The sequence below is a fragment of the Mytilus galloprovincialis genome, chromosome 10 (assembly GCF_965363235.1).
Source record: "Mytilus galloprovincialis chromosome 10, xbMytGall1.hap1.1, whole genome shotgun sequence".
Taxonomy (NCBI): domain Eukaryota; kingdom Metazoa; phylum Mollusca; class Bivalvia; order Mytilida; family Mytilidae; genus Mytilus; species Mytilus galloprovincialis.
This window is the reverse complement of record NC_134847.1, coordinates 90,335,116-90,479,294: the sequence shown is the minus strand read 5'-3', so window position 1 is coordinate 90,479,294 and position 144,179 is coordinate 90,335,116. Positions and strand designations below refer to the sequence as shown.

The 144,179-nt window shown below is 32.8% G+C and overlaps 1 protein-coding gene and 1 long non-coding RNA gene across 2 annotated transcripts in view; both read left to right on the top strand.

Moving 5' to 3' along the window:
• Positions 1-37,887: 37,887 nt before the first annotated feature.
• LOC143049607 (scavenger receptor cysteine-rich domain superfamily protein-like) lies at positions 37,888-111,867 on the top strand. The gene is made up of 34 exons (XM_076223207.1): positions 37,888-38,027; positions 42,854-43,017; positions 45,317-45,464; positions 46,311-46,465; positions 50,118-50,265; positions 54,580-54,740; positions 68,839-68,986; positions 69,237-69,400; positions 70,197-70,347; positions 70,584-70,747; positions 71,491-71,638; positions 72,014-72,177; positions 73,535-73,682; positions 79,041-79,198; positions 80,091-80,244; positions 80,938-81,095; positions 82,621-82,771; positions 83,844-84,001; positions 85,349-85,499; positions 88,108-88,277; positions 88,624-88,780; positions 90,225-90,397; positions 91,796-91,937; positions 97,364-97,551; positions 100,987-101,131; positions 101,536-101,693; positions 101,992-102,136; positions 104,827-104,990; positions 105,370-105,536; positions 106,789-106,930; positions 109,026-109,228; positions 109,513-109,663; positions 111,069-111,270; positions 111,704-111,867. Exons 1-34 carry the CDS (start codon positions 37,888-37,890, stop codon positions 111,834-111,836), a joined length of 5,373 nt encoding a protein of 1,790 aa, XP_076079322.1. The 3' UTR covers positions 111,837-111,867.
• Positions 111,868-143,392: 31,525 nt separating this feature from the next.
• LOC143048736 (uncharacterized) overlaps positions 143,393-144,179 on the top strand; it is a 19,706-nt gene continuing 18,919 nt past the window's right edge. Inside the window, exon 1 of the long non-coding RNA XR_012969928.1 lies at positions 143,393-143,475. This is a non-coding gene — a long non-coding RNA (uncharacterized LOC143048736). The remainder of the gene's footprint in view (positions 143,476-144,179) is intronic.

The following is a 144,179-nucleotide window of genomic DNA, read 5'->3' as shown; positions in this document are numbered from 1 at the left end:
CCATCTTCTAAGTAAAGAATAACTGGAAGTAACGTTTCGTCTAGTCTATGAAAATGTTGAATATTTTCCCTTTTAAAATCAATTGGCTGATCATGTGACTTATCAGCTGTGCCAACAAATTTTATATTCTGTACTTTTGTGAATTCAGTATCAACTCCAGAGTTATGTACATGTAAATATAAACCATTTTGATCACAATCAAATCAATAAAATCAATAGGATGTCTTTGTACAATAGGAGTTAAATCATCATTGTGTAAGTTATCAGTGACATTGTCATATTTATTTACAAGCGGAGTATCACAAGCACAGTCAGAAACGCATTTATGTTCACATCAAATAAATCCGTCGGGTGCCTCTGTAAAATACAATTGTTTTCGAAACTATCTACATCACTTGAACAATCGATAAAAAATGAATCATTTTTATAAGTAGTTCGGTTATCATCAGGGTAGATTGAAGTACTGCCACTGTCGGCTAAATTCACCGAATTGCACGGTAAAAACGAATATCCATCAGTACTTTCTTGTTTAAATGTCAATTTATTCGACTCCTCCTCGGTATCTCCTGTATAACCCGTTTCGATTTCGTCAGTACTGAGTTTTGCAAAAATAACAAATGAAATTTTTCCAACTTCTTCGACTACATATGGAAAATGGGGGTCATTTTCATTTAGTGATTCTTCCGCATTAACGTCAAGTAGTGGCGCATTTTCGAATCTTGAAAGTCCGTCGGGAACTTGCATATCGGCGGCAGGCTTGTATTTAATATTTAAATATTTAAGTATTACTATGCCCGGTAAATATAGAAGTGCATATGCTAAATTTAGAGCAGGTGTTGCTCCTATTTAAATTGAAACTGGCAGATATGAAGGTATAGATGTAAATGAAAGGTTTTGTTTTAATTGTAGAAAAAATGAATATGATTGAAGATCAAAAACATGTTTTATTAGAATGCCAAGAATATGCAGATTTGCGAACGATATTTTTTAACAGTGTATGTAATATAGAAAGTAGTTTTAGTAATTTAAGTAATGAAGAAAAGTTTTTATTTATGTTTCATGACGATAGAGTTTGTTATTAAACAGACAAAATCTGCCATGAAGTACTTTGTAAGAGAAAGTGTATTTTATACTCGTAATAAGTGTATATAATGTTGTTTGTTTTCTTTTGTATGATTGTTTTTTAATAGTATTGTGTTTTATGCTAAGATATATTCATAAATGTTATAGATGTAATATAAATGTATTTTAATCTGTGTTTTTGCAGTCTCTCATAACTCTTTTTAGAGTGGCTCTTTTATAAATTGTTAATATTATATTGAGTTTTATATCAAATGTTTTAAAGAGGCGAGACTCTAATAAATTATTTGTTTGTTTGTTTTGTTTGTTTGTATTTGATATCAAAATTAAATTGTTGTAACACAGCTTACCATCGGTCGTAAATTGCTCCTTTGAACTGATTTTGAAATAACGATCGCAAAGCCTGATGGTCACATTCTACGGTGAATTTGTCTCCGCGGAAATAACTAGCACAGTCAACTATACTTGGAACAACTCCTAGTAATTCCATTTTGGTTGGTTCATAAGATTTCTGCCATGAGTTCATTGATTTGGACCCAAAACGTACAACTCGGATTTGTTCACCTGTATCACTTTGGTGTTTTTGATAGAGCATGTAGCCTATACCCGTCGCTGAACTGCCTACTGCTAGAAAAAAATTGTAAATCAAATCTAGGAAATGCCAAAACTGCTGATGTTAACAATAAATGTTTTATTCTTTTAAATAATGCTTCCTGTTTCTGTGACCACACAACTTTAGCAGATTCTTTAATAATCAAGTGAGGTTCGGCCGCTGAGCTGTAGTTTTGGATAAATTTCCGAAACCAATTAAACATTACAACGACGTAGCTGCTTAATATTCTGCGGAGGAGAAAAGTCATTCAAAGCCCTGACACGGTCGAGAGCTGGTCGCATGCCTTCTTTTGAAATATGGTGTCCTAAAAATATAGCGGATGAATTTGCAAAAGTACATTTCTGTGGATTAAGTTTAAACTCTCCATTACAGAAGCGATCAAAAACTTCTTGAAGATCAGAAATATGTTGTTCGAAAGTCTCGGAGCAAATCGGAACATCGCCAAGATAACATAAGCAAGATTTAAATGTCAAACCTCGTAAAATCTTGTCCATTAACAACTGAAAGTAGTTCGGAGCTGTGTGTAAACCCATTGGTACTCGCAAAAAACTTGGAAGTCCCGAAACATGTATTAAATGCAGGATACTTTGAACTATTTGGTGACAATTCCATTTGAAAGAATCCACAACTCATGTCTATTGACGTTATATAATTTGGAATGCGTTCCGTAAAATATTCTGTAAGCTCTTGTATATCCGGAATAAATGATTTGAGAGGCTCCGTTTGGGTATTTAAATAACGAAAATCGACACAAAATCTAAATTGTCTTAAACTAGTAGTTTTTTCACTTGTTTGTTCAGAAGAAGGTTTTGAACGTTTTGCCACTAATACAACTGGGCTCGTAATCGGCACCTCTTCAGTTGCGTTGAGTTCACAAATAACAACTTGTTGTAGAAGCTTATCAAGATGATGTCTTAGTACCTCCTTTTTGTGAGGTGTTAGTCTATACGGTTTTTGATGTAAAGGTCACATATCTGGTTTCAGTATGATGGTGTTGAGCAATATCTGTGCAGCCAAGATTCGGACTATCCGTTGTTACAAATACCTCGTTATTGTCACATAATAAATGATTTAATGCAATATTTTGATTGTCCTTTAGAATCGGATTGATTTCAATTTTTTCTAGAAATTCACAATTTATTCTATCACCTTGCTCGGTTGAACCTTGTTTCACTAAATTAATATTTTGTACAACAGGAACATTGTTTGTGCAACTGACATGTCGTACTTGGTACTCTTCGGTCAATTGACTAAATTTGGCAATGATTTTACCTTTCGGAATAACAACAGAATTGCTGCCGGGATTCATAATTTTAACGTGTACGGTTTTGTCTTGTGATACAGTTACTACGGCTTTACTAGAAATTAAACCATGTGATAATAACTGAGTACTACTTTCACAAATTCCTGGATAACCAAAATAAATATTTCTAGGTATTCTACCCCATATTATAGTTTCGCTGTGTGGATCAAGAGTTATGCATTTTCGACACCTTATGTTTGCATTTTTTTGAACGACTTCGGACTCTCCAAAACCAATAGTAGTTTTTATTGTCTTTTAAATACGATGTTCCCAAAATAAATGGATTGGACGCTTGCTCCAGTATATACACTTGTAAACTATGTTTATCACCCTTATAGTACATTTTCACTGTAGCGGTACCTTTTACCTGCACATTTGGTCATTAGCCAGCTTGATAATGTCACCATTATTTACATCAATCGTAGATTTACACGCTTGTGGAATAGAATTGTATAAACTTGTGCACATAATATTGATTGCACTTCCCGAATCAAGCAGTGCTGCAACTTGTACAGAATGAAATTTCACATGTAAATAAGATAAACTTATAGTCTGTTTGTGTAACCGAAAAATTTTCGTTGTCAGAGTAAAACTCGGAGGTATCATTGTCACTATAACTACTATTCTCACTAAAGCTAGGAACATTATCAGTGTTAGTCAAAGTATTTACAATCCCTGAATGACTCTCGATATTCAGCACCGTTTACCTTCCTGAGGGGCCGTGCCTGGTGTCCCCCAGTAAATTCGGGTTTCCGTGTTGACCGAATTGATTGTGATAACATTCAGATGATGTATGATTTGGTTTTGAACAAATTTGACACACAACACGATTCCTATTATAGATTTGTCTGACATGTTATCAAATGACAGATAAGTTGGGTTGATGTAAACATTTTCATCGTCACTACCACTTTGATTCATCAGTGTTCGAAGGAAAGGCAATCCAACATAGTATAACGTTCGACAGTAGGTTCATATAAAACGCAGAAAAAGACGTAAATTAAATGTTTTTCTGGTTTTTGAATTTTCTTGGCCAATCTCAAAAACGAGGTGCCATACGGCGTTAACGTCCTGATGCTGAGTGTCAAATTTTCAATGTTTTTGTAGGAAATTCTTACTTCTTGTTCATACACTGTTATAAAGATGATGTATTTAAAAAGTTATTATCAAATTCGGGTTCCATTGTTAACTGTTACACCACTCTCCCCGGTTAGCAAAGTAAAATCTACAAATAAGTTAACATGTTGTAATCTTACGAAAATCTTCTCCTCTGAAACTACTGACACAAATTTAGCCAAACTTGGTCACAATCCTTATTATGGTATCCAGTTTAAAAAATATGTCCGATGAAAGCACCTGCCCTCAAGACCTGCCAACCAACATGACCGACATGGCAAAAAATAGAACATAGTCGTAAAATAAAGTTTTTGACTATTATCACTGAAACTAAAGCATTTAGAGCAATTTTGACATTGAAAAAAATGTTTATCAGGTTGCTGTTCCTGAATTAGTAATTTTAAGGACATTTTGTTGCTTTTGGTTATTATTTTGAATATCATTACACGTAAAACAGCAATAATGCTCAGCAGAGAAAGATCTACAAATAAGTACCTATAAGAAGTTATTTCCCTTTAAAGTCAAATTTAACAATTTTACGAAAATTTTTATTATCTTTTACAAGTCTTCCTCTTTAAAACTGGGACAAACTTAACCGAACTTGGGCACAAGTAGGCATAAGGGTATTTAGATTTAAAAATGTGACCGATGACCCTGCCTGCTAACCAACATGGCAGACATGGCTTAAAATAGAACCTAGGGGGATTTATTCAGTTTTTAAAAATTTGTATCTCTGAAACTAGACATGCTAGAGCAAGTCTAACGATTGCATTATTTCATGCATCACTTGCAAATAAAAATATCATATGAGCGACACAGGCGTCTTGGAGCCTATAGTTTATAATTACCATGATGCTTGAGTTCTTGATTGACAACTTATTGGTTACGTTTGGTGGACGTGTTTTTCAACAAACTATCGCCATTTCAATGAAAACAAACTGTGGACATCTTCTTGCCTACTTGTTTTTTTATTCTTATAAGGCTGACTTCATAAGTGAACTTCTTAAGAAGAAAGAAAAGGTGTTAGCAGTATCCTGTAACTTTACTTTCTGCTAAATACTGTTCTCTCATTAAATAATTGAAGTTAACATCAGGAAAGCAGTACAATTGCAATTGCAAATGGTGACCAAGGTCATGTTCAACGCAGCTGTCGGGGTGGCTGTAAAACAGATTAATGTGATCTGTTTAGCTAAATTTGCCCAAGGTGTCATGTTAGCTTATGTTAACTTATTATAATAAATTGCATTCGTCTGAAATCTTCTAACATTTCAAAAGCAACACAAATAAACACTTGAAAGAAAAGAAAAACAAAATTTCAAAATGCATACACTGATCATGAGTAATAACTACTACGAAAAAATAAACAAACAAATAAATAAATAAAAGAAAACAGTAAATGAAAAAAAAACCTGACAAATGACAAAAATATCCTAAACTAACAAAGCCAAAGAAAGGAGTGTTTGCATAAAACAGTTGAAACAGAAGATATTACAAATACAACTCAAAGATAGTGAGTTGTACAAGTTATTATCTTTTCTCAACAAAAATTGTACAAGTAATTACTTGTATAATTATATTTGTACATGTAATAACTTGTATGATGGCATACATCGTACCTTACATTTCAGCTTAAGACTGCTATTGAAAAATTTGATGATATTATTTATATTATAGATTAAGAATGTGTCAGTGTTTCTCAATACTTGTAGTTTTTCTCGAATGATATCATTTTGGAGACGATTTATTTTGAAAAGTGTTGTGTGTCTTATTCATTTTGTTACTTAACATTTTTTGATAGGTCAAATAATTCAATACTTAAAATCCAGTTTCTGCACTTATATTTTAAATAGCAAATACATCTCTATCATTATGATCTAATTTTTCAGATCATGCTGTACGTTTAGTAAATGGCGATGGAAAAAACTCAGGTCGTGTAGAAATTTTTCATGGAGGAGCTTGGAGAACTGTTTGTGATCAAAACTTTGGTATATCGGAGGCTAAGGTTATTTGTAGAATCATGCAAACGGGGATTGGGTAAGTAATCTTTTAATTGGTATTTGATTAATTCAAATTATTTAAGTATTTGCATAACTAGTTAAGCATTTACAATCTGTATACTTTTCCCATAATTGTTCGTTAGACGATTGCATCTCACAAGACTAAAGTTATAGTAAATAATGCTAAGGATGTTCGCAACTCTTGTTAGTGACGTAACGTAAGATATTGGGAATCCTCTAGTTTTATCCTTAATTTGTCAATTTATAACTGTTTTTTTTAAATTTTATTTCGAAACAGAGTAACACGCATCTTTTGGTCTAAAGAAGCAAAATACAGAAAGCGCATTTTTCGGTACTGGCATGAAAATACGGATTTTTTGTGTTATTGAAATTTGCTGTTACAAAATGTTAGAAATTATTATAAATTAAGGAATGTATCTCCCTCATTCAAAGCTCTGATACCTTTCACGGATTTGGCTATACTTTTTGAACCTTTTGGATTATAGCTCTTCATCTTTTATATCAGCTTTTGATTTCAAATATTTTGGCCACGAGCATCACTGAAGAGACATGTATTGTCGAAATGCGCATCTGGTGCAGAAAAATTGGTCCCGTTAATGTTATTACTACCACTGGGTCGATGCCTCTGCTGGTGTACTGTTAGTACCGAGGGTATCACTGTTAGTCCCGAGGGTATCACCATCGGGACTAACATAATCCAACTCACATAATCCGATTTCCCGGGTGTCCCTGTTTTCTCATTTCTTACAATATTTTAATTCGGTATACACTTTATAAGATAAGTGGCGAATCTGGAAGACGTACAAGTTGCATGCCCCCGACCCTACCTTTGGTTGCCAAAACTATATTGATTCATGTATTCAACGATTTTGTAAAGCAAAAAATAATCAAAATATTGTTCAACTCGGCGGTATGTAAAAGCTGTTCGAATAACGTCCACTTTGAAATAAACTGAATCCGTCTGTCCGTATATATTGTCAAAATATATTGACCAACGTCAGTGTATGATCATCATAACACAATGGCGACAGAACAGACCCGTTTGTTTTTAGTAATGTTAACAAAATAATTATTATTGAATTTTGTCGATGACCTGAGACTATTATACTAATTTGTACATAGCAGTATAGTTACAATTAGTGATAAATACATTTTATTTTAATGCATGGTAGTTATAATCCTACATTCATTTTCTATGTCGATTATGCATGCATATACATTTGTCTTAATATCAACGTTTATCCTTTAGAAGATTTATTTTTAACGATGATAGAAAAGATTACATACATAGAATGATTAGATTACTTATAAAGGTGCCCATCCTTTTGTGCGAGAAAATTACATATCCATTGTGTGTTTCGATTTTTAAGACCGTAAATTTTAATTTCAAGTTTAAACATGTTCAACATATTTTCCCATAACTCATATGGAAAACGCACATTTAGAGAGCCTTAACCTCAATCTCCTGTTTAAAAATTTCGGAATGCAAAGTAAAATTAAAATATTTGTGTTCTATGAGAGTAGGAATTCAAGTGTTTGCTTATTATTTATTTGAATCTTGAGACTCATGTAAATAATAAGCCGTTGTCCGGTAAATAGTTGTTTTCCAACGACCCACAAAACTCCTTTTCAACGCTGAAGTTAAAAATAAATTATAATGTAATGCGATTATGATTTTTTTTATTTGACCAAACCGGGTTATGCATTGTGAAATCTATGACGAAACCGGGTGGTAAACATTGACAAAACCGGCCAGTTCCATTTTGACATGACCCATTTCTTTCGTTCCATACACAGAGATACAAGTATTGAGATGCTCATAATGACTAGTTTTGCAATCTCCGTGTCAGTATCTATCTTCCCGTACCTTTCTTTTTGTACAATGTGAACAATTTAACGAGAAATTAATTAATTTCTAGGCAAGGTTCACTCAATTCGTCATTTTGACATGCATTTTTACTTATTTCTCCGTTCATATAGAACAGTTGTAGAAAATATTGCATATCACAATAGAAAATAGTTGTATATGTATATATATTCTTTGATATCATGAAAAAAATTAGAAAATAAGGAGAAATCTATCTTTCTTCTGTCTATTGCTGTTCCGTCATTGTTCCCGATGTTAGATACCATCGAGTCCGAACAAATTTTGCCGGTGTGGTTTAGACACAGTGCACAAGTGTAAAAGAATAAAGAACAAAAGTGATGTTACAAGCCAGGTTTAAGAAATTTCATTTATGCAGAGTCATCAGGAACTACAAGAATAACTTCTGAATCTCAAAATCACCTGCTAGTATAATCTTTCTAAAGGACTTCATAAAACCAACGAATAAGCTTCACGACAAAGAAATAAAATTAAATAGTGTTATAAATACTTTATGTTTACTAAAATTTCAAACGCTGATTAAGGTGATACATAACACTACAGGGTGATAACTTTTAGGAATCAGCTGAGCGTATTAATCACGTTTTATTGTTAAGGAATTATAACAATTTTTATTGATCAAAATCAATGATTGCCAAACTGCTACATATACAATAAAATTTTCCCGATAAAGTGAGTGGTTAAAGTTTGTTGAAATTTTTATCTGCTTGTCCTAGGGTCAAAGTTAATATTAAATTAGTAAATTAAACATAAGAAATTAACAAAAATAAGAATAAGATTATCTAATTCCAAGTTTGTGACTCAATGATGCAATATAAGTTGAAAAGGTTGAAGATGACGGGAAAAGGGAGTTTTTTTTTTATCGAAACAAAAGGTAGTGATTACTGTGTAGAGGCAAATTGATAAAATAATAGACGTTATATGTAATTCATAATTGATACTTTCAGATATTAAATCTTTTCACCATAGAAAACACGGATTTCCCTTAAACCTTTTGTATTTATATTGTTGTGTTTTTACAGGAAACCAAAAGTATATAAAGGAGCATATTTCGGTGAAGGAACTGGAAGTCAATACACATTACACAGATGTTCAGGGTCAGAAAATACCATTACAGGTTGTTCGATCAGTACCTCAACCAGTGGCTGCGGCAGTCATTTAAAAGATGTATCTATATCTTGCGGTAAATAATAATTTTATTGGCTTTTCTAATAGGATTCAAATAACAAAAAAAGATCACAAAAACATCGATCTCCTATGAAAATTCATATCTGAAAGTCCCTAATCAAATGGGAAAAATATAATAACTGTCATATTCATGACTTGGTACAGGCATTCTCAATAAGTGTCTGTTTCTTCAGTAATTAAGATTATAACACAATGTTGACAGTTTAACCTACTATGTCCGTTTATTTTGATCACACATCATTGTCAATATAACGGATTTTGGTAAGGGACTGTAATACAAATGAGAGGCTAAGCTAGAAAAGAAAGAAGATTTAATCCTTAAACATTCTATATAAGACAATGCTTGTACCAAGTCAGGAATATGCTTGCTTCAATCAATGATACATACTATATTCGTAAAGTGCACGCAGGGACATATAGAATTTATTTGAGGTGTTTTAGAAACAGAGAGTAAAGAGAGTACAATGAGTTTTATATTTTCTTCTCCTGTACAAGTATTGTTTTATCCTGCATTTGAACTTTGAACTTAAACTTATATTTTCATATCCAAATAGTTACATTTGATAAAACGCTGACTGCGATGAGGATCCAACATTAATATGATAGCTACGATACCGTTCGAAACCATCACAATCAATATATCGAGTCTTAAAACGTACATCAAACTTTAATAGCCTAAAACATTCTGCCAACCAGTATTTGTACAGAGGAGAGGACGATTGCTGGATAAATAAATATACCTGGCATTCAATATACCTAGACGAATATAATATGTCCAAGATTTTTGCAATTATTGCAATTGTTCTTGTGCATCGTTACAATACTACCAGATGGGAGTCACGGTCTAATAACAATTTCACCTCTAGGTCACTATCCCAAATGAGACTCATAGATAGAAAATCAACTATAAATAGAAACAAAAACAAAAAGATAAATCTGTATGCAATGATATAGGACATTAAACTATTTTCAGTGAAAAGTAAAATCACAAAAATACTGAACTCCGAGGAAAATTCAAAACAAAAAGTCCCTTATCAAATGGCAAAAGCCAATGATAAAACACATCAAACGAATGGACAGCAACTGTCATATTCCTCACTTGCTATGTGTTGACATGAATATCAATAATGTGGTCATTTTTATAAATTTCTTGTTACAAAACTTTTTGAATTTTTCGAAAAACTAAGGATTTTCTTATCTCAGGCATAGATTACCATAGCAATATTTGGAACAACTTTTTGAAATTTTTGATCCTCAATGCTCTTCAACTTCGTACTTGTTTGGCTTTATAAATTTTTTGATATGAGCGTCACTGATGAGTCTTATGTAGCTAAAACGCGCGTCTGGCGTACTAAATTAGAATCCTGGTATCTTTGATAACTATTGCTACAGGCATTTTCAAATGTAGAAAATGGTGGATTGAACCTGTTTTCTTTGGCGCTAAACCTCTCACTGGTATGGCAGTAGCATCAAACTCCATTATATTTACTTCGATGCGTTAACAAAACAGACGTAAACTGTAAAATTGTCAAAATAGGGGTACATCAATCATCCTCGAGTCACAATCTCAATTAGAACAGAAATATCAAATATTTAACTAAGAAACACAAAGAAAACATCTATCAAATTTAATAACCACATTCATTGCTTAATTATACATGTATTTTCGCGTGTTAAACGTCAGAATGTAAACGTCACACAAGAAGAGATATACAATCATTTTGTCGTTCTAAGTATTTTCATAATTATAATAGAACAATAACATAATGGCATTATAATAAAGCAATAACACAATGGCAGGATTTTAAAAGTACAAAGTCACTTCATATGTACCAAAGAAACACAAAAAGTCACACGTAAAAAACACGGACTGTGCAATACAGATGTTGAGAAAAAAAAGATACTCATAAAAATATAAATATGTAAACAAATGCGACAGAATTTATAGTTGATACATACAGGAAGATCAGATGGTTGTTATGTTTCTGTTCGGAAGATGAAATTATCTTATCTTGGTTTTTTGTGAACAACATTAATCCCCTTTCATACAAGTGTACCGAGGCAACCCCAACAAAAAACGACTACATATTAAGTTTAAGAAATGTACATTTATTATATTGCTCCTCTGATTTTGTTCTAGAAATAGTGTCTTTTTTTTTAAGGATTGGACACACATACACAAGTGCCTGTCTACACCAAAGACGGATCATATAGCGACTACGATTTGCGTTTAGTGAACGGAACTTCAGAACGAGATGGTATGGTTGAGGTTTATAAATCCGGCAGCTGGATACCAATTTGTGAAAGTCATTCTGATGTTTCTACGGCAAAGTCCATTTGCAAAATACTGGGATATGATGAACGGTAAAATACAATTGTTTTGAATCATAGAATCATAAAACACAGATTAACAAATTGAGTTATTGACAATGTTGTTATTCTATCTGTCCTACTATCCCCTTGGCTTATTTTCTTGTTCTCAAATATTCAGTCATCATGTGGATGTCAGTTTGCAAATCGTCGCTGGGCTTCCAAAATGTAGTAAACTACATTTTTTTCAATAAAAATATTTCACAAACAACTGTGAACGTTAGTTTTAATTTAATGCTACCTAAATGTCGTATGTTATCGTGAACATTTCCGTAAACGCCAGTGAAATTAAACTATGACTTTGTTGATTACACAAACACTAAAGAAATATACAAGTATTTGATTCCAAAAGCCATTATAAAACATTTTTAATGTTTACATACAACATTTCATAACTATATACAACTTTTTGTAAGCAAACATTACAAGCTATTTAGATTGGCAATTTTGTCACATGTCTTATTTAAAATATTTTGATTGGTCAAGTTGAATGCTTTATTGTAGTATCAAGGATTGCCTCCCACCAAGATGATTTGTGTAAAAATGAAGTAAACAATTGATCCGAAGAATATCCCAATTGCAACTTTTTCTCATACGTAATAATAGCAGTGTTTTGCTTTTAAAAGTATGCCCGGAGATATTATTATCGTAATCGATCAGACTACAAAAAGGTCTTTAATAGATGAAAATGACGTTTATCAAAAAGATAAAATGACGTAGTCTGACTGCCAACACAGTCGGATACAGAGGGCGGCCCTGGGGAGAGGGGCAGGACCCTCCCATTTGTGGGAAAATTTTGGTTGATTATATAGGGAATCACTGAAGCATGACTGGAGCGGGCCCCTCTTAAGTCAGTCAGCGACTCCTTCCTTTATGAAAAGTTCTGGATCCACTGGCCAATGATACAGTTCTCCGTTGGAGATACAAAGTACGATAACAACTTACAAAAACATTTAGATTTTTCCCGATTTATGGAATTTCCATTTTTGAATTTACCTTGAAGTTCGGTATTCTTTTTACACTTACACACAAAGATCCGATCTTAGAGTTCTCACAGTTAGCTTTTTCAATCCAAAAACTTGACATATTGATCAATGAGCATTATACATCCAACTGATTTATTGTAAAGAAGCTACCCACACCCAAAGACGCACATGATTTTATGCAATATCAAAATAAAGGAACCGACAAAATATAAACCTGTGAATGTTCATGAGTGTACAATAACACAATTTAGTTGTGTGTGAATTAAATGATATTAACAATTCAATATTTACACCAATAAAAAGCAGTATTCAAAGGTTTAACCTGCTCCACATGTGGCACCTGTCGTTTTGCTAATTTTTTTTACAAACCCGGTAATACTTCACGAAAGGGAACGGGACTGTTGGAACATGTCTGATGTCATCTGTGACATGGATGTTCCAATCATCTCTTGATGGTGTCAGTAAAAATTTCGAAGAAATGATTTGAACTTCACCAAGTCGACAAGAAGATGGGCACAATTCGTTTCCATGGATATGTCAATAGTTTGTTGAAAAACACGTCAAACATGGAATATTGTATTATTTCTGTACCAAAATATTTAGTACAAATCAAGTACTGTAAAATACAAGTACCTAAATATTACAATGGTTTTAAAGTAAAGAAATAGTACTAGATATTAAAAGTAATTTTCCAGTACTGCATTTTTTTTAGTACAGAAATAGAACCTATGCAAATACTTAAGAGTATGACAGTTGCTATCCATTCGTTTAATGGGTTTGAGCTTTTCATTTTACCATTTGATTAGGGACTTTCCTTTTTGAAATTTCCTCGGAGTTCAGTATTTTTGTTATTTTACTTTTTGGGTATTGATTTTCATGCTAACATCAATGTTATCAATATTGTTTTCGAAAACATTAACATTAAGCAACTTTACGAGGTTCATAAAAGAGAAAGACGTTTTTAAGACTTATAAAACTTTTCCTTTTAAGAAATGCTGTAATGTACAACAAAACGAGTATTAATTACGACCAACGTCAACAACATTCATCGCTGTATAACTTGCATTGTTCTGGCACAGAAAACGACATTTCAGGTTGCAGTAAGATCATAGGAAACCATATATGCAGCAGATCTTCATTTGTGGGAGTGGCATGTGGTAATTTGTAATGATTAATCAAAGCAATAATAATGATACTAATAATTAAAATAATGATAATAATCCCTAATTTTAAGAGGGTTACACAGTTAGCTAAAACACTCATCGTCTTTTGGGCCCTCGGGAAGTTCATTGAAAAAAACAAACAAACAAACAATTACAAAATAGTCAAACATACACACAGATAAGAAAATTCGAAATGGTTATGATATATTCAATTTTCATAACAGGTAAAAACTGAATTTGTATAGCATAGTCATCCTGAGATCACCCCTAGTTTTTTGGTGGGGTTCGTGTTGTTTATTCTTTAGTTTTCTATGTTGTGTCGTGTGTGCTGTTGTTTGTTTGTCTTTTTCATTTTTAGCCATGGCGTTGTCAGTTTGTTTTAGATTTATGAGTTTGACTGTCCCTTTGGTATCTTTCGTCCCTCTTTCATCATTCAAATAACCTCAACACTATTAAAAATTTTAATAAGTGTGTGCAAATTGTTATGCATGTAAAATCACACAGCTTTTTAATGATCCAACAAGTAATTCATTTTAATCTTTTTTGAATGGGCTAGTTCTTTGGGGTTGAGTCTAAATGTATTTCAGCATCAACACAAACTAAGAGAATCTGTTTTGTACTGTCATCCACCCAAGATGTTTAAACAGGTATTCTGATGATGGAAGTTGAGCACCTTAAGACCTTTTTTCTGCAATCTAAATAGTGCATAATATATTTTATAAGATTTTATTATATTTCATGATTGTACATAAAATATTTCAAATTTGGATAATATTTGTGTTATTAGGTTTGATAACGTTATTGGCCCGTCAATATGATATTGTTCTATTATATGTCATTATGATATATTGCTATTATGAATGTGAAAAGACGTTGAACCACAAACGTCAAAATTATTCAATCGCTTAGTGGAATGAACTATTTGTGAATTCTTATGCTATTCTTCTGTATGCTAACATAGCCCATGTGAAATTTTAAAATTGTTTGTATATACATTGAACGACAAATCAAGTTATGTGACGTATAAAATTTTCTGAGGTCAGACACGCGAATCAATGAATATGTTTCTAAATAGATGTTTTTGTGTTCTTTTAAATTGTTCCTTCTAAAATTGTTACACGATGCTGACTGCTGTACCTATATTTTGACTATCTTATTTATTATGTCTGTTTAGTTCACGCATCATTGTATATATTACGGAATTTGATGAGACTGTCATCAAAGTGAGAGGTTAAGCGCTTTAAAACCAGGTTTAATCCACCATTTTCTACCTTTGAAAATGCCTGTAGTAATATAAAAAAGAAGATGTGGTATGATTGCCAATGAGACAACTATCCACAAAAGACCAAAATGACACAGACATTAACAACTATAGGTCACCGTACGGCCTTAAACAATGAGCAAAGCCCATACCGCATAGTCAGCTATAAAAGGCCCCAATAAGACAATGTAAAACAATTCAAACTAGAAAACTAACCAAGTCAGGAATATGACAGTTCTTGTCCATTCGTTTTGGATGTGTTTTGTCATATGATTTTGCCATGTGATTATGGACTTTCCGATTGGATTTTCCTCTCAGTTCACTATTTTGGTGATTTTACATTTTGGCATAACTTTACTGTACTGCTCAAAGACAAAATATTTGAAATTTTAAAATCTTACACAAATGTGCAGAGCCGATAAAACAAAATAACTAGAGGCTCTAAAGAGCCTGTGTCGCTCACCTTCGTCTATGTGCATATTAAACAAAGGACACAGATGGATTCATGACAAAATTGTGTTTTGCTGATAGTGATGTGTTTGTAGATCTTACTTTACTGAACATTCTTGGTACTTAGAATTTTCTCTATCTATAATAAACTTGGACCTTTAGATACAGTGAAAAATATTTTGTAAAAATTTACAAAAATTTACCAAATTAGTGAAAATTGTTAAAAATTGAATAAAATGGGCAACAACTCCTTAAGGGGTCAACTGACGATTTTGGTCATGTTGACTTATTTGTAAATATTACTTTGCTGAACATTATTGCTGTTTACAGTTAATCTCTATCTATAATAATATTCAAGATAATAACCAAAAACAGCAAAATTTCCTTAAAATTACTAATTCAGGGGCAGCAACCCAACAACAGGTTATCCGATTTATCTGCAAATTTCAAGGCAGATAGATCTTGACCTGTTACACAATTTTACCCCTTGTCAGATTTGCTCTAAATGCTTTGGTTTTTGAGTTATAAGCCCAAAACTGCATTTTACCCCTATGTTCTATTTTTAGCCATGGCGGCCATCTTGGATGGTTGGCCGGGTCACCGGACACATTTTTTAAACAAGATACCCCAATGATGATTTTGGCCAAGTTTGGTGTAATTTGGCCAAGTAGTTTCAGAGGAGAAGATGTAAAAGATTACTAAGATTTACGAAAAATGGTTAAAAATTGACTATTAAGGGCAATAACTCCTAAAGGGGTCAACTGACCATTTCGGTCATGTTGACTTATTTGTAAATCTTTTTTTGCTGAACATTATTTCTGTTTACAGTTTATCTCTATCTATAATAATATTCAAGATAATAACCAAAAACAGCAAAATTTCATTAAAATTACTTATTCTGGGGCAGCAACCCAAAACCGGGTAGTCCAATTCATCTGAAAATTTCAGGGCAGGTAGATCTTGACCTGATAAACAAATTTACCTCTGTCAGATTTACTCTGAATGCTTTGGTTTTTGAGTTATAAGCCAAAAACTGCATTTTACCCAAGGTTCTATTTTTAGCCATGGCGGCCATCTTGATTGGATGGCTGGGTCACTGGACACATTTTTCAAACTACATACCCCAAAGATGGTTGTGGCCAAGTTTGGATTGATTTGGCCAAGTAGTTTCAGAGGAGAAGATTTTTGTAAAAGATTACTAAGATTTACGAAAAATGGTTAAAAATTTACTGTAAAGGGCAATAACTCCTAAAGGGATCAACTGACCATTTCGGTCATGTTGACTTATTTGTAAATATTACTTTGCTGAACATTATTGCTGTTTACAGTTAATCTCTATCTATAATAATATTCAAGATAATAACCAAAAACAGCAAAATTTCCTTAAAATTACTAATTCAGGGGCAGCAACCCAACAACAGGTTATCCGATTTATCTGAAAATTTCAGGGCAGATAGATCTTGACCTGTTACACAAGTTTACCCCTTGTCAGATTTGCTCTAAATGCTTTGGTTTTTGAGTTATAAGCCAAAAACTGCATTTTACCCCATGTTCTATTTTTAGCCATGGCGGCCATCTTGGATGGTTGGCCGGGTCACCGGACACATTTTTTAAACTAGATACCCCAATGATGATTTTTGCCAAGTTTGGTGTAATTTGGCCCAGTAGTTTCAGAGGAGAAGATTTTTGTAAAAGTTAACGACGCCGGACGACGACGGACGACAGACGACGGACGACGGACGACGGACGCCAAGTGATGGGAAAAGCTCACTTGGCCCTTTGGGCCAGGTGAGCTAAAAAGCACCACAAGGAAACCTTCTTTTGATAAAAGCCCCTTTCAAGATGCAAAGAAAGTTTTAACACGCTAGATCTTGCGTTTCGTCTACCTAAGTAATTTGAAATAATCGAAAGCCATAAAAGTAACCAAACTATAACGTCGCGAAACTAGCTAAGGCTCACTAGATTATGGGTGAAAATGAGTCTAAGAGTTTTGAATGATTTTAACATTTAGTTGTCAAGTATTTTTTCAAGTGATAACGCACGTTTAATATAGGCTGTTGATACTCTCGGGTATTAAATTGTGTAAAAGATCAAGGGATATTAAAAGCTCATTCAGATACTTTGTCAGACGCGCCTGCATAGGGTTATCAACGCTGAATCAAAACAGTTGAAAGTCAAAATCAATAAATTTTTCGAAACTCAATAATACGTTTCTCATAACAATAACAATGACCGTTTTTCATTTTTTTGTTAAGATAATCATCAAGCAATCTTTATACTTTAATGTTTTGCTTTAAGAAACCCAAGTTAGATTGATTAGCAACAATAGTAGCATAGGCAGAGGTCGTTTGGAAATCAACTACCATGGTCAATGGGGAACTATATGTGCTGATAACTTTGATACAAAGGAAGCACAAGTGATTTGTCGGATGCTTGGATTTGACGACAGGTTTGTTTGACATCTGTTAACATTTGATCTTAAGTTTATTATTCGAATGGATACGTTTTTTTCAAATAATTACTGAATTATAAATGACACATATTGGAACCACCTTGTATGCTCTTTTTCAATGATACTATTAATATTATAAACAAGAAAACATTTTACAGAGAAATCATTTTATATCACGATTTCCGCTGATTACAAGGAAAGTATTTAACCAGGATTTCCTGGTGAAGATGAAAATTTTATGAACGCCATCATTACTTCTGAAATATATGTTTCATATAGGACGACAAATATGTTCAAATTATTGTACCAACAATCCAGCCTCATTTCATTGAATATAACCAACGTATTAGACATATCATTGGTTTAAACTTACATACACAATTTTAAGAATGCACCAGTGGATCGGCATTTGCTCACTCTTCCTCAATGCTGATTGTCGTTTTGTCATTGCACTGTCAGTTTGTTTTCGACTTATATGTTTTAATATACGTTGGTATCTTCTGCCATTCTATTTTAACATATTTAACAAGTTCCTGAATTATTTTCATCAGACTCAAACTTTTTGTTATATATGGGATGATATAATTTCTTCTGGGTTGTTTGTGAGCCTTTTATTCGTGATTATGGACCTTTCGTTTTGAATTTTCCATGGAGTTTAGGTTTTTTGTGATTTTACTTTTTTCGAATATATGGCCTAAATGTAAAACATTTCTGTTTTTCCTTACATGAACAATAAAACGGGTACCACGTAACGAAACACATTTGCTTACTTCTACACAGTACCTGATATCTTTCAGGAATAGGTGTGCTTCTTGTCGCTCATTCTTTAGTTTCTTAAGGGACGACATCAAAAGTTCAATGTAGGATAAAAAACTTAATTCACATAGTTTTTTCACTGACCCCCCTTCTTAACTTAATTTTGGGAAAAATTGATTTACCAATAGGGATATATGTAAAAATCGATTTTAGATAGACAAATCTTGCAGAATTTAATCCCCCATCCCAACTTATTTGATTTAAGGTTTTTATCCTACATCGATCTTTTGATGTCGGCCCTAACTGTGTTCTGTTTAATATTTGCTGTCTTTTCGTCGCTTTTCGTTTTCCTTCATTGCAAATGTCAATTTCTGTTCGACTTTGGTATCGTTCGCCTCTCTTTTTAATTTGAAATTTTTAAAATACTTATTTATTTTTCCATAAAAAATAAGAATGTATATCTTTCACAGACTCTTTGAAACAACTTTTATATAAGTAGCATTTTATTTAAGTAAATTCGGTTTTCTTCTTGTCACAATAATAAATATGTCCATACCACAAAAAAAGAAGAACAATAAAGGTTTAATAGTTTCAGACTAGTAGTAATATCGGATTTATTCATGTAAAGATGTCATTTTAACTTCAGACAAGCTGAATTCATTTATGGAAATTCAGAAGGGATCCCTTTGCTTAGAGAAGACCTTACATGTATTGGAGATGAAGACGATATTTCAATTTGTACATTTAAAGGATGGACTTCAAAACAATGTTCTAACCAACGAGCTGTATGGCTAATGTGTAGTAAGTTATTATTAATACAATTCAAAATACTGTCTACACTGTGATTTGTTTGTTGACTTAAATGTGCATTCAAAGATAATGGTGTTAAGCTTAAAGTATAGGCTTATATATAAAAACATTCATTGGAAAATGGAACTAAATAATCCAATGAACATGTTTGTATTTTTATTTAAATATGTGAATAAGTAAATGTAAAATTTTAGCCTATGAGACAAGTATTCAAAAGTGAATATATGACGCTTATGTACGCAACTAAACACAGGGTAGTGTATAGTTATCATATATGAGCCAATGACATAACCACATTTTATATAATTCATACGTAAAAACCTACCACCACCCAGCTCCTTGTATGTACAAAAACAAAAAAAACCAAAAAAAACCAAAATGACACACATTTACCATCAAATTATCAAGGCTCCTTACTTGTCACGGCATTCAAATTCATATATTTTGTTTTTATCATATTTATATTTTTAACAACTTTGGTAACCATTGATGTTATTTGGGGTTTTTTGAATTGCTGAAAAGTTTAGCAATCCAGGGAGATTATGATATAGATTATCATTGGAACCGAAATTTCCGAAATCTGTTTTAAGAACTTGATATTAGCATTAAAGGCGTATAGAACACCTACGAAATGAGGACTCTTATTCATAGTCTGATTCATTGCTACGTTTTGAAATCATGTGAAATATGCAAGCTTTAAAAAATAACTGACCAGAATGTTTTTATTGTTTCTAAGAGCAGCTGCACAACTATTGTTATTTATTTGATCTTTTAAGTTACATATTTTCCATAAATGAATCTTCAAAGAGACATAATAAGAAAATTTCTAAGTGAAATAAATTTAGAAAAGAAAACCGGGAGGTTATAGAATAAAGTATAAAAAGTCAAAATTCTAAGGGAGCTACCATTTAATTTTGAGATGAGGGACCTAGGATTAAACATTTTGTCGAACATTTTGTTAAGTTGTAATCATTGTCCTGCACTTTTATTTTTTACCTTTTTTATTACTTTATCCTGACATTTTTTGCATAAATTGCCATCCTACTTTATTTGTCTTGTTGCTGATCCTGCCTATTTTCATGTCCTGCCTTTTTTTCAATTTCATCCAAGTCCCCCTTCTCAAATGGTTTATCCCCCCGACAATAAACCAAATAAATAAATAAACCATGGACAATTATATAATGCTTCTGTTCTTAGATCTTCGTACCAAATCGATAAATAATAAAACTGAATTGACTACACGATACTTTTTTTTTTAAAAACTGTACTTTTGAATGAAATACACTGTGTGCTTTCAAATCAAATTAAATAAAACTTTTATTGCCATATAAACCAACTTATACGATGTGTGACAAAAACAACATTAACATAATGACAAGAAAAAAACATATATAATCCCATTAAACAAATTAATGAAAAAAGTTCAAAATTCAATTATGAGTCACCTATCCTTAGTGCCATTGACTTTTAAAGAAAGGAACCTATGCTTTCTACCTGTTTTTGTGTTGATTGGCAAAGAATATTTATCATTTTTTCATTTTCATTCAGGTTATTAAAAAATTTCTATACTTTTAGTCTTTATAAGAAGATGCAGTATGATTGCCAATGAGACAACTATCCACAAAAGACCAAAATGACACAGACATTTACAACTATAGGTCACCGTATGGCCTTCAACAATGAGCAAAGCCCATACCGCATAGTAAGCTACAAAAGGCCCCGATAAGGCAATGTAAAACAATTCAAACGAGAAAACTAACGGCCTTATTAATGTAAAAAAATTCACGAAAAACAAATATGTAACACATAAACAAACGACAACCACTGAATTACAGGCTCCTGACTTGGGACTTATTGTTCAATAAAAACTGGTCTAATGGAAGCATTATTCCTGCAATACAAAAGAAAATGTTGTTCAACCTGAATTGTATTGCAGGACTGACACAACCGGTTTTCCATAGGGATATTTAGGTGTCTCTTTGTTTCTATTAATAAATTATGATCACCTGACCTTAATTTAGTGATAGTAGGTCTATTTTCAAATATATAAGAATTCAGATATGTTTCTATTGTATTACTTTGTTTTAATGTTTTATATAATAAATAAGTTTACTGTTATTGTCTATTTTCTTAAATTTATGTTTATATAATTTTTCATAGTGATTGAGGAGTTTAACTTTTAATTCAGTTTTAAGTGTTTTTATTTGGTTTAGCTTCTTACACTCCTCAATATGCTTAAAAACTACATCTGCTTCACTTGCAATGTTTTTATATGCATCATCATCATCATACTTTATTTCCTCCTAAAGGAGATTGACAAAATGCATATAAATTATGTACAATTACAAAGTTTTGAAATTAGGTAATAGAATTAATGTCACTAAATATTTTGAATTCAAAAGTATTTACAGTCTACAGTATGTAAGATAGGAAAATCCTTCGTTAAGGACATCTAAACAATGCTCTGGTGTTAAAAAGTCCAATAGAGCTTCTTCGTGATTGCCAAGCAGAAAACAGGACACGTACTCGTCTGATTTTGAAAGCAGTGTGTATAAGAAATTGTCACTAGTCATTTCTGATAATCTTTTATATAGCAAGTGTCTTTGTGTTTGAAGTTCTGTGCACATTGTAATTTGATGGTAAAGTGTATCTTGAACAAAGTGTCCACACAAGTTGCAGTTTCCGCTAGTCGGGGGAGTAGACCCAAGTTTAGCTACATGTTTAGCGGTTCGAAGTCTGCCAGTATATTTTGCATATTGCCATATAAAATCATAGGCATTGTTCTCAGACAATCTTAGAAATCGTGTAAAATCGTTGTCACTACGCATTCGCTCTTCCTTTCGATGTTTCTCATGCTGGTTAATCGCACCATTGACAATGTTTTTCCACTGTAATTTGGTTGGGAAACAGCCGGTAAACATATAGCTATTCAAAAAATTCAAAAGTGAATATTTTGATAAAATGTTAGTTACATCTGGGATGAATCCATGTTGTTTCCTACTGGTATCTCCGAAATACTGAAAAAGTCTATAAATGAAAATTTGTTTGGTAAGTGATTGGGCCTTCATTTCACAAAGTTTATACAGGAACATCAATTTCCGTTTTTCTACTAGTATAGGTAGTCTCTCGAGGTTGGTCATAGATTCACACATATCTGACCGTGTTCGTTTCGGAAAGCCTTGAATATGTTTAACAATGAAATGTTGGAAAGTTTCAAGACACCTTAAGTCTTTTGGTTTTATCCCGTTCCATAGCTCACATCCGTAAAGTACCGCAGGTATAACAATTTTGTTGTAGAGGCCACATACAGTTAACGGATTTAACAAACAAGATCCAGTACCGGCTATAGCAAAATAAGCATTGCGACCCTTCCTACATGAATGCTGAATATCTGTGCTCGGTGATAAGTCAACCGTCCTTAATATTCCAAGATGCTTGGTCTCAGTTGAAATGTTAACACTTTTATCACCTAGATTGAATACAAGATCTAGTTCAGTTCTGTAGCCTAAGATAACAGATTTCAGAGGATTAAACTCAAATCTCCATTTAAGTGAATAATCGTACGCACAATTCAACATATTTTGGAGTCTTTGTGGCGAAGTACCAATGCAAACTACATCGTCAGCAAATGATGGATTACTTGTACGAATATTTGAAATATTTGCGGTTCCAACTAATTCTAATTCATTTAAAAGGTCATTAATGTACACCAAGTACAGGATGGTCGATAGTACACCGCCTTGTCTGACGCCCTGTCGGACTTTGAAGGGTACTGATACGTGTTCATTGACGTAAACGGCACTTGTTATATCACTATAGCAATCAGAAATCACTTGTAAAGCTTTACTATTTATCCCAAGTTGGTACAATTTATAAATTAGGCCGCTATGCCACACCGTATCAAACGCACGGGAACTGTCCAAAAACGCAACATACAATTTGCATCCTAATTCTAAAAGGTAATATATAGTTTCTTGGAAGTTGAAGGAGGCAGTGATACAGCTAAGTCCATTAAGAAAACCTTGTTGTAAATTTGGAAACAAATCATTTTGCAAAGAGGTTAATAGTCGCTTCTTTAATATAGATTCGAACAGCTTATACATTATTGGCAATAGCGATATAGGACGGTAGTTTTCGGGCGCTTGTTTGGACTTTCCATTACCTTTAAACAATGGAATCAATAAGCCATGCTTCCAACACAACGGAATACGACCGAATCTAATCACTGCATTAAAAATACGGAGAATGACTGTATGTAGTTTTTTACCGCTGTATCTCACATGTTCGTTTTGCAGCTTGTCATATCCTGGTGCCTTTCGTAGCTTGAGGTTTCTAACCACTGTTTCGATTTCGTACAAGGTTATTTCACCTCCTGGGAGGAGGCCATTATTTGTTGCACATGACTCGAGTGTGCGATCTACGAATTCAGTCACATGAACCTTGAAATCATTGTCAAATTTTGAGTTTTCAGTTGGTGTATAAACGTCTGCATAAAAGTCAGCAAAAGCATTTGAAATATCTTCTGGAGATTTACATTTTCGGTTGTGATGTAGTATTTCTGAAATTTGGTTGGTTTTACGGTTTTTCTGACGTGATATTAAGCGCCAGCTGCTTCGTCGATTTCACGGTAAGTATTGTCCATGTAGGCATTATAGGCAAAACGTTGACGATTCCGGAATTCGTTTTTCGCAGATTTGTATTCGACGTAAGAAGATAAGTTCGCCCCTCGGGGTCTGCCTTGGTTAATCCATTTCCTACGAGCCAAACGTTCAGCTGTATGTGCTTGTTTAACTTCATCTGACCAATACGGCTTAGTTTTGGGATTAAAGCTTCCCGACGGTATTGTTTCGTTTGCACAGTCTTTCAATTTATCGGTAAGTTTGCAAGCTAGTGTATCTAAGTCGGACAAATTACATAACGGCAAGTCCAAGAGCTGATCTGCTATTTTATTGGTAAGTTCGTTGTATGCACCAAGACTGCTTTCTCCGATGCTTTGCGCCATGACGGCATTATTGCAACTGTTTGTTGAATTGCAAACATACGGTATGCTCAGTTTCAAGAAAACAGGTAGGTGATCCGAAGTAAGACTTAATGTTCCTTCGGGAATATTTTCACAGGAAATTACGTCACCAGCTAATTCCTCGCTAACCAAAAAGTAATCCAGTAAAGTTCGAGTTGGAATGTACGTAAATGATGAAGCATCTCTAAGCGTGCTTGCATTAACCGGGATAATGTTATTCCTTAACATGAAATCTGAAAATACGATTGATTTATTCACATTGGTTCGACCAAGGTCGGTTACTCTGCAACTAGTGTTGAAATCACCGGCTACAATTACGGGACCAAATTTTGAAAAGTTGCTGACATAATCTTCAACAATGTTCATTTCATATTTGTAATTCTGAATATTACTGTCTGCGGGTAAGTAGACCGAAAAAACAAATATAGAGTAGTTTTCGTTACACTGTATTTCAATTCCTAGTATTCTTTCGGAGACGGGACAGTTAATTGGTTTTATGTTGAACTTCAATGTTTTCTTGTACATAATTGCAACGCCACCTTTTCCACATTTACTGGTTTCAATATTAACACTTGTATCCGCTATACCTAAACTATGGTAATTATTATCTAATGTGTTAAGAAATTGCAGAGAGTGGTTAAATAACTTATGCTCCGATAATACGGCAATGTCACAATTCGTATACTTAAAGAGTTCAGATAAGCAGACTGATGATGACATGATACCACGTACATTCCAAGTCACTAGAGAAAGCATGATTATAGTTATTAAATATCCAGAATGTATATGAATGTAACTAAGAGCCATCTTGACAGTGGTGTGGCTCCGTTGAATTCTCGTTGTTAATGCGATCGTTCCATGCACGATTATTATACCAAGGTCGACAGATAATGTTGTTAGGCCAAAACTCACTGTTTTGGAGTAATTCTTTGGATTCCATCGTAACGTTTATTCTACCGGAAATTCTTCCTTTGCGTGGTTTGAATAGTATGACGTGCGTAATATTAACACCCCGTTGTTTCGCATAGCTCAATAGGCCTTCCTTACTCGAGGAAGGATCTATGTTTGTAATGTAAAATCTGGACGTGCGTTTACGGCTTACACCGGTAAAGTTCTCATTTGCTGGTTTGGGATCATGATGACTACCATTGATACGTACGGGAATTTGAAAAGCGGGTTCTAATGGTTTGGCCAATTTAGTAACTACGCAGTCAGTTTTTTCGTTTATGCCTTCTAAAAGTTTGTCTCTATATGAATCGCATTTTATGTTCGTGTTCGTTGCTATTGCAATTTCCTTTCCGCAAGATGGCGTAATTAAATCAGCATTATTGTCTGTTTCAATGATTTCTGTTGGGCGTTTACCGCAATGTTCTAGAAAATCTACAGAGTCGTAAGCGCCAGGTATTATAGGATCGGATTGTTAGGGGTCGATCTGATACATCATACGATCAATTTCGGTTGTAATCAATGAATCGATTGACACATTTGACACAGTGGATTTATTCGTATTAACGGGACACATAGGTGTAGACATGTGTTCACTCGTACCTTTTGTTGACGGTTGTTTATTTACTAGTATTTTGGGGTTCAATACGGGTTGATTTTTTCTGAATGTTTTTTGTAACGACGTAATTGCGATACGATTTTGTTTGATTTCCGATTGGATTTCTTTCATTTTACTACTATGTGCCATAAAATTGAACTCGCCCACGTCAGATGCTAACCAACTCATGGTCTTGAGTTCCGATTCAAATTTCACTATTTTTGGAGTAATTTCAGCTTTTAGTAACTCAAATTGACGTTTGTTGTCGTCAATAACATTTTCAAGTTCTTCAATTTTTGCTTTTAATTTCTTTTCAATCCCGTCTTTACTTTTTAAAATATTTTCTAACCCATTGACTCTTTCAATTAGCAACTGCAATGAACTGTTAATATCAACCTGGTTAACGGGGTTTTGTTCACAAATGGTATCATTATGCAAATTGTCACTTGTTGAATTAACCGACCTACTGAAAACAGAGTCAATCTCAGAGGCGTCGCCTTCAGTAAACATTTGTAGAATATAACAATCCTTGGCGTATTTTTGTATGCTACTAGATTTATTTGTGGTTTTTCTATTGCAAAGTTTCCCTTTTGGGCACCCTTCTATCTCGCCCGCCCGTGATAGCAGAATATTTCGGTACCAAGTTACTAATGATTCGTTGCCTTTTAAAGTATGCACAATCATGTCAATGTATTTTTCTCTGGGAAGGCCATCTAAAACCTTATCTAAGTACATTATAGTTTGCTGCGATGGAATGTATGAGTCTTGACTGAATGTAATACTATCTTGCGAATTGGACAGGCTAATGTCATTGTTTACATTTTGGGACTCGAACCATTGGTCACATTGAGATGAGTTCAATACATCAATTGCATCAGTTTTTGGTAATGTTCCGTTTGTTTTACCTTCTAAATTGCTATTAAGTCTTACTGACACTAATTCTGAAAAGGTTGGACTTGTTGAATCGTCATTATAATTGGAATTCTGACCACTGTCCGGAGGACGACCACAACACGTCGCCATCTTTAATCTTCATGTGCAAAACCATGTGTAACATCCTACTGAGTCTATATTATTTAATAGATTGAAAGCCTCACACAATAAGGGATTTATACAATTATCTAAAAGTCTTGTTAAACATAGTAAACTTTGGACCCTTATTTTTAATTCTAATGGATAGCGATTTAATTTTTTTCTTACTGCTAAATTTGATGCATTTTTTCGTGTTCCCAAAATATATTTACAAAATGATAAATGAAGTTTTTCAAAACAAGTCTTATCAGTAAAATGAAGACAGTCAATTTCTTTATGGGATACATTTGCCCCCTGCGCTGCTCTATATAATGTTATATTAGTGTCCATAAAAGCAACCTCTGACTTGTATGTAGCAATTTGTTCCACCATATTATTAAACGAAATACATGCTACTTTTATAGGGATATTATTTAAAGATAAACAGGTCGAGAACTCTAGATTTCTTGACGTCAGAATATATTTGCATAGTAAATTCCCAAACACAAGGCCAATACGGCCTTGAAAAACTGACCAATCGATTCAATGAGCTACAATGCATTGTGGGCTACTACGAGTTTATACAACCGGAAAACACGTGGAATTAGTGGAAGAACTGTCAACTAAAATAGTGTCTGGGATTCTCAAAATATATGTTTTTGTTATGCGAATGTGATTATTGTAAAATATATAACATAATCTTCAATTTGCATGCTCAGATTAAAAAAGTATTGTTTACGGGCTTCACGATTCGACTTTCTTTTTCGCCTTGTTAAAGTGGTTAAACAGGTTTTTTTCATTGTTATGCATTGTACCTGTGAAATAATTTTACGACCTGAAACAGTGAAATTTCAGATGAAATGACCACTGTCCACTATTAAATTTTTTGAGCTCTTTTAAATCTGTATAATGTCATGCCGAAATCATTTCTGCCTAGAAAAACACGAAAACTTTCATTGAAACACTTCTTTCTGTACTGGATGTGTAAAATTTTTATTAGGACCTGAACTGAAAGAACATCATTATTATAACTTTATTTATGAAATGCACATTTATACCCTGGGAATTGAAGGCATATACAAATAATATAATACAATATACACAATATTCAGTATGCTAAAAATAAGTGTTATGAAAGCGGCAGGGCGGATCCAGCCATTTTAAAAAGGGGGGTCCTAACCCAGGACAAAAAGGGGGGAGTGGGGTTCCAACTACATTTCCCCATTCAAATGCATTGATTGTTAAAAAAAAGGGGGTCCAACCCCCGGACCCCCTCTTGGATTCGCCCCTGAGCGGGTACAGCATATAGCTTAATACAGTTTGTATAGCTTCATCCATCGATAAAGTCCCTTTGCTGCTAATTTTATCACAAAATATACCTCAGAGGTTTTTTATCGTTCGGCTGCTGTGATGTTGACGTATGTGAAATACCTCCAATATCTAAAGCCTCTGGATCACATTGGGTGCCATATTAACTATTATTTGTATTCTAAAACGTGCTTTGTATATAGAAATAAGAAGATGAGTCATGAGTGTCAAATGAAACATCTTTCCAAAAAAGATATAATCTAGTAAAGTAAGCAGTCATAGGTTCAATGCCGAAAAGTACGCTATAAATGACCCAACAATTCCTTGTGTAAAACAATCCAAACAAAAAAAAAACAAATAAAAAACAAACAAAAAACGGCCCAATATAATATATAAAAGGAGAAGAAATCTATCTAATAAATAAAAACGGATATAGGTTTGTATATGTAGGAGCCTGTATTTCAGTGGTTGTCGTTTGTATATGAGTCACATATTTTTTTTTCGTTCATTTTTTTTTTATAATTAAGGCCGTTAGTTTTCTCGTTTGAATTATTTTACATTGATATATATCGGGGCCTTTTATAGCTGACTATGCGGTATGGGATTTGCTCATTGTTTAAGACCGTACGGTGACCTATAAATGTTAATTTCTGTGTCATTTTGGTCTCTTGTGGACAGTTGTCCCTTTGGCAATCATACCACATCTTCTTTTTTATATTTGATCCAACGCTGCAATTTTCACAATCATATCAAATTTTCCACCTCGTCACACATACACATGGATAACATCATTACAGCTTATTTCCTAATGCATTTAGAGCAAAACTTTGGTTAGCTTGCTTACTTTGTTTGTATATTGTACAATCATATTAGGATAACAACCAATTAAATTCAAATATAAAATATACAAGCTAAACTATGCCTATATATATTGTTTAAAGATGTCAATCTTATTTTCAAAGCTTGTATAAATAACTATACACACAAAGCAAGCAAGCCAACCAAAGTTTTACTTTGCAAGCATTAGGAAATCAGCTATAATGATTTTATTCAGTTCGGCAAATGTCCTAATCCGTTAAAAAACGAAAACAAAATAACAATAAGTTGCTGACTTCACTACCTTCAAAACACAGGGAATAGTTTGGAAGTCTCATATACTGAAATGTGACAAAAATAAATACTTATAGATTTTGTGAACACTGCCATGTATGTAAATATTTCTTCGCCTTTTTTACGAACACAAAATTCAAGGATCACACATTTGCCTTTAATTATCTATTCGGAAATTGCTGTACTCGTGAAAATAAGCAACGGCTGTTATCGACGGCTTACTTTACACTAGTAAGTTTGTTTCATGGGTAATTGTGTTTTTCGCTGTTGTTTCGTTGCTGTCTGGTAAACGAATACATGAAATCTCCGTGCCATCATCAAACATATTAATGGCTATATATCGGGTAATTCAAACCCTTTTTTCTTCGCATAGAAACAACTCTTCGTTTATCTGAGCATGAAAGGAATACTTTGTATCACGAACTATAAATGAGGATATACAAAATGAAAAGCTAAGCGAAATTATGAATCCTGCATAGAAACCAAAAAATATGTTGTATTTCAGTAAATAACATGTGTTCTCGGTTGATTGTAAACACGTAGTAGTCCATCATGCATTGTTACTCATTTACTGGATTGGTCAAAAACCTAGGTAAAAATAAATTGCGTCACATGTAAATAAACAATTACATGAGCGAGATCATAAGTATGCTATTTTATGCATTTCCATATAAGGTAGTGGTCCCGACCTGATAAAGTATAGGATTTAATAGCAAACATTACATTTTTCGCCTTTTGTACTAGTTCTTCAGAGCTATGATTAAAATTACCATTACATTTAATAAGAATACTTAAAAATTTATATTCTGAAACATTTATCAAATTTGTATGTTTATATTTAACAAATAATTGTTTTAGTTTAATGTTTGTGTTTTAAAATTTCTACTACTCCATCAACAACTTTTTGACATTAAGAAAAGTGTTATAGTTACAGTAATCATGAATGGGAATGTAAAATTAGAATAAATGAATAAAATGAATAAAATGAATAATTTAAAAATGACGTGTATTTGTGTGTTGAAAAACGCTGGCATATATAAGTGCAATCGAATGTCTTATTACATGATATATATAATGCGAGATATCAAGTTAGAAGATACCAAGAGGGTTGATCCACCACAAGTTCATCATTTATATGCCGAGAAACAAAGACAACAAGAACAAAAAAACATCAGATTAAGACTGCAAAACACTACACATAATTCAGCATTCTAACATTTATCTTTCTAGTCTCTGTTTTCAACCTTTATCCTGACATGTGTAGAACATAAACGGGTGTCTCCTGTTCCGTCCACAATTTTTGAGGAAAGTTAAAATTCAGAATCTTTATTTAAACTGAAACTACACATGTATGATATAAATAAAGGCAACAGTAGTATACCGATGTTCAAAACTCATAAATCGATAGAAAAAAACCACCAAATCCGGGTCACAACCCAAAACCGAGGGAAACGTATTAAATACAAGAGAATGAAGACACAACATTGAAATGTAACACACCCAGAAACGAACTAAGCATAAGACAAAATCCGATGAGAATAACAAATATAATATCAAAACTAAATACATGAATTTGGGATATAAAAGTACCGTAACACGTCTTATAATAATGTGAATTCACACTCAAATATAAGAGGAAACAAACGACACAAAAGAAACCTAACTTTAAAATATAGCACACACAGAAACGAACTATAATATAACAATGACCATATTCCTGACTTGGTACAGGAAATTTTTTAAAGAAAAAAATGCTTGGTTGAACCTGGTTTTGTGGCATGCCAAACCTCCTTCTTTTATGGCCATGTCAAATATAACATTAAAATGACAACACAACATTACAGGATTATAATACACATAAATAGGAGAACACAATTGACAAAGAAACACACGAATAATAGCTAACAAAAGGCACCAGATTTAGAATTTAATACGCCAGAAGTGCGTATTGTCCACACAAGACTTACTAGTGACAACCAGATACAAAAGTTTGAAAGCAAGAACAAGTAAAACATGTTGAATTTGCTTCATTTGCTTCATCAAATTTTGATTTCGAAGGGATGGCGATTTTTTTTTCTTTTGTTTTGCTTTTGTCATGTTTGTGTATCTTTTCGAATTTGAGAATGGAATGTTAAAGTAAATATAGAAAAGACACTGTGGTGTGATTGCCAATTAGACAAGTGGAAATTTTTCTTCTCATGCAAGTCTCAATTCAAGATTATGACTGAATAGAGTAATCAATTACTGTATAATAATTAGGGGCCTAAAATAAGGTGACACTTGTAACTGCAGTTTGATATTTGACGGAATAAGAGGTGAAATGAGTTTAGTCTCTATTTTGATAGCATTTGCAAGATTTATTTGCTTTGAACTAAATACTAGTTGTATCTAATTTCATAACCTCTGAAGAAATACTAAAACTAGTTATGTTTAACGAACTTGATTATACATAAGCCTTATGATAAGGATCTTGCACAGTCAGCACTCAGGAGCCATGGTTCTTTGCACACATGGTTTTATTATTCAGTTTCGAATTAATCTTCAGACAAAGAAATTGAAAATCTTGATCATGTAAAATATCTGCCTATTTTAAGCTTTTCATTTGTATCCTTAGTAGGTATATTTGGCTCCGCATGCTATTAATTTCAACAGCTCGTATCTCAAAAACAACAATCGGTAACACTCTTTTTTTATTTTAATATCTCGTGTACTTTCACAAGCAGAATCCATGTATGAAAAAACAACCTTCTGTTGAGTATTTAGATACGTAAACTTCTCTTCAATAGAAAATATACTGTTTTTTGAACAATTTTATGAGACTACATGTCCATTATGTATTCCGTGTGCATTAGATAATTTTTGGTTTTGACGTACGTAATACGTAACATACCTTAACATTTAAAAAAATATTCATTGTTATCCCCCTTGACCATTCACCTTGTAAATTAAACAACAATCCTATATTTTGACGTACGTAATACACCTCAATTTGGTCATTGTAAAATTGTGTTTGTCTCTCTTTTTCCCTGTAGTTCAAATCTATTTGAAATAGCGTATTCCACGAGCGAGAGTTTACACTTGTCTTATATCTCAACATACGTATCAAAATTACACTTTTTTCGCATGGGACACAGGTATATTTTGAATAATATACAGTTAACAATGTTTGCTATTTTCGTAAAAAAAGAGTTTCTTCTCAATTAATTTGTAAATACGGTAAAAACCAACCAATTATGGCGTGCGATTTATTTTCGCGAATTTCGCGAGTAGAAAAAAAAAACGCGAAAATATATCGTTGCGAACATGTGAAACCTGAATATTTGCTTATTGAACTTCATTAATTAAATGTTAGAATCGCGAAATTAAATCGCCGCGAACTGGCATATAAGGAACTAAACGCGAAATACAGTATCCGCTAAATAAGTTGGTTCATACTAGTAGTATGGCGTGTCGCGTTCAGAGAGTATACGAGAAAATGAGTTTTTGAACATTCTAAAAAGGAGTTGATCAAAGATTAAGGACCTTGGACAAGTTCAGTAAGTTTAGGAAAAATATTCATGTAGGTTGTAGTGTTTTTTCTAATATTTAGGCATATTAAAATACCTGGATTATTTGATCATCAAATCGTTTGGGTGTTATTTTATTTGATTGCCATTAACATGAGTAAGGGCTTTTGTTAATATTTGTAAGAATACCTAACATATTTATTTTGTCTTATTGATAACTCAGCGTTTATTCACTTTTGAATGAATGATCTGTGTCGTCTGTGCCACAATCTATCAAAAAAACTTTTACCTGGAAAATTCATTATGGCAAATGAAAAAAAAAAACGTATCGCATTGTGATACATTTGCCATGTTTAGAATCTCTTGAAGGATGTGTCAACAAGGGTATTACATACGGACCGAAAGCGTAATTGAAGGTAGCATTGTGTTACTATTGCCATTTGAAGCATCCATGGCGAAAGGTAATTAATTTGGAAAAAAGAAAGCTGTCGGGGAAAAGAAAAGGTCGGCTTTCGCGACTTGCATGTTATCCAAGGCGGGAAACGGTATTAAATGATACAGAATGGGTTATGATATCTCAACCATTTATGTTAACAAAGCGTGACTTGATGCTAATATTATTGGACCCTTTTACGACAATCAGCGTATAAACTGAAGAAATTGACTGCGACAGGCAAAGGTGTACTGGCTTAGCTGTCAAACAAAACAATACATTACCATTAAAGGTGAACCATGCCGAGTAGTTTTTTTTAAATAGTAGCTTTAAATTTTTTATGTTGCATTGCCTTAAATATTGGAGTCAAATTATAGGCATAAGCGACAGTCAAAGCTGAATGAAGCCGCATATTTGATGCGTTTAAAATTTATGTCGTTTCAATTTGGGTAGCTTTTAGATTATATTGACTTCATGATAAAAGAGGGACCAAAGATACCAGAGGGACAGTCATCCTGATAGATTGAAAATAAACTGACAACGTCATGTCTTAAAACGAAAAGACAATCAGACAAATAATATTAAAAAAAAACACAACATAGAAAACTGAAGACTAAACAACACGAACCCCAGCAAAAAACAGGGGGTGTATGGTGTCGGGAGTGTTGGTGGTGGGGGGTTTAAAGCAGATCCTGCTCCATATGTGGCACCCATCGTGTTTCTTATGTTATTACACATCCGGTAAATAGTCCTAATTGGTAGGTCACATTCGCGAAAAGGGAAGGGTATTGTTGATACTCCAGACTACAACAGACTTGGACACGTAGCAAAACCGTGGTTCTAAAGTGGAATATAAGTAACAGGGGATGAACAGATATTTCAAAAAGAAGGGTCCAGAATAAAGGAAAAAAAAAACAATTATTGTTTCCTTTTCCGTAATATTCACGTTATTTTCTAAGTTCATTTTCTTTTCGGAGTCATAATTTAAAAAAAGTATAAATAATATATCATTATTGTTCAGTATAACTCTTTTCCTCGATGTATCTTACAGTTATTGTTATTGGACCCTTTTACGACAATCAGCGTATAAACTGAAGAAATTGACTGTGACAGGCAAAGGTGTACTGGCTTAGCTGTCAAACAAAACAATACATTACCATTAAAGTTGAACCATGCCGAGTAGTTTTTTTTTTAAATAGTAGCTTTAAATTTTTTATGTTGCATTGCCTTAAATATTGGAGTCAAATTATAGGCATAAGCGACAGTCAAAGCTGAATGAAGCCGCATATTTGATGCGTTTAAAATTTATGTCGTTTCAATTTGGGTAGCTTTTAGATTATATCGACTTCATGATAAAAGAGGGACCAAAGATACCAGAGGGACAGTCATCCTGATAGATTGAAAATAAACTGACAACGTCATGTCTTAAAACGAAAAGACAATCAGACAAATAATATTAAAAAAAAACACAACATAGAAAACTGAAGACTAAACAACACGAACCCCAGCAAAAAACAGGGGGTGTATGGTGTCGGGAGTGTTGGTGGTGGGGGTTTAAAGCAGATCCTGCTCCATATGTGGCACCCATCGTGTTTCTTATGTTATTACACATCCGGTAAATAGTCCTAATTGGTAGGTCACATTCGCGAAAAGGGAAGGGTATTGTTGATACTCCAGACTACAACAGACTTGGACACGTAGCAAAACCGTGGTTCTAAAGTGGAATATAAGTAACAGGGGATGAACAGATATTTCAAAAAGAAGGGTCCAGAATAAAGGAAAAAAAAACAATTATTGTTTCCTTTTCCGTAATATTCACGTTATTTTCTAAGTTCATTTTCTTTTCGGAGTCATAATTTAAAAAAAGTATAAATAATATATCATTATTGTTCAGTATAACTCTTTTCCTCGATGTATCTTACAGTTATTGTGTTTCGAGTCATATACTTATGGCTTAAGTTAAACTAATGGAACCACAGTACCGTTTATCTTAATTGACCCGACCTTATGAGGTACAGTCAGATAGTTGACTCCTTTCTATCAGTTCGATAGAATGCCGACCATGGAGACCTATTTATATTCTGGTATAGTGAGGTCGATAATTCCCTTAGTCCCGAGAAAACAGGAAACGGATAAAACGGAATGGAAAATATAAGCATTCAAATACCAAAAACGTTGATGGTAAATTATTTTTCTGTGAACCTGTTATTTTCTATTTTTGTACACATTTTACTTTCATTCAGCTCAATAAATGTCCATTGTGTTTTTTATAAGGATGCAACCCATTTTTTTTACTGGAGGGGGTGCATAGATAAACTTTTTTTAGCGAAATTTCAATTGAACCTATTTTGTCCAAGCTTGCCAACATGATTTTATTTTTATTCCAATCTTCTTGTTTTGCGGCCTTTTTTTGATTCTGCCTTTCGATTTTGTAAATACTCTTTTGAAATTGGTTCCATCATAAATTCGGGGGTCCTACCTATTTATTTCAAATATGATCTAGGCCCCTCCCAAATAGATATGATTGTATAAAAAAAACCTTATGTTTAACGCATAATTTGTCTCAAAATATCAATCTTTAGAAATAGCCTCGCTTTCTACCTGTTTCTAAGCCTTGTACAAATAACGTTGATTTTTCGAGACAATTTACGGTTATTCTGTATTTAATTTCTAATTAAGTCATCGATCATTTCGATTAGTTCGAAAATCGAATGGTCTGTGCCTGCTACATAAATGTTATTTTAGAATTAAAATAATATTATAACTATCCGAATGAAATCTGAAATGTTGAACCTGGCGAAGAGAGACAACCACAATTTATATTATGTCTTATAAGTCCGAATAATTGTAAGCTTAAGTTTCGTGCGTTAACGTACGTAAGTTTCGTTTGAAACGTAAAATTCTCTAATGTGTTTCTATATTGTTGTATACTTTATTGAACCTTGTGTATTATGTATTTTTTAAACTAAATATTAATTCTTAACTACATAGTACATAAAAGTCATGGCCTGCACAAGTGTTTCTTACCAAAAACACATTTATTGTCCTCGAGGTCTAAGTTTAAGGTCACATGAAGATCAAATTGTAAGGAGGCACACTACCTTATGATGATACATCCACATGTTAAAGATATAAGGTATAAAAATTGGCTGCTGGAAAAAAGTGGCTGCTATCTTGATTGGCCGATAAAATTGGCTGCCAGCTTGAGTCTAGTGGTCAAAAGAAGAAGAAGTTATGGCCTGGTTGTGTTTCTAACGAAAACAAAATAAGTCGACCTTGAGTTCAAATTTGAAGGCCATATGAATGTAATCATGATACAAGACACTTTACTATCAGTCCCTAAGGGTATCATCAGCTCAGTAGTGAGTACTTCGGTACTGACATGATTTAACAAAACTTTACTAAAATTGTCAGTTTATAAATCTTGAAATTATTAAGAAACTAAGGTTTCAACTCTCTCAGGCAAAGTTGGCTTTACATAAATTTGGCTATTTATTTTAGGTATTGTAGACATCTAGCTCTTCAGCGGTTTCGGTACTTATACATCTTCGGATTTCAAATATTTGGCTTTTCAGCTCTGATACCCCCCTTTTTGTTTTAGGTCGGACAAAAATTAAAATAAAGATTAAGAAACCTACAGGTCAAGGGTATCAGTGAACTAAAATTCGCCTCAGTTATCATTATTAACTATTCTTATGTCTATTTAGGATTATAGTTTAATATTTCAGAAACTTCCAAATTAGACCTTTTTGGGGTATAGTGTTGGTTATCCCTTAACTACATTAAATTGATTTAAATATTCGAAGTGTGATATTGAAATTAACGGCACTAGAATGATTACTTCGTCTTTAAACTAAACCTATTGGAGAACTGGCTTTATGTAGTAATTGCCATTTACCTTAGAATACATTTTAGTTAGGATTGTTAGATTTAAACTTATTGAATTTCGTATGCATGTTAGTTTTTTTGTGCCTCGATTCAATCTGATGAGAACGCTATTTCAACTGATTTTTACAGTGCGTTTTTTTTTGTGATTTTACTGCTGTTCCATGAATTCCGGAAGGTGTCGCACTCTAAAAGCATGTTCATCCTCGCCAATCATTCTATATATGGCTGTCAAAACTGAGGAGCCTGTATTTTAATCATTGTGGTTTGATGTTGTCTGTCCTTATTTGCTATTCATTCATTGCTTTGTTATAAATCAGGCTATTGTTTATTTTTACTTGATTTGTTTTACATTTGACACATAACGGCTTTTATTGTTTACTATGTGGTTTTTATTTTGTTTATGGCAGTATGGGACATCTAGTTTAATTTTGCTTTGTTTTAGGGTTATTGGATATTTAATTTGTTTGCAATCCTACATTATCTACTGATGTTTTGATAATACATAAAATATCCAGATACATATTGGTATTTTGAATATATTTGGCACATTGACATTTTTACTGTTATCATGCAAAATAATCTTTTTGGAATGTTTCATGAAAATTACAGGAATTCCAATGAGACTTTCTGGTGGAAACACGGTTGGTCAGGGGAGGTTAGAAATTATGAATAAGGGAGAATGGATTTCCGTTTGTAACAATCACTTTACAGAAACAGAAGCAGCGGTGGCATGTAAATCTCTTGGTTACAGCTTCAAGTGAGTTAGCGCATTTAATAAATAAAACCACATCAGTAAAAGTATATAATATTTTATAATGATAAAACCTACTCCGTTTGCATCTAACTTTTCATGCATCGGTCTTGATTTATCTATGGTATCAACCTTTAGTATAGGCTCTATTGCAAGTGTGTATTTACTTTAATTTTACTTTAGGTTGATAAAAATTAATCGACATATACACATGTTTTATTGTCAGTGATTTTGAACTGTTAGATATATTCACTAGTGTTTAATTCATCATTTTGTTTGAAAACACTAGTAACGTGTACAAGGAAAGTAAGCATAATCAGTAATCCAAGTTGATTTTAAGTTCGAATTAAGTACCAGAGTAGTATGCAAGTATCTTTTATACAAAACATATTAATGTCATAAAATTGTTTGCATAAGTTTGTGGCTTTTTAACTATTTTGGCTTTAAGTATCTCTTTTGATCGTCAAAATAAGTCTGTTGTGCAGTAGAAGTAATATCGATAATGTCATTTTGATCAATCGATTAATGGATTATACAATCACTTAAAAATATATGATCGCATACACAAATCTCCTTTGAAATAAGTCATAGACACTTTAAAACACTGAGATTACCCCTGATCCTTTAGATTATTAAAATTCTGCCCATGAAATATTTAATTATATATATATTTTTTTTAAATGTTTATGAATTTTCGAAACTTCCACCTAACAACCGATCAGACAATAATATTAAGCTGACTCAATGCAGACAAGAACATTAACTGATGCTCATTAGCTAGAAGATACATTTGTCTTTTAAAATACAACTAACATATAAGGATCGTAATCGTGCTATGCGGATAAATTATCTGTTTTCAAGAGCGAAATTGGCAGCACGTCATCCCAAAAATGGCTTCCATTTCTACGATTATAAAAATGAAGTCACGTAATGGGGAAATATTTTTGATGAAGTAGAATCCTGACTGTGTAGAGAAAACAAAATTGACATGTTTTTACGGGGTGATAGTACTAGTGCGGTAGAACTTATATTTTTTTAAATATAAGATGTTATAATTAAGAGTCAGAGAAACAAGAACAACTAAATATGTCGACATCCCAGAGAGACGAACCAAGACAAACTAGATTGTCTATACATAAAACTATAGCAACATAATTTGTTGATATCGACATCTAGCGTGTGCCACCTGTGGATCTAGATCTGCTTACCCTTTGGCAGCACATGAGATCATTCATAAGTGTTGGGTTTCTTATCGTAAGTTTTCTGTCGAATTAAAAATTTGATTTTGAAATGCAGGGAGTCTTTAAAAGTTCCTTTCGATACAATTTTGTTCTTTTAATTTATCTATCTTTTTCGGAGAAAACCATGTTTTCAAAAAGAGATGCAGAAGTTACCAAAAAGACATTGAAACATTCGGAATGACCTTGTCTGACATTATCTATCATTTTTCAACGAATGCATGATCAATTTCAATCATGATGCATACAAACTTGTGAGAATGGAATCTTTTAGCTATTTATTGGAAAGTATAATGCTTCTGCTACATAAATATGTGCTGATTTTGACAATACAATGCACATATATCGGGTACTAGCATCATTAAGTCATGCGAAATTACTGAAATCTTCACAATTATGGCATTTTAGTTAAATTTTGGTTTCCGCCTTAAATGAAAGTGGCCGCATTCGTGTTCATTCATTATATTGAAATGTAAGTTGTATTTTAAGATAATACATAACATATATAAAGGTCGAGGATTAACACGGATGCGGCCACTTTCATTTTTGACAAAAAACATCTGAAAAGTGACCTTTTTGGCACATTTAATAGATTTTTCATATTTAAGCTTCAATCGGATCGTTTTGAATGACTAAATCAGTTAAAATCTTTCACAAAATCTAATCGAATCAATTGAAATAGACACTTAAGTGTTTAAAAAGTGTCCAAAATCTTTCGTTAAATGAACCTGAAATTTGAGACCAAAATCGGCGAGAGAGACATATCTCTTGCGAGTTAAAAATACCCTTGTAGATTTCGAAAAAGAGCAGACTAATACCACTACAAGGCAGCACTCGCACCCGTAAAGTGAAAATAGATTATTAAAGTTGCAAAACTTTTTTTCCCAATCGACTATAGCTATAAATAAAAATATTTAAACTAAATAAATATATTTAAACTCAATTAATATATAGAGTTGTAATTCGCAAACTATAACCTGGTAAGAAATTATTTTGTTTAAGTTTGTTTCTACATTTGATATCTTGCATTTTTTGTTACAAAGGAGTAGGTTCAGTAAGACCCCTTTTTGGCCCCAAAATATAGCAGTTTTACAAAATTGTTAAAACGTAAACCTTTAGTTATTTATTGGACAATAGAATGCTTCTGCTACGTAAATATGGGCTGTTTTTGACAATACAATGCACATATATCCGGTACTAGCACCATTAAGTCATGCTAAATTACTGAAATCCTCATAATTCTAGCATTTTAGTTAAATTTTAGACGGTTTTCGTGTAAAACGATAGTGGCCGCATTCGTGTTCATCCTTAATATTGCAAACCAGCAAAATAGAACCGAGGTCCTATTCCATTATTCCATGCACCATTATTCAGGCGATATTGCCTGCTTTGAACACTCTAATTTTTTCAAAGTAAACGTTCCGGCCACCCGAGACACTCAGTCAAGAGCACCAAGGGCGAAAAAACCGGGAGGTAGGTCAGGAGCAGGCAGTAACCGACAGGCGTCGGACCGCCAGCCTGGACCCGAGATCCAACTACGAGCTTTTTAACTGCAACAACTTTAATATACGCTATTGGAGCTGGAATTACCGCGGCTGCTGGCACCAGACTTGCCCTCCAATAGATCCTCGTTAAAGGGTTTAAAGTGTACTCATTCCAATTATGGGGCCTCGAAAGAGTCCCGTATTGTTATTTTTCGTCACTACCTCCCCGTGCCAGGAGTGGGTAATTTGCGCGCCTGCTGCCTTCCTTGGATGTGGTAGCCGTTTCTCATGCTCCATCTCCGGAATCGAACCCTGATTCCCCGTTACCCGTTACAACCATGGTAGGCATATCACGTACCATCGAAAGTTGATAGGGCAGACATTTAGTGTATCAATATACTAGGGTTACAGTTTGTGCTAAGCCTAACTCTTTCGTGTCAGGACATAAGCATGACTTATTTTTGTTTTCCCAATGCCTTACCCGATGGGTTAGGCCTTAGGCCGTGTCAGACATAAGCAGGCGAATGCATTATTCCCCGTTACTTTACCCTTGATTCGTGTCAGGACATAAGCGGGACTTGTAATTTTTTGGTTTTCCCATGCCTTACCCGATGGTTAAGGTTTTACCCGTGTCTTGCCCGATAGTTCTTTTGGACAGCAGTGCGGGGCCACTAAGCTAATCTGCCCGCTTTGCACCAGCCGTGCGTTACCCGTTAAAGCCTAGGGTGGGAATCGAACCCACGTACACTGCTTTTAAAATTTTAATGACATATAAAAATAACAGAGTATAAAAATATAAAAATAAAATCACCTTCTTAGGCATAAAACATTTACAATACAATTAAAAAAGATAAAAAAAACCCGTCACTTTCAGCATTAGGCTAGCAGGCTTTCTTCTCCTTTACTTCCCGTCTCCCGGACTCCTCTCTCCTAGTCCTAGTGCGTCGGGGTAATGCAGACGGCAGTATATACCCCGACGCAGTAGCAGTTCCATTATCTCTTGGCATATAGCCGGGGAGAACGCAACGATGTGCTCCCCGACTATATACGCCATCCTCGTCTGAAGTGGCCCTCTGATGGCCAACCACACCCGGTCCATTGTATCACTCATGCCATGATCATACACATGGATCAAAAATCTGTAGCTCATGGTGTTAGTTGTTAGTATCTGAAACAACAGGGTAAAAGGTTAGTATCAAAAATGTTAGTACCTAGCATGTTATGCACTAAACTAAATTAATAAGGTAGCATCCTAATGATGCTTTAAACTTACGACCTACCCCTACTTCTTTTGCAAACGGGCTTGGGACCGTCTTTGGCGAAGTTTGTAAGCGTAGCCACGGTCTAGACCCGTGGTAGCCAGCCAAGCAGGCAAATGCATTATTCCCCGATACTTTACCCTTGATTCGTGTCAGGCGTGCCGGACATAAGCGGGACTTGTCAATTTTTTGGTTTTCAATGCCTTACCCTATGGGTTTAGGCCGTGTCAGACATAAGCAGGCGAATGCATTATTCCCCGTTACTTTACCCTTGATTCGTGTCAGGACATAAGCGGGACTTGTAATTATTTGGTTTTCCCATGCCTTACCCTATCCTTAATATTGAAATGTAAGTTGTATTTTATGATAATACATAACATATATAAAGGTTGAGGATGAACACGGATGCGGCCACTTTCATTTTTACCAAAAACCATCTGAAAAGTGACATTTTACGGCATATTAGGTAGATTTTTCATATTTGAGCTTGAATCGAATCGTTTTTAATGACTAAATATGTTAAAGTCTTTCACATAAACTAATTAATTCAAATGAAATAGACACTTAAGTGTTTAAAAAGTGGTCAAAATCTTTCGTCAGATGAACCTGAAATTTGAGGCCAAAATCGGTCCTTACCGAACCTACTCCTTTACAACAACTTTAAGTATATCAAAAAAATTTAACTATCACTTTGAGATATATGAAAAATTTAAGTGCTGCTGTATTTGTCTATTTGTTTTAAGATTATATGATATTATATGTGTTGCTTTTTTCAAAATTGTTAAATTAATGCAAAACGTGATTATTGATTTTTTTTCTGACAAATTGTATACAACTTTATTCTTTAACAGGTCCCCGGAGGTTTTCTCTACAGAAATTTTTCGAGTGAATACAAGTCAATATACAGTAGAACAAATATCATGTTCTGGAAATGAAGAATATTTAAGTGATTGCGATTTCCAATTTGCACAGTCGTTTAATTGCACCAATGAAGATGCTGTTGGGATTTCGTGTTGTATGTATCTTTAAATTAAAAAGTTTGACCCAAATTCATTTATTTAACTTCTTCTTGAAAACATACACTTAAATCAAATTTTGCTTCCATGAAAGTATTACTATAACAGAAAATTGAGGTTCAAAATTATCTTAAAGTCTTTGCTTGACGTTAGCTAATTGAATAGCGCGAAACTTCATTAGGACGTGACGTGATCATCATTATGACGTTACGTAATGTCATCAAAATAACGTTTTTTTGGTGAAAAAAAAGATTTATTCCAAAAAGCAATTTATTCGTGCCAACAATTTGTCTATTTAACCAGGGGTTGGGCATTTATTTTCAATTATTTCACCCTGAGCGTGAGCCCAATCCATGGTTAAATGGTTAAATGAAAACAAATCTATGGCTGCCATGAATTGTTTTGATTCTAATGGGACATATTTGGTAATTTTGTTCATCACGAAAGCCCTATACACACAATACTGTCTTGGCTGTTCCATTTTATCCCCATATGATGATATTAGTAATATAACATAATTCAACAATATTTTTTTGAAGTCGCATTTTTTACCCATAAATGTTCTTCTTGTGTAATGTTAGTGCATTCTGAGGCATACACGATCCTTTAAAACTTGGTGTTTACATTTTACTTTTTGTTTACGGAAACATACATATGACGTCACCTTGTATCGTTGCCATTCAAACACGATAACATCATTTTTGTTTTATGAAATTTTATAAAAAATAAATTGAAATGGACTGATTTGTTAATATTGCTTTAGAATAGAGATAACTTTATTGTATTTGAATCTAGGCTAATGTTGACTGCGGGTTTTTATGTCGAAAATTGAGAATACCTGGTAGTATAATTTAGTTTGGCGTAACGGGAAACAGGCGGTTTTGTGTAATCATGCGCTTGCGCTAAAAGTAGATATACTGTGATTATACTGGTTGACGGTAATAGGTCGTCATTCTAGAATAGTCATTATACCAATCTTTATTATATCATTCTCCAGGTCATTGTATATTTTGATTTGAGATTTTGCTTGTTTATTTTGAAAATTATTCGATTATTCAAATTTAATTCTATGTTTTTATCAAGCCAAATTACTGCATATCCAAATTACTAAAATTTTCCGAAAAGGGAATAGTTTCACAAAGTTTGGCTTATTTATATCCATTTTATTTTTATCCTGATGAATTTTTAAACCTTCCATACTAAGCTTGTTTAAAACTACTAAAATTTGGGATAACTTGATATATAACAGTTATTTGGCACAAAATATTGCTTTAAGAAATTTTATAAAAAAAAAATTAATAGGTCGCCATTTTTTAACATAGTGTCTAATATTGACCTGTTCTCTTACAGAAAATTAATAGAATTTATTAGGCACAAGTATCTTATGCTTGATTTAGGAATAAGTAACAAATAAATATTCAGTCAAAATGACTTTGATGAATTGAACATTTTCCTTTAATGCATTGTCAGAGGAGTCAATACACGTCAATTTAGAGTACCAAAAAGTGGAAATTCCATTTTTCCCATTAATTTTTAATATATTATTCATATTGTTCAGTGAAGCGTGTTTCTATGGGTCATTTTGAATTGGTCTACACAAAAGTCAATGGTTTATTAAGATTAGAATCGGTAAAGTTCTAGTTGTTTAAATTTTGTATAGTTATTTGGAATGTACTAGCGTTGTGAACAGTTTTGAGAGAAAACACAATCGTTCAAAATTAAATATGCATAATCAATGTTAACGTTTTTTAAAATACTAATGATAATGTTTCATAATTGAACCGGAATCAATATATCTGTATGATTTGTTAACATCCAAAAAGGTATACTTCAGTGTTTCCAAAAATATTCTTTCCAGATGAAAACAATAAAACAGAATGGAACGCTTAAATATATTCTACGAACGAATTCGTATGTCTTCTTCATTAAGGAAATGCCCATATAAAACAGTATTAAGTACACGTGAAAAAAACTAAGTATCAGTCGTCAAAACCTAACTTTAATTTCATTACAAATATTATTAAAAAGCAAAAAAAGTGCTACAAAGAAAAACACTGAATATCTTTTTTTGCAAATTACTATCGCTCATTTAGAACATAAATTGATTAGTTTGCTATGTATCATTTGCTTTCAAATATTCGGTTTCCAGCGTTCTTGATGAGGAAAAACTAGAAAAGCGATTAGGACATTTAACAATCATTTAGTGCTGCTTTCTTTATTATCATAACTATGATTAACAAAATGTTGTCATGAAGGCTAGATTGCTGTCCAAACCTTATTTTTTAAGAAATTTTGTAGCTACAAATATAAGGTTAGAGAACGGACTTTTCAAGAATGAAGGAAGACTAGAAATACAGCACAATGGAACTTGGGGAACCGTTTGCGTAGATAATTTTGATATGGTGGATGCAAGAGTTGTTTGTTCTATGCTTGGTTACAATAACCCGTAAGTTATTTAACGTTGATATATTTTGAGTTGGTTATTAGTTAATGCAACAATAACCGATCATTAAATAAGGCGAATGATATTTTCCGATGTTCAAATCCCATGAATCGACAAGGAAGAGAAAGTTAAGGAAATAAACAAAAGCTGTGTAAATCGCCAAAAAAGAGCGAAACAGGATGCATCGACATTTCAAGCCTCTCCCAATACGCATGTGCTTTCCGTCATGCAAATTCAGAGTCAGTAGAAAATGATCGGTAGTATTTCTGATCAGACGAATACTATCAGTATTGTATGTAAACACCTTAAGTTCAGGACAAAAAAAAAAGAAATAAAGAAATTCTTTGCATTAAAAATTGTCTCAACAGGAAAAATTAAAACGAAAACACAATGTAAGAGTGCTCGTAGTTACTTAAAACTAATAAAAAGCCAAATGCAATTATTAATAAACAATCATGCATCAGGAACTGCGATGAATTAAAACAAATGCCAGGTATTTAGTGTTTTACGCCATAAATAGAACACATTAATATGTTATAAGCTTAAACAATGTCACTCTCGTTCGTCCGCTTTATCCGGATTTCCATTCACTTAGAACGCTCAAATTCGTAACTTTGATAGCCAATGATGTACACACGTAGAACGACTAGAGGACTAGTGTTGCAATTTCTCCTTTAAATAACTATAAATCAGAGTGTTCTAAACATTTTATTGCATTTCTATTTTTGTTTAGATTTAATCATCTTAATGTAGGAAGATTGCAAACAAAATAGTCTTGACAATAGAATATGCAAAAAATTAAACATTACTTTATTTCAATCATAGTTATCCTGTGTAATGTTTTCCTAGATATCCTGAAATTTGTGACACATCTTGCTTTGGAGAAGGGAGCATGAGTCCTATTATGAAAGATGTTCAGTGTCTAGGGAATGAACTTGACATTTCAGAATGTTATTTCAAAATTACAGACACAGCGTGCAACAATACTGTAGGCATTTTTTGCAGTGAGTATTTGGATAATTTGAACAAAAATAAAATAAGCTTATGTACGATAATCATGTCTTTATTAGGACACATTCATAAACAATAACCAAGATAGAAAAAAAAAAACATAAAGTATGAACACAGTTCTAAGTGTAAATGCAATAAAAACGTTTCCCTTATGCAAAAGTATACTGTATTCAGACGAAAAGGCTCCCTTATCAAATGGCAAAATCGAACACAACAAAGTAATGGATAACATTTGTTAAATGTTTGACTTGGTACAGGAATATTCTTTGGTATAAAATGGTGGATTAAAAATAGTTTCATAACTAGCAAAACATTTGATTGTATGACAGTGACATACAATTATTTTATATTGATAACGATGTTTGAACAAACCAACAGACATTAATAAGTAAAAATGTCAAAATAGGGGTAAACAGTTAACATTGTATCATTATTACTATAAAAATAAACAAAAATGTAACAAAAACGCCACAAAAAAGCATATAGACAAAGTACATAAGCAATAAAATAACACGTTGTTAAAATGGTAAACCGCGTCAGTACTTCAAGACCATCGTGTATACTTTTGGAACTTGATACTAGCTATTTATCTACAACAAGATCATAACATTCCTATGGAAACTAATAAAAGTACTTCTTTTGGTAGCTTTTTGGGTTTTGTATTATTCAGATTATAGACACAAAACATTATTAAAAAGATGACATAACTCATTCAGAACACTGAAAATTTGTTCTACAAAACACTATCATAAGACTAGAACCCCGTCAAAAAAGATATATTGTACTTTAGTTATCGATGAAATGTTTCAGTGACGGTATATTGGTTATATGCATGTTCCATTTAACAACTATTATTTTAGAACAGATATATCCAAGGAACCTTTTAAAATATAATCTTATAGGCAGTTGTAGAATATATCAAATCTGATCACCCCATTTAAAAATAATAATAGAAAAAACGACAAAGAGGGAATATAAAAGGAACGAGACTAATCATGTCAACGAGAAAGTGTCTTATGCAACGCTTGTGTCATAACTGTTCGGCCAATTGCGTATTAAATTTTAAATCTGGTACCTTTCGTTAGCTGTCGTGTGTTTCTCTGTTCTATATGTTCTCCCATTTATTTGTATTGTAGTCCTGTCATGTAATATTGTCAGTTTTGTTATATTTAACATTCTATAAAAGAGGGAGGTTTGACATGCAACAAAAGCAGGTTCAACCCACCATTTTTTTTCTTAAAATGTCCTGTACCAAGTCAGGAAAATGGTCATTGTTATATTATAGGTCGTTTATGTGTGTGTTACATTTTAATAATGTGTTTCTGTTGTGTGTCGTGGTTCTCCTCTTGTGTTTGATGCGTTTCCCTCGGTTTTGGTTTGGTACCCGAATTTGTTTTTTTTAAATCGATTTATGAATTTCGAACAGCGGTATACTACTGTTGCCTTAATTTGAAGACTAAATAAGACATCAGTTGTCAAAAAATGAAAATTGTTGCACAACAACTTTCTAATTTGAAAAAAAACCACCGGAATCAAAATGCGATTTTTTGTATTGCTACCTTAGCTATTTGTTAGAGTTTCTACATATAATATATAAATGTTTACTAAAAAGGAGTGTTTCTGACTTAATCCTGTCAATGTAGGCTTCTCAAAATGTTTGTCAGAATTAACAGCACCGACGATCTCCACATTTCTGTACTTTCGCATTTTTCACCTATATATATGAACCATGTTTGGTTATACTTTGATTTTTTTTATCAGTGTTTATATTTGATCGTCACGTAGGGGAGTATCATGTACACGAAACGCATGTCGACTTGAACTAACAAACTTTACGCTTGGTATATTTCATAAGTTATTTAAAGTGGTTTGTCCCGTTTAGGGAATATTGTATCAGAAGTGTGCAAAACATAATAGTTCCGAAGATTGCGCGTCAACACATGTTCAATAGGATTACTTTTCTTTGATTAATTATTTGGTTGGAATGTTAACTGTTTTGAGTATTAATAAGATTGCAGTGGTAATTTTAATTTATGGCTAATGTTTGAATTCTGCAACTCGTTCTCATTACATGTTGCCTTATTTACCGTACAACCTCTGGATTAATAACAAGCCAACCAACAGATAAATATGATTTGTTTATGCTATGCGCTTTTAATTTCAAAAATAAATTTATATAATTTAAAAAAAGAAAGAAATGAAGGAAGAAATGAAGAAAAACGATCATGTCTTTTGGAATAGAAAATCTAAAAAAAACTAAAGATAACACTAAGATATGCAATAATCTATTGTTTGTACATTTATTTATCGCATAATAATCACGAAGTAATGAATAAATGCTACATACAGTAGAAACGTCGCCCGAGTTTGTTTAAACCCCATTAAAACCATGTTAAAATTCTGATCAGTTTTACTTGTAACATCAGGGAAATTCCAGTGCCGAGCAACAATAAATTATTGCACTCCTAATTTGTTATCTTCAGTGTGTTTAACTTTTAATATATAATATATATATATTATTCCATATTGGTATAACTTCAGTTCATTTTCTCTTTATCACTTGGATTTGGCATAAAATAGCATATTTACGTGGAGAAAAGTTATATGCACCGCACTCAACATCACGCGCTTTTATCTGTAACGTTATGGTGATTTTTTTTTATATGCAACTGGTTTTGATAAATATTTGACATCAAGTACATTGTATTCTCTCGGAAAATGGAATAAAACAATAACCGTCGGTCTGACCGAATATCATTTTGACCAATGTCAATAATATACACATATTGGCTGGTTATGATGGTAATAACATGTTTGTTGTCCATGAGAAACAAACTTTTTGAAAAGACTACATACATCATCTGAATGAAACGAAAACGAAAAAATAAAGATACAAAAGAAGAAATATTTTCTTAATGGTCCGTGTTGTTTTTGTTAATACATGTATTTCATTTACTGTAAACAAGACTAGGAATACTGTTGTAAAATGTCCGTACATATTATACATTCTTGCTTAAGAACTGTATATTAAACGCAAATACAGTGTCATACGACGACAGCCCCATATTGTACATTCACTATATTTTATATCTTTTATAAATGTGTCGCGAAGATTTTCTTTCTCTTTAATAATTGAGTTTGGCATTGCAAGCGCACTAAACCAAGCAGAATAGTTAATGACGTCATTATTGTCTAATGAAAAATAAGTATAAAGAAGTACGGGAAATATGTTTATAAAACTATTAACCGGAGTAAAACACCTTTGAAACAAATATTTGGTAAATAGTCTGTGCAATGAAATAGCACTTTTTAATTATCATTATTTTTTGAAAAAAAAACCATCTGAGGTATAAATAATTGGCTTATTTTCCTCACCAAAAGACTGTAGTTGTTTATTAAGCTAATAAAAAAAAATACACAAACAAAATCAAAGGAACAACTGTCAAACATCATTTCAATAACTGTTCTTTGTTTTTTTTGGGGTTGTTTTTCGTGTTTTCTCTTGGACATAACTAGTTAGCTTTAGACTTTAAGTTTGAATATCTCTTTTGTATCTTTCGAATCTCTTAAAAATCACTATAACAAATAATTATATTTGGTGCACCTCATGAAACTCTTTAACAACAAGTTATGTTTGAAATTAAGGAACACAGTTGAGATTAGTAAATGGTGTAAATCCATCAGAAGGAAGATTAGAGGTTTATCATAACAACGAATGGGGAACAGTGTGTCGACAACATTTTGATGACTCTGATGCTCGAGTGGTCTGTAGAATGTTTGGATATGATGCTGAGTAAGTTTTTCACTTTTTGTTTTGATAACCCTGTTACCAAATAATGCAAAATCTTAAAAGACTTATTATACTTCGGTTGATAAGCATTTTAGATAAGTATGTGATATGAACGAATTTAAGCTTATGTAAGATTGATTATACCTGTAAACATAAACAAATGTATTGGTGTCAATAATTAGTTATAGAAAAAAGTAATATCACAAAAATACTGAACTCCGAGGAAAACTTCAAAACGGAAAGTCCCTAATCAAATGGCAAAATCAAATGATAAAACACATCAAACGAATGTAATATTCCTGACTTAGTACAGACATTTTCAAACGTAGAAAAGGGTGAATTGAACTTGGATTTATAGCGCTTAACCTCTCTCTTATAAAACAGTCGCATCAAATTTCGTAATTTTTACAACGATGCGTGCACAAAACAGACATAATCGGCAAAATAGTTACAGAAGTCATCATTGTTTTACAATCTCAAAACAAACAAACATTTACAAAAAAACCCACGAAAAGTATCTATCAAATTAAAAAAAACAGTCATTGTTTCGCGTGTTTGGCGTTCGAAAATACAAATGTCACATAGGAAGAAATTTTGTCGTTCAATGTCTGTTCAAAACAATTATAATTTCACATGATGAATGGTTATAAAATCAAAAGTTATGTTAAAATTAATTTTAGAAACAGACCGAGATTTGAAATTATCCAGAAGAATTTTTAAGAATCCATATATGGTTAATACTACTATGCGAGTAAAAAAACTTTGTCGTTTGTCGTTAAAAGTATTATCAAATTTATAATAAAACATTAACGTGATGACATATAAGAGAACAATAACATAATGACAGGATCAAAGTCACGTTGGAAGAACCAAAGACACACAAAAAGTCGCATATACAAAACACCATAAAAAATAAAAGATCATACATACACCTTGACGGGATGTAAAAGTACCGAGCCTAGTCAATTGGATAACACATAACACAGACCAAACAGTAAAAGTAATATAAATAATTGAACAAAGACTAATAAAAGAACAATATAACACGTAGTTCAAATGATAAACAACGTCAGTACGCAGAATATATACTTCAAGACCATCGTGTATTGTTTGTGAAGTTGATACGGAATATTTATCAACAAGGTCTTGGTAACTTCCGATGAACTTTTTTAGAAAAAGGACGAGAGTTCTTTGACATACCCCTAGTTCATCAAATTATATTCAGACACTGGTGACGTTTTACAAAGTCTGAGTAGGAGCTGCAAGCTCTTGAATATGGAATAAGTTGGGAAATATATATCCCATATGCAGGTGAATTTGGTATATTACTACTAAGATGGGGAAAATTCATAATTTTAAAATTTAAATTGTTTCGTTTGTCATAGATTTTGGTACTGAGATGACTTTGTATGTCATTTCAAAATAACAGTCTAAAGTCTAGAGGAAGCCGTGTTTGTTGTTTCTTTAATTGCTAGTTCTGGGGGATATATTAATAAAACCCAATCAGAAAAAATCGGATTGTTAATGGAAAGAACATCATTAATATATCTGAAAGTGAAATTAAATTATCCGGCTTCTTTGAAGGACTTCGATTCATATGAAAATAAGAAGAAGTCGACAAGTTATTTGTCACATTTAACATACAAATCCACATAAGACATCATTACTTAGTTGATTTTTGTGTGACTTTAATTTCCGTTTTGAATTTTCCATGGAATACAGTATTTTAGTTTTACTTTCACTATAATTTCTAAATTTAACACTAATTTGATTTTGATATTGCCGAAAATAACTCAAAATTGATATTTGTACCTAATGTGTACTTTTTTAAATTGTATTTCCCCAAACATTACCATGTAATCAAAGAAAGGGAGCACCGTCGTTTTTCACAACCACTTACAGACGACGTAGAAAAAAAGCTTGTTTTCATGGTGTCCTGTTGGTGTAAATTTCACCAGTGAAATCAGGCTAAGTAGTAAAATAGCATCAATCAAATCGCTTGATACACTTGTACAAATATGGGAAAGATTTGATTTGATTTGATTTTTAATTTTTGGTGCTTAAACGCCGCTTAAAAGCAACGCGGCTAGCTTTTATTGGTGGCGGAAGCCGGGGTGTCCGGACATTTCCAGGTACTTGTATATGCCAAAAACAAAATGACATCAAGTACAGATCAGAGATTACTCACAGCTGCTTATAGCTTGTTCAAAAACTATAACAACTAAAATCATACATATATTACATATATACGCTATCGTTATTTATCCATTTTTAGATGGTGACGTTCCTTTGTCACCATCTTACGGTGTTTATATATCTCAACTTGTACGATTCGCTTGTGTATGTAACAATGTTTTAGATTTTAACGAGAGAAATTTATGTATTACTGAAAAACTATTACACCAGGGTTTTCGATATCACAAACTAGTCAAAACATTTACTAAATTTCATCATCGGTATAAGGACAACATTCGTAAATATAGCTCAACATGCAGACTTCTTATACGTTCAGGTACTTCACATCCATTTTTTTATGGAAATATTCTTTATAAAGCACAATAATGTCAGTATTCACCTCAGAAACTAATAACACCTTTAAATAGACTTATTAAGAAGGGATATAGTTACGATACTGTTGCCAGGTTATTAAAGATTGCATATTTTGGCGTAAATATTGATTTACTTATAGGGTCTTTGCATCGGAACTAAACACATTTATTCAAAAACCAGTTGTTGGCATGACCGAGTTATGTTCTTCTCATATGTGTTATGATGGTATGATACTAAACCCCTAATGGGAAGGATTGTGCCTGATATTCATATGATGAAATCATAATATTTCAATAAGTTAAATTGAAGTCTGGAGCTGGCATGTCAGTTAACTGCTAGTAGTCTGTTGTGATTTATGTATAATTGTCATTTTGTTTATTTTCTTTTGTTACATCTTCTGACATCAGACTCGGACTTCTCTTGAACTGAATGTTAATGTGCGTATTGTTATGCATTTACTTTTCTACATTGACTAGAGGTATAGGGGGAGGGTTGAGGTCTCATAAACATGTTTAACCCCGCCGCATTTTTGCGCCTGTCCCAAGTCAGGAGCCTCTGGCCTTTGTTAGTCTTGTATTTTTTATAATTTAAGTTTCTTGTGTACAATTTGGAGTTTAGTATAGCGTTCATTATCACTGAACTAGTATATTTTGTTTAGGGGCCAGCTGAAGGACGCCTCCGGGTGCGGGAATTTCTCGCTACATTGAAGACCTGTTGGTGACCTTCTGCTGTTGTTTTTTCTATGGTCGGGTTGTTGTCTCTTTGACACATTCCTCATTTCCATTCTTAATTTTATAGATTAAATCATGTATTATGTCAGGAATATGACAGTTGTTTGACATTCGTTTGATGTGTTTAAGCTTTTGAGTTTGCCTTTTGATAAAGGACATTCCGTTTTGATTTTCGTTTAAGTTCGGAATTTTTGCCAATCTTTTTTATTCTTTTACCTAGTTATCATGGATCTTTGATGTTTTATAACTCTTTCGCTTAGGCTTTAAATATCTATAATGATCAGTAAATCACGCTATAATTTTGAGCGGGTACACTTCTTTTTTTTTGTGTGGAACTGTTGTATAAATATCGTTTTATCAATATTGTAACAGTTTTTAATGAGATTACAATAATGTACTTCTGATGTTATTTTTATGAAAAACACAACGAAAGTATGTATGAACCCGAATCACGTATATGTACTTATATTTGGGATTGCACAAGTTTATGTTAATCGCGAATCATGTTCCATTTTTTCGAAAACTGAAAATGTTATGGCTTCATTATGATTATCAATATGGTGTACTCTCGTTCTGTTGTTTGGTATGATCAACGTTCGCCTTTCAACAATAAGCAAATCATGTAGCGCATAGTCAGTTATTTTAAAAAGGTCACAACTTGACAAACGTAAAACAATCCAAACAGGAAAACTAACAACTAAGTCATGTACAAAATAATGAACGAAAAACAAATACTCAGCAACTTATATATATTAATAATAGACAATTTGTGTCGTCTAAACGAATGACCAAACTTGATGAAACTTATTTGATACAGAAACTGAATCGTCTCATTCGTTTAGCTTACACTACCTGATAAAAAACAAAGTTGAACCACTAATCGCGTGAACCATTTTTTCATCGGACCACCTATATGCATCTCTGTTAAACACGGTAATGCACTACTCAAAACAATGTTGCATCGGTGCCATTTCAGCTTTTCTGATTGTATTGGTTACATTTATAATGGTATTGTCCATATATCACATCTTTTTAGTCCAAGCATCGTTACTGGAAACTATTATGGTAATGGAACTGGGACGATTTGGATAAGCGAACTCAGTTGTTGGGGAACTGAGGATGATTTGGGTCAATGTGACTTTGCTACATGGGGAATTAATAATTGTAACCATGATCAGGATGTTAGTTTGGACTGTGGTACGTACCTAAGTTTTTTATCATGCTTAAAAGAATGGTTACTGGTAAAAGTAAAAAAAAGAGTAAACTACAAGTTAACGTCTCCATCATAAATTTGATGTTTACTTCTGGTGCAAATACATTACTAGATGTTTTTGAGATTTGCGATTTTCACGCGTCGTATAAATAGTTATTATAAAGGGAATGATAAAGCAAATTCCATAATGGAACAAAACAAGGACTATTTAGAACAGAAATATTTTGAAAGCAGAGGAGGAAGCTGTGCACTTTTTAATCCTTACGACTTTATCATATTACAACACGATTACTAAAAATCCAGACTTAAAATTAGCCGAAAGGTGCTTTCTTTCAATCAGATTCACAAAATCGTCTGTCCGGGGTTAACTATTTCAAACATCTTCTCCTCTGAAACTTCTGAACTTATTCTAAACCAAACTTTATTTTTGTCCATCTGATGAGTTAAGCCTTTTTCGACTGATTTTTATAGTTCGTTCTTATGTTGTACTGTTATACCACTGTCCCAGGTTAGGGGGAGGGTTGGGATCCTGCTAACATGTTTAACCCCGCCACATTATTTATGTATGTGCCTGTCCCAAGTCAGGAGCCTGTAATTCAGTTGTTGTCGTTTGTTTTTGTGTTACATATTTGTTTTTCGTTCATTTTTTTTAATCTAAATAAGGCCGTTTGTTTTCTCGTTTGAATTGTTTTACATTGTCATATCGGCGCCTTTTATAGCTGACTATGCAGTATTGGTCTTGCTCACTGTTGAAGGCCGTACGGTGACCTATAGTTGTTAAAAAAAGAGGGACGAAAGATACTAAAGGGACAGTCAAACTCATAAATCCAAAACAAACTGACAACGCCATGGCTAAAAATGAAAAAGACAAACAGAAAAACAATAGTACACACGACACAACATAGAAAACTAAAGAATAAACAACACGAACCCCGCGCGTTAATGTCTGTGTCATTTTGATCTCTTGTGGACAGTTGTCTCATTGGCAATCATACCACATCTTCTTTTTTTATATTTGAGATGAATGATCCTAAGAGTATTCATAAAAGTGTGTGTTTTATATTCTGTTTCGGCTTAAAATAAAAGCATAGGGGTAAAATTCCGTTTTTGGCTTATATCTCTAAAACCAAAGCATTTATAGCAAATCTGACATGTGGTTAATGTGTTGATCAAGGGACGTTCTATCTTTGTTGGTTGCTGCTCTAAATTTGTAATTTCAAGGAAATTCTGCAGTATTTGGTTATTATCTTGAATATTATTAATGATGATGTGGAGGTTAAAAGTATGATATTTTCGCTAATATAAACAAACACGTCTGTTCAGCCATAACTTTTAATAACAACTCGAAGAGCCCACGGCGACGTCACTGAAGTCGCCAACGTCGCCAATGGTAATGTACAAACTTAGGAACGTCGTAATCCCGCGGTAATCTCGACATACTGGGGGCCGCAAAAAGTGCAAATTATCTTAAATTTCACATTAACTGTCCATATTTGTAAATAAATCAAATTAAAAAAGTCTCTATCTCCATGAATGAACTAAATTGAATTAACTAAGTTCTTGTTCACATAAATGAAAAATTGAATTAACTTCGAAAGTCCTTTTTAAAATTGTTAAAGTTCTAGTCTTCTTCATCATTTTCGTCTACATTGGTTATCCACTTTCGTATTTTCTCCCGGGCCTTGAAGCTCGCATTTCGTTTTGGTCTAGTACTGCTTTGCGTTGTGTCTTCATGTTGCTCGTCAGTGTGATCGCTTGAAGCATTCGAACGTGTCCCCGATACTTCCAACGGAAATAGTTTAACGATCGGTCGGGATGTCTCACCATTGCTTGTCTGTATCCGTGCTGCTCGTACATGTCCATCATTGTCTCTAATAAGTTCATTTACTATACCTAGTTTCCAATTAACTCTAGACGATTCATTGTGTATTTGAACTATGTCCCCAATTTGAATAGATTGTTCGTTTTTTCTTAAAGTTTTGTGAAATTCGCGCAATGAAGTTAAGTATTCGGACTTCCATCTGTTCCAGAAGTGTTGTATTAATAAAGTTTGTCTGTGTGCACATTTGTTGAGCTCTTTATGATTCATATAGGTTGGATCGTTGAATTCCTCTTGTCTATTTGCGGATATGGCAGCGCTGATATTCTTCTACCATACAAAAGATGAGCGGGGGGTAACGTCTCGCAATCTCTGATATCTGATGAAAAATATGTAAGTGGCCTGTCATTTAAAATTCTTTCTATTTCTGTCACGACAGTCTGTAGAGTTTCCATACTAACTTGAGTTCGTCCAAGTGTCTTTTTTAAGCTTGTTTTGGTTAGCGCAATAAGTCTCTCCCAGAATCCACCATACCAAGGTGCGCGTTTTGGTATGAACTTCCATTCTATTCCTCGTATAGACAACGTTTCTTTTAGTGTTGCCGATTCACATAATCGTTTTAGTTCCTCTGCTCCTGCAATGAAAGTAGTTGCATTATCTGATATAAGTGTCTTAGGTATTGATTTGCGGCATACGAAACGCCTAAAAGCTTGAACAAACGAATGTTCGGTTAGGTTCGGTACCACCTCTAGATGAACGGCTCTGGTAGAAGCGCAGGTAAACAGGCATATATATGCTTTTGTTAAAATTCTATTTTCGTCTCTTACAAGTAATGCTCCTGTAAAGTCCACTCCAGTGACTGTAAAGGGGGGTGCTTCCTGTAATCTGATTTTTGGTAAAGGTGGTGGGTCTGGTGCAACGTACGATTTTCCATTCACTTTGCGGCAAATAACGCATTTGCGGAGTAATTTCTTTTGCATACTGTCGAATAGTTGGTATCTAAAACGTTTGTCTAATATAGGTGACTGTAGCATTCATTCCACTATGAAGTAATTTTTCGTGTGCGTCCAATACAATTAGTCTAGTTAACGGATGATTTGCCGGTATAAGGTACGGAAATTTCGCTGATTGGTGCGTTGTGTATTCTCCCGTTACATCTGATAAGACCGGATTCGTCTAAGAAAAGTCCCAATTGTCGGACTCTGGGTACTTTTGTGTGTCTGTGTTGTGCTCCTCTCAAATATGACATTTCATCTGTATACGTCGACTCTTGACAATCTAGAATCCAAGTATTTACTGCTGTTTGAATTTCATTGACCTCCAGTGGTCCGCTTTTTCTGGAAATCCTATCCCGTCTACAGTTGCGGATAAAACGGATGACATAGGCGGTAATACGTAGTAATTTCATGTAAGATCCATGGTTCGAAATATCCAATATATTTGTTATATACTGCCTAGACTAATTTGGTGCGTCATATCCAAGTTGTCTATTTCCTCTTCACTTTCGCTGTCATCTACCAGTGAGGTCAAAACGGTGTTTTTTGCGCTGTTTAGTTCTGGCCATTTTGTACTATCTGTTAACCAATTTGGTCCTTTCCGCCAAAGTATACTCTGGTCAAATTGTTCAATTGTAAGTCCTCTTGTAAGAAGATCTGCCGGGTTGTTATCAGAAGGGCAATACCGTTATTTGTATGGATGCGTCAATTCTGTTATTTCCTTCACTCGATTAGCTATAAAACGTTTCAAAGTCTTCGTAGATGTTAGCCAATGAAGAACAATGCTGCTATCTGACCAAAATACAATTTTTGGATAATTAAGTGTTGAATGAAGATGTGCAGCTAGTCGTGCGCCGATGATTGCTGCCATAAGTTCAAGTTGTGGGAGGGTTAAACATTTGACTGGTGCTACTCTTGTTTTCGCCATTACTAAAGTTGTTTCGTTTTCGTTACTCAAATAAGCTGCTGCGCCGTACGCCTTTGGACTTGCGTCTGTAAATACATGAAGTATTAATTCTGTTGTTGCTGATGGCTTGCTAAAATAATATCGAGGAATAGTGAATTGTATTGCCTTTTCCACATCTTTGGTCAAATCTATCCACGTAGTCTTTAAATTATCTGGTATAAGTTCGTCCCAATCTAATCCACATTTCCATAACTCTTGTATCAGGATTTTCGCTCTAATTGTAACTGGACTAAGTAAGCCGAGTGGATCATAAATCTTTGAAGAATATTTCAAAACTTCTCGTTTAGTTACATGTTGAAGTAGTTCCGGTGTAGGAATTTCACGCTTAGGGTAAAAGATCTCGTCGCTTCGACTGTTCCACAACATTCCAAGTATATTTTAGTATACTTATCCGTATCTAGAACGTTTTCTTCTTTAGCTAATTCTAGTAATTTAGCACTGTTTGAGCTCCATGATCTCAAGTTGAATCCAGCTCCAGCCATCAAGCTCCTTGCTTCTTTGAAATACGTAAGTAAATCTTCCTCTTTGTTCATACTAGACAATATGTTATCAACGTAAATATCTCTTTCTAGAATTTTAGCTGTTTCACTGTTTCCGAATTGTTTCAAATGTTTCTGTATTGTGGCGTTGAGTATAAAGGGCGAAGACGTCGCTCCAAATAACACTGCTTTGAACTTTACGTTTTCAACTGACTTCCTGGGTTTGTAGGGTCACTAAGCCATAAAAATCGGGTAACATCTCTATCTTCTTCGCTCAATCCAACATGTAAGAAAGCTTTCTCAATATCAGTACATGTTGCAAACTGGTTGGCTCTAAACTGTACTAGGAGTTTTGTCAAGTCATTTAATTTTGGTGGTGTGTCCATCAGACAATCATTTAGATTTGGATGACTTGGTGATTGACGACAACTGCAGTCGTATACTATTCGTATAGGAGTTGTGCTAGATTCCTTGTGTATAGGGTGGTGTGGAATGTAATGAATTTTCCCGCGTTTTTGTTCTTTTTCATCTACTGTCTCAACAAATCCTCTGCGTTCCTGTTCGGCGATTATATCTCCATACTTCTTTAGTAGCTTAGGATCTTGACTAAGTTTCTTAATAACGTTCTCTGTTCTTGTTCTTGTGACTGTATAGTTTGATGGTAGTTCGTCATGTTCCTGTTTCCATGGCAATTTTGCAAAGTATTTATTACCTCTGAGTTCAATCGAAGTGTCTTGATATGTTTCCAAAAAATCCGTATCGTCTTCGTCTGTTTCCTTCGAGTTAATACCAATCGATTCCAATCTCCAAAATGCTTCTATATCATGCTCCTCCGTTTTATGAGAAACAAGAATATTAAAAATGCTAGTACCCAACAACGAGTTATCCCTCTTGTCGCTTACTGGACCGGAAAGTAAGAAACCTAACTTTGACCTCACGGTGGTTGGACCATTTCCCCGTATGACTTCATCCTCGACTAAGTCCCAGCAGTAGTCAGCTCCGATCAATAACGATATTTCGAAAGACTCTTCCTGTGTTACCGGATGTGCTAACTTAAGTCCCCGTAAATAATTCAGTCCTCAGTTGATGTGGCGAATATTGTTCTGCAAAGGTACGGCAATCATTGGTACAATTACAACGTGTATCGGTATTTTCTGTCTTGCATCTGTTTCTACGAACACTGTCGATTTATCTAAATGTCTTACGTTTTTGTTTCTATCTCCAAATGATGATAACTGTAGAATTTCAGTTCCCTCTGAATGTAAATTAAGTTTTCTAGCTAAATCTTCAGTCACAAATGATCTCTGTGCTCCCTCGTCAAAAGGTATATGGGTGTCTCTACATGAGTGGTCTGACCATACGGGTGCTACTGCAGTTTTTAAAAGAACATTTGTACGTACCTCGACTGACGATGAGTATAAAATTGACGTGTCCTCTTCCTTCTGATTCGTGTCATTTACCAAATGTACAGATGTCTGATTAGCTTGTCCATTGTTACCATGAAAATTCATATACTGTTGGCTATAATTTGTATTTTGCACGCTTTGTCTACTCTTGTCATTATCGTGGTTCTTGTTGTTAAATTGGCGTACAGTACACAGACTTGTGTGGTGTCTTTTGTTGCAATTTCGGCATAAGTGTTTTGACTTACATTCATGTATACGATGTGTTCCAAGACAGTTGAAACACAATTTCTCGCGTTTTACAATGTTCATGCGTGATGCTGGATCAGATACGTTCGCGCAATGCGCTGGTGCGTGTACATCGTGGCAAAATACACAAGGTTTAGTGTCTAAATTCTGGCGTATATTTCTTGTATTCAGAGCTTGATTTTGGCGGGGTTTTGTTGGTTTAGTTCCGGTAAAGAAAGATGATGTACTTGGTAAATTGTTAGAAGTTTCAGTGTCTTGTCCCGCATCAATTATGTTTATTTCATTGCAAATACTTTTCCGGAGGTCTCGTAATAACCAGTTTTCTGTTCCATGTTCACGGGCAAGGTTTTTTTTTAATTTCTCCCGGTAATTTATTCAAAATAATTGGTACAAGTAGTGTTCCGTACGAGTCTTGTGATTGGCCTAAAGATTCTAGCCCTCTTACATAAGTTTCCATTTGATCATAGAATTGTCTCAAACTGATAAGATTGTTTCGTGGTGATGGAATTTCTAATAATGCTTGAATGTATGCTTGCGTGATTTTGTGTGTTTGTCCGAATCTCTCCTTCAATAAAATAATGGCGTCTGCGTAGTTTGCATTAGTAAGTGCAAAACCAGCTATGGTGCGTAATGCTTCATTCTGTAACTGCGCTTTGAGGTAATTAAATTTCTGGAAATCGGTCAATGAAGGGTTTAAATGTATGGCACATTCATACGAATCCCAGAAAGTTTGCCAATCTAATATATTCCCTGTGAATATCGGAAGTGAGAGTTTGGGTAAGTAGTGATTCTGACTGCTTGCGGATGTATACGAATTTATATTAGGGACGGTGCAATATTTACCAAGCAGGGGGACCGGTGCAAACCGCAAAACCTGTTTGGAAAAAAGTATTGTCCCATGCTGATGTGATAGGAAAAAAAGTTATGTCCCATGACCTCTATTCATTAAAAAAGTATGTGTCCCATGAATATCATGAATATATTGAGTGAATAAAAACACAATCTGTACCTTAAATAACGTAAAGCAACAATATTTATTGTGATATCAATGTTTTTGACAATCATTTTAACATTCTCGACTAGTCTTGACCTTCAAATTTAGTTTTGACTCAGACTGGTGTAAATCAGCCCATCTAACTAAATTAAATATTGATCTTACAAAATTCAAGCTTATTAGGTAGTTTGATTTATTGCTGTGAAATGAAAGAATTTAATTTTACAATAGGTAAAAATAAAAATTATTTATATATAAATTCAGATAGGCATCTCTATTTTTTTTTATAACTTTTTCAAATCAACTTGGATTTTCATCAAACTATGCAGCTATCTTAGATATATATTAAGCTTACTGAATCCCATGTCATTTAGTTTTTTGTTGTATTGCTGTAAAATTTAAGAATTAAAGTAATCTTGGTAAAAAAAAGCTAGGATTTGCAATTAAGATAGGCATCTTTAATTTTTTTAATAACTTTTTCAAATCAACTTGGATTTTCATCAAAATATGCAGCTATCTTAGAGATATATTAAGCTTACTGAATCTTAGGTCATTTTGTTTTTTGTTGTATTGCTGTCAAATTTAAGAATTAGATAAATCTAGGTCAAAAAAGCTAGAATTTGCAGTTTGAACAAAATAGAGATAGTACACTTTACAATTTAATTGTTAAATTTTACAGCAATACAACAAAAAAATAAATGACCTGGGATTCAGTAAGCTTAATATATATCAAAGATAGCTGCATAGTTTGATGAAAATCCAAGTTGATTTGAAAAAGTTATTAAAAAAATTAAAGTATACTATCTCTATTTTGTCTGAATTGCAAATCCTAGCTTTTTTTACCAAGATTACTGTAATTCTTAAATTTTACAGCAATACAACAAAAAACTAAATGACATGGGATTCAGTAAGCTTAATATATATCCAAGATAGCAGCATAGTTTGATGAAAATCCAAGTTGATTTGAAAAAGTTATTAAAATAATTAAAGTGTACTATCTCTATTTTGTTCGAAATGCAAATTCTAGCTTTTTTTTACCTATATCAATTTAATTCTTGAATTTGACAGCAATACAACAAAAAACAAAATAACCTGGGATTCAGTAAGCTTAATATATATCTATGATAGCTGCATAGTTTGATGAAAATCCAAGTTGATTTGAAAAAGTTATTAAAATAATTAAAGATGCCTATCTGAATTTATATAATAATTTTTATTTTTACCTATTGTAAAATTAAATTCTTTCATTTCACAGCAATAAATCAAACTACCTAATAAGCTTGAATTTTGTAAGATCAATATTTAATTTAGTTAGATGGGCTGATTTACACCAGTCAAAACTAAAATTGTTTATCATATTCTGTTTCTGTTAAGTGTTTGAATGTTTCTTGTGTGTATTTTTGGGCTAATTAAAATAAAATGTTTACTACTTAAGCATTTGAAAAAAGTGTATGTCCCATGCATTAAGATAATGAAAAATCATCAGGTCCCACTACTTTGCACGTTGAAAAAAGTACATGTCCCCTTACCATTTGCACCGGTCCCCCCTGCTTGATAAATAATGCACCGTCCCTTAGTACTCACTGTGTTACTAGCTTGAGAGAACGGATTTTGGGACGACTGCGTGCATGAGTTTTCTGTGAGGTTTGCTGAGACGAACGGATGAGAATCAACATTTAATATTTGCGATGAAGTATCACTCTGACGTGTCTTTGATGTGGTATGAGTATCTTGAATAAAATTTCTTATGTGTCTTATTTTTGTTTCTAACGTAATACAATACTCATCTGAGTCTAGAATTTCACTTTCAATATCTTCTGCTTCCGCTAGGTTGAGTATCTGCTCATTCAAATTGTTCAGTATCTTTTGCTTCTGAAGAAGGTTTTCAAATGTTGCGTTCAATTCTTCTGGATCGAAATCTGTATCTTGCTTCGCTGCATCTATCTTCCGAATAAGTTTTGTAACAGCACTTCTGTTCCCTGATCTTATCGACTTGAGCTTGTTTAAATCCATTGGTCACGGTACCATAAATGTGGAGGTTAAAAGTATGATATTTTCGCTAATATAAACAAACACGTCTGTTCAGCCATAACTTTTAATAACAACTCGAAGAGCCCACGGTGACGTCACTGAAGTCGCCAACGTCGCCAATGGTAATGTACAAACTTAGGAACGTCGTAATCCCGCGGTAATCTCGACAGATAATAAACAGGAAAAATGTTCAGCAAAGTAAGATCTACATATAAGTTTATATTACGGATTACAAATGTGTCGAAGTTTCTGATTGGATAACAACACAGAGATGTCAGTATATATTCAGGAAACTGCCGGGGTATATACGATATCCCCCAATTGGAACCTCAAAAACGTCATCATAACACCGGTTACTATGTGACGTAGTCATAAGATGGGTCATTTTCAAAAAATGTCGAATTTTGAAATTGAAAAAATGATTAAAAGTTTCTTATTCAAACAACCCTCTACATAAGCAAATCAAAACAAACAGTACTTCAAGAACAACATATTAAAAGATGCAATCTTAATGATGTCAAACAAGAATATGTTGAAACATTTTTTGATCGGTGGTACATTATTTTGTCTATCCTGTTACCATTTTCAAAAGAAATTTTGGGTTATTAAGAAAAGGTTTAGATAAAATGTTAAGCTTGTTTTACGTAGTCAATTAGATGGTTTTCAAGAGAATAAACTTCTATATATATTCATTCTGTAAAATAATAGATTATTTGCCCATTTTCCAGGTTGTACTGAAAAATGCCTCTAAAAATTGGTTTTCAAAGGTTGTAAAAATTTCCACCAGTAATGCAAGTCTAAGATATCAGTTCATATTGTTCGGCATTTTTTCACCCTTTCAAATAAACCCAACATCAAGTAAATCCCTCATAAATTAGTTTACTTGTCTCTGTATTTCATTGGTAACAGGAACGTACGTTTCTGATATATCACTATATAAAAGTCTATCCTGTTACCTTTTTGTCTATCCTGTTACCGATATCAGTATTGGACCTGCGAATGCTTAATTAGGCAGATTAAGACGTTATAACCTTAAGATGAGTTCAAACAACGAAATATTTTATTCGTTTTGCACCTATATGTTAAGATAAAAAAAATAACGACGTTTTTGTCAACAATTGTCTATCCTGTTACTGTAACCATAGCAACCATAGTAACAGGATAGACATAACAGGATAGACAAATTTCATCGTTTTTGATTGCTGTTGTGAAATAACTACTCCCTTTGGTGAAGTAATTATGTTTTTCTATTGTAAATTTGGTTTCCAACACGTTATTGCACTTTTCACAAGTATACTGTTGGTGTAATTAATCAAAATGGTTGGTAACAGCATAGACATGAAAAAAAGTACGCTCTATTTTTTTCACTAAATGTCTTGAAATTTCTTTTCTCTACACTGTCGTTCAAGAAACGAGGCGTTTTAAATGTAAAGATTACTTTGCACTTTTGATATCAACACTGACTGATTCAATATTCATAGGGAGAATAATTTAACGGCTGATTTAAGTAGCGGTAACAGGAAAGACATGAACCTCCTGTACGCTGATTCAATTTAGTTTGTAGATAATATGTTACATACAATGATAAAGAAGCTACGATTTTTCGTTAGAGTAATATTAAACGTTCTTAAAAAGTCCCTTTTGCAGATATCAAGGTGATCAGAAAATCGCAAAAAAATCATTTGAAATGTGTTTTTCTGACACTGTACGCAGACAAATACCCCCAAAATCGGTCTTAAATGCAGTTTAATCTTATCAAAATAGATGTAAGGTGTGTTTATTATTAATGTTCTGAATCACAAATCCGACAAGCTTTCATTTAAACCATTACAACTGAAATTTCCATTAGAAATAAAAAAATTAGCATGGGTGTACTGAAAATTCGACATTTTTTGAAAATGACCCAGCTATCAGACTGTCAGAGGTTCACAGAGGGAAAATAATGACGTGCTTCAGTCAATAATACATTTTTAATACAAAATCACGCAATTAACACTTTTAATACTTTAATTTGATGTTAAAAGTATTATTATAAATTATTACATACACGATAAAATTATGTTCACAGCAAATTAGAAAATCATTCACGTATGCAGAACATATCAGGTTGGGTTTTTCAATATATATGTGTTCTCAACAAATACCTGCACTGGAAAATAACATTAAGTCAGGGGTAATCCGTAATATATGTGTAATTCAGGTCTCAGTAAGGGTATATACTGTGACATTCCCGGCTTAGGGCTTATATCCCCTTCGCCTTCGGCTCAGGGGATATAAACTCTAAGCCGGGAATGTCACAGTATATACCCTGTCTGAGACCTGAATAACATATAATATAACCAAAAGGGTCAAGTGAGCCCTTAAGGAGTATTGCTCTTTAAAGATAATTTTTAAAAATTTGTCAATCTAGTTTGCTTTTAAAAACAAATTCCTCTCCTTTGAAAGTGCTGAATCAATTTCAGTTAAAGTTTGACTGATTGAGTATTTAGTATAACCTTTGTATTTTATTTCCCTGTATGTCAAAAAAACATAGCCACTATGGCTAACATCGAATATAGGGGTAAAATGCTTTTTTTGCCTTTGAAGAAAATATGACAGATACAAAGAACATTTAATTGTAATTTTTAAGGCCACTCATTTATTTATGTTGAAAAGCAAAAAAATAATCCTTGATGAAAGATTTAAGCAAACAAAATTTAGGTTAGCGATTCATGCTCTTGAGATTTTCTTGTTTTTGTACGCACACACCAAGATATTTGCATTTCAACCATAAATTTACGTCTCCATCATATTATAAAGATATTAAAACGATACTGGTGTCGGTTCTTTAGAGAATACATATTTTGGTAATGACATTGATTCACACATATAGTGTCTTTGCATCGGTAATACACACATTTATTCTAAAACCAGTTTGTCGGCATGATACGAGTAATGTTCGTCTTATATATTTTATGAAAGTATGATAGTAAAGCTCTAATCGGAGGGATTGTGCGATGAAGACAAATTATCTCGATTAGTTTAATTCAGTTTTGGAGCTTGCATGTCAGAAATTTAATTTATGTATTGTTGTCATGATTCTTAGTTTCTTTGTTACTACTTCGTACAGCGCACTCGAACTTCTTTTATATTCCTTTTTTTTATAGTTTATTTAGATTTTACAGAGTCAAGTGTGGACTAGTGAACACTAAACTTTTGTTTAGTGTCAGCTGAATTACGCATCCGTGTAAGCAGACCCTTCTCCACATGTGACTCCGGTCGTGTTATTCATGTTATTACACACAAAGTAAATAGTAGAATTCGATAGGTCACATTTGTTAAAAGGGAAACTCGGGGTGTGGAATTTCCTTGCTGTGTTGAAGACCCATTTGTGGCCTTTGGCTATTTTCTGCTCTTTGGTCGAGTTGTTGTCACTTAGAAAGATTCTCAATTTTATATAGAATACTTATATGCTTTGAGCAATGATGTTGTCAATCATACTTTTAATTATGGCTATTAATTGCTCCTTTTCATAATTTTTCTTGATACACATTACAATATTTCACCAACAATAGGACTTACAAATGATGTCAAAGCAATCTTGAGTTATTTGTCCCTGATAGAGTCGTAGCTTTAGTTTCTCAAATTATCTCAAACAATGTTCACAACAAACAGAAAGCTGGTAAACAGTCTTACCCGCCAGATACTACCAATAGCTTTCCAAAATCTGGAACCTTTTATTCAATTGTTCTAGTCAGTTGTGTGGATCTTATTTGTGTTTTGTTTGATATTTGGACAAAGATGAATGCTTTGGTTTTCTTGTTTTATTGTTAGGCATTTGACTTTCATAACTTACTATACGTAATTGGTTTGGCTAAATACTGAAGGCAGAACGTTGACATTGCATGGTTAATATTTGTATAATTTGGTCGCAGTTTCATTTATACCAAAACTTCTTTAATTTGGTTGCCAATATAATGCAATCCTGACACAATAACTGCTCAATACAAGTTATCAAGATGAACGACTGACACAGATTGTTTAGATCATAATTACGATTTGTTTGACCAAAATGAGGTCTCATCTCAAACGCAAAATGTTTTTGCATATAAGAAATTGTGCTACAAAAAAGTCAATCTGTTTATTTACCGAATGCGTACACTTCCTTATAGTTATATTTTAACCGATGATGTTTTCACTGTTGGAAGATGCAGGAGACGCATATCCTATCCCAGATCCCAGGTACGCTCCGTATTGCGTTCATATTGTATTGTATGATTTTTATCTTGATCAGTGTATTCTTAATGTATGTACAAATTATGAACAACAGCTAGCATTAATTTTGTTGGATCTAAATCAATCTTTAAATAATATTCCTGTAAAATATTTTCCGCACATCAGATATTATCTTACCTCCTATAAATTTCTAAGAATATGATTGGTTAAGAGCAATCTCGTGGAGACCGTGTATATTCCATATTAGATTAGTAAGGTTCCATATTAGGTTAGTAAGGTTCCATATTAGGTTAGAAGTGGAGTTGTGTCCCTTTACACAAACAACACGGCGGTGAGAAAAAAAATTCTTAAAGGATTCAACAGACGATTGAATGGCTAATGAACGATTGAAAATAATTTTATACAACACATTTAAAGCTAACAATGTGTTATTGTTGGCATTTGATTTTGAATAGACGTATGGAAGTTGGTTCATAATACTAGCAGTATTGAAGACTTGATTATTTTTATAGGCCACTAGTCTAAATATCACATGTTAAGATAGCCGTAAGATAAATTCGTTACATAGTGTGCTGGTGACCTAATACGATTTATATGGAGTCAGAAAATTCCATATTGGGAATCGAACTTCGCTCTCACCCCATATGGTATTTACTGACCCCATATATATCGTATTAGGTTACTAGCGCACTATGTAACTAATAATATTCAAATTTTATTTCACCATAATGATCTTGTGATTTGAAGACTACTGTATTACATGTGTCGTTATTGTTTTACTAAGTCAAGAAATGGTATATGCATGTAAAGTATATGTCAATGCTGGCTTTACAGGTTTTTGATAAATGATGTAGGAAAAATATATGTAGCATCTTATGTGTTTTCTTTATATATATATATATTGATTATTCCTATTTTACTCTATTGCAGGTATCAATATAAGACTTGTAGGCGGATCAGAATATAATGAAGGCAGAGTGGAAATGTTTCATGAAAACAAATGGGGAACAATTTGTGGAAATTCATTTTCAGAAGAAGACGGAAAAGTTGTTTGCAGGATGCTTGGCTTAGACACTGAGTATTGAGTTTATTCAATATTGAAAAAAAAAATAAAGATATACAGTTTTACAATGTAGTAGTCATCACATATGCAGCAACAAAAAGAAAAATTCTGTAACATAAACAAAATTTAGGGATAGCTGCGAGTAATAGTTTACAACTATAAAAAATCTAAAGGGAAACTGTGTTATTCTAACGAATTTGTAGATGCACCATGCACAATTGAAATTATGGATGATGATTATTGAGATATGACTTATTATTTACAGAAATATTACAATAGTAACATCATCTGTTTATGGACGAGGAAATACAAATATTCAAATTGAGAATTTGAATTGTACAGGAATGGAATCACATATTGCAGCTTGCACATTTCGAGGATGGGGTCATGTAAATTGTAGTAGTGGATATGCCGCAGCAGTGATGTGCGGTAATAAATTTTATTTGCAATAGAATTGCAACTTTGGCAAACTAAAGTTGCACTTGGTCCAAGGACACAGTTATCGTCCTTTGTTTTTCGTTGTGTACGAATATAGTCCCAGGTGTGAACAGTGTATAACTTGCATGTTTTATTTGATACACTTTTCTAATTTATTTCTTGATATTTAATGCATGAAATATTAAGTAAAGGGATGTAATAACATGTTAAAAAAAATTTTGGTGCTGAATCTTTATTTTAATTAGTGATTTGGTCCAGTTAAAAAATGTCAAATTTTATCACGTCTGAAGCTGTCAAACTGAATTTAAGTCCCCCCGAAACACAGATTTATCAATATTTTGAGTTAGAGTAGGTAGAAGTTTCTATAAATTATATTATTTGTCTTACTTGTAGTACACTAGACTACAAATCTTTTTAAGAAAGAGCAGGTGCGATTTTTTTAATTTAAATGTGTTGTCTAAAAGAAATGCACTACGAAATAACTGTGTTTTCGGGTCTCTTTACCAAAGAAATTGTGATGCTCTTTTGGAGATTTGAAAATATTGGAAGTGAATTTTTACAGCGGTGTCGATAATATGATTTTAGAATTTAGAAGGTTTACAATTCACCAAGAGTCAAAATTAACCCGCAATAACAAAATTATCGACAAGAAGAAAGACAGGGCTACAAAACCGGAATGGTATGCGTATATCATACAACTGAGAGGATTTGCTAGCTATTAAGTTGAATCACCCATTTTAAACTTAAGAAAACGCATGTATTAAGAATGGAATATGACTTCTTTCAGGTGGAACAAAAATGCGACTTGTTAATAGTGTTCGTCCGTCTGAGGGACGATTAGAAATACTTCATAACAATGCATGGGGCACTGTCTGTAGTGACAACTTTGACACAATTGATGCCGCCACGGTTTGCAATTTACTAGGATATAAAACCAGGTAGTAATAAAAATAATCGAGAATTTCTGTTAGTAATTTTTAAACATGCAAATTCAAAAGGTCACTTTAAATTTGTTTTTTTCCTTTAAATATCGCTGGTAATTACATCAAGTTTTAATGTTAAGTATACAGTCATAGGACTGACATTTACATCCATATTGATATATATATTATAATAAGAAATATGACATTAACTTAACGTTTTGCTGACTGTTGAACAAATTTTATCTGTTTAGGTATCCTTATGCAATAGGACAAGCTTTCTTCGGTGAGGGGACAGGCAGAGTTTGGCTTGACGAAATAAATTGTAATGGAACAGAGGACGATTTATTCAAATGCGGATCAACCGGATGGGGAAATACAAATTGTGGCCATTCTAAAGACGTATCGATCCTCTGTGGTTTGTAAACTTGTTTAATTTTACGGAAGAAGTGCACATATGTAATGCAATTACAATTCCTTTTACGTATGAAACATTATCTGTTAGAAAACGAAATATTGGTTAAGGTAAACATATTTAATGTGTGAATAGACCTGCTGGCTGGCATGTATTAAAAGGATTTGTGCTTGGTTATGCATTTTGTCATCCCGAACCTTTTACTGGTAAATATAAAGTCTTTTGAACGTCAAGCCTTGTTGTTGTAAAAGGATTCTTAATAAATTAAAATTATATTTAAAAAGATAATATAACTTACATAGATAGACAAAGGTAATAAAATAATGTCGTTAGAGCAACATACTCGTGGTTAATATTATATAATTATAGCCTTTGTCTGAAAGAAGTATATTTAATGAGGACGCAGTCCGAGGTCGATATACTTCTTTGGGTCGAGGAAAAACTTTTAAACATATTGAAATTTATTAAATGAACTCCCAAAGTATATCGGTTTTTTGATATTTTTAAAATAACCGTGCAATATGCTTTTTGCTATCCGACGTTTTTATCTACCTTCGAAAATATAGTTTAACACGTGACTATCCCTGAACGAATCAAATTAGTTAAATATACGAATTAATGATATTGTATCTTATTACATGTATAGTATTGCGATTATTATATACATCGACAGCATCCAAACTTAAAAGTGAAATGTAGTTATAATCCATTTGATTTATATTTCTGGATAATGTGATATATTCTAGACACTATGGTTAGATTGGTAGGAGGCACTAAAGATGCGAATGGAAGAATAGAAATATTTCATAATGGTCTTTGGGGGACAATTTGTGACAACAATTTTGACCGTGGAGGAGCAACAGTTGTCTGTAAAATGCTTGGTTACAATAACACGTTAGTTTTATTTATATCAAAAATATTTATGAAGTTCAATTTTCTATGGCAATTTTCAATAAATAACAAAACATTACATATGGAAATGATTTCACATCTACTAAACAGTGACTTTATGACTAAATATATTAATTGAGATTTGTATTCTGATGTTATATCAGATATCGAGAAAAAAAAAATTAATAAGAATTAACAATAACTGTCCCTCCTCTAAAATCTTATCAATCGATATTAAGACAAAAACCAATATTCAAAACAAAAACAGAAAAAAAATCGAATGATATCTAAAAGAAGAGTGATTTGATGCGTCCATATGGTAAAAGCCATGAGCAATAATATACATTTTGTTAAAATAACCATTATTATTTTTTACAGTGATGCACCATTATTGCCAAATGCTTATTACGGACAAGGACACGGAAAAATATTTTTCAGTGATCTTTATTGTGATGGCACAGAAGCAGACCTAGAAAACTGCAAATACACATCTTGGGATAACAGCAAATGCAATCACGCAGATGACATTTCAATAGACTGCGGTATTTATTTCAATCGAAGTTTTAGTCCGCTTATTATGCCAAATCAAATATAAAACTTACGCAAACTTTGACTGTTCATTACACAAAACATCATTTTACAGAAATTATTTGAAGCCATACCAATATTAAACAATATTTTCCTTAGTTTTCATGAATATATGCCAGAGCAAAATGGTATCATACAGGTAAATACTATTAGAAAGTGTTATGTCGCTAAATGTCTGCACAAAAATAATTATTAATTTTTTTGCAGACTTTTAGCGATATAACACATATCATAAATTCTATCCTATGTTGGGTCATCATGTCACAGTTATAATGTTGATAGTAGCAAATACATCGAGATTATTTTTTAGACCATTTTGCATGGTTTTATCACAGACTGGCTCTTAAGTATATCAACAGGCTGCATAATGATAATTTAGCGTAATTTTAATAGTCCAAATTAAAGAGAGGAGAAAAATACTAAAGGGACATTTGAATTCAGGTCGAAAATAAACAATTAATGTCATTGCAAAAAAAGAAAAAAAAGAACAACAAAACAGCAACAGTATACAAAACAAAACATAGAAAACTAGACTAAGCAACACAATCCCCGCCAAACACCGGAAGAGTAGGCAGATCCTACTACACATGTGGCACCCGTCGTGTTGCTCATGTTAGACCAACTATGATCGTTAGTCTTATTTGGTAGGTCACATTCGAAAAAAAGAATATGATAGAGGTTACGACAATTTTATCAAATTCGTTTCAATCTGTTTAACAGATATTCCATGAAGGTCAACCAACGCCTGTTCGTCAAATTTACGAGGGAATAATTTCCCTTTCTTCACATGAAACTCTTGGTTTAATAACTTCATGTGAGCAACAATTGATTTCAAGGGAAGTGAATTAGATACTGCAAGCTCTGTCATATTGTATCAACCAAGAAATAGGTTCTACATATGCATGGGCTAATTGAATGTTGCTACATAAAAATAAAAAGTTATAAATATCTCTATGTCATAACGACATGATTATAAACCCACCCTCATTGCCAATTCCTAGATGCAAGTCAAGATGTGACAGGTTGTATATGTTGCATTTTTTATGTAAAGGTCCATTGGACAAATGAGTTCACCATTATCACCAAACATTGAGATGACCTCAGAAAGTAAAAGAAAAAAAAGTTAAAGAACAATGGTAACTTCTTTTCTTACTTCATTAGACGCCTCTGTATAAAGCGGGCCACTTTAAAACAAGCTTCATCGTATACCGTTTATTCCAAAATCGATTATTAAAGAAAACGCTACAAAGAGTGAATTTTTGTCTATCGTGCAAACGTAAGAGAAATAAAACTTGTTTGAATGAATTTCAGCTACTCCAGTTCGTTTACTTGGTGGGAAAGGTCCATTCGAGGGGACTGTGGAGGTTTATCATTCCGGAGCCTGGGGAGAGGTTTGTGATACCAACTTTGATGTAGAAGATGCTAAAGTGATATGTGGAATGCTCGGATACACATCGAAGTATGTTTATTTACTAGTAAAACGTTTTCATCGTAGATGCATGCATTATCTTTCATTTGAATAAAAGAGAACCTATTGAATACGTTTTAACGGATCATAATCGTTTAGTAAACATAACCGTTTGAATTTTCACATTATATAAAAGATGATAATTTCTTAAAAACAAACAGTATAGGAGGTTGCTGATACGCAACTTCTTCTCCCGTCCACCCATTTTTGTTGTATGAATAATAATTTAAATAAAACTAAAATAGTCAGTTGTTTAATAACATCAAGTGGCAAATATTTTCTTGAAAATCTGAGAAAATTATCTCAAATAGCATACTTTATGGAGGCTCGAGGGTACAAAAAATTGAGCAGAATTTTAAACATTGTTTATTCATTAAAAATTTAATTTATTACACTATTAGTTGTAACTATATGATATGGTACAAACATACACGAGAAATAACGATAATTTTTTGCCACAGATGACTTTTAAAATTTCATATCATTGAAAAAGCTCCAAATTATCTCCCTTTGGTGCAAAAATGCCATTTTTTCATTAAAATTGAAATATCTTTGTTAAATCATCGGTGGTCTATATTTTTTTAAATTATTTTTTTCAAATAAGCTGCACTTAAAAAAAACAAATGTAAAATTTGGCGATATCTGTATTTTAGTTCTTTCTTTATTTCGATATTACCACTATTTCTTGTATTTGTTCAACAGAAATAAAAGTACCTTTACAAAAAAGCAAGCTTCTTTAGAAGAAAGATTGTTAGCCTAATTGAACGGTGACCCAATTTTTTTATTTCAATTTGTTTAAATATATGATATAGGTCATGTATAGAAAAAAATGCGAAATCCTGTATTTAAAAAAAAATGGATTTATACGCGGGAGCCCCCTTCATTGGTAAAATTCGCACGATGGAACTTACGATCCACTTGAGATCACCCCAGTGTTGGGTGGGATTCGTATTACTTAGTCTTTAGTTTACTATGTTGTGTCTTGTGTACTTTTATTTAGATATAGGAAGATGTGGTGTGAGTGCCAATGAGACAACTCTACAACCAAATAACAATTTATAAAAATAAACCATTATAGGTCAATGTAAGGCCTTCAACACGGAGCCGTGGCTCACACCGAACAACAATCTATAAAGGGCCCAACAAATTACTAGTGTAAAACCATTCAAACGGGAAAACCAACGGTGTAAGCTATATAAAGAACGAGAAACGAGAAACACGTATAAATCACATAAACAAACGACAACTACAGTACATCATATTCCTGACTAAGGACAGGTGTCTGTTTGTCTTTTTATTTTTCAGCCATGGCGTTGTCATTTATTTTCGATCTATGAGTTTGACTGTCCCTCTTTTAATTGCATACCATTTCATGAATGTTATTATTTGGGATCGTCTTGCTCAGACTATCTTTGGTATGATGTGTTTTTTTACTGTAGTTTGTCTTTTCGTCGTTATTGTTTTTGCCATTGCGTTGGAAGTGTATTTTTTTGTAGAACTTTAGAAATCTATATCTGAATCGCACCATCCCAAGAGTTAAAATAAGATGTAAATAAAAGTTTCGAAGAAATTTGGGCAAACCCACCACCACAATTAGTGATTATTATATAAAACAATGAACCATTGGGCAAGTACTGTTTAACATAACAGTCATTTGAAGTTCGCTCTGTTTTGTTTTTGTTGCACCTTTTCTAGATCACATGAAAGCAACCCAAGTTTTTGGTGAGGTTCGTATAACTTAGTCTTTTGGGTTTGATAGGAGTTTGAATGTACATCTGGTAATTTTTGCATCTCTTCTAAAAGATAATATATATAATTATATATATATATATCTCGTCTAAACATCAACCCAACAATGTTAGATCTGTAAATTTGCTTTCGCAAATTTTTGGTTCTTCCCTCGCCGGGATTTGAACCCATGCTACTGTGATATCGTGACACCAAATCGCCTGCACTGCAGCCGTCCAGCTAGACCACACGACCACCGGGGCTCTACAATAATAGAACTTTCGCTGGCCGTGTGTTACCTTTCCTCGTCAGTTAACAATAACGACGAAAAGACAAACTACAGTAAAAAAACACATCATACCAAAGATAGTCTGAGCAAGACGATCCCAAATAATATATAAATAGCAGCACATGACATACAAATCTATGGAAGTGTGGATTAATCAGTACAGAGATTAATTCAATTACACAAATAAAATTATAGATTGCCTAACAATGTAATTTTAACACACTATTTAGTAAGTAAATATAAGAATGTTTTACAACTTTTGCAGCTCAACGTATGTGTTGCACTTAGCTGCCTTGAAAATAAGAAACTTTTGCAGCTCAATGTCTATGTTGCACTTGAATGTAGCTGCCTTGAAAATAAGAAAATTTTGTAGCTCAATGTATATGTTGCACTTGGATTTGGGTATGTCTAAACACCGCTCAGGACCTCCTGAGTGCACTCAGGACATACAAAGTGCACTCAGGACCATTCATAGTCATCGTATCTGCACACAGGATGAATGTGTATATTCGTTATACGCTTCTCATTTTGGTGTTAAATTTTAGTAGTATTTGAAATCGAACTTAGATAGATATGTTAATTCGTATAAAATAATGAGGGCACGTGTCACTAATTACACAACTACTGCGCCGTGCATTATCCAATCAACCAAATTGATTGGATTATCTTTATTGCTGTTTATGAATTGTGTTGTTGGTACAGTGTTACCTTTAAAATGGATATGCATAGAGAAAAAATAAAATTACTCATTCGATGTACTTTTTCAGTTTATTTTTCATGATGACGGCTAAATTAGTTTTGTTGTAAAACGCAGTTCATGAAAAAAAGAAAATAATCATATAATAATAGTTGCCTTTTTTCTGTAACAAGTTCGATTTTACTTTTCCAATGTGATTCTTTTCTCTCTCTCCAAATCAAGTTAATAAACAAACACAATGTTTACTGAATATCAAATTTTATTGAATTTGTATATCTTTTTTCTCAACAGACCATATACATAGGTATAGAGAAGACAATAATGAACAATATTTACAATGACAATATTTAGAATTTAACCTTTTAAAGACAGATCAGTATTTATTGATATGATCATCTTGGCTGCGTACGCGCTGTCCTTGGTCTTTTCCTATTGTTTGGCTTACGAGCAATTTTCGGGGGAGGGGGTCCCGACCGTGCAAGAGCTGTATAGCTGTTCCATTTGGACCGTACGCGTACGGTCTAGACCGTATGCGTACTTTTTCAAAATACTCATACGGTCGGACCGTACGCGTACGGTCTGACTATTATTAAAAAGTTGGTCAAGTTTATTAGATACAAATTAATATAAAAAAGTTCAATTGCAATTGAAACTAAAACTTTATATTCTAACTTGTTTTTAATTCACGCTAATTAAATAATGCTAATCTCTTGTATTAAGTATGTCGATCAGTAGTACATTAATTGTATTATGAACGCTGAAATTGAAGATATCGGAAGTAAACATAAAGTGGGAGTTCAATTGTTTTAAAATATTTAGCAACTTTACCAAAAAAAAAAACAAATGCAAAAGAACATGCATGAACTGCATACATGAAATTGCTAAAAATATTACGTTACTTGAATTGTGTCACCTTGGGCGAGCTAAATTACCAAAATAGGATTCATATATACAATTAAACAAATACCTAATTTCAATTGTTCGTTTGTTCATTTTATCTATCTAATTGTAACAAATTATCAATAAAAATTTGTCAAACTAAAAGTAAAGATTGTTTCAATTTAACCCATATGATCAAATAACATGTATTGTCAGATCGTACTGGACCGTACGCGTATACTTATACGGTCCGACCGTACGCGTATGGTCGGACCGTATGAGTATACGTATACGGTCCGGACCGTACGCGTACGGTCCAAATACTCATATGGTCTGGAACATAGCCAGTCAAGGTCGTTAAAAACTTTCATTTATTGGGGAGGGGTGGCACTTCAAAATCTGTGCACGAAGACTTAGTCGTCGTTTGAACGGATTTCGTGTCAATAAACAGTCTTCGAAATAGTCTTTCTCGAAGTCACAAAAAAATCAATTTTTTATAATTTAGTTTACAATCTTACTGCAATCTAACGTCTTACAAATTGTTTATAAATAAACATAAGTAATACCCAAAATATAATTTTCAGAAAACGGAGACAAATTCATTTTTCTGAATTTATTTTCACATTGAAATTTTTTAAAGGCTTGTATTACTTGACAAGAACGACTCTTACTGCAATCTAACGTCTTACAAATTGTTTATAAATAAACATAAGTAATACCCAAAATATAATTTTCAGAAAACGGAGACAAATTCATTTTTCTGAATTTATTTTCACATTGAAATTTTTTAAAGGCTTGTATTACTTGACAAGAACGACTCTAATGAGAGAGAAAAATCTTACTAAATGCGGATTTCTTAAAATATTCGTATTACTCAGAAATAAATTTACTGGACAAGTCTAATAAAAATGAGAAATAACATGATGGTCTTAACAAAGGCGAGAAAAGATACAGGAAAGATAAAGAATAATTTAAAACAAAGCATCGTCCTTTTTATCCCGTAATATTGGCCAATGGACGTTGCTTACTTCAACTACCAATTATGTATTTTCAAGGCAGCTAAATCCAAGTGCAACATATACATTGAGCTGCAAAAATTTTCTTATTTTAAAGGCAGCTACATTCAAGTGCAACATAGACATTGAGCTGCAAAATTTTCTTATTTTCAAGGCAGCTAAGTGCAACACATACGTTGAGCAAAAGTTTCTTATCATCTACATCCGATTTCACCTGGATAGATGCACGTTTGATAAAGCTAGTTGATCTAGCGAAATATTGCGTTTATTTTCATCATTTTTTAAATATTTTAAACATTCTTATATTTACATACTAAATAGTGTGTTTAAATTACATTGTTAGATATATATATAGTGTCTAAAAATAGCAACAATCAACATTCAATCTATCTAGGTGTGGATCAGTTTGTAAATAAAGTTAATAAACTGATGCAGTTACTAAATTAAATTATATAAGTGTCTAAGAGTTAGAGGAAGAGATAAGGTCTCTGCGCAATGCTAGGCGGTGTTGTCGTAGAAGTTAGAAAAAAAGTACAGGTTCCAGCCCAGGCGCCGGGGATGAAGTTACAAATCAAAGCTACTCTAACATTGTTAGGTTGATTTTCTAGGCACTTTATATATATATTGTATCTTTTAGAAGAGATGCAAAAATTATAGTATTCTGGTATTTTCTTTTATTTAGAAAAATATTTTTTTGATAAAAATTCTGGAAACACCAACATTTCTGTTTCTGTTGATAGAAGCCCACGAGTTAAACAAAGCACCACCAGTGGTACAGGATTAGTCTGGATGGACAAACTTGCATGCTCTGGCAGTGAGACAGATGTAGCATTATGTAAATCGGATGGATTTGGTCCAAAAGCATGTGCAAGAAATCGAAAAGCGGCAATATATTGTGGTTTGTTCCTCTGGTTTTTAATGAACGAATTTCAAGGAATTGGAAAAAGCACATACATAACACAATTAACAAGGTTTAATATGCCCAAATTCATTCACAAACGAGCGGATAGTACGCGATATAATATATTTTTGTTGTTTTTGCATGTTAAAAATTGTCTGCCTCATGAATGTTCATGGTTTTAATGACAAAAGATGTTAAACTTTATAAGTTGTGTATATCTGACGTGCTTATTCTGAATGTTTATCAGTGAGAACAATTTAATGCTTTTGAAATAAAGGTTTTGTTTGAACATGATAACGGGATGAGCTGTTTGACTTAAAGGAAGTTTAAATAAAAGTCGAATTCATTTACGGAAATATGTTAAGAGGGAGTTTGAACTTTGGTTTCTCAATAACTACGATATGTAGAAACGAGGAATTCGAACAATAAGGTACGCTATAAATTAAGTAAATACCGAGGCACAGACGACCGAGGAGATTTCAAAATTTCTTGCGTCAATAGTATGTCGTTTATATTACATGTTAAATACAATGTATATAGAATACATTTATTTCAATTGTGATTGTTGGTATTGAAAGCGTGAACTCCTTTGCCATTTGAAATGGCGTTAGTACGTTTCATAAATGGGAATCAAATCGGTGAATTTCATGATAAGGACTTGAAAATCAGACATCTAAAAGGTTACTTTTGTCTTTTTTCATTATCATCATCTTTCAATTTTACAATCAAAATATCTATATTTGAATCTCAGACTCAATTTTAGAAGTAGCGCTGACATTGTATTTCATCATCATAGCTTCCTGCAATTAATTATCTATACTAAAGCAAAATCATTATTTAAATTTTAACCAACCAAGAATGAGATATATTATACAGATTCCATCTTCAGGTCAAGACATACAAGTGAAAATTGAAGGCGGAAAAGGTTCTTACGAAGGGAATGTTGCAATTTTGAATGGAACCACATGGTACCCTGTATGCAAAGAAGGGTTAACAATGAATTCCGCCATGGTTGTTTGTAGAACCCTTGGGTTTTCGGACAGGTGATAAATATTTTAACCGACAAGGCGGCAGGTTAAATGCATTACCCCTCCTCCACACACACATTGTTATATTATGAGTCTTTGCTGTGCATTGAGTTTGAATGAACACAAAAAATAAATAAATCATACAATGGATGAACCAGTGGTCGCGTTTCGGTAATATGATAAACGTGAATTGTGAATAAGGGGCTTATTGTAAACAAAAGGGAATCAACACTAATATTTCTAAAATTCAATTCAATTTCATCACTTGTTCTCACACAAAATGTTAAATAAGCAACGTTTATATGATACTGCATACCTTTATCAATCAATAATATCAAATTCATTTAAAAAAAAAAATATTTCTAAAAACAATTCTAATTAGCAAATGAGGTATACGTCTATTTGACTGAAACCAACATGAAAAAAATGCATATCACAAAAGGTTTTCAACACAAATGTAATTCAATGCACTTTGACAAACTAATTATTGACTTGATAGGAGATTTGTTCATATATATACGTAATTGTAATATAATCTTTCATATATAAGCTTTGAATGAACAAATGATTCAGATATGGATAGTTATACATAAAAATTCAAAAATTGCGTACAAGTAAGTATCAATATTTATTTTACACAAATTAATCAAAATACAGTGTTTAGTATATAATTAACTTGTTTTCTTTAATACAATTTATTATTTGCAGTACTGATCCAGAACTTCTAGAAGGTCGAGGTGCCTATCTTTTAAGTAATATATCCGGTCCTGGGAAAAAGATATTATGCTCTGGATCAGAGGGTGATGTTGGTTTATGTACAATTATAACAAAAGAAGAAAACTGTACCAATCAAGCAATACGATGTCGTAAGTGAAAATGTAAAGATATTTGAGTAATACATAGCTGGAATAAATAATATACAAAAATCCAAATATGAAATACAATTAAAAGAATCAATTAGTCAAACCTGTTCAAACAAGTACAATAAAGCTTTTTTAAGGTTTATTTTTTTGTCGTGTTATTATCTCCTTTCGTCGAGTTGATAGCAAATAGAAAATGTAAAGGGAAACTGTGCAACTATTTGGATAAAGTTATAGAGGCAGAAATGTTTGGAAAACATGTTTATTTAAACCATTCAAGTCGTTACTCACCGATATATAAATTTATCTCAAAATACATACTGTTAACAAAGAATGTTGAATAAGTAAAATAACAAAAATACGGAACTCCTATGAAAATTTTAAACGGAAAGTTCCTAATCAAATGGCAAAGTCAAAAAGTGCAAACTAATGAAACGAATGGATAAGATATGTCATACTCCTGAAATGTACACATTAAGGAATTTTTGTCCGATTATCGGAATCTGATTTTATCAATTTTAATGTCTTAAAAAAATTTGCAATTGACCCTTATTTTTCTTTGTATAAATCTTTTACATGTATAATTATAAGCCATTGGTAAAAGTCTTATAAATCCTTGTTATCTTTTAAAAGTTTTTGAGCACTTACACATGTCAATGATAAAGCTATGAAAAATCAAGAAAGAATACTTCCCGTCAAAATTGCAATGGCTATTATCTCGAAAACAAGCACATTGAGCTGTATTTGTTTGTTTTTTTGCTCTTTTGTTTCCTTTAATGACCCCCTATTAATATATACAGGTGTTATGAAAAAGTTGTAATTTGTTTTGTAAGTGAGTAACGAACCTCATAAAGTAAAATCTATTATGACGAACAGTTGAGTCGGTTAGTTTAGCCGTGATGCAACTTCAACTCAAGTGTGCATTCTTGTGTTTGTTCTGTGTTGTTGGGTGTCTAAGTTTCACTCGTACACGGACGACAAATGCAAAGAATACTCTACAACAGGGTTACCCTTAAAATCTCTGGTAACGTGATTAAGGGAATCCTAGTCACATAAATAAATAAATGGATCCTGGTTTAGTCTGAACAAAGTCTTGCAAGTTAACACAAAGTAGATTAAAAGTTCAATACTGTATTATCAAAATCCAAAGTACATGTAACAGTAATATAAGTTTACAACATCTAAACAGCAGGCTCAACAATACGGTGACATAATCCTAAATCTCCTACGTACACTCCTCTCGTATACAAAATCGTCTCTCCTCGTATATCGTATTACCTCGTGTCTACAACTATTTCTCTCTTTTATCCTACTCTAGTATCACGATTACAGTATGGTTAAATGACTCTGAACAAAGAAATATTCTACAGGAGCTAAATTACTCGAATCCAAAAAGTTAAAAGGCCGAATAAACAAAGCAAATTACGATTTAGTAGGATGAAAAGGTGGAAATATGTATCGATAAGACAACACACATATATATTTATTATATAAATGTTAACAAAACATAAATATTCATAAACTACTCTAGCAAGAATAGCAGTAAGACTTGTTAATGGAACACAACCAAACGAAGGACGAGTCGAAGTACTTCATAACGGGACGTGGGGAAATATTTGCGGACGAGGTTTCCAACAGCATGATGCCAGAGTAGTTTGCAAAATGCTGGGACTGCAGAAGGAGTAAGATTTAGAATTTTCGTCTTTTCAAGTGTTCAATATATTATAATACCTAGAACTATCAAAGGAGCATTAAAACTCATAAGTCGAAAATTAACTAATATTTGTTGATTTGGTTCATAAGTGTTTCTCGTATATTTATAAAGTGAGACCGTTTGTTTTTCGTTTGAATCATTTTACAGTAGTAATTTTGAGGGTCCTTAATAGCTTGCTGTTTGGTGTGAGCTAGGGTTCTGTGTTGAAGACCGTACTATGACATTCCATGGTTTACTTGTATATACTGTTTCTTGGATGGAGAGTTGTCTCAATATTAATGGCACTAATACCACATATTCTTATATCTATTGATAGCACAAGGGTTAATAAGAAAAGACAAACAGATAAACAAAAATATATAAAGCATAGAAACTGAAGACTGTACACCATATTAACATTCATCTTCGCTAGACAAAGATCACGATCTTGTCCCGTTCTAATAATCGGTAATTGCACATAGTTTGTGTAAATAACCTTAAGCCATTAATAACAGCATTGAAGTCACACCCTCTGCGCCTGAATCATTATTGACCAATAACAGCACTTGTACTATATCTAATTTAGAGATGTACAATGGCTGTGCCAGGTCTTTACAAATGTCGTGATGCAAAACCGTAAATATTTGTTAGCATTCTAACATTGTACGATGAATATACAAAATAATTCCATTAGAAGATATAGAACGTTAAAAGGGTAAAATGTTGTCGTCCTATATTTTAGTATACAGACTCGAGCACAATCTGCACATGTCAATTCTTGTCTTTACATATGTATGTGATCATATTGAAATTTCTCTTGATTACAGTCACGACTACATCCAAAGAAAATAAATATGTTGTGGATAAGAAAGCAGCTCGATGAGAAAAGGAGACCAGATCGTAACACATTGACTTGCAATAATGGTAGAAATTACAAATAAAAAAATCCAATTTTGCTGTTTTCGTTTAATTCACAATGAAAGACATTAATGCATTTTAAGGGCTTTTAAGAACAAATATACGTCAATGCGAAACACATTTTATCATTTGTCTATTTTCAGAGAACAATTCTTTGTCAACGAGGAATTTGGAACATCAAACGGTCCCGTATTCTTGGAAAACATGTCATGTACGGGAAATGAAAATGATATATCAGGATGTCTTTTAAACTGGAAACCTGCAAATTGTGCGGGTCAAACATCAGTTGGTCTTAGATGCAGTAAGTAAACAATATTTGATATATGGTTACAGATTGATATTTTTACGGATGAGTTAAAAAAAACAAAAACACTGGCCATCATATAAATAGCACATCGCTGAAAAGTTGATATAGATGTTATTTACATTTCTGTATTTAGAAACAGTTTAAAATAGTAAAATTCATATTAGATACTTGTAAGGACGGTGGTAAACACAGATAACTGACTTCAAGTTCACGCTCGTTTGGTGTGAATATCGCGCAAGCATCCTAATTTAAGTGAGTTAACGTGAACACAATCAGGACCAAAACTTACGAGTTTTTCATTAAATGAGTATGTATGAATTCAATCAAAATAAGGGTAAAGTATAATGAGAATCGTTGATAAAAATAAGTAATGTGACCAATTCTCAGAATCACATAATTTAGGATATACCTGTATTGTATTTTAAGCTCCGACGGCATCAATTGGGAATTTGATGGTCGAAAATTAAGTTTATTGGCGACGCGTTAGCGGATACAGTAATAGTTATCAAAGGTATCAGGATTATAATTTAGTACGCCAGACGCGCGTTTCGTCTGCATACGACTCATCAGTAACGCTCATATCAAAATATTTATAAAGCAAAACATGTACGAAGTTGAAGAGCATTCAGGATCCAAAATTCCAAAAAGTTAATCTATTCCTGGGATAAGAACATCCTTAGTTTTTCGAAAAATTCAAAGTTTTGTAAACAGAAAATTAAAAAAAATGACCACATAATTAATATTCATGTCAACACCGAAGTGCTGACTACTGAACTGGTAAAACCCTCGGGGACGAACCTCAACCAGCAGTGGCATCTACCCAGTGGTGTTACTCGTTATCAAGGTACCAGGATTACAATTTAGTACGCCAGACGTGCGTTTCGTCTACATAAGACTCATCAGTGACGCTCATATGAAAATATTTATAAAGCAAAACAAGTACGAAGTAGAAGAGCATTGAGGATCCAAAATCCAAAAAAGTTTTGCCAAATACGGCTAAGGTAGTCTATTCCTAGGATAAGAAAATACTTAGTTTAAACGGGTCTTTGCGACCATCAAGTCCACAATTGATGCCATCGGAGCTTAAAATAAAATATTGTTATCTTCATTCTAATAAAACTGATATAAAACAACGTTAAAACATGTATTTAAAATCTGTCATATGCCGTCTGCGCTTGCGCGTACGTCAAATAACACCAATTATCAATTAATGCCATGTAAATAAGTGACGTTATCCAATCAAATGAACGTTACATACGTTGTTGCATTAGAATATGTAATCTACCACTCAGAAGGAAAAAAATAGAGCCATACTCCTTAAATACCTATTTGTTTTATAAGGTCCAACTACAATACGACTTGTTGGAGGTGGTGGACCATGGGAAGGCCGTGTCGAGGTGATGCATAACGGAATGTGGGGGTCAGTTTGTGACACAAATTTCGGAAATGAGGAGGCTGATGTTGTTTGTAGAATGTTAGGATTTAAAGATAGGTATGTCACAAAACCAAAACAGAACTACTGCAACTTGTTTAATGACGAAAGGTTACGTACAAACTATATAGATTTCCTCAAATGCTTGAATAAAAAATGAAGATTTGGTATGATTGCCAATGAGATAACTCTCCAAAAGAGACAAAATGGCACAGAAATTAACAACTATAGCTCATTACGGGATCCAACAAAGCCCACACCGCATAGTCATAGTAGTATAGTCAGCTATAACATGCCCCGGAATAACAAATTTAAAATAATGCAAACGACAAACACTGAATAACAGGCTCCTGACTTGGGACAGGCTGGTTGATTTGTTTATTCTTGATTGTTTAAATCAGTCCTTAAAAATGTTTTGGGTAAACAAAGACTTTTCTTGAAAACAATCAGAAAAATAACCCCATTAATATCTGGTCTGACTCTTTATATTGTGATTTTATATAGAAATAATTATTTCTACAATTTATGATATCAACAAAGTTTATCAATTTTTGATATATGCGTTTTAAAACATAACAATTGACTCAAACTATATAAAAAACGTACATGAATGGTGATGTTGTCATTTTTGTGGTAATTTAACATTTTCAAATAATCAGCGGGAAGGTTTGCTTGCCATAGAACAAAGTTCAACCCGAAAATTTTTCTTAAACTGTTCTGTACCAAGTCAGGAATATGGCAGATGTTGTCATACAGTTCCTTTCTGTGTATGTTGGCGTTTGTTTTTGTAGCAGCTCAGTGTGTCTGTTGTCCGTTGTTTGCCTCTTATAGTTGATGTGTTTCCCCCGGTTTTGGTTTTTGACCCGGATTTGTTTCAGTTAAATCGATTTATGAACAGCTTAAAACTACTATTCCCTTTTTAATATATTGACAGAGTTTTGATATCATAATTCTAGGTTGCAGTTATATAAGTATTAAACATATGACGCATTAAGTATTCATCTTTAACCATTGTATAAATATTATTTCAATGCATTTTACATAAGCTATAAATAATTATATATTAACATGACTTTATGAAAAATACTTATTATTTTTTTTTAAATAATGTAACACTGAAGGTGAAGATGAAATCCATATACTTCTTCAGTGTCCTGTTATGGAAAAAGATCCGATTATATAAATTACTTACAAAAGTTAAACAAAAATTTTAAAAGCCTCCCTAGTAAATCAAAAGTAATTTGGTTAATGTCATCTGAGGATAATGCTATCATTAAAAAAGAAAGTTGATTATTGCGTATACTTAATATAAAGAGATAAAATTAAATTCTCTATTAAAAATAGATACAGTTTAGTCACCGGTAGTTTGTCCATCTATATTATATTTTAAACGTTTATACTATTTCTGTAGAAATTGTTCTACTCAGGGACAATTGATTTTGTTTAATAGTTTAAACAATTAAAAAAATGAAATGTCCCTGAGCAGAATAATTTCTACAGAAATAATTGATTATTTTATAATTTAAAAATAATCAATGTAATCAATATGTAATTGCTGGTATGAAATTTTACTGAAATGTACCACTCAAATTATTGGGTGTCTTAATTGACAATAAAAAACTTCGTATTGTATCGACTTAACTATTAATATCCGTACAAATTAAAAAAAATAACATTAATATAATTGCATTATTCATTTAGACAACATCCACACATTGATAAATAAATCGATATGAGGCATTATTTGTGTAAACAATATCTGAAGAATAAGAGTTAGAAAGATGTTCAACCAAACAAAAAGAACTTTTGCTTTTATTGAATTTTGTTTTAATGAAAGTGACTATCAGTGATGTGTATCCCATCCAATGAAATAAATATAGTTTTAACAAGATTGTATGCCTACAATCAACAATTAAACTATTTAAATGGGAAAAACTAAGTTACAATTAACTGTAAAATTCCAATAAAAAATGAAAAAAAAATCTCAAACCAGGATGTTTTTCTCGTTTGAATTAATAACGGGGTCTTCCATGCCATTTGGTTTTTAATAAAAAAAACCTGACGAGCTACATGTCTATGATAAAGACAAATATAATAGCCAAATCCATCTTATTACCAATTTGAATATCTTCCCGTTTGAATGGTTTTATGTTTTTTTGGGACACTTTATAGCTGGCTGTTCGATGTGTTCCAAGGCTCCGTGTTGGAGACCGTTCTTTGACCTTTAATGATTTATTTCAACAAAGTGTGACTTGGATGAGATTGTTTTCTCATTAGAAATCATACCACATCTTATATTTATTTACACTGTTTGTATAGTGTTAAATACATCAACTCTGTTGTTACGTCACTTATAAAACATGTTAGGCAAACAAGTAATATATGTTATTCAAAATTTGATAAATTAAATACCATATGAAAAGAAGTATTCATAGTTTAATTTTTTTTCTGAAAATCATTTTGAAAAGTTTAATTTCAAAAAAATATAGAAATAATACTTTATAACATATCTTTTTAAATAAGATCAAATTATAAATATAATGTAGAATGAGTGCTTAATAATTTATGCCTCAGTTTGTTAATATTTCCTTTCTTTTCTAAAAACATATTTTATTTCGCTATAACCAAATTTAAACTTTCTTTTTGATAACAATCTTTATTATTTTAGAACGACTGAATCATACGCTAGAAATGCCTCCTTTTTCGGAAGAAGTAGAAATCCGATCTTACTAGATCAAATATCATGTACAGGGAGTGAACTTGATATTAATGCATGCAGGACAAAGAAATGGGGCTTCCATACGTGCGATAATGATCACGAAGCAGGAGTTCTTTGCCGTAAGTATAATTTTTCACGATTTCTCTTTTAAGTTTGTAAATTATAAGCAATGGTAATGATTGTTAAAATCTAAATTTTCCTTTTCCGTCATTCTGTATATTTTTGTTAGTTTTTTCTTCTATTCCATGAGAAATTACGCGTAAAGAATTGCTAAAACTACTGTTGTAATATCTTTTCATGCTTCTTTTGTTATTTACCATTAATACATTGTATATTTGTTTTACAGTAATTCCATGGTTTAGAAATTGTACCCCCTGTTTACAAAGATGTGTTTATTAAAATAATACCACATTTAAAAAAGTTAATTTATAGTTAAAAATGCTTAAAAATGTTTTGTTATTGTAGGAGCCTCAAATTTGAGACTTTCTGGAGGGTCACATACAATGGAAGGTCGGGTAGAAGTGCTATTTAATGGGAAATGGTCTACAATTTGCGACGAGGATTGGGACGATAACGATGCCACAACAATATGCAGAATGTTGACTTCTTATCCACTTAACAAGTACTAGTACTCAATATATACAATAAGATTGTAGATTCCTGCACCATTATTTACACCAAAAAACATGACAAGTTATAAGTAATCCCATACTTTGACCAAATATATAGAAAGTTTGATCCTTTCAATTCTATTAACGATTCTCATTAGGCCTGGACAATTGATTGTCAATGGTGGTTTGCAATTCATTTGCTTTGCAATATTTATTGTTATAGAATACGTAAAACGAATGAAGAAAATATGTAAGCATGCCAAAAGTTAGGTTTGAACTTGTACAATTTGAATAACCTATTATCCTATATGTCTGTGGGGTAATCACTGAAATAATTAATTTGTTAATCTTTCAAAAATATTGGCACATAATATAAATAGAATTTCTTATTTGATATACAAATAAGGCGACATGGTATAATGGCAAACTATATCTGCAACAAGACAATATGACGTGGATCTTTACACTTAATTAAATGTTATCATAAAAATTAACAAAACATTTATTTGACAGAATTATTATAAAACAAAACACAATATATGTAAAATTACACTCTTAAGGTGGTATGGGATTCTAAATTAAAAACGATAGAATTTGTTCATACTTTGTGGAATAAAATACTAGAAGACAAGCTTTGGGAATATCAAAAGAAAAGATAGGATCTACCGGCTAAAATACAAAAAATAAGCAAAATTCCATGTAGATTCCTTCAGAAAATACACTATTTTAGAGTTACCTCCCCTTAAAATGCCAATTTAAAAACATAAAAAATCAAGGAAAAATAATCAACACTTGTAGAAAAATAAATACTTATAAGTTATAATCTTACATATTCTTTCTTTTAAATGCAAATTTAAATTAGTTATCTGCATTCCTGCATCAAATTTTGCTAATATGATTGAAAATATGGACCTTAGATTCTCTGTTTTTTACGACTCAAGATGGCGAAAGACACCTATACCACCTTAATAAAAATAATAACTCTAAAAGACTCTACAATTCAATCTGAAAAGAAACATATAAAAAAAGCACTTCATATCATAATTCAGAATGAGTTATCTTATATCTAATGTTTTTGAATTCTAAAAAAATGTATGCATTAATTTGTTAATAATCCAACTCTTTCATAACATGAAGTTTGCAGTCTCTGAATTAGTTTGGTTTAATATCTAACCTTTAGTGCTCAATACTAGTTCTAAATTAATATAGGAGGCTTCGATGACCGAAAGGTCTAAGTAGTCCAACTACTGTATCACTATCAAGGCAACATTGAGTTTGAGAGTTCGAATCCCGCACGGGGCAGTAGGTGTATTTGACTCTAATCTTAATTGTCTAGGATTTTCAGTTTTCCTTTTGAAGGTCGGTGGTTCTCTCTGGGCACTTCAGCTTCCTCCACAAATAGAACATGAAAGTAAAACTAATTGCTGATTATACAAACTCTAAATTGAATTACAGGATAGTTGCTGGAAAAGCCTTTAGAAATAGTTACTTTGGAGGTGGATCTTATACAGCTGCATTGTCAAATCTGAAATGTAATGGGAGTGAAGTAGATTTGCTTCACTGTTCAATGAGCAAAGGAGGACGACCGTATTGTGATCATTCACGTGATGCTGGTGTTTCTTGTTCATGTACGTCAGTAGAAATTATATTTTGTTTTATCTAAATAATATAATGTTACGTTAAAGGGGCACTAGCTGTCAAATTCATGTCCACTGATTTGACTCGAACTATCACATTTGATTTGTTACCATGTTATACGTTTATTCAAATGATAAAAAGTCTTAAATAAACAATTAACAGAGCATGGGCTCGATAATATGTAGCTTTATTTAGAGTTGTTTTCAGAAGATTTCCGATGGTCATAGAAGTGATGTATACATAAATATAGATATAAATAGAAAGCGAACTCGTAAAATTCGATTTGTCTAGGTCTGTTAAATTTGATATTAAAGATTAAAAATATATGTTGATCATCATTTTTACCTGTATAAGATTGTTTTTTTGCGGATCGAATCAGTCTAATGAATAACATTTGTTTCGCTTTCAATGTTAACATTCTTTAAAAATTTCTTTAAATATTCGAAAAGGCATATAACATGAGTTATTCATCTTAAGTTAAAAGGTTAAAATGAAGTTATCATGAGAACGCATTCAATGAGGTTGAACTATTCACTTGTAAGTGAAAAAATCATTATCAATGTTTCTTAGCTTAATTTGAAAAAATTGAAACAAACTGGCTGCTTAAAACTAATGACTATTTCACTGTTTCACATTCATTATCGATTGAATAAAAATACCCATCATACTTTAGATTTATGTATATATATCTCGTAGCTATAGTGCCCCTTAAATCGATCTAAATAGATTGAATCGACATTTCTATAAATAAAACACTGCAGATACTCTGATTGCAGTCTCTTAGTATATGTGCAGTTTATTCACAATGTTTAGTAACTTAATTCTGGAAAGACACTGAATATAATATTATGTTATTGAATTGATTTAATAAAACTTGCTAATTCCTGAAAATATTTTAATAAAATAGTCTAGGCTATAGTTGAAAAAAGATAACCTGCTGATAATGTATTCTTTTTACGCTAAACAGACATTAGGTTTATATTACACTCATCAGTTGAGTTCGAATCATAACAGCTTAAGGACCACATTATTAATGACGATGAGGATACCTGGACCCGTATCAGTTTGATCAAATACAAACTATAGCCATTATTTCAAGAGTACAAATAAGACCACCGGAAAGATCAGAACAAATTAAAAAATAAAAAACTAAACACTTAATTCTGGATGAACTGAAAAGTAACAAGATCTTGATTTCTATCTATATACTAAAAACTCGAACAAATAAGTGCTGCTCCGTTCATATCCACTACGCTTTAACACCAAAACGGGAATTATTAACATAACTCAGCAATAATATAAGTCATTTCAGTATTAAAAAAGTGGCTGCAAAGCTCACATAAATCTTGTTAGAGGTAAAACATATAAATAATTAAATGTAATTTCAGTAAACGCAGCATCATATTTAAATGGTCAAAATCAATTGGAAGGTACAATTCAAACACAGATTAGTAATTATTCTGGCAGTATTTGTGACAGGGATGTCAATGAAAGCGTCGGATCAGTATTATGTAAAGCCCTTGGATACTGGTAAATATTATGTAATTTAAGGAAAACTCCGAGGAAATTAAAAAAAGTCCCTAAAAAATGATAAAATCAAAAGCTGAAACACATCAATCTAATGGATAATAACTGTCATATTCTTGACTTGGTACAGGCATAGCTAGCTAAATCTCTCACTTGATGGCAGTCGCATCAAATTTCATTATCTTGACAACGATGTGTGAACACAACAATCAGACATGATAGGTAAAGATGTCAAATATAGGGGTACAGCAGTCAAAATTGTGTTATAATCTTAATAACTATATCTATAAAAAAACACCCACAAATATGTAACAAAGAAACACTAAAAGGCATAAAGAAATGAGCAAAACTGAAAGACAAGAATACAAAAAATTATAATAGCATAATGATAGGATGTATAAGTACAGAGCCACGTAATAATATCAAAGTAATACACATGCGTTGTGTTGCCTTTCCAATTTTTTGATTTTGTATTCCAGAAGGTTTATCCGGAAAAGTGCGTCGGACGCACAAAATTTATAACAATGTGTTTAATACATTAAATGCAATCCAACATGCAACGGTAAACTGTTCATATTTCCTAGTGTGAACATTATGAAAAAATAAAACAGAGCATGTATTTCTTTTGTAATTTTCATACGGTTTATTTCATAATCAGGGTAAAATATATATACAAAAAAACCATCGGATAAAAGTAACTCTTACATTAATGCATCTGAGTATGAAATTCCTGTATAGTATAGATTTTAGCGACTATGTATTAAGGTCAGGCATAAAACAGAGTGAACGGAATCGCCCAAAAAAATGTTATTGCATGAACTCCGACCATCTTTATATTTTTGATCTATTGTTTATCAAAAGACATACAAGATTGTTCACCTTTAAATTGTTAATAAAAAGGAGACAAAAACCGCCCAAGGAGCAAAAAACAGCCGAAGCCAACCAATGGGTCTGCAACGAGGTTTACGAGGCGAGAAAACCTCGCATCCGGAGGCGGGCCTTAGCTGGGACCTAATACAATGTGTACTAGTTCAGTGAAAATGGACGTTATAATAAACTCCAAAACAAATAAATGAACTAAAATAATAAAAAAAAACACCATTAAGTCTAACAAGGGTCAGAAGCTCCTGACTAGAGACTTGCAGTTATTTATTTAATAAAACTTAAAAAAAATTAGCAAAATGCCAATACACCAAAAGAAAAAGAGATGCAGTAACACATTATTCACAGAGACATTTTCTGATGTCACCAACGTTTGTTAACAGTCATCAGCGAAATATTTGAAAAAGTGTACTTCTTAAACAGAGGTTCAGCACCGATCGCGTAATATTTGTTAATAAAAAAATTCTACAGACACAAAATCCAATGAATATAAAAATATAAATCTCTACCTCGATCACACAGCGGAATACTTATATAAAATAACACAAACAAAAATGTGTCAATAGTACACGGATTCCCCATCCACACTTTCATTTTTTATATTCAATGGACCGTGAAAATGGGGTAAAATATCTAATTTTGAATTTAAAATGAGGAAGATCTAGTCATATGTGTACTAAGTTTCAAGCTGATGGGCTGCAACGTCACTGTCAAAAACTATGTTGACCAAAAACTTTAACCTGAAACCCGCACTATCATTTTTGTCGAGCCTGCAACTTTTGTTGAAGAAAGCTCGACATGGGTATAGTGATCCGGCGGCGGCTGCAGTGTTAGCTCACTTCTTAAAAGCTTTATATTTTAGAAGGTGGACGACCTGGATGCTTCATACTTTGTATATAGATGCTTCATGTTAGGAAGTTTCTGTCAGTCACATATTTAACGGCCTGGACCTCATTTTCATGGTTCAGTGACCACTTGAAAAAAAGTTAAATTTTTTTGTAATGTTGAATTCTCCCTTATTATAAGTAATAGGATAACTATATTTGCTGCGCCTACCTTGCAAGGTCCTCATGTCTGTCAGACAGTTTTCACTTGACCTCGATCTCATTTCATGGATCAGTGAACAAGGTTAAGTTTTGGTGGTCAAGTCCATATCTCAGATACTATAAGCAATAGGGCTAATATACTCGGCGTATGGAAGGAGTGTAAGGTGTACATGTCCAACTGGCAGGTGTTATCTGACCTTGAACTCATTTTCATGGTTCAGTGGTTATAGTTGAATTTTTTGCGTTTTGGTCTGTTTTTCTCATACTATATGCAATAGGTCTACTATATTTGGTGTATGGAATGATTGTAAGGTGTACATGTCTAGCGGGCAGATGTCATGTAACCTTGACCTAATTTTCATGGTTCAGTGGTCAAAGTTAAGTTTTTGAGTTTTGTTCTTTTAATCTAATACTATATGGCATAGGTCAACTACATTTGGTGTATGGAAATATTTTATGATCTTTATGTCAGTCGCGCAGGTTTTATTTGAGCGTGACCTCATTTTCACGGTTTATTGCACAGTGTTAAGTTTTTGTGTTTTGGTCTATTTTTCTAAAACTATAAGTAACGGGTCAACTATATATGTTGTATAGAAGCATTGCTAGCTGTACATGTCTGCCTAGCATGCTTCATCTGACCTTGACCTCATTTTCAAGGTTTATTGGTCTTTGTTTAGTTATCTTGGTTAATGTTAAGTCTATGTGACAGTTGTAATAAAGCTTAGCTCTGTACTTAGGACTATCAACATAATATCAATGATTAGTATAGAAGGCGAGACATTTCAGCGTGTGCACTCTTGTCTTTGTTCAGTGAACCGTGAAATTGGGGTCAAAAATATAATTTGGGATTTAAATTAGAAAGATCATATCATAGGGAACATGTGTACTAAGTTACCGACCGTGCGAGGGCTGTTTAGCCAGTCAAGGTCCAGTTAGTTGTTCTAAGTTTCAATTTGATTAGATTTCAACTTCATCAAAAACTACCTCGACCAAAAACTTTAACCTGAAGCGGGACAGACGAACGGAGGCACAGACCAGAAAACATAATGCCAAAAAATGAGGCATAAAACAGATTCTCCAAAAAAGACCAAAAAAGAATCGTTAATGGTATTCGTAGCATTAACTCTTTCTAGACTTTTTGATATTAAACATTTCGGTTTCGGACTTATTTCCCATCGATATATCTGCCAAGCGAATTTTCGGGTAACGGTGTGAATATATAACTTGTGTTCATTTAAGAAAAGGAAACATTATGCCATTGCTGGTACGATGGCAACAACTCGTTAAGACATTAGAACAGTCGGAGGCGAATAGACTTCTTACATGACACGATTTATGCCCGCGTCACACTGTCCCGATTTTTACGCCGATGGCATCACGATAATGGAAATTGTCAAAATCGGGACTGATCGTATCCAGATCGGGCTATTCGTAGTGCCATCTTTAACCATCTTAGAATCATCGGCCACTTTTTCTAGCCTTCGGGGACAACTTCGGGAAGGGTTCTAAATTTTTTAACATGTTAAAAAATTCCCGAAGTTGCGTCCGATGTTGCGGGTTCGTATTGAGTTCGTATCACCATCCTCACCATCGTAATGTCACCGGGAATGCATCTTTGCACATCGTATTGCATTCGTTTTTCCATCGTTTCCATCGGGCAGTTTTGACATTAAGATGTCTACACGAATGAATCACGAAGATACCCGAAGGTCTTACGATGGCAACACGACTTCGTAAAGACCTCGTAATCCCGTCGTGTTGCCATCGAATAAAAGTACGAAGGCAACAAGATGGAACTACGACGGCAATAAATCCAGCTTAATGTAAGTTAATTTTCGCGCTAAAATACATTTAAAGTACCATGCGCGATATGCACTGGTCAGTCTAATACGAAAGTTAAGAAAGACGTTCACAAAACATGCAGCTCATATTATATGATTCTATGAGAACAAGAAAGGCGACAGCGTTGTTTCTATTAATTCAAATGGAACAAGAAGAGCAGCTATTACAGGCTGAGGATTTACTTTTACAAGTAAAATATTATTTTTTGTCAATTTTTCCTATCAAGTAACATAATGAAAATCATAAACGCGCCTCGAACACCAACACTGCAGGTACACGTACATAGGGAAACCAACTTTTTCTTCATTATTCTGATTTTTTATCTATCGTCTGAGTTGTTGTCACACGAATGTTTACTCCATAAATATAACCATTTTGTTTTCTATATGTCATATTTTGCCGCATTTGTTGCTTTCCCCACATCCTTCCTTTTGTCTATATTATTATGATATTCTCCTGGAAAGAGCTCTATTTGAATAAAAGGGATCAACGAACCCATTACCTTACCTTTAAGATAGATCAGTAAATATGGGCATAATTATGGGTGATTATTCAGACTAGTGCACACATTTTATAGTTAAAACAAGGCAATGCCGAGCGTGGCATCACCTCGTATGTAACATATTGGGGACAAATATGGACACTATATTTGTATATGACACATGCAGAAAATGGTAAATTTAATATGCATATTTGATACATAAACTATTTTTTTTAGAAATCAACCAAAACATTCAGTAACTGGAAATACCTTTAATATTGTCTTTAGAACCAGCAGGTAAAAAAATGAGCAACCAATTTCCTGTGTATTATGCTATTTCAAGGAGAAAAAACAAGTCCATCTGCATGACCTTGACCTTTGGCCTTGAACGTGAAAAATGTCAGATCATTTCAAGGAGGAACAATATACCAAACGTGGTTAAAATCTTTTGATGCATATTGGTTTTAGAGTGTCCACAAGGGTGATATTGCCTTGTATTACAACTGCCACTGTGACCTTAACCTTTGAACTTTAAAGTCAATAGCGCTTAAGATATTCTTAACGAGTAACACCATACCAAGTTTTGAGCATTTTGGTTCTAGAGTGTCCATAACAATTTTATCTACACGCAACTTACATGTAGTAGGCGAGGGAATTATAAACTAGGTTTTATAAGAATTAGACAAAAAGATCAAATTCCCGCCATGCATGGCAGACTTGTACAGAAACGATATGTTGTCGAAATTCTGTTCGTATCTTTTAGACATCGTATGGCCATCGCGCCATCATCGTAATCCATCGTGTAGCCTTCGTAATCGATCGTGTAGCCTTCGTGATCCATCGTGTAGGCTTCGGCTGAGATATGAAGCTTAAATACCCGACTTCGGTTAACCTTCGTGTGTCCATGATTTGCTATCGTATATAATTTCGGAACTATCGTATAGACTTCGTTATTTATCGTACTTGCTCCGGTCACTTTTTGGTATTTTAACGAGATCGGGACCAACTTCGTACGAACTTACAATTTTCGCATTCGGGTGTCCATCGTATATAAAAATCGGGACAGTGTGACGCGGGCATTAAAAAAGTAAAATCACAAAATAAAACAGAATTCAAAACGGACAGAGACGTGATTTGACAATTTGTGTTTGTAACATAAATGGAAATTTATATTAAAGGAGCAACACTGCAGTCGTTGTTAAGAACGCCTGGTTTGGACAAGGTCATGGAACATCATTTGATCTTAAACCTAAATGTACTGGAAAGGAATCGAATATTCTATTTTGTAACCTTGGTAATACATTTGGTAAACAAACCTGTACACACTCACAAGATATCGGTGTCCAATGCACAACAATACCCCTAGGTAAGATTTCATGTTTTGTTTGCAAAACAAATTAAACTTGGTAATTGATATGATTTGATTGAAACTTTTATTCACCAGAAAGGAAACCGAGCAATTCCACATCGCGATTTTCTTGTCATTTGAACATTATCCAAAAACGAGCTTTTACGTGAAATGTAAGTGAACTGATTTCACAGGAGTTTCACATGAATTTCATATAAAACTCATGTGAATTTTTAACATAATATGTTGATTGTCATGGAAAATACCAATTCATGTGTAAAATTATTTTACGTGAGATTCGTTCACTTGTAACTCGCGTTAACAATTGTTTAGAAATCTGTCATTAATTTGTTGTCGAGCTAATACACATATTCAAGAAATTGTCTAAAATAGTTAATTATATATAAGTTGTTAAAGTTTAGTTAGTTATATTAAGGCATGATTGCGAGAGATTAGTAATTTATAACTCCGCTTTAAACCCATAAGAAAATGACAAAATATATGTTTCGCAACGACCATTTAAAACAAAATTATTTAAATCTAAAATCAAGATACTCAATAATACTTGGTAACATATATTGACATTTTGTTTTAGAACAGTTTGGTTATCTTTTAATGAAAAACAAAGAGAAAAGGTTAAAATGATGATATCCTTCGATTCAATTTAAACGAAAACAAAAGATGAAGGTTTTAATTTGGCATTTAAACTACTCAGAATGTAGAAATTAATACAAAAATTTTGATGCATGTTACTCAATGTTGATATAAGCTTCTTAAAATGAAAAAAAAAACCAAAACAAACAACAGCACACATGACACAACATAAAAAACTAAAGAATAAACAATACGAACCCTAACAAAAAACTAGGGGTGATCTCAGGTGCTCCGCAAGGGTAAGCAGATCCTGCTTCACATGTGTCACCCGTCGTGTTGCTTATTTGATAACAACTCTGGTAAAAAGTCTAATTCTGTAGGTTACATTCATGGAAGGGAAGGGGATTGTAGTTACGACGCAAGGAACATATCCGATATCATTTGTGAAACGGTTATTCCCTAACGGTCAACCAAATCGTGATGGCGTCCGTAAAATTTACAAAGGGATGATTTCAACTTCACCATTTGGAACTCTTGGTTTAATAGCTTCCTTGTGAGCAGCAACCCTCTACCAAGAAAATCATGATAGGAAATGCAAGCACGGGAATATCGTATCAATTGGGAGATATATACCACGTATGTAGGTGCTGCTGGAATGTTGCTACTAAAAAATGGAAAGTTCACAACTGGAAAGCTGAAATCATCTCTTTTGTTGTAAAGTTTTGTTTTCAACCGACCCTCATTGTCAATTTCTAGATGTAAGTCACGATATGAGGCCGAACTAACTGTATATGTAGTATCCTTTATCTCTAGCTCGATGGAATAGATGTGTTCCACAAAGTCACCAAATTTTGAATTATTTAGTGAAAGAACATCATCTATATATGGACAGTAGAGTTAAAGGATATTGCTTACTTCTTATCTTTCTTCCTAAGAAGTTCCTGCATGAAGTCAGTCTCATAATAATAAAGAAACAAGTCGGCAAGTAGAGGGGCACAGTTTGTTACCATTGGAATGCCGACAGTTTGTTGAAAAACACGTCCTCCGAACGTAACAAATAAGTTAACATATTTCCGAAACGCACATCGATGCTGTCAAGTTGAAATGGTATCATCTCATTGGGAAATGTATTATAGTGAAGTTTTTATGAATAAGTAACGGTATATTGATCTCGCCCCATAAAACATTGGTGAAAAATGTAACGTACATAGGAAAGAATGTGTGCGCCTTATGCAAACTTTAGTACACAAACAGGTATTTAACTGTGAGAATGATGTGTCAAACATAAGAGAAGTGATCTCAAGAATTAATACATAATTTTAAAAAGTACAAAAAAACAAACGTATCAAGCAACATAAATTTTAAACAGCCTCCATACACACGAGAGACAAACTACTGGGATATTGATTCATGACACAAAAACAGTACATGTTAATTAAAAAATATACAAAAAGCATAGGACAACGCTTTTATTGACGGTCTTTAGTGAGATCTTTATCAAGTATCAAACAAAACTTGGTTTTATAGTACAATTAGGAAATATCTTACTTATAACTACATCGATTGTCTGTTAACCAAGTAAGATCAAGTAACGTAGTGGAAATTAAAAGTAAATCAGGGTTTCCTCTGGATCAAGTATTTTTTTCGTCACCTCTTTCGCCAAAACAATATACTTTTCGCCACTTTATTATTTTTTTTGCCAAGTATCATATCGTTTCAAATTTATCTTTTTTTTGCCCCCCTCTTAAATAAGATGATTTTGCCCCTTTGTGTCTATGATTATTCTCTCAAACTTATTTTAGAGTCTACAGTTTAATGAATAAACACTGAACATTTACTTTACAAAAACATATTTTTTTTAACTTGAAAAAGAAAAATATTCATTGTATTTTAAACAACTTTTCTAAATGAGGAGGTCATTTTACTTTTAATAATAAAGAAGATATAAGTCCTGGAATATAACAAAATTCATGGACATGTTTTGATCATATAATACCAGTATAGGTGGGAGGGAAAGATTCTTTAAAAGAAAAATACTGATGTGCCCTTTTGTACTAAGAAGTGGTTTTTACAAAAAAACAAAAGCTTTTATCCCATGAAATTGATCCCTCATTTCATGTGTAGTCATTACGTTGAAGGGTTACTCTCATTCGAGGGGTTTGTCCCAACCTTCTGGATAGATTTTTTTCATAACGACAATTTTCTTTTCTTTTCTTGACCATCGTAAATGAAAAAGTTGAAACGTAAAACTATGCTTGAAACACGTGTGTCACTCAAACAACTTTAAAGTAGTCTCCCTAATCTTCCTTCATTAAAGTCAAAGGATAATTAAAGTTTAAAACCGGAGATTTTTCTTGCTTTTGAACATTTTTCGTCACAACAGCTTTCTTTTCTAAACTATCTTTAAAAAGAAAAGGAGACGTCAAAAGTTTGCTTCAATCACGTGCGTCGCAAAGTGGTAAATAAATTGTGTATGTGACATTTAGCGAAAGCCATTTAACCACAAAGTCATCATTTTGTCAAACAATTCAATCAACACCTTTATTAATTAGTCCTTTGTTGTCGATAGCCATAAAATGCAATCAGCTGATTATTGATTTTCTGTCCAAATCTTAATGAGGTCAAGGTGAATTCCGAGTATTGTCTGTTTTGTACACTCAAAAGCTAAAACTCATCAAACGAATGAACAAAACTACTGTCATATTCTTACACCACAGAAACAAAAAAGGCATTAATATTAAGGCCAATATGTTTTCTTTAGATGTTACGTTTCTTTGATAAACATTATTAATTTGAGGTAGACATCATTAATAGAGGAAACTGATTTGGTAATAATTATCGGATACATCTTTTTGAAAGGTTTATTTAAGATTAGACTTGCTCTGGGAAATTCTAAAGGTGATGGCAGACTAGAGATTAATTACAATGACAAATGGGGAACAGTTTGCTCAACAGACTGGACCTCACAGAATTCTGAAGTTGTGTGCAGAATGTTAGGCTTCAGGTAAAGCATTTATTTCTTGACGTTTGAGGAACTTGAAACAATAGAATTACAAAAATATTGACTAATACAAAATTTCGAAGATTATGTTAGAAAGTATACATGGGAAACCAGTTATTATGCAAAAAGATTAAATACCTAAACGATAGAATCTAAGAATAAAAATGAAGATTCATTTCGTCTCATATTCTTTCGTACAATATGAGTACAAATGTATTACGCCGAACTCGTTTCCTTGCTGCAAACCAAAACGATCAATTTATTTGTAAACTGCGTTATACAATTAAAAGTTTCTGTGTAATAGCTGTTTATGCGGTCAAATTAACCCCTTTTCTTATTATTCAAAAAAGAGAAATAAAAAATAATGAGTCAATGGACGTTTATCGACCTAATTTTTCATATTTCAGACATCCCATTATTAAAACTGAGGCTGTACCTAGAAATGATACGCAAGTTCTTCTAGGATCCTTGAGTTGTATTGGTCCTGAAAGTGACATTGGCTTTTGTAAAGGAACGGTTGATAAATCAAACTGTACTAACGAAGTGATCAGCATCGATTGCACTGGTAAAGTTAACATACAAGTCAAGGTCCTCTGGCTTTTATAAGTCTTGTTTTTTTTTTTTAAATTTTACTTTATTTATATGTTTCTGAGTTTAATTTGACGTCCATTTTCACTGAACTAGCACATGTCAGAATATACACTCACTCTTAATGTACCAAAAATTAGAAGAAAACAATCGGCATATCGACTGATATTGATGAAAGATAGTTTCAAATGTATATAGTTATATATACGAATGAAATAACAATAGTTGACATTTAATAAAGATCAATTCAATCAAGTAATATATATTTTGTTCAGGAGGCATGGAGATAAAATTGAGCGGAGGGTCATCACCTGCAGATGGTCGTGTTGATGTCAAACAAAATGGTCAGTGGGGAAGCCTTTGTGACAGTAGTTACACACTTTCAGACTTGCAAGTGCTATGTAATATGCTTGGTTATAGGTAAGTTTCTATAAAATGAATTGGGTTATTCTTTGTAGGTGATACTATACGTTTTTTGGCTTTAAATATAGGGTATTGAATGTTCCCTTGAACGTAAAGGTACTAGTGCATTTTTATTATTCAAAAGTAAAATCACAAAAATACTGAAATTCGAAAAAAAAATAAAGTCATAAGAAACCTCAAATTGAAAAAATAATGCATATGTTTTTTTATAACTCAATGGATAGTTTTCATTATAAAACTTATGTACATATATATTTTCTGAAGAAAATTCTTTAATTTATTCATATTTAGCAGAAGTTTACATCATTTTAATTGCTTCCTTCCAGGAAGCAATTCCCCCTACATATTTTCCGTATGCAAAGTGACCTCAGTGTGACCCATCTCGTAAAAATTCGGTGATCGCAATACGCATGGATGTCCTTAAAATAAACTATTATCTAAATTTACATGTTAAACACGTGCTCAATTTCCATGCTTTTTTGTTGATTTTTTGTTGATTGTTGACAAACAGGTGACAATCGTTAAACTTCGGCTTCTATTTAGGATAGACTAAAATTTAAAGAGTCAAAATAGGATGAACAGATCATATAAACTGGATGAAAAATATGATACAAGCCCAAACGAAAAAATATGAACAAGTCTAAATTAAAAACTACGTTCAATCCTATGATTGCGTTGGATAAAAACTGCAATTTTTATACGTGTGAATGTTAAACAAATTTGTTGTAGAAGGGTCTAAATACAGCACAATCAACATTATCTAAAATGTTACAAATAGGGGTACAACAGAAACATGAGAAACTCGAACCCTACCAAAAACTGGGGTGATGCTCAACACGCGGCACCCGTCGCGTTGTTTATGTAATTACAAAGCCAGTAAATAGTCTAGCTCGTTATGTCAAGTTCCTGAAAAGGGAACGGGATTGTAGTTACGACATAAGAAACATATCCGATAGCCTCTGTGAAACGGATATTCCACATCGGTCAACTACCCTTGATGGCGTCCGTAAAATTTACGAAGTGATGATTTAAAAAAGGGACAGTCAAACTCATAAATCGAAAATAAACTGACAACGCCTTGGCTAAACATGAAAAGACCAACAGACAATTCGGTAGGTCACATTCATGAAAGGGAAGGGGATTGTAGTTACGACGTAAGGAAAATTTCCGATATCATTTGTGAAACGGTTATTCCATAACGGTCAACCAACTCGTGATGGCGTCCGTAAAATTTACGAAGGGATGATTTCAACTTCACCATTTGGAACTCTTGGTTTAAAAGCTTCCATGTGAGCAGCAACCCTCTATCAAGAAAATAATGATAGGAAATGCAAGGACGGGAATATCGTATCAATTGGGAGATATATACCCGTATGCAGGTGCTGCTGGAATGTTGCTACATAGAAATGGAAAGTTCACAATTGGAAAGCTGAAATCAACACTTTTGTCGTAAAGTTTTGTTTTCAACCGACCCTCATTGTCAATTTCTAGATGTAAGTCAAGATATGAGGCCGACTTAAACTGTATCTGTTGAACTTCATCATTTGGATCTCTTGGTCAAAAAATGAAAATTCTTAATAAGGAATCCGAAATCATCTCTTTTGTCGTAAAGTTTTGTTTTCAACCGACCCTAATAGTCAACATCTAGATAGTAGTCATAATTAAATGGCAAATATCAAAATTTCGAACACATCGAACGAATGGATAACTGTCATATACCTGACTTTGTACAGACCTTTTTTATGTAGAAAATGTTAGTTTAAACCTGCTTTTATAGTCATATTATGTATCAAGAAAACTTATTGGCACAATTCGCTATCTAAATACATGTAAGTGTTACAAACTTATGATTTATGAGTTTCGAACAGTGGTATACTACTGTTGCCTCTATTTCTATCAATTTATGAGTTTCGAACAGCAGTATACTACTGTTGCCTTTATTTCTATCGATTTGTGAGTTTCGAACAGCGGTATACTACTGTTGCCTTTATTTCTATCGATTTATGAGTCTCGAACAGCGGTATACTATTATTGCATTTATTTCTGTCAATTTATGAGTTTCGAACTGCGGAACACTACTGTTGCCTTTATTTCTATCGATTTATGAGTTTCGAACAGCGGTATACTACTGTTGCCTTTATTTCTATCAATTTATAAGTTTCGAACAGCAGTTTACTACTGTTGCCTTTATTTCTATCGATTTGTTAGTTTCGAACAGCGGTATACTACTGTTGCCTTTATTTCTATCGATTTATGAGTCTCGAACAGCGGTATACTACTATTGCATTTATTTCTGTCAATTTATGAGTTTCGAACTGCGGTACACTACTGTTGCCTTTGTTTCTATCGATTTATGAGTTTCGAACAGCGGTATACTACTGTTGCCTTTATTTTGATCGATTTACGAGTCTCGAACAGCGGTATACTACTGTTGCCTTTATGTCTATCGATTTATGAGTTTCGAACAGCGGTATACTACTGTTGCCTTTATTTCTATCGATTTATGAGTTTAGAACATCAGTATACTACTATTGCCTTAATTTCTATCGATGTATGAGTTTCGAACAGCGGTATACGACTATTGCCTTTATTTCTATCGATTTATGAGTTTCGAGTAGCGGTTTACTACTGTTGCTTTTATATATTACTTCAGAGATAATAAAAACATTGTAACTGTATCTTTACAGAGATACGTTGCCTTACCAGTACCATCTCCCCTCAGTAGAAATACACAAAGCACCATTTGGTATATCCACACTATCATGCTCAGGATATGAGGATCATATAATGCAATGTCCGTTCACGAAAACTGCTTCTTGTCGCCATCGTTACGCTCATTTAAAATGTTTTGGTAATATCAACATTATATATTTACAACACAAAACAATTCGTAAACATATAGGTTAAATATTAGAAATGTTTCTATCGACTTTTTTTTTTATGTTGCACGAGATACTTTTCTAAAAACGATTAGTTTGGTACTCGTCTTGCATGTTATCCTCTTTGTCTATTTGTCTTATAACTTTCAAATGTGAAAATTAATTTTGCAGTATATACAGTTTCATCCTTATTTTTTTCTAACTGTATTTTAAAAAATCTTATTGATTTACAACCACAATTAATATCTCATGAGCGAAATAAACTATTTATAATTTTTTTTACATTTACGGCAAATAAGTCATTTGAGTGTCAAAAAACCACCCAAATTAAATACACTATTTTATTATTAGATTGTGTATATGAGCATACAGCAACAACTGGAACGATAGTGTCAGACCATTACCCTGGTCGTTATTCCCCTGATACTGATTGCCTCTACATAATTAAACCACCAAAAGGTCTCTACACAGTTGTCGTCGATGTATTACAAATGGCAGACACAGGAGATTTCATCCAGGTATCACAATTGATAATAGTTTTTTTTTCATAGTAAACCAAGAATGTGTCCATACTACACGGATGCCCCGCTCGCACTACCATTTCTTTGTTTAGTGGACCGTGACATTGGAGTCCAAACTCTAATTTGGCAGGATAATAAGGGGAGATCAAATCATAGGGAACATGTGTAATAAGTATCAAGTTAATTGGACTACAACTTCGTCAAAAACTACCTTGATCAAAAACTTTAACCTGAAGCGGGACAGACGGACGAACGGACGGACGATTGGACGAAAGAACGGATGGTCGAACGGACGCCTAATTTCAGAAAACATCATGCCCACCATTGGGGCATAAAAAATATTCCTATCTTGATAAGTTGACAAACTTTACGTGACTTTAATAGTACAAGTATTTTCTTATTTGAAAACGGTAGATTAAACATGGTTTTATAGCTAGCTTTTGTAACCACTTGTATGACAGTCGCATGCATTTAAATGGCGTAAATATAACATTTTGATCATGGTATCTATGATGTGTTTATTTGCAACCACTGGGTCGATGCCACTGCTTGTGGAGATTTATTTCTCCGAGGGTATCACCATCCCAGTAGTCAGCACTTCTGTGTTGACTTAAGTTATCATTGATATTTTCATAATTATAAATTAACTGTTAACAAAACTTTGAATTTTTGAAAAAAAACTAAGGCCTTTCTACCTCAGGAATAGATTACCTTAGCTGTATTTTGCAATTTTTTTTAGGAATTTTTGGTCCTCAATACTCTTCAACTTTGTACTCTATTTGGCCTTTTAATTTTTTTTTATTAGAGCGTCACTGATGAGTCTTTTTTAGAAGAAACGCGCGTCTGGCGTAAATATAAAATTTTGATCCTGGTATCTATGATGAGTTTATATGCAATTACATTTTATTGAAAACGATGTGTGAACAAAACAAACAGATATAAAGTACTAGGTCAACATGTTAAAAAATAGGTGTGCTACTTTCAATCAGACAATGGTATTAAGGATTGTAGTCGATTAATGAGCTACATAAGGATATTCTATAATTTACTGTTACCTATATATAGAAATAAGAAGATGCGGTATGTGTGCTAATGACAAAACCTCTATCAAAAACAAACAAGTGAACCATTATAGGTCAAAGAAAGTAGGCCTTCAACACGAGCCTTGGCTCACACCGAACAACAAGTTACAAAGGGCAAAATTACTTTTGATAAACCATTCAAGCAGGACAACCATCTGTTTTTATAGATAAAAGACTCACCCCTTGGAAAGGAGTTGGGATATTATTCCGTATCATCGTATATACCAGCTGCTGTGTCAAATGAATTCTGGATACGATTCAAAACCAATGGACAGAAAAGTGCAAGAGGTTTCAAACTACACTGGTCTCGTGAGTTTTATTATCAAGTCATGTATAAAAAAAAGCAAAGGAACAACACTTTAATTGCTGTTTTTCGTCTGATAATACATGTATATGTTACAGTGAATTTGTATAATCAGTGATTATGTAGAATCCTTGACATTTTCACGGATTATGTATGATCACTAGAAAAAAGGTCAGGTATTACACATGATAACTGGAATGAAGAAATATTTTTATTTAAAAAGAAAATGAATAAGTCAAATAATTTATGCCATAAAATCATATTAAAACAGCATTACACTGTATAAACATAAATTATAAAATGTTAAGCACAAAATATCAAAATGATAACAATATGTTTTTAAGTGTTTGCCATAATATATTGATATAATAAGCTTCACATCAATTTTTATCGCAATATCCACATTTTAGAAAAAAACATTCTTTCACATTTCGAATCAGATTTGATGACCCGCCTAAGTGAGAGAAAAGTTTTCAGTAAAAACATCTGTAGGTACCCCCCAAACAAGAAATTAACAACCTCAAATTGTATCTAGCAAGATACCATGTTATTTTTGGCCAGGCGATATCCGTTTTCACACATGGTGTACAATTACCATTATGTGTTTTGTGATTCCCTTTCCATTTTTACCCTGTTGAATTGCTATGAGAATATTACACCAAATGCCAGCTTCCTCTAAAATTTTGGTCTAATTGTCAATCCTTAGTTTTTCTATACATTTAGATGCGCAAGTTCTTTCTGTTTGAATTTCTTGTGCATTTGAACCAAAAAAAAAAAAAAAAAAAACAACAAAAAAACTGCAAAATAGATGTTCCATACTTTTCTTCACCTTTTGTTTTACATGTACCACAAATAACATGCTCTTTTGATTAACAAATAGAACATGACTATCCATTTGACCCTGGAGTTTTTTTTATTTATAAACAAACAATACATGTAAAGTTATACTATACAGGGAATTTTAATATTATTAATTTTGAAGACTTCAACTTCATCTCGCAACCCTGTGTTGGTTATATCATTAAGATCATCTTCTATGTTTAAAAGCAAATTTATTTCATCTGGCAAATAATATGAAAGTAAAAATTGATAATTTGTCAATATTTATTATTCTTTTTTTATCAAACGAAGAATCCTCATACATGTTATATTATTCATAATTCCTGAAATAATATTAGGGAATTTGTAGAATAATTATTAAAATGTTCAGTGATTATGTAAAATCACTGGTCATTTTCAGGTATAATATATAATTACTCATAATTTTAGCGATTCTACATATTCCCTAAAAATCAGGGATTCTTCATAATCCCTGATTATACAAATTCACTGTAACATATATACACAAAGGTTTAAATCTATGAATGAATAGTTGATATAATTAGGCCATTGCTATCACAAGTTGGTTGACTTTTATGAAATATATGACAAAGATAACCATGGACATATTCCCATTGTCTTGACTGTTCCTCCACTGTGACATAACCTTATAAGACTTATTATAAACATTGTACTTATCATGACTAACATAACGCGTGCAACTTGACGAACAGGATTTTTTTACACCTCTAAAGCACCCTAAATATTATCAACAAGTTTTCGACGGGGTTCTTGTTGCTCGGTCTCGTGTTTTCTTTGCATGTTTTTTTATTATTGTTTTTGTCTTTCGTCGTCTTCTTTCTCCGCCATGACGTTATCAGTTTCTCTCTGGCTTACGAGTATGAAGTGTAGTCTTTTTAGTAATTCAATATTGATATGGGTAAACATGACAATTTCTACTTAAATATATATCATATTTATATAATACTTGTTATTTTTTATTAATCCACATGCGATTGGTTAGCTTATATAGGTATTTCACATGTGTACGACAAAGTTCTTGTGCGTAAATTATTTATTTTTCAGAGATTTCGTAAAGAACATGTTCAGTTTTTATTTGTATTTAGATCTTTATTACAAATCCTTACAAATGCATAGTGCTGGACAACTCAAACAAAACAACTCTGTTATCAAACCGGTTTAACTAAAATAAAAATTAGCAATTCAAAGTTCTAAAATAAATGCATATTACGAATGTGCTTTATTTTTTATTTTATCTAGCATTTGAAGTTAAGGATCTTCTCTCTCTTAACTGTGAAATTGATAGATGGGGTGGTGCAATCAATATAACACTATTGCATATGACTAACATGACTGTCAACTACTCAGATATTTACATGACAAATCCTGATTGTTTCGGACAAGTTATTGGAGACAAGCTAATGTTTGATCAGCTTTACGGAGAATGTGGATCCACGAAAAATGTACGCATTTGATATATTATATGTTTCTCAGCTACTTTTTATTCGATGAAATGTATGTAAAATTGATTGAAACAAGGCGTTTGTTTAACTTGATGAATATATCAGAGAAAAAAAAAATAATTGAACTATTTTCTGGATAACTTTTTTTTTCATACAATATAATGGTAGGTATGAATGAATCTGCATGATTTCAAATTACAAATTTTATCGATTTTTATTGATTATAATATATGATTCATTATCAATTCATTTTTTGTGTTTTCTATTCTCGAAATTGTCTTTAGGGTTCTGGTTTGTTCATAACTTATCAGAACAATTTAACATTGATAGCAGACAATGTAACCTACGAAATACCACTGGAATGTAAAATCTTCAAAGATGATAGAGTCATTTATTTTCATCCTGGATTTGATGATATGGAACTTGATAAGCCAGGTAAGATGTGACCCGCATTTAATTTCTAAAAGTGAAATAATAATTACATGCAGAATTTCCGTGAAATCCAGCATAGGAAAAATAAACACGTAATTCTACTGTACCTGCATGTCTATAAGTATACAAAAAGTATGTAGAAATAAAGTACATTTGTGAATCACCATTCAGAAAAAGAACACTTTTACCAACAGGAAATAAAAAAGCTTGCCTTTATCATACACGTAGGTATTAGGTTAACTTGAACAGCTCTGATATCATGTTATAAAGATGGACTTCGATCACTATTGGTGTTTTATTTCATCAGAATGAGATGAAGATGGTCACTATTGGTGTTTGATTTCAACAGAATGAGTTGAAGATGATCAATTTCATTGGCATGTTTAGAAAACTTAGACTGTTCGACTGGTTCTAAAACACATGAATCGAAAATATGCAGTTAATTTACTAGTGAACGCGGATAAGAAAATCAAAATCTTATTTATTATGTACTTAGAGAGAGAGAGAGAGGGCCATAATAACTAAGAATCTTGAAGTTTAAGTGCGTATTCCAACAACGATATAATAGTTTTTGCTGATTTATCCAAATGTACAAACACAGGATTTTCCCGAACTATGTATAAGGTGAGGGTACCTCAATTGCACATATTTTGACAGTTTTAACCTACGTTTATTTATGCTCCAAACAAAAGTTTCCTTCATAATTGTTTTGTAGATGTATCATTATTTACTATATGGTTTCATCAATTTAATTTTGAATCGATATCGAATCATAGAAAATTGTTCTGAACTGACATCCAAACTATCAATGATTCTGTAATGAGGAGTACCCAAATAGCATTCATGCTTAAATTATCATCGTCAAAAGTCGAATAACAGAGCTTTTGTTTAATTTCTTCAAACTTTTTGAACAATTGAATATTATTCCATGCTTACTTTTCATTTTGTAAAGAAATGGATGATTGTAGCATATTGTATAAATTTTAGAATTTTAACCCTTTCACTGCCAAACAGATTGTAAACAAAGATGACGTTTTGATAACGGCTCATGTCAACATTTCCGTACAGTTTACTTTTTCAGTAAACACTAAGTCTTCATCTGTAGATAAATATTATACTCTACACGTTTTGTGTATATATAAATATGGTTACCTATTTTGAAAGACATGCATAGTATTAAATCATAAAAAAACCAAATTGTTTATTCTCTAGAAATCTTGTAAAATTTCCACTGCTAATTTTGCTTAATATTTGCAGTTTGGGTACTCGGTACAATTCGGGTACCATAACGTTACATATCAACACATGTAGGAAAAACATTTTGTATAGAAGAACTGTGGAAATGTCGTTTAGTAGACAGATTCTGTTGTATACTCAGTATACTTTTTACATGTATTTTCCATTTCAGGAAAACGATCTGCCAATAGTTTATATGAAATAAACTTGTTTTTTGACTCCGAGTCAACTCTTCAAGACGTTACAGATTTCAACGGAAAGTTTGTTTACATAATTAATCGCCATGATAGCAATATGCAGTTGTTATTGAATGCATGCAATTTTACAATGCACAGAAATGAGTCTGATGATTTGTTTCCAATAGTAGAAAATTCGTAAGTATGTTATTATTGCTCTTCATATGATAAAGTGTTGGACTTTCTAACATAAGAATTAATGCACTATTCCAAATTACTGACGCACACAACAAAAATTCATTATGGCATCTATTCGTGTAGTTAAGTTCGTTTTATCTGAACAAGCACCATTTTTGAACATTGACTAAGGAACATAACTAGCATGTAAATCTGCCGTAAATCTGGGTTGATTCTTAACTTAGAAAATATTCATAACAAGACAGGGCAATAGTATGCAGTCGCAAATTATTTTAACGTGAATCGTTTGAAAATATTTCTCACACAGCTATCAAATTGGGTAATTTATTTTGTATAACGAACCTTGAAGTTTTGTGCATTTACTTCATTATTATACTTTTTTTTAAAATTAATTTACTTTTACAAACATATTGTTTATTGTTTCTGTTTTCAGAAAACCTATACTAGAAACTGTTCGTGTCAAAAATATACATCCGGGATCGATTCAATTGGAGATACAAATTTCGGAAAATGTCCCTAGCGTATTGGAATGTGATTTTGTTTCGAAAGAAAATTCAATAGTGTAAACATAACATGAATAAATTGTTTTGAAACATTGATGATTTTCTCGTTATTTTAAAACAGAAATAAATGGGTATGGGCGTGTATTGTAAAATTACTCGAACACTTTTATAGATACAGTAATCGTGAAACAGATACTTCAGTAAGTCACAACACTTAACTATGACGGTCAATTCTCAGGTGAAACACTTGAAAATGCACATGTGGTTCTGCAAATATAATGCAAGAAACAGTATAATTAATTAATGAAAGTGCAATGATTCAATCCAGCATATGAAAAAAATAATAAGAAGATGTGGTATTATTTCAAAATAGACAATCTCCATCTATTTCAAATAAAATGAGTGTACGGAATTATAGCCAATGTTACGGCCTTCAATAATGAGAAACCGTACCACACAGTCGGGTAGAAAAGGCTCCAACATAAAAAGAAACCACTCGATTGAGAAACTTCCGTCCTCATATATAACAAATAAAAACGAAAGAAGAAAAACAATCATAACAGTATATATGGACCAGCAAAAAAAACCAACCTGACTTTGGACTGGCACGTCAAGATTAAGGAGGGCTTAAACAGATGTGCTTGTGCCAAACCCGCCCTTAATCTGGGAAATATAACAGCACAAATATAAAAAATAGTTTAAAAGGGCTAAAGGCGGATCGGGACTATTCGACTGCGCATAATTTCACGCATGAATTACAATGCACACAAAAAGCATTTGTCGTAAATTCGATATTATTTTTTGTAATATTTTCATTGATTATAAATGTTAAATCATTGTAGATATGTCACTAAAAGAATATTTTCGTTATAATGTGTATCTGTAAACGGCTCAAAATGACATTTCATCTATTTTCACTATTTTCCCGCCAAAATTTGGGTTTCAAAGCAAATCATATTTTTTTCTTTATCGGTGACCTAGAATGAAATTCAAAACAGTGTGGCTTTGGCCATTGATTGACACATTAAATTCATACATTGACTGGGACAATTTACGTGAACGTTTGTCTGTAACGACCACTGTTCACGACGTACCTACGATAGACATTTAAACTGTGGGGTCACCAAAGGTTTCTTAACGCCTTTAATTATAAAATAATTCGAAAAATTAATCAAGAATAACCTTTATGTTTTAATTTATATAATTAATATAAATCAAAACATTGTGTTATTTCTGATTAATTTTTTCGAATTACTTTATTAAGGTGTTGAGAACCTTTGGTGACTCCATAGTTTAAGTGTCTTTAAAAAGTACACAGTGAGCAATGGTCGTTACATACAACGTTAACCTAAATTGTCCCAGTCAATGGATGAATTTAATGTGTCAATCAATGGCCACAGCCACACTGTTTTGAATTTCATTCTATGTTTTTTATTTGCTAATTCTTTGAAGCTATATTTTTATATTACAGTTTTGGACCAATTGTCATAGAACGTTTTTTTTTTGATAATCTGATAAAAATATGTCAACACTTCTATTTTACCTATCATTTCATTGAAAATGTCCCTTTCACATACCTGTTTAAAAGTAAAATTTTGAGCTAAAATAGTCCTGTCGATTTTTTACAAAATTGCTCAGATTGTGGTAAATGCATGAAATTTTGCATAATAGAAGTATATGTCATGGACAACATTTTAAGCTATATACCCACTCTGAAAGTCGAATTTGGCGGAAGAGGTGGCCATTTTTAAATGGCGGTCGTTTGATCTCTATAGATTAATAAAAAAAATCATGATAATGATATTAGAGAAGATATTGACATGAAACCTGGTTAATAGAATAACAGTGCTGATTCCAATTGTCTTGTTGAACAAAATGTTTGGAAATATTACCCATCTTGAATGGCGGCCATCTTGAAAAATCTTGATTTTTTTTTAGCCAAAATAGGTAGTCATTATTAAATCAAAATACAAAAATGCTTTGTCGAAAATATACAAATGTATTTGTTTGAGCTATATAAACAGGACAAAAAGAGAGCATATCCCCCTCCCGGAGTTATTTTTCTGTTTTGTAGCGGGTACAAACAACTTTATATTTTCTAACAATGTACATTTATTGTTTTTATCAAAAAGTTCACACCTATGTCTTGAAACTTTAGTTGATGAAATCTGAATCATTGTCTCTAATATTCAAAAGCATTCGACATAGTTAAAACGCTAAAACGCCGACCACGAAGAGGATCATAAAATGAACTATCACTCTAAAAGCAATATTCGTGTAACCGCTTGTTCCGCATAAAATAACAGCAGAATTTTATTTTACAAGTACAAATAAAGGAAGTACACCATTAATTCATGGTCCCATTGCTTTCTTTGTTAAATTCCTCCGTTTCAAGCAGGCACACCTCTTTTTGTTTTAAGTTCAAATAAAGTGGCAATCATTGCATTTCAACACTATGATCACCAGTCCTTCAGCTTTCATTTGATCCCAAAAATACCTAAATATTCTACATATTTTGAAAGTTACATTCATGCGTAGGAATTATTTTGTGTTAAATAGGTACTACTTTCTGGTATGTGCTTTCTGGCCGGGCCCGAATTAGTGGTGTTGCACTTTTGATAACTATTTACACCTAAAGCAAAACATATTTGTATACCTGTCATTTATAATAGTTGGCTGATTACATGATAATTCGTTGTGTTGATATTGTTCATTTGAAACAACTTTCAAACACATTGATTGCAGACAGAATGAATTTCATATCATACAAGTAATGTTATAAGAACATCAAATGCTCAAATGTTCTCAATTGACATTAAAAATATCTAACAATAAATGAATTGTACATGTTTTGTCAAACCACACAAAATATTTAATCAGTAAAAGGGAAAACATACTTCTGATGTTGAAGATAAGTTGCCAATTTAAAGAAAACAATAAGAAATCAGGTACTGTAAAGTGGTACTGAATCAAAAACAATGACTGCAATGTATTATTTTTTTGTGATGTATCTTTGAAGCTCCATGATACATCTACATTTTCTAATCGACAAAAATAGGGCATGACTGTGCACCTGTACTACAAGACATATGCTTTTAGCTAAAGTAAGAGCTGGATATGTCAAATCACTAGTATCCTGCTTGATGATTGATGAAACTTGACAACATAGCAAATAGGCAGAATAAAAGACACAGAAAGAAAACAAGGAATATTTTATCCTTTGAGTTGTGCTTTCCAAAATAATAAAATACATTGACGGCACACGGTCTGAAAGAGGTATTGAACCAATCTCCAAAATTGCAGATCACACTAAATTGAACAGTCAACGCCTTGGACAACTTGGAGTTACCATGGTAGAAAGAACTTATACAACGCATCTAACAAAATTAAAACTAAACACAAACCAGACGTGGCAGTGAACTTATACATCACTAACAATAAAATAGGTACCTATGAGATGGTACTCACAGTTGCTTACAGATAATTCAAAGCTGAAATCAAATAATGGTACCTATCTGATGGTACTCGCAGTTACTTACAGATAATTCAAAGCTGATATCAAATATTGGTACCTATCTGATGGTACTCACAGTTACTAACAGATAATTCACAGCTGACATCAAATAATGGTACCTATCAGATGGTACTCACAGTATCTTACAGATAGTTCAAAGCTGATATCAAATAATGGTACCTATCAGATGGTACTCACAGTTACTTACAAATAGTTCAAAGCTGATATAAACATAACGGTACCTATCTGATGGTACTCATAGTTACTTACAGAGAGGTCAAAGCTGATATCAAATAAAGAAACATATCTTGTTGGTACTCGTAGTTATTTACAGATAGGTCAAAGCTGATATCAAATAATGGTATCTATCAGATGGTACTCACAGTTACTTACAGATAATTCAAAGCTGATATCAAATAATGGTACCTATCAGATGGTACTCGCAGTTACTTACAGATAAATCAAAGCTGATATTAAATACTGGTACCTACTGGATGGTACTCACAGTTACTTACAGATAGTTCAAAGCTGATATCAAATAATGGTACCTATTTGATGGTAGACACAGTTACTTAAAGATAGTTCAAGGCTAATATCAAATAATGGTACCTATCAGATGGTACTCGCAGTTACTTACAGATAGTTTAAAGCTGATATCAAATAATGGTACTTATCTGATGGTACTCACAGTTACTTACAGATAATTCAAATCTGATATCAAATGATAGTACCTATCAGATGGTACTCACAGTTACTTACAGATAATTCAAAGCTGATATCAAATAATGGCACCTATCAGATGGTACTCACAGTTACTTACAGATAGTTCAAAGCTGATATCAAATAAAGGTACCTATCTGATCATACTTGCATTTACTAACAGATAGTTTAAAGGGGCACTAGCTGTCAAATTCATTGTAACCGATTTGACTCAAATTCTCATATTTGGTTTATAACAATGTAAAACATTTATCGAAACTATCAAAAGTCTAAAATAAACAGTTTACAGAGCATGGGGTAGATAATATATAGGTTCGTTTCGTGTGTATTTAGTCCGGACTCTATCTAATTAACTATCGATTTGACCTCAGATGACCATATAAGCGATGTTAACAAAAATAAAGATACGAATAAATTAAACCAACACGTGCAATTGCATTTTTATAGGTCTGTTTGATTTTATTTTATAGATTAAAAATAGATGTTTCTCATTGTTTTTAACCATATAAGAATGATTTTATGTGCATCGAATTAGTAATCAAATGATTTACCGTAGTTTCACTTTCATTGTTGACATTCTTTTTCTTTAAATAACCAGTACACGTACAATGCATGCGTTGTCAATCTCTAGCTAGGGGTTAACTTGAAGTTCACATGAATACCGGTTAGAATGATGATGACGTTTTCACTTGCAAGTGAATCAGTCAAAAATTATGTTTAATCGCTTATTTCAACAAAATTAAAGGAAATTGATTGCTAAAAGCAAATTATTATTTCATTATTCCAATTTGATTAATGATTGATCTAAAAAAAAATCATACTTTATTTTTTTATATATATCGTAGCCAGTGCCCCTTTAAAGCTGATGTCAAATAAAGGTACCTTACAGATGGTACTCACAGTTACGTACAGATAATTCAAAGCTGATATAAAATAATGGTACCTATCTGATGGTAATCGCAGTTATTTACAGATAATTTCAAGCTTATATCAAATAATGGTACTTATCGTATGGTACTCACAGTTACTTACAGATAGGTCAAAGCTGATATCAAATAATGGTACCTATCAGATGGTACTCGCAGTTACTTACAGATAATTGAAAGCTGATATAAAAAAAATGGTACATATCTGATGGTTATCACAGTTACTAACAGAAAGTTGAAAGCTGATATCAAATAATTATACTTAGCTAATAGTACTCACAGTTACCTACAGTTAGTTCAAAGCTGATATCAAATACTGGTACCTATCTGATGGTACTCGCAGTTACTTACAGATAATTAAAGCTTATATCAAATAATGGTTTCTATCTTATGGTACTCACAGTTACTTACAGATAGTTCAAAGCTGATATCAAATAATGGTACCTATCTGATGGTAGACACAGTTACTTACAGATAGTTCAAAGCTGATATCAAATAATGGTACCTATCAGATAGTACTCACAGTGACTTATAGATAGTTCAAAGCTGATATCCAATAATGGTACCTATCAGATGGTACTCACAGTTTCTTACAGATAATTCAAAGCTGATATCAAATAATGGTACCTATCTGATAGTACACACAGTTAATTACAGATAGTTCAAAGCTGATATCAAATATTGGTACTTATCTGATGATACTCACAGTTACTTACAGATAGTTCAAAGCTGATATCAGATGATGGTACCTATCTGATGGTACTTACAGTTACTTACAGTTAGTTCAAAGCTGATATCAAATAATAATACTTATCTGATGGTACTCACAGTTACGTACAGATAATTCAAAGCTGATATCAAATAATGGTACCTATCTGATGGTACTCACAGTTACTTACAGATAATTTAAAGCTTATATCAAATAATGGTACCTATCGTATGGTGCTCACAGTTTCTTACAGATAGGTCAAAGATAATGTCAAGTAAAGGTACCTATCTGATGGTACTCGGAGTTACTTAAAGATAGGTCAAAGCTGATGTCAAATAATTGTACCTATCAGATGGTACTCGCAGTTACTTACAGATAATTGAAAGCTGATATCAAATAATTATACTTAGCTGATGGTACTCACAGTTACCTACAGTTAGTTCAAAGCTGATATCAAATAATGGTACTTATCTGATGGTACTCACAGTTACTTACAGATAATTCAAATCTGATATCAAATGATAGTACCTATCAGATGGTACTCACAGTTACTTACAGATAATTCAAAGCTGATATCAAATAATGGCACCTATCAGATGGTACTCACAGTTACTTACAGATAGTTCTAAGCTGATATCAAATAAAGGTACCTATCTGATCATACTTGCATTTACTAACAGATAGTTTAAAGCTGATGTCAAATAAAGGTACCTTACAGATGGTACTCACAGTTACGTACAGATAATTCAAAGCTGATATAAAATAATGGTACCTATCTGATGGTAATCGCAGTTATTTACAGATAATTTCAAGCTTATATCAAATAATGGTACCTATCGTATGGTACTCACAGTTACTTACAGATAGGTCAAAGCTGATATCAAATAATGGTACCTATCAGATGGTACTCGCAGTTACTTACAGATAATTGAAAGCTGATATAAAAAAAATGGTACATATCTGATGGTTATCACAGTTACTAACAGAAAGTTGAAAGCTGATATCAAATAATTATACTTAGCTAATAGTACTCACAGTTACCTACAGTTAGTTCAAAGCTGATATCAAATACTGGTACCTATCTGATGGTACTCGCAGTTACTTACAGATAATTAAAGCTTATATCAAATAATGGTTTCTATCTTATGGTACTCACAGTTACTTACAGATAGTTCAAAGCTGATATCAAATAATGGTACCTATCTGATGGTAGACACAGTTACTTACAGATAGTTCAAAGCTGATATCAAATAATGGTACCTATCAGATAGTACTCACAGTGACTTATAGATAGTTCAAAGCTGATATCCAATAATGGTACCTATCAGATGGTACTCACAGTTTCTTACAGATAATTATAAGCTGATATCAAATAATGGTACCTATCTGATAGTACACACAGTTAATTACAGATAGTTCAAAGCTGATATCAAATATTGGTACTTATCTGATGATACTCACAGTTACTTACAGATAGTTCAAAGCTGATATCAGATGATGGTACCTATCTGATGGTACTTACAGTTACTTACAGTTAGTTCAAAGCTGATATCAAATAATAATACTTATCTGATGGTACTCACAGTTACGTACAGATAATTCAAAGCTGATATCAAATAATGGTACCTATCTGATGGTACTCGCAGTTACTTACAGATAATTTAAAGCTTATATCAAATAATGGTACCTATCGTATGGTACTCACAGTTTCTTACAGATAGGTCAAAGATAATGTCAAGTAAAGGTACCTATCTGATGGTACTCGGAGTTACTTAAAGATAGGTCAAAGCTGATGTCAAATAATTGTACCTATCAGATGGTACTCGCAGTTACTTACAGATAATTGAAAGCTGATATCAAATAATTATACTTAGCTGATGGTACTCACAGTTACCTACAGTTAGTTCAAAGCTGATATCAAATAAAGGTACCTATCTGATGGTACTCGCAGTTACTTACAGATAATTTAGAGCTTATATCAAATAATTGTTTTTTATCTTATGGTACTCACAGTTACTTACAGATAGTTCAAAGCGGATATCAAATAATAGTACCTATCTGATGGTACACACTGTTAATCACAGATAGTGCAAAGCTGATATCAAATAATGATACCTATCTGATGGTACTCGCAGTTTCTTACAGATAGTTCAAAGCTGATATCAAATAATGGTACTTATCTCATGGTACTCACAGTTACTTACAGATAATTCAAAGCTTATAACAAATAATGGTACCTATCAGATGGTAGTTGCAGTTACTTACAGATAATTTAAAGCTTATATCGAATAATGGTACCTATCTTATGGTACTCACAGTTACTTACAGATAGTTCAAAGCTGATATCAAATAATGGTACCTATCTGATGGTACTCATAGTTACTTACAGATAGTTCAAAGCTGATATCAAATAATGGTACATATTTGATGGTAGACACAGTTACTTAAAGATAGTTGAAAGCTGATATCAAATAATGGTACCTATCTGATGGTACTCATAGTTACTTACAGATAGGTTAAAGCTGATATCAAATAATGGTAGTTATCTGATGGTACTTACAGTTACTTACAGATAATTCAAAGCTGATATCAAATAATGGTACCTAACTGATGGTACTCGCAGTTACTTACAGATAGTTTAAAGCTGATATCAAATAATGGTAGTTATCTGATGGTACTCACAGTTACTTACAGATAATTCAAAGCTGATATCAAATAATGGTACTTATCTGATGGTACTCACAGTTACTTACAGATAGTTCAAAGCTTATATCAAATAATGGTAGTTGCAGTTACTTAGAGATAATTTAAAGCTTATATCAAATAATGGCACCTATCTTATGATACTCACAGTTAGTTACAGATAGTTCAAAGCTGATATCAAATAATGGTACCTCTCTGATTGTACTCACAGTAACTAACAGATAATTCAAAGCTTATATCAAATAATGGTACTTATCTGATGGTACTCATAGTTACTTACAGATAGTTCAAAGCTGATATCAAATAATGGTACCTATCTGATGGTACTCGCAGTTACTTCCAGATAGTTCAAAGCTGATATCAAATAATTATACTGAGCTGATGGTACTCACAGTTACCTACAGTTAGTTCAAATCTGATATCAATCAATGGTACCTATCTGATGGTACTCGCAGTTACTTACAGATAATTCAAAGCTGATATCAAATAATGGTACCTAACTGATGGTACTCGCAGTTACTTACAGATAGTTTAAAGCTGATATCAAATAATGGTAGTTATCTGTTGGTACTCACAGTTACTTACAGATAATTGAAAGCTTATATCAAATAATTATACTTAGCTGATGGTACTCACAGTTACCTACAGTTAGTTCAAAGCTGATATCAAATAATGGTAGTTGCAGTTACTTAGAGATAATTTAAAGCTGATATCAAATAATGGCACCTATCTTATGATACTCACAGTTAGTTACAGATAGTTCAAAGCTGATATCAAATAATGGTACCTCTCTGATTGTACTCACAGTAACTAACAGATAATTCAAAGCTTATATCAAATAATGGTACTTATCTGATGGTACTCATAGTTACTTACAGATAGTTCAAAGCTGATATCAAATAATGGTACCTATCTGATGGTACTCGCAGTTACTTCCAGATAGTTCAAAGCTGATATCAAATAATTATACTGAGCTGATGGTACTCACAGTTACCTACAGTTAGTTCAAATCTGATATCAATCAATGGTACCTATCTGATGGTACTCGCAGTTACTTACAGATAATTCAAAGCTGATATCAAATAATGGTACCTAACTGATGGTACTCGCAGTTACTTACAGATAGTTTAAAGCTGATATCAAATAATGGTAGTTATCTGTTGGTACTCACAGTTACTTACAGATAATTGAAAGCTTATATCAAATAATTATACTTAGCTGATGGTACTCACAGTTACCTACAGTTAGTTCAAAGCTGATATCAAATAATGGTAGTTGCAGTTACTTAGAGATAATTTAAAGCTGATATCAAGTAATGGTACCTCTCTGATAGTACTCACAGTTAGTTACAGATAGTTCAAAGCTGATATCAAATAATGGTACCTCTCTGATTGTACTCACAGTAACTTACAGATAGTTCAAAGCTGATATCAAATAATGGTACCTATCAGATGATACTCACAGTTACTTACAGATATTTCAAAGCTGATATCAAGTAAAGGTACCTATCAGATAGTACTCACAGTGACCTACAGATAGTTCATAGCTGATATCAAATAATGGTACCTATCTCATGGTACTCACAGTTACTTACAAATAGTTCAAAGATGAAATCAAATAATGGTACCTATCTGATGCAACTTACATTTGCTAACAGATAGTTTAAAGCTGATGTCAAATAAAGGTACCTATCTGATGGTACTCAAAGCTACTTACAGATAGGTCAAAGCTGATATAAAAAAATAGTACCTAACAGATGGTACTCACAGTTATTTACAGATAGTTTAATGCTGATATCAAATAATGGTACCGATCAGATAGTACTCACAGTGACTTACAGATAGTTCATAGCTGATATCAAATAATGGTACCTATCAGATGGTACTAACAGTTACTTACATATAATTCAAAGCTGATATCAAATAATGGTACCTATCTCATGGTACTCACAGCTACTTACAAATAGTTCAAAGATGAAATCAAATAATGGTACCTATCTGATAGTACACAGAGTTGCTAACAGATAGTTCAAAGCTGATATCAAATAATGGTACCTATCTGATGATACTCACAGTTACTTACAGATAGTTCAAAGCTGATATCAGATAATGGTACCTATCTGATGGTACTCGCAGTTACTTACAGATAGTTCAAAGCTGATATCAAATAATGGTACTTATCTCATGGTACTCACAGTTACGTACAGATAATTCAAAGCCGATATCAAATAATGGTACCAATCTGATGGTACTCGCAGTTACTTACAGATAATTTAAAGCTTATATCAAATAATGGTACCTATCGTATGGTATTCACAGTTGCTTACAGATAGGTCGAAGCTGATATCAAATAATGGTATATATTTGATGGTAGACACAGTTACTTAAAGATAGTTCAAAGCTGATATCAAATAATGGTACCTATCTGATGGTACTCGCAGTTACTTACAGATAGGTCGAAGCTGATGTCAAATAAAGGTACCTATCTGATGGTACTCGAAGTTACTTACAGATAGGTCAAAGCTGATATCAAATAATGGTACCTATCTGCTGGTACTCGCAGTTACTTACAGATAGTTGAAAGCTGATATCAAATAATTATACTTAGCTGATGGTACTGACAGTTACCTACAGTTAGTTCAAAGCTGATATCAAATAATGATACCTTTCTGATGGTACTTGCAGTTTCTTTCAGATAGTTCAAAGCTGATATCAAATATTGGTACCTATCTGATGGTAATCGCAGTTACTTACATTTAATTTAAAGCTTATATCAAATAATGGTACCTATCTTATGGTACTCAAAGTTACTTACAGATAGTTCAAAGCTGATATCAAATAATAGTACCTATTTGATGGTACACACAATTACTTACAGATAGTTCAAAGCTGATATCAAATAATGGTACCTATCTGATGGTAGACACAGTTACTTACAGATAGTTCAAAGCTGATATCAAATAATGATACCTTTCTGATGGTACTTGCAGTTTCTTACAGATAGTTCAAAGCTGATATCAAATAATGATACTTATCTGATGGTACTCACAGTTACGTACAGATAATTCAAAGCTGATATCAAATAATGGTACCTATCTGATGGTAATCGCAGTTACTTACAGATAATTTAAAGCTGATATAAAAAAATGGTACCTAACAGATGGTACTCACAGTTATTTACAGATAGTTTAATGCTGATATCAAATAATGGTACCTATCAGATAGTACTCACAGTGACTTACAGATAGTTCATAGCTGATATCAAATAATGGTACCTATCAGATGGTACTCACAGTTACTTACAGATAATTCAAAGCTGATATCAAATAATGGTACCTTTCTGATGGTAGACACAGTTACTTACAGATAGTTCAAAGATGAAATCAAATAATGGTACCTATCTGATAGTAAACAGAGTTGCTTACAGATAGTTCAAAGCTGATATCAAATAATGGTACCTATCTGATGATACTAACAGTTACTTACAGATAGTTCAAAGCTGATATCAAATAATGGTACCTAAGTGATGGTACTCGCAGTTACTTACAGATAGTTCAAAGCTGAAATCAAATAATGGTACTTATCTGATGATACTAACAGTTACTTACAGATAGTTCAAAGCTGATATCAAATAATGGTACCTAAGTGATGGTACTCGCAGTTACTTACAGATAGTTCAAAGCTGAAATCAAATAATGGTACTTATCTGATGGTACTCACAGTTACGTACAGATAATTCAAAGCCGATATCAAATAATGGTACCTATCTGATGGTACTCGCAGTTACTTACAGTTAATTGAAAGCTGATATAAAAAAAATGGTACATATCTGATGGTTCTCACAGTTACAAACAGAAAGTTCAAAGCTGATATCAAATAATGGTACCTATCTGATGGTACTCGCAGTTACTTACAGATAGTTGAAAGCTGATATCAAATAATTATACTTAGCTGATGGTACTAACAGTTACCTACAGTTAATTCAAAGCTGATATAAAATGATGGTACCTATCTGATGGTACTCGCAGTTACTTACAGATCATTTAAAGCTTATATCAAATAATGGTACCTATCGTATGGTATTCACAGTTACTTACAGATAGGTCGAAGCTGATATCAAATAATGGTACATATTTGATGGTAGACACAGTTACTTAAAGATAGTTCAAAGCTGATATCAAATAATGGTACTTATCTGATGGTACTCGCAGTTACTTACAGATAGGTCGAAGCTGATGTCAAATAAAGGTACCTATCTGATGGTATTCGAAGTTACTTACAGATAGGTCAAAGCTGATATCAAATAATGGTACCAATCAGATGGTACTCGCAGTTACTTACAGATAATTGAAAGCTGATATAAAAAAATGGTACATATCTGATGGTTATCACAGTTACTAACAGAAAGTTCAAAGCTGATATCAAATAATGGTACCTATCTGATGGTACTCGCAGTTATTTACAGATAGTTGAAAGCTGATATCAAAAAATTATACTTAGGTGATGGTACTCACAGTTACCTACATTTAGTTCAAAGCTGATATCAAATAATGGTACCTATCTGATGGTACTCGCAGTTACTTACAGATAATTTAAAGCTTATATCAAATAATGGTTTCTATTTGATGGTACACACAGTTACTTACAGATAGTTCAAAGCTGATATCAAATAATGGTACCTATCTGATGGTAGACACAGTTACTTACAGATAGTTCAAAGCTGATATCAAATAAAGGTACCTATCTGATGGTACTCACAGTTACTTACAGATAGTTCAAAGCTGATATCAAATAATAGTACCTCTCTGATGGTACACACAGTTACTTACAGATAGTTCAAAGCTGATATCAAATAATGGTACCTATCTGTTGGTAGACACAGTTACTTACAGATAGTTGAAAGCTGATATCAAATAAAGGTACTTATCAGATGGTAGTCACAGTGACTTACAGATAGTTCATAGCTTAAATCAAATAATGGTACCTATCAGATGGTACTCACAGTTACTTACAGATAATTCAAAGCTGATATCAAATAATGGTACCTATCGTATGGATCTCACAGTTACTTACAAATAGTTCAAAGATGAAATCAAATAATGGTACCTATCTGATAGTACACAGAGTTACTTACAGATCGTTCAAAGCTGATATCAAATAATGGTACCTTTCTGATGATACTCACAGTGACTTACAGATAGTTCATAGCTGATATCAAATAATGGTACCTATCAGATGGTACTTATAGTTACTTACAGATAATTCAAATCTGATATCAAATGATAGCACCTATCAGATGGTACTCACAGTTACTTACAGATAGTTCAAAGCTGATATCAAATAATGGTACCTATCAGATGGTACTCACAGTTACTTACAGATAGTTCAAAGCTGATATCAAATAAAGGTACCTATATGATGGTTCTCACAGTTACTTACAGATAGGTCAAAGCTGATATCAAATAATGGTACATAACAGATGGTACTCACAGTTATTTACAGATAGTTTAATGCTGATATCAAATAATGGTACTTATCAGATAGTACTCGAAGTTACTTACAGATAGTTCATAGCTGATATCAAATAATGGTACCTATCAGATGGTACTCACAGTTACTTACAGATAATTCAAAGCTGATGTCAAATAATAGTACCTATCTTATGGTACTCACAATTACTTACAAATATCTCAAAGATGAAATCAAATAATGGTACCTATCTGATAGTACACACAGTAACTTACAGATAGTTCAGAGCTGATATGAAATATTGGTACCTATCTGATGATACTCACAGTTACTTACAGATAGTTCAAAGCGGATATCAGATAATGGTACCTATCTGATGGTACTCACAGTTATTTACAGATAGTTAAAAGCTGATATCAAATAATGATACCTATCTCATGGTACTCACAGTTACTTACAAATAGTTCAAAGATGAAATCAAATAATGGTACCTATCTGATAGTACACACAGTTACTTACAGATAGTTCAAAGCTGACATCAAATAATGGTACCTATCTGATGGTACTCGCAGTTACTTAGAGATAATTTGAAGCTTATATCAAATAATGGTTTCTATCTTATGGTAGACACAGTTACTTACAGATAATTCAAAGCTGATATCAAATAAAGGTACTTATCAGATGGTACTCACAGTGACTTACAGATAGTTCATAGCTTATATCAAATAATAGTACCTATCAGATGGTACTCACAGTTACTTACAGATAATTCAAAGCTGATATCAAATAATGGTACCTATCTTATGGATCTCACAGTTACTTACAAATAGTTCAAAGATGAAATCAAATAATGGTACCTATCTGATAGTACACAGAGTTACTTACAGATAGTTCAAAGCTGATATCAAATAATGGTACCTTTCTGATGATACTCACAGTTACTTACAGATAGGTCAAAGCTGATATCAAATAATGGTACCTATCAGATGGTACTCACAGTTACTTACAGATAATTCATAGCTGATGTCAAATAATAGTACCTATCTTATGGTACTCACAGTCACTTACAAATATTTCAAAGATGAAATCAAATAATGGTAACTATCTGATAGTACACACAGTTACTTACAGATAGTTCAAAACTGATATGAAATATTGGTACCTATCTGATGATACTCACAGTTACTTACAGATAGTTCAAAGCTGATATCAAATAATGGTACCTATCTGATGGTACTCGTAGTTACTTACTGATAGTTGAAAGCTGATATCAAATAATTATACTGAGCTGATGGTACTCACAGTTACCTACAATTAGTTTAAAGCTGATATCAAATAATGGTACCTAGCTGATGGTACTCGCAGTTACTTACAGATAATTTAAAGCTGATATCAAATAATGGTTTCTATCTTATGGTACTCACAGTTACTTACAGATAGTTCAAAGCTGATATCAAATAATAGAACCTACTTGATGGTACACACAGTTACTTACAGATAGTTCAAAGCTGATATCAAATAATGGTACCTATCTGATGGTAGACACAGTTACTTAAAGATAGTTCAAAGCTGATCTCAAATAAAGGTACCTATCTGATGGTACTCACAGTTACTTACAGATAGTTTAAAGCTGATATCAAATAATGATACCTTTCTGATGGTACTCGCAGTTTCTTACAGATAGTTCAAAGCTGATATCAAATAATGGTACTTATATGATGGTACTCACAGTTATGTACAGATAATTCAAAGCTGATATCAAATAATGGTATCTATCTGATGGTAATCGCAGTTATTTACAGATAATTTAAAGCTTATATCAAATAATGGTACCTATCAGATGGTACTCACAGTTACTTACAAATAGTTCGAAGCTGATATCAAATAAAGGTACCTATCTGATGGTACTAACATTTACAAATAGATAGTTTAAAGCTGATGTCAAATAAAGGTACATATCTGATGGTACTCACAGTTAATTACAGATAGGTCAAAGCTGATATCAAATAATGGTACTTATCTGATGGTACTCGCAGTTACTTACAGATAGGTCGAAGCTGATGTCAAATAAAGGTACCTATCTGATGGTATTCGAAGTTACTTACAGATAGGTCAAAGCTGATATCAAATAATGGGACCAATCAGATGGTACTCGCAGTTACTTACAGATAATTGAAAGCTGATATAAAAAAATATTACATATCTGATGGTTATCACAGTTACTAACAGAAAGTTCAAAGCTGATATCAAATAATGGTACCTATCTGATGGTACTCGCAGTTATTTACAGATAGTTGAAAGCTGATATCAAAAAATTATACTTAGCTGATGGTACTCACAGTTACCTACATTTAGTTCAAAGCTGATATCAAATAATGGTACCTATCTGATGGTACTCGCAGTTACTTACAGATAATTTAAAGCTTATATCAAATAATGGTTTCTATTTGATGGTACACACAGTTACTTACAGATAGTTCAAAGCTGATATCAAATAATGGTACCTATCTGATGGTAGACACAGTTACTTACAGATAGTTCAAAGCTGATATCAAATAAAGGTACCTATCTGATGGTACTCACAGTTACTTACAGATAGTTCAAAGCTGATATCAAATAATAGTACCTCTCTGATGGTACACACAGTTACTTACAGATAGTTCAAAGCTGATATCAAATAATGGTACCAATCTGTTGGTAGACACAGTTACTTACAGATAGTTGAAAGCTGATATCAAATAAAGGTACTTATCAGATGGTAGTCACAGTGACTTACAGATAGTTCATAGCTTAAATCAAATAATGGTACCTATCAGATGGTACTCACAGTTACTTACAGATAATTCAAAGCTGATATCAAATAATGGTACCTATCGTATGGATCTCACAGTTACTTACAAATAGTTCAAAGATGAAATCAAATAATGGTACCTATCTGATAGTACACAGAGTTACTTACAGATCGTTCAAAGCTGATATCAAATAATGGTACCTTTCTGATGATACTCACAGTGACTTACAGATAGTTCATAGCTGATATCAAATAATGGTACCTATCAGATGGTACTTATAGTTACTTACAGATAATTCAAATCTGATATCAAATGATAGCACCTATCAGATGGTACTCACAGTTACTTACAGATAGTTCAAAGCTGATATCAAATAATGGTACCTATCAGATGGTACTCACAGTTACTTACAGATAGTTCAAAGCTGATATCAAATAAAGGTACCTATATGATGGTTCTCACAGTTACTTACAGATAGGTCAAAGCTGATATCAAATAATGGTACATAACAGATGGTACTCACAGTTATTTACAGATAGTTTAATGCTGATATCAAATAATGGTACTTATCAGATAGTACTCGAAGTTACTTACAGATAGTTCATAGCTGATATCAAATAATGGTACCTATCAGATGGTACTCACAGTTACTTACAGATAATTCAAAGCTGATGTCAAATAATAGTACCTATCTTATGGTACTCACAATTACTTACAAATATCTCAAAGATGAAATCAAATAATGGTACCTATCTGATAGTACACACAGTAACTTACAGATAGTTCAGAGTTGATATGAAATATTGGTACCTATCTGATGATACTCACAGTTACTTACAGATAGTTCAAAGCGGATATCAGATAATGGTACCTATCTGATGGTACTCACAGTTATTTACAGATAGTTAAAAGCTGATATCAAATAATGATACCTATCTCATGGTACTCACAGTTACTTACAAATAGTTCAAAGATGAAATCAAATAATGGTACCTATCTGATAGTACACACAGTTACTTACAGATAGTTCAAAGCTGACATCAAATAATGGTACCTATCTGATGGTACTCGCAGTTACTTAGAGATAATTTGAAGCTTATATCAAATAATGGTTTCTATCTTATGGTAGACACAGTTACTTACAGATAATTCAAAGCTGATATCAAATAAAGGTACTTATCAGATGGTACTCACAGTGACTTACAGATAGTTCATAGCTTATATCAAATAATAGTACCTATCAGATGGTACTCACAGTTACTTACAGATAATTCAAAGCTGATATCAAATAATGGTACCTATCTTATGGATCTCACAGTTACTTACAAATAGTTCAAAGATGAAATCAAATAATGGTACCTATCTGATAGTACACAGAGTTACTTACAGATAGTTCAAAGCTGATATCAAATAATGGTACCTTTCTGATGATACTCACAGTTACTTACAGATAGGTCAAAGCTGATATCAAATAATGGTACCTATCAGATGGTACTCACAGTTACTTACAGATAATTCATAGCTGATGTCAAATAATAGTACCTATCTTATGGTACTCACAGTCACTTACAAATATTTCAAAGATGAAATCAAATAATGGTAACTATCTGATAGTACACACAGTTACTTACAGATAGTTCAAAACTGATATGAAATATTGGTACCTATCTGATGATACTCACAGTTACTTACAGATAGTTCAAAGCTGATATCAAATAATGGTACCTATCTGATGGTACTCGTAGTTACTTACTGATAGTTGAAAGCTGATATCAAATAATTATACTGAGCTGATGGTACTCACAGTTACCTACAATTAGTTTAAAGCTGATATCAAATAATGGTACCTAGCTGATGGTACTCGCAGTTACTTACAGATAATTTAAAGCTGATATCAAATAATGGTTTCTATCTTATGGTACTCACAGTTACTTACAGATAGTTCAAAGCTGATATCAAATAATAGAACCTACTTGATGGTACACACAGTTACTTACAGATAGTTCAAAGCTGATATCAAATAATGGTACCTATCTGATGGTAGACACAGTTACTTAAAGATAGTTCAAAGCTGATCTCAAATAAAGGTACCTATCTGATGGTACTCACAGTTACTTACAGATAGTTTAAAGCTGATATCAAATAATGATACCTTTCTGATGGTACTCGCAGTTTCTTACAGATAGTTCAAAGCTGATATCAAATAATGGTACTTATATGATGGTACTCACAGTTATGTACAGATAATTCAAAGCTGATATCAAATAATGGTATCTATCTGATGGTAATCGCAGTTATTTACAGATAATTTAAAGCTTATATCAAATAATGGTACCTATCAGATGGTACTCACAGTTACTTACAAATAGTTCGAAGCTGATATCAAATAAAGGTACCTATCTGATGGTACTTACATTTACAAATAGATAGTTTAAAGCTGATGTCAAATAAAGGTACCTATCTGATGGTACTCACAGTTAATTACAGATAGGTCAAAGCTGATATCAAATAATGGTACTTATCTGATGGTACTCGCAGTTACTTACAGATAGGTCGAAGCTGATGTTAAATAAAGGTACCTATCTGATGGTATTCGAAGTTACTTACAGATAGGTCAAAGCTGATATCAAATAATGGGACCAATCAGATGGTACTCGCAGTTACTTACAGATAATTGAAAGCTGATATAAAAAAATGGTACATATCTGATGGTTATCACAGTTACTAACAGAAAGTTCAAAGCTGATATCAAATAATGGTACCTATCTGATGGTACTCGCAGTTATTTACAGATAGTTGAAAGCTGATATCAAAAAATTATACTTAGCTGATGGTACTCACAGTTACCTACATTTAGTTCAAAGCTGATATCAAATAATGGTGCCTATCTGATGGTACTCGCAGTTACTTACAGATAATTTAAAGCTTATATCAAATAATGGTTTCTATTTGATGGTACACACAGTTACTTACAGATAGTTCAAAGCTGATATCAAATAATGGTACCTATCTGATGGTAGACACAGTTACTTACAGATAGTTCAAAGCTGATATCAAATAAAGGTACCTATCTGATGGTACTCACAGTTACTTACAGATAGTTCAAAGCTGATATCAAATAATAGTACCTCTCTGATGGTACACACAGTTACTTACAGATAGTTCAAAGCTGATATCAAATAATGGTACCAATCTGTTGGTAGACACAGTTACTTACAGATAGTTGAAAGCTGATATCAAATAAAGGTACTTATCAGATGGTAGTCACAGTGACTTACAGATAGTTCATAGCTTAAATCAAATAATGGTACCTATCAGATGGTTCTCACAGTTACTTACAGATAATTCAAAGCTGATATCAAATAATGGTACCTATCGTATGGATCTCACAGTTACTTACAAATAGTTCAAAGATGAAATCAAATAATGGTACCTATCTGATAGTACACAGAGTTACTTACAGATCGTTCAAAGCTGATATCAAATAATGGTACCTTTCTGATGATACTCACAGTGACTTACAGATAGTTCATAGCTGATATCAAATAATGGTACCTATCAGATGGTACTTATAGTTACTTACAGATAATTCAAATCTGATATCAAATGATAGCACCTATCAGATGGTACTCACAGTTACTTACAGATAGTTCAAAGCTGATATCAAATAATGGTACCTATCAGATGGTACTCACAGTTACTTACAGATAGTTCAAAGCTGATATCAAATAAAGGTACCTATATGATGGTTCTCACAGTTACTTACAGATAGGTCAAAGCTGATATCAAATAATGGTACATAACAGATGGTACTCACAGTTATTTACAGATAGTTTAATGCTGATATCAAATAATGGTACTTATCAGATAGTACTCGAAGTTACTTACAGATAGTTCATAGCTGATATCGAATAATGGTACCTATCAGATGGTACTCACAGTTACTTACAGATAATTCAAAGCTGATGTCAAATAATAGTACCTATCTTATGGTACTCACAATTACTTACAAATATCTCAAAGATGAAATCAAATAATGGTACCTATCTGATAGTACACACAGTAACTTACAGATAGTTCAGAGCTGATATGAAATATTGGTACCTATCTGATGATACTCACAGTTACTTACAGATAGTTCAAAGCGGATATCAGATAATGGTACCTATCTGATGGTACTCACAGTTATTTACAGATAGTTAAAAGCTGATATCAAATAATGATACCTATCTCATGGTACTCACAGTTACTTACAAATAGTTCATAGATGAAATCAAATAATGGTACCTATCTGATAGTACACACAGTTACTTACAGATAGTTCAAAGCTGACATCAAATAATGGTACCTATCTGATGGTACTCGCAGTTACTTAGAGATAATTTGAAGCTTATATCAAATAATGGTTTCTATCTTATGGTAGACACAGTTACTTACAGATAATTCAAAGCTGATATCAAATAAAGGTACTTATCAGATGGTACTCACAGTGACTTACAGATAGTTCATAGCTTATATCAAATAATAGTACCTATCAGATGGTACTCACAGTTACTTACAGATAATTCAAAGCTGATATCAAATAATGGTACCTATCTTATGGATCTCACAGTTACTTACAAATAGTTCAAAGATGAAATCAAATAATGGTACCTATCTGATAGTACACAGAGTTACTTACAGATAGTTCAAAGCTGATATCAAATAATGGTACCTTTCTGATGATACTCACAGTTACTTACAGATAGGTCAAAGCTGATATCAAATAATGGTACCTATCAGATGGTACTCACAGTTACTTACAGATAATTCATAGCTGATGTCAAATAATAGTACCTATCTTATGGTACTCACAGTCACTTACAAATATTTCAAAGATGAAATCAAATAATGGTACCTATCTGATAGTACACACAGTTACTTACAGATAGTTCAAAACTGATATGAAATATTGGTACCTATCTGATGATACTCACAGTTACTTACAGATAGTTCAAAGCTGATATCAAATAATGGTACCTATCTGATGGTACTCGTAGTTACTTACTGATAGTTGAAAGCTGATATCAAATAATTATACTGAGCTGATGGTACTCACAGTTACCTACAATTAGTTTAAAGCTGATATCAAATAATGGTACCTAGCTGATGGTACTCGCAGTTACTTACAGATAATTTAAAGCTGATATCAAATAATGGTTTCTATCTTATGGTACTCACAGCTACTTACAGATAGTTCAAAGCTGATATCAAATAATAGAACCTACTTGATGGTACACACAGTTACTTACAGATAGTTCAAAGCTGATATCAAATAATGGTACCTATCTGATGGTAGACACAGTTACTTAAAGATAGTTCAAAGCTGATCTCAAATAAAGGTACCTATCTGATGGTACTCACAGTTACTTACAGATAGTTTAAAGCTGATATCAAATAATGATACCTTTCTGATGGTACTCGCAGTTTCTTACAGATAGTTCAAAGCTGATATCAAATAATGGTACTTATATGATGGTACTCACAGTTATGTACAGATAATTCAAAGCTGATATCAAATAATGGTATCTATCTGATGGTAATCGCAGTTATTTACAGATAATTTAAAGCTTATATCAAATAATGGTACCTATCAGATGGTACTCACAGTTACTTACAGATAGTTCGAAGCTGATATCAAATAAAGGTACCTATCTGATGGTACTTACATTTACAAATAGATAGTTTAAAGCTGATGTCAAATAAAGGTACCTATCTGATGGTACTCACAGTTAATTACAGATAGGTCAAAGCTGATATCAAATAATGGTACATAACAGATGGTAGTCACAGTTATTTACAGATAGTTTAATGCTGATATCAAATAATGGTACCTATCAGATGGTACTCGCAGTTACTTACAGATAATTGAAAGCTGATATCAAATAATTATACTAAGTTGATGGTACTCACAGTTATCTACAGTTATTTCAAAGATGACATCAAATAATGGTACATATCTGATGGTACTCACAGTTACTTACAGATAGTTCAAAGCTGACATCAAATAATTGTACCTATCTGATAGTACACAGAGTAACTTACAGATAGTTCAAAGCTGATATAAAATATTGGTACTTATCTGATGATACTCACAGTTACTTACAGATAGTTTAAAGCTGATATCAGATAATGGTACCTATCTGATGGTAGACACAGTTACTTACAGATAGTTCAAAGCTGATATCAAATAAAGGTACCTTTCTGATGGTACTTACAGTTACTTACAGATAGGTCAAAGCTTAAATCAAATACTGGTACCTAACAGATGGTACTCACAGTTATTTACAGATAGTTTAATGCTGATATCAAATAATGGTACCTATCAGATGGTACTCAAAGATACTTACAGATAATTCAAAGCTGATATCAAATAATGGTACCTATCTTATGGTACTCACAGTTACTTACAAATAGTTCAAAGATGAAATCAAATAATGGTACCTATCTGATAGTACACAGAGTTGCTTACAGATAGTTCAAAGCTGATATCAAATAATGGTACCTATCTGATGATACTCACAGTTACTTACAGATAGTTCAAAGCCGATATCAGATAATGGTACCTAGCTGATGGTACTCGCAGTTACTTACAGATAGTTCAAAGCAGATATCAAATAATGGTACTTATCTGATGGTACTCACAGTTACGTACAGATAATTCAAAGCTGATATCAAATATTGGTACCTATATGATGGTACTCGCAGTTACTTACAGATAATTTAAAGCTTATATCAAATAATGATACCTATCGTATGGTACCCACAGTTACTTACAGATAGGTCGAAGCTGATGTCAAATAAAGGTACCTATCTGATGGTTCTCGAAGTTACTTACAGATAGGTCAAAGCTGATATCAAATAATGGTACTTATCATATGGAACTCGCTGTTTCTTACAAATAATTGAAAGCTGATATAAAATAATGGTACCTATCTGATGGTTATCACAGTTACTACAGAAAGTTCAAAGCTGAATTCAAATAATGGTACCTTTCGGTTGGTACTCGCAGTTACTAACAGATAGTTCAAAGCTGATATCAAATTATTATACTTAGCTGATGGTACTCACAGTTACCTACAGTTAGTTCAAAGCTGACATCAAAAAATGGTACCTATCTGATGGTACTCGCAGTTACTTACAGATAATTTAAAGCTTATATCAAATAATGGTTTCTATATTATGGTACTCTCAGTTACTTACAAATAGTTCAAAGCTGATATCAAATAATAGAACCTACTTGATGGTACACACAGTTACTTACAGATAGTTCAAAGCTGATATCAAATAATGGTACCTATCTGATGGTAGACACAGTTACTTAAAGATAGTTCAAAGCTGATATCAAATAAAGGTACCTATCTGATGGTACTTACAGTTACTTACAGATAGTTCAAAGCTGATATCAAATAATGATACCTTTCTGATGGTACTCGCAGTTTCTTACAGATAGTTCAAAGCTGATATCAAATAATGGTACTTATATGATGGTACTCACAGTTATGTACAGATAATTCAAAGCTGATATCAAATAATGGTATCTATCTGATGGTACTCACAGTTACTTACAGATAGTTCAAAGCTGATATCAGATAATGGTACCTATCAGATGGTACTCACAGTTACTTACAGATAATTCAAAGCTGATATCAAATAATGGTACCTATCTCATGTTACTCACAGTTACTTACAAATAGTTCAAAGATGAAATCAAATAATGGTACCTATCTGATAGTACACAGAGTTGCTTACAGATAGTTCAAAGCTGATACCAAATAATGGTACCTATCTGATGATACTCACAGTTACTTACAGATAGTCCAAAGCCGATATCAGATAATGGTACCTAGCTGATGTTACTCGCAGTTACTTACAGATAGTTCAAAGCAGATATCAAATAGTGGTACTTATCTGATGGTACTCACAGTAACGTACAGATAATTCAAAGCTGATATCAAATATTGGTACCTATATGATGGTACTCGCAGTTACTTACAGATAATTTAAAGCTTATATCAAATAATGATGCCTATCGTATGGTACCCACAGTTACTTACAGATAGGTCGAAGCTGATGTCAAATAAAGGTACCTATCTGATGGTTCTCGAAGTTACTTACAGATAGGTCAAAGCTGATATCAAATAATGGTACTTATCATATGGTACTCGCTGTTTCTTACAGATAATTGAAAGCTGATATAAAATAATGGTACCTATCTGATGGTTATCACAGTTACTACAGAAAGTTCAAAGCTGATATCAAATAATGGTACCTATCGGTTGGTACTCGCAGTTACTAACAGATAGTTGAAAGCTGATAGCAAATTATTATTCTTAGCTGATGGTACTCACAGTTACCTACAGTTAGTTCAAAGCTGACATCAAATAATGGTACCTATCTGATGGTACTCGCAGTTACTTACAGATAATTTAAAGCTTATATCAAATAATGGTTTCTATATTATGGTACTCACAGTTACTTACAAATAGTTCAAAGCTGATATCAAATAATAGTACCTCTCTGATGGTACACACAGTTACTTACAGATAGTTCAAAGCTGATATCAAATAATGGTACCTATTAGATGGTACGTACAGTTACTTACAGATAACTCAAAGCTGTTATCAAAAAATGGTGCCTATCTTATGGTACTCACAGTTACTTACAAATAGATTAAAGATGAAATCAAATAATGGTACCTATCTGATAGTACACAGAGTTACTTACAGATAGTTCAAAGCTGATATCAAATAATGGTATCTATCTGATGATACTCACAGCTACTTACAGATAGTTCAAAGCTGATATCAGATAATGGTACTTATCTGATGGTACTCGCAGTTACTTACAGATAGTTAAAAGCTGATATCAAATAATGGTACTTATCTTATGGTACTCACAGTTACGTAAAGATAATTCAAAGCTGATATCAAATAATGGTACCTATCTGATGGTACTCGCAGTTACTTACAGATAATTTAAAGCTTATATCAAATAATGGTACTTATCTGATGGTACTCACAGTTACTTACAGATAGTTCAAAGCTTATATCAAATAATGGTACTTATCGTATGGTGCTCACAGTTACTTACAGATAGGTCGAAGCTGATGTCAAATTAAGGTACCTATCTGATGGTACTCGGAGTTACTTATAGATAGGTCAAAGCTGATATCAAATAATGGTACCAATCATATGGTACTCGCAGTTACTTACAGATAATTGAAAGCTGATATAAAAAAATGGTAACTATCTGATGGTTTTCACAGTTACTAACAGAAATTTTAAAGCTGATATCAAATAATGGTACCTATCTGATGGTACTCGCAGTTACTTCCAGATAGTTCAAAGCTGATGTCAAATAATTATACTGAGCTGATGGTACTCACAGTTACCTACAGTTAGTTCAAAGCTGATATCAATCAATGGTACCTATCTGATGGTACTCGCAGTTACTTACAGATAATTCAAAGCTGATATCAAATAATAGTACCTATCTGATGGTACACACAGTTACTTACAGATAGTTCAAAGCTGATATCAAATAATGGTACCTATCGGATGGTAGACACAGTTACGTACAGATAGTTCAAAGCTGATATCAAATAATGGTACCTATCCGATGGTACTCGCAGTTACTTACAAATAATTTAAAGCTTATATCAAATAATGCTACCTATCTTATGGTACTCACATTACTTACAGATAGTTCAAAGCTGATATCAAATAATGGTACCTATTTTATGGTACGCACAGTTACTTACAGATAGTTCAAAGCTGATATCAAATAATGGTACCTATCTGATGGTGCTCACAGCTACTAACAGATAGTTCAAAGCTGATATAAAAAAGGTACCTATTTGATGGTTCTCGCAGTTACTTACAGATGGTTCAAAGCTGATATCAAAGAATGGTACCTATCTGATGGTACTCACAGTTACTTCCAGACAGGTCAAAGCTGATATCAAATAAAGGAATCTATCTGATGGTACTCGCAGCTACTTACAGATAGGTCAAAGCTGATATCAAATAAAGAAATCTATCTGATGGTACTCGCAGCTACTTACAGATAGGTTAGAGCTCATAACAAATAATAGTACCAATCAGATGGTACTCACAGTTACTTACAGATAGTTCAAAGCTGAGATCAAATATGATACCTATCTGATGGTGCTCACAGTTACTTACAGATAGTTCAAAGCTGATATAAAATAAAGGTACTTATTTGATGGTTCTCGCAGTTACTTATAGATGGTTCAAAGCTGATATCAAATAATGGTGCTGATCTGATGGTACTCACAGTTACGTACAGATAGTTCAAAGCTGATATCAAATAATGGTACCTATCCGATGGTACTCGCAGTTACTTACAAATAATTTAAAGCTTATATCAAATAATGGTACCTATCTTATGGTACTCACATTACTTACAGATAGTTCAAAGCTGATATCAAATAATGGTACCTATTTTATGGTACGCACAGTTACTTACAGATAGTTCAAAGCTGATATCAAATAATGGTACCTATCTGATGGTGCTCACAGCTACTAACAGATAGTTCAAAGCTGATATAAAAAAGGTACCTATTTGATGGTTCTCGCAGTTACTTACAGATGGTTCAAAGCTGATATCAAAGAATGGTACCTATCTGATGGTACTCACAGTTACTTCCAGACAGGTCAAAGCTGATATCAAATAAAGGAATCTATCTGATGGTACTCGCAGCTACTTACAGATAGGTCAAAGCTGATATCAAATAAAGAAATCTATCTGATGGTACTCGCAGCTACTTACAGATAGGTCAGAGCTCATAACAAATAATAGTACCTATCAGATGGTACTCACAGTTACTTACAGATAGTTCAAAGCTGAGATCAAATAATGATACCTATCTGATGGTGCTCACAGTTACTTACAGATAGTTCAAAGCTGATATAAAATAAAGGTACCTATTTGATGGTTCTCGCAGTTACTTATAGATGGTTCAAAGCTGATATCAAATAATGGTACCTATATGATGGTACTCACAGTTACTTACAGATAGGTCAAAGCTGATATCAAATAAAGGAATCTATCTGATGGTAGTCGCAGCTACTTACAGATAGGTCAAAGCTGATATCAAATAAAGGAATCTATCTGATGGTACTCGCAGCTACTTACAGATAGGTCAGAGCTCATATAAAAAAAAGTACCTATCAGATGGTACTCACAGTTACTTACAGATTGTTCAAGGCTATTATCAAATAATGGTACCTATCTGATGGTACTCGCAGTTACTTACAGATAGTTCAAAGCTGATATCAAATAATGGCACCTATCTGATGGCACTCGCAGTTACTTCCAGATAGTTCAAAGCTGATATCAAATAATTATACTGAGCTGATGGTACTCACAGTTACTTACAAATAGTTCAAAGCTGATATCAAATAATAGTACCTCTCTGATGGTACACACAGTTACTTACAGATAGTTCAAAGCTGATATCAAATAATGGTACTTATCTGATGGTACTCACAGTGACTTACAGATAGTTCATAGCTGATATCAAATAATGGTACCTATTAGATGGTACGTACAGTTACGTACAGATAACTCAAAGCTGTTATCAAAAAATGGTGCCTATCTTATGGTACTCACAGTTACTTACAAATAGATTAAAGATGAAATCAAATAATGGTACCTATCTGATAGTACACAGAGTTACTTACAGATAGTTCAAAGCTGATATCAAATAATGGTATCTATCTGATGATATTCACAGCTACTTACAGATAGTTCAAAGCTGATATCAGATAATGGTACTTATCTGATGGTACTCGCAGTTACTTACAGATAGTTAAAAGCTGATATCAAATAATGGTACTTATCTGATGGTACTCACAGTTACGTAAAGATAATTCAAAGCTGATATCAAATAATGGTACCTATCTGATGGTACTCGCAGTTACTTACAGATAATTTAAAGCTTATTTCAAATAATGGTACTTATCTGATGGTACTCACAGTTACTTACAGACAGTTCAAAGCTTATATCAAATAATGGTACTTATCGTATGGTGCTCACAGTTACTTACAGATAGGTCGAAGCTGATGTCAAATAAAGGTACCTATCTGATGGTACTCGGAGTTACTTATAGATAGGTCAAAGCTGATATCAAATAATGGTACCAATCATATGGTACTCGCAGTTACTTACAGATAATTGAAAGCTGATATAAAAAAATGGTAACTATCTGATGGTTTTCACAGTTACTAACAGAAATTTTAAAGCTGATATCAATTAATGGTACCTATCTGATGGTACTCGCAGTTACTTCCAGATAGTTCAAAGCTGATATCAAATAATTATACTGAGCTGATGGTACTCACAGTTACCTACAGTTAGTTCAAAGCTGATATCAATCAATGGTACCTATCTGATGGTACTCGCAGTTACTTACAGATAATTCAAAGCTGATATCAAATAATAGTACCTATCTGATGGTACACACAGTTACTTACAGATAGTTCAAAGCTGATATCAAATAATGGTACCTATCTGATGGTAGACACAGTTACTTACAGATAGTTCAAAGCTGATATGAAATAAAGGTACTTATCTGATGGTACTCGCAGTTACTTACAGATAGTTCAAAGCTGATATCAAATAATGGTACTGATCTGATGGTACTCACAGTTACGTACAGATAGTTCAAAGCTGATATCAAATAATGGTACCTATCCGATGGTACTCGCAGTTACTTACAAATAATTTAAAGCTTATATCAAATAATGCTACCTATCTTATGGTACTCACATTACTTACAGATAGTTCAAAGCTGATATCAAATAATGGTACCTATTTTATGGTACGCACAGTTACTTACAGATAGTTCAAAGCTGATATCAAATAATGGTACCTATCTGATGGTGCTCACAGCTACTAACAGATAGTTCAAAGCTGATATAAAAAAGGTACCTATTTGATGGTTCTTGCAGTTACTTACAGATGGTTCAAAGCTCATATCAAAGAATGGTACCTATCTGATGGTACTCACAGTTACTTCCAGACAGGTCAAAGCTGATATCAAATAAAGGAATCTATCTGGTGGTACTCGCAGCTACTTACAGATAGGTCAAAGCTGATATCAAATAAAGAAATCTATCTGATGGTACTCGCAGCTACTTACAGATAGGTTAGAGCTCATAACAAATAATAGTACCTATCAGATGGTACTCACAGTTACTTACAGATAGTTCAAAGCTGAGATCAAATAATGATACCTATCTGATGGTGCTCACAGTTACTTACAGATAGTTCAAAGCTGATATAAAATAAAGGTACCTATTTGATGGTTCTCGCAGTTTCTTACAGATAGTTCAAAGCTGAGATCAAATAAAGGTACCTATCTGATGGTACTCGCAGTTACTTACAGATAGTTCAAAGCTGATATCAAATAATGGCACCTATCTGATGGTACTCATAGTTACTTACAGATAGTTTAAAGTTGATATCAAATAATGGTACTTATCTGATGGTACTCATTGTGACTTACAGATAGGTCAAAGCTGATGTCAAATAAAGGTACCTATCTGATTGGACTCGGAGTTACTTACAGATAGGTCAAAGGTGATATCAAATAATGGTACCTATCTGATGGTAATCACAGTTATTTACAGATAGTTTAAAGCTGATATCAAATAATGGTACCTATCTGATGGTACTCACAGTTACTGACAGATAATGCAAAGCTGATATCAAATAATGGTACCTATCTGATGGTATTCACAGTTACTCACAGATAATTGAAAGCTGACATCAAATAATGGTACCTATCTGATGGTACTCACAGTTACTTACAGATAGTTCAAAGCTGATATCAAATAATGGTACCTATTTGATGGTACACACAGTTACTTACAGATAATTCAAAGCTGATATCAAATATTGAAAAAATTATGCACATTTAGAACCTAGAATATCAATACACATCCTACATCTTATGAGATAAGACGTCATTTTAAACTGTCATATAAAAAAAATAACGTTACGCTGATTTTAAATTTAATACATAAAACCATTTCATATTTTGTAAAGTAGCCATTCAAAAATTCGAGCAAGATGGTCGTTACTTCAAATGTGTGATGGTCGTACCGTCAACTATAGCAAATGTTGCATGTTGAAAATGGATACAAGAAAAAAAAATTAAAAATTTGAATGTTGAATGTTGAATATTGAAATCGAATGTTGAATGTTGAAATCTAATGTTGAATGTTGCAAATGGAAACAAGAAAAAAAAAAATAAAAAAAAATTGAATGTTCAATATTGAACCAACTTGTCATCCGTGAATATATTACATTATCTGTATTTGGCACAACTCTTTAGAATTTTTGGTCCTCAATGCTTTTCAACTTTGTACTTGTTTGGCTTCATAAATATTTTGATATAAGCGTCACTGATGAGTCTTTTGTAGACGAAACGCGTGTCTGGCGTATTAAATTATAATCCTGGTACCTTTGATAACTATTTTAAATTGCAACCTAACAATTTGTTATTGACGAATGATAAATAATTTGAATATTTTGAATGAACAATTGAAGAATAAATAACACTCTTTTGTTTTGTAAAGTACATGTATATACGTAAATCTATATTTGTTCATATAAATAGTTTTTTTTTCTAATGAACGATTTTTTTTGTTTTGTAAATAGTCTATTTTTGTTCTGGTATTTTCTTGACTTTAAATAGTTGATAACGTCACCTTACAAAATAGATTCAATTCTACCTGGCACACCTGTGAACGTGTAGTTCTGCACAATCACTGTTTATCTTTGAGATAGAAGATAAAAGGTAAGTACATGTATGTTATAATCGTATATTTATTTATTTAAATGCTATGATAAGTTGTGCCTATTGATGAGAATTTTCATTCATAAGGCATACTACTGTGGATAAATAATGCATATAAGTAGTGACAGGCACTGTGTATATAAAGAGATAGATACTACGTAAACGCTGTGACCTTAGATACCAGGTTTAAACTTTTGTACTCCATACGTGCATGTTGTCTACGAAAGACTCTTTAGTGACGCTCGAATCTAGAAAAAAAATGAAAAGGCCAAACATTATTTACAGCTGATGTTACATATTCGTTAGAAAATACAATAATGAAAAACGTTTCAATAATGTTATCTTCCACCATATTGACTAATTCTAAAATTAATATACGTAGTTTGACAGAATTTCGAATTTTGACGAAAAAGACTTTTTCATTTATAACTATAGTTAAATTACATTATTTTGACAATTTTATTTATTGTGTCCCTTTAGTTTACGCATCAATGTAAATATATCCGAATTTGACGAGACTGTCATCAAAGTGAGAGGGTTAGCGCTATACAACCAGGTTTAATCCCCCATTTTCTATATTTGAAAATGCCTGTACCAAGTCAGGAATATGACAGTTCTTATCCATTCGTTTTTTATGCGTTTTGTCATTTGATTTTGCCATGTGATTATGGACTTTCCGAATTGATTTTCCTCTAAGTTCAGTA

What these genes read in the sequence shown, in the direction of transcription:
- LOC143049607 (XM_076223207.1), top strand. Translation starts at nt 37,888, where the DNA reads ATGAGACTTTCTGGTGGAAACACGGTTGGTCAGGGGAGGTTAGAAATT. An exon ending in TGCAGAATGTTAGGCTTCAG is followed by an intron (nt 101,132 to 101,535) that starts GTAAAGCATTTA and finishes TTCATATTTCAG; the next exon opens with ACATCCCATTATTAAAACTG. An exon ending in CGCTCATTTAAAATGTTTTG is followed by an intron (nt 104,991 to 105,369) that starts GTAATATCAACA and finishes TTTTATTATTAG; the next exon opens with ATTGTGTATATGAGCATACA.